At 40.6% G+C, this 117,220-nt stretch overlaps 1 protein-coding gene across 6 annotated transcripts; it reads left to right on the top strand.

The window, feature by feature from the left end:
• Window positions 1-12,243: 12,243 nt before the first annotated feature.
• tns1a (tensin 1a) lies at window positions 12,244-116,783 on the top strand. 6 transcript variants are annotated; one of them, XM_042404920.1, is made up of 33 exons: window positions 12,244-12,324; window positions 39,888-40,002; window positions 45,340-45,377; window positions 65,339-65,377; window positions 67,875-67,916; window positions 74,942-74,991; window positions 76,727-76,898; window positions 77,031-77,081; window positions 77,189-77,311; window positions 77,907-77,971; window positions 78,520-78,603; window positions 82,857-82,969; window positions 83,081-83,141; window positions 83,257-83,332; window positions 83,565-83,694; window positions 84,502-84,567; window positions 84,869-84,994; window positions 99,330-101,015; window positions 102,729-102,892; window positions 103,384-103,528; window positions 107,903-107,977; window positions 108,863-108,944; window positions 109,084-109,637; window positions 109,731-109,817; window positions 110,058-110,186; window positions 110,290-110,385; window positions 110,496-110,573; window positions 111,069-111,140; window positions 111,814-111,840; window positions 112,204-112,372; window positions 112,984-113,052; window positions 113,168-113,197; window positions 113,319-116,783. In XM_042404920.1, exons 1-33 carry the CDS (start codon window positions 12,319-12,321, stop codon window positions 113,446-113,448), a joined length of 4,950 nt encoding a protein of 1,649 aa, XP_042260854.1. In that variant the 5' UTR covers window positions 12,244-12,318; the 3' UTR covers window positions 113,449-116,783. The 6 variants fall into 6 exon arrangements, with proteins under 6 accessions (XP_042260854.1, XP_042260852.1, XP_042260851.1 ...); XM_042404918.1 differs by having other exon boundaries at window positions 83,565-83,709; XM_042404917.1 differs by lacking the exons at window positions 12,244-12,324; window positions 39,888-40,002 and adding exons at window positions 45,062-45,170; window positions 54,549-54,666.
• The last annotated feature ends 437 nt before the right edge of the window (window positions 116,784-117,220 follow it).

Here is a 117,220-nt window from a genome sequence, read left to right as displayed (position 1 = left end):
CATTTTCAACAGTGAGACTTTTTTGGCAGTATGTGGGTCACGCTGAATGAGTCGCATGATTTCCTCAAGTAGGCAAAACTGTGCCACGATTGTATTATAAATATTTCTTTCTCCTCAATAATGCATAGGAAAGCACATATACTGATTACATTACAAAACATGGCGTTATAAATATCTTAAGACTCACATAGGAATAAGATTCACACTACAGCATAGCAGCATAATTATATGGAACGTGATGACACACATGGTGGGATTCAGAGGAATACATCATTAGTTGTCCTGGAATCAGTCATGAGCCAATCAAATTACCTGTTTTCCTTCCCTTTTGCACTCTGCACCGTAGTATAGTCCAGTGTGGATTCACCACAAAAGCTTCTCCCTACAGAAAAGTGGTTTCCCTCTATGGAAGATGAATGAGAAAATAAATGGCACTTTTAATTAAATTAGCCTGAGAGGACGAAACACATTTAGCTTCCATGCTGTTCTGATCCACCAGCCAGGCACCTCCGCAATTCTCACTTAGTGTGTCATGTATACTGTCAGCTCTTTGTTGACTCATGTACAACACAGCCGCATGTGGATACAGTGTAAAATTGTTTTAGTTATTTTCCCTGCTTGAGACGTATCCTTACTTCCGTACCTGATGGAGAGCTAATTTGGGCGCGAAATGTATTTTTTCTAAATGTAATAAACATTTTTTAAAGGGAGCATTCTATAGAGATGCGAGTCCTTCGAAAGCAGAAATCAAAGCAAAATTTGCAAACATAATGTACTGCATCAACCACAGGAAAGAGTTCATTGCTCTGCGCATCTCGCTTTTGATCTGGTCTAAATTGATAGGACAATACAACCATGAACCCCTGTGATTTTTTAGACCAAAATTGCACTTTCTGCTTAATTGTTATTGGCTCAGCACGCTTCACATATCTTCCCACTTTGGTGCAGTCAAGTCTGTAACTCAGTGAGCTCTTGTATCATGGTCCACATGCTGTTTCAGAAAAGAATGTCAGTGTTGGACAGTTCAGCAGAACCATAAATTCAGAAACAACTTTTTGTGTTTTTTTAGGTCTGATGCTAACGTTTTAAAAATTCTCACTTTCTACAATATCTGTGCATGGAAACTACACTATGGTTAAGGTTAACGGAAAGATTGTTATAGATCTCATGGGATGCAAACTCCGGTCAAACAGTCTACATGCCCATTGTTCACCCTGACCTCCACTCCCTTACTTCCCTAGTGTGTGACATTTTGGGAAAAATGACATGTATTACTGATCTTTTCGAGTGTAGGTGGTTGTCAGTTGGTGGTGCCAGTGATGTTGTTCTCTACTGTTTGGGAGTATTTGATCTAATTTATTTTTGGGTCTATTTTGGACCTGGTCCCTTCAGATTGGGTCTTTCTTTCTGAAAATTATTTTATGCATGTCTGGCTCGGGTGAATGGGGTCAAGACCTCTAGTTTCAGATGCTTTCCCACCTGTGTATGGAAATGGTTGAATTTTAAGGAAATCAATAGAAGGGGTGTGGCGAGCTCCTAGATTTGTCAGCATGTTTTCATTTTATTGCTTTAAAATATAAATTACAGACGGGGTTTTTGTAACTTCAGGGTTGGGGTTAGGGTTTCCCAAAGAATAGATATGTAGCTTCAGTATGGCTCTCAAAAATCTGTCACACTGATATCTCGCTGTATTATCATATTAAGAGCTACATTTGAAAAAAATGTGTGTACTTCTATGTATGTGTTCAAAATGTTGTGTTGTGTGGGTGCCTGATCCAAACTCCTACCGTGTCATGGCACGGCTTCCATCTCAACTTTGCCACCCCGCTGTTATTACCGCTGAGCTGGCACGAAAATGGTGGTCAACCACTGCTGGTTTGTCTCTCCTCTAATGAGCTTGTTGTACGATTTAAACCTTGTTTTGCGCCCCTGGCTCCTGGCAATGGGGAAGTATACCAGGACAAACATTCTGTCAGTGTTAAACCAGACATTAGGCAGGTACCGGCGGACAACTTGATCCAAAGAAAGGTTAAATGCACTTTGACCTTTAGTGGTGATGATAGGGGTTTTTTCTCTTCCTGAACCTTACTGTAGGCTTCATCAGTACAACAATAGGCAAAGGACATAAGGGGAGTCATAATATGTGCAGTCTTGATGTAACATGGACCTCTACAATTGGAAATGTTATACATGACTGAGCCGCTGTGCTGTGCTGGCTCATAAGAGTCAACACTCCCTTTCACAATAGCTCTCATCAAAAACACAAAACTGCTTATCTATATGCATGTTTTCATTTGCACAGAGAAGATGTTGGCTGCGCTGAACCAAGGTGATTTTTATTTCTGCAAACTGGAGGCATTCTGGTGCGATTTGTCCTTAGTTTTGCTTTCTATGGCAAAGAATGCACAATATGCAGTCATGCAGTGTTCTTCAGCCTGTGGCATGTTTATTAGCATTATACTGTAGGCTGATCATATTATATTTTTGAAGTAACAAGGTAAAATGCTTTTTACTACTAGTCCATCACTCAAATCTAATCCAAAAAGGGGCAGCAAGTGTGCACTCCAGTTGGGTGCTCAACCTCAAAAATACAAATCAAAATGTGGAACAAGGTGGCACACCATCAAAGCAAACAATGCCTGTAGAGCTTCACATTTGATTAGAATACAATGGCTAGCCATACTAGCCACTTTTTGAATGAACTAATTCAGACAACAAGACAAAAAAAAATTACCCAACAACATCAAAGCAGATTAGAGCAGGAAAACCATCTGGGAGTTATTAAAAACAACTTATCTTCCATTTAATTGTCTTTTTCCTTTCACGATGAACTGACCCTCACCAAGGTCACACTTTAATATGACTTGAGGTCAGCCATGAAAGAATCAGACAAACTTTTTTATGGTGAAAATGGTAAATTCTCTTGTATTAAGCCTTCACGCCGAATGTTAGTTTGTGCTGATGGTCACAATGGTCCTGTCAGACTTAAAATTGGCATTTAATCATGAAGGTTGACCTTCCCTGTAGAAGAATTTGGGGGTCATTGGCCATTGATTGAGGTTAATCAATGGCTTGTTCACCTGTGATCTTAGGAGTGAAAGTGATATCTGTCATCCCAATGCCTTCAGGAATCCAAGTGGACCGGAGTTATGAAGGAATGAGGTTCGGGATGCGGTTGAGACCCTGTGGTCCCCTGGCGACCGGTGGAGCCTGTGTTTTAATGTTCCTCTGTGTGCTGTGATCAGCAGATGCACCAGAGTGATGATGACACGCTGAGTAGAACAAAACTGTGTTTAATGGGCTAGAGGCCCGGCTGCTGTGCAGTGCTGGCACGGACCAGAGAGGGGAGGCGGAGATGAGGTGTGTGTGTGTGTAGGTTTGTGTGTTAGAGAGAGAGGAAAAACTGCAAGAAATTTTACTCAGAGTACTATTTAACCTGTTAAAACAGTTGTATGTCTGAAGGAGCTTTCTAAGTCTGACTTGGAAACACATTAAAAAAGGAAAACCTGTATTACAAACTGAGGGTGAAGTGTTTATTGGAGAGGGAAGGAAAGATGCTATTGATTGGAATCATGGGAAGTGTAAGCACCAGCATTTTTGGAGCTTGACCCACTCGACTCTGGCCATTGTTTTTGTAATCTGTTTTCCTTACTTAATGGAATTGCAATGCTAATCTACTGGAGTACCATTCTAATATATTAAAAAAGTAAATTGAGGAGGTGAGGAATATTTGCTTTCACCTACGCCTATTATGCGCTCAAATTTTACGTTTTGGATTTTTGAAGCAGATTGATGAGATGATGATGAGTCTGAGTGCTAACATACTCAAAATGACAATGTTAACATGCTGAACATACTGGCGTTTGATCATGTTCACGATCTTAGTTTAGCGTGTTTTCATGCTATCATTTTGCTAATCAGCACAAAGTACAGTGGAGACTGATGGGTATGTTGTTAGTTTTGCAAGACCACTATTGGACAAGATCAAATTTTGACCTGCTGGTGGTGCTGGATTACAATGGTGATCACCATAATTATTAGGCTCCATCGTTCATCCTTCCTCCATCAGTGAGTGTACAAAGTTTCACTAGCCGTTAGCTGTTGAGATTTTTCAATCTAGACAAAAGTGGTGCAGCACCATTGCCATTCCTAGATCCATACCACTGGAGTGGCTACAAATCTACCCCAGTCTGAATGGGTTACTATGGTTACTTTTTTACAGTAATTTTACTTTTAGCACTTACTGTATAGCAGCAGATATACAGCTGAAATTGAATTTTCATCTGTGGTCTCTTGGCTGCCAACGGCTTTGGGAAAACCTTAAAACTGATTGATCAGCATCAAAGACACAATGGATCTAATGTTGACCTTCATGATCAAGTAACTGTACAATAGCCTGATTCCTCAGCCAACAGACTGTAATAAAGCTAATGGAGCAAAAGGGAGTTGAGAGAATGGGGGGAGGAGACAGCGATGCATAGGTTCTCTGTCCAATCTCCTCTGCAAAGGCATATAGGCTGCATGTATGTGAAGTCTCATCATCCACGTCTGCCTTTACATGAGCTCTTCCATTTCTCTGTTGCTCTGTTCCTCTCCCACTCTCTCTTCTTTCATGTCTATATAATCCTCTTTTGTACGACTCGTTCATACTCTCTGCTTTTTAATCAGGATAATTAGGCTTAGACTTCTCCCTCGCCATTCCTTTCCTACAGAAGATGGTGGAATATGTGCACTAAATAATGCTCCTATTATTGGAGGATAATCATCTGAAAAATGATTTAAAGGTTATATTTTTTATGGCAGTGGTGAAGGTTGGAGATAAGGCAGTGAGGTGGGGGTTTATGGTCCATGATGCTTTTGATTGTCCAGAACAAAATCCATTTTAGTGACAGTATTACGCTCTACAATAGGAAATGAGATGAGGCTGCAACACAGGGTCCTGCTCAGCTTTGCATGACTTCTGCCTTGTCTCTTCCTATTGTCTCTGCTGCTCCTGACACAAAGATGATCTTGAATCATTAGAACTGTGTGTCAATAGTACAATAGTAGAAATGTATGGAGGATATCTGTTTGTTCAAAAGTGTTTCTGCAAAAATATCCATCTTAATGAATGGGAAGTGTTTCTTAGAAGGTGGAAAATAATCAGACACTATTAATGTCAAGATAAGAGTTCACACTGCTACATAAACTGTTCTAATTGTATTCCCCCCCTTTAATCATGCAATGAGTTGATGTTTTGTAATCAGGTTAAACAGCAACTGCTTAAAGATCGAATTTCTCAAAACCAGTTTGGAGCAAAATCTGATTCTGAGTCATGAGACCAACATGTTGCTTATTCACTTAAAATCTGCTTTTTTACTGTCATAGCGGTGAATTAATTGTTCCTTATAAGAGATTACTGTGACATGTTGCACTTCTTAGTGTTAGAATAAAGAGAATGAAAAAAATATCTGTTCAATTTGATGGCAGGAAATAAAATCTACTCACCAAGTTCACCGTTTTCTCCACTTTACTTTAGATAAGGTTAACTTTTAAAAGTTTATTACTTTGTGGAACTTGATAATAGCAATATATGTTTACTTTATGTAGCTTTAGCTCTGAATAGGTCAAAAATCATTCCAAAATGTATCTTCCTCTCCTTCCCTTCTGCTTCTCTTGTTCTCTTTCCCCCCAATCAAAGCCTAAAATGATCTCGTCCCATTTTCTCACTTGTTTCAAGAAAAACAAATTTCAATGACAAGACTTATAATGGACATTTTTTGCAGTGCAGCGATGCCGAACACTCGTGCTGCTCAGCATCCGCAGTAACAGTTAACATGATTAGGCACGGCTTACATAAACATCTCCCATGGCAACAGTGCACCGGCGCCAGGCGAAAGGCAGGGAGAGGAGCCGTCACCGGAAAACATCATCATCAGTCTGGTCAGCTGAGTTTCAGCTGGATTTGATGCATGAATACAACGTTTACAGCCATGTGTTTCTTGTGCATGCAAAACACGTCCATCTTAGTGTGTCGTTTGTTCAGCTATTGAGCTTTAAAATTGAGTTTTTCAGTCAAACGGTCAAACCTGACACCACTATCAATTTTGGTATTGCTTATGCAACCCTACAAATTGTGACTGAACTAAACAAATCAAAGCACATCACAAAATAATTATTGAGTTGTTTAAATTTTATATATTGTGGATATCTTGTGCAAATCTGAGCAATTTGTGTTATCCTTCTATTATTCTCAGTCATAGCCACAAACTGCAGTCTGAAGCTCAAACACTCTTTGCATGTTTGTATTGCTTCTGTACAGTCTGTGTTGGTGTGCGTCAATGTTTTGTGGCCTGCCAGTGTTGTGACAGTTTGGCAGCGATGCCTGAAGTTGTGTCCCGTTGGATATACTAGGCCTTTAGAATGGTTCATTTCCCATAATTCCCCCAGGAGAGACATTGCTCACTGCCTTCTCATGGCTACGGCTCTGAAGGAGAGTCGAGGTCTCTCTGTCTCTCTCTGTTTTCCTCGAAATGTCTCCGCTAATATCTGGTCGACATTTTCTGTCCACGAAAGAGGTCAGGTTTGCCAGAGGCTTGAAGGGGATAGGAGAATTTGGCATTTTCACCAAATGTGCACCCAGGCTGGAAGATATCTGTATCAGTTAAAGGTGCTAGAATATGGACAACAATTTAATAAAATGTAATTCAAACTTACATTTACAAACAGTAACGTGGGGGAAGGACACATATACATTAATTTACCCATGTAGCCACATGAATGCACATACTGTACACACAGTTTCAGGCTGAAGGAAAGGCTGACAAGCTGTCCTCACTTCCTATTGTAATATCGGAATGAATAATAAACACGTCCTCCCCCTTTGAATGATGCAGTTCGTATCACCTTGTATCACCTTCACCTTCCCTTTGGTCCAGTCAGTCTAATTTTAAAAATGTTTTTATTGAAGGACCTCTTTCTTATGGCATTGTAAATAATGACATGACATTGTTATAGCGCTGTAAAACCAATTAGGTAGGAGGTTGGGGTGGATGGAAGTATGACTTTGAACCAGGATACTGCCATTTTGCAGTTTATTTTAAACATAACCATGATCTTTCCCTAATCGAAAAGGTATTTCTCCTTTTGTGGCACCTTTAGCGTGTCTTCTCCATCATTATAAGCGTTCAATTTCAGCAACACTCTTTCCTTGTGATCATCTCTCCTCGTCCACGTTCAATCTCTGCGGTTAATTTGACCCCCTCCCTCCTCTCTCTGTGTTTTTGTCTCTGTTTCTCTGCTTTCGCTTTGTCCTTTCCCATTTGTCCCTCTCCCTCTCTTTTCACTGGCTCTCAGCTGAGATAAGGAGATTTAGAGGGAAGGGGAACTGCTCCAACGCCTGACGGGTGGGAAGGCGTCGGAGCTTCTTATTTGCTTAAGAAGCAGGCTGACTTCAGTGTCACTATATACATTTCATTTTGACAGTTAAGTTCTGGCCACATCCAGCATGTCCTCCTTCTCTCATGTCTATATTTTGCACATTCAAGGCCACAGTGTACTTGCTACTGAAATACCTTCTAGTGCTGTAGGTGTTGCCAGACAAAGGACACATTTGAGGGAAACATTAAGCAGTACCTTTCAAATCATCATTACACAGTGCACAAGTTTGCAAATTTGTCTTTAACTTAGAGGTCTTTACCCAGCAACCATCCTTAATTAGTCTAAATGGACTGTTTTTGCTGGTAAGAAAGCAAGTTTATTTCCTGTCCAGTGTTCCTGTTCACATTTTTCATGTTTAAGTCTTTTAAGATAAATTTCTTGAAACTGGTTTGTTACAAAATATGAAGACTGTTCTTCCAATCAAACTGCTTTTTAGTGTTCCGATTTCCCCCAGCAATTGCCACTTCCCTTAAAGGGGTCTTATCATGTTTTTTTGTGATTTTCTGTTCTTTTCATACTGTTAATACATCAGATATCTATGTTAAACATGGTCAAAGTTCCAAAACTTGATGTGAATGTATGTAAAAAATGCTCCCTGCAAGTCAAAATTCAGGAGATCAACCTGCTCTCACAGTCCATTTGCAAAGTTACCTCTACTTCCTCTTTGTCATGATGTCAGATTGTTCACACATGCCAACAAATGGCTGCATGTTCCGTAGCCTTTGTTGCTAAGGTTGTTCCATGGGTTGTTTGCATTGTCCACTCGCGCATTTCGGATGAGATTCGGGCTCAAATATCCGGATGAAGTGTCCATTTTGAGTAAAGAACGAGAGAAAGAAGTGAAATCCTACTACTATAGTTTGTGTATGTAGCCTCTGGAACCACCAATCATAATAGAGTGGGCTTATTGGGAGGGGTTTCTTAAAGAGACAGGAGCTAAAACAGCCTGTTTCAGAGGCTGAACTGAGGGGCTGCATAAAGGGCCAGCACAAGATAAATAAGGAGGTTTTTGAAATGTAAATCATGCAAAGATATTCCAGTTGAGCCCCAGAATAATAATATAGAGCTGGAAATGTGCTACATCCCCTTTAATCTTCATGCAACCCTACTGGGAGTATAAATATATGAACAACGCTTCAGTAGCATACGTTATTGGACATGGGCATGGTGTAAAAACTGGACACAAGCCTATAGGCTCTTGTGTTTTGGTATTAGCGGCCACTCTGTTGCCGAGGCGTCGGAATGAGATTGATGATTTTCATCTGTAAATCTACTCCAGATTGGCCCAGACGGATCTCTGCATCTCACCACTGCGCTGTAATTGCTGGGATTACAGCAATTTCTCGTGAAGGGCTTAAGTATGTGAAGGACTGCGCTCTTCTGCTCTGCCTAGTCTCATACAATCTGAAATGTTATGTTCTCTCATTATCCAGAAGACATTCGGTCTCTACTTTATGTTCTCTCCCTCTGGTTTCATGGTTATTTTCTTTCATCTTTATCCCCGGCGCAGCAAATTGCCGCTTGTTACGATCCTGATATCACATTGCTGAGTCTTGCTTTACGGATGAACTGGATTGAGCTTGACTGTCACTTTGCCTTACAGTACAACAGAGTCTCGGCAGTCTGTGTTCAAATCCAAGGCTGATTGGTGATAGATGTGTATAATTAGACTGAGTAAGGTCAGTCATCCTCCTATCGATTCTTTGCCTCATTTAGGGAATTAAGGGTTCTGCAAATTCCTAAGCACAGCAGACAGGACCAGGGATTAAATAGAGAAGGTCCCATCTTTCAGGGAGCAAAACCACTCACTTTGTTTTCCTGTTTCTCATGTGCTTACACTTTGCAGAAATTTTTGTGAGTGATATGCAATCACAAAGTGCCAAACCAGCTGCAATAACTGTGCTAATGTAATAGTTTTAAGCTGTTTTACAATATATATAAATAATATCTGAAGGAAAAAATGAGGGATGCTTTTCTTAAGAGTATTTGTCATGGTTTTCTTTTTGCCACTCAGAATAAATCAATCACAGTTGAAATGTTTCTCTCTGACATTGTTGTGTCTGTCCTATTTATTGTTGCCACCAGCTCTGAAGAGCGAGCTTATGATCTGAACACTGTGTTCACCTTGAGATGTCTCCCCTGGCACTGGTGTGTTTGTCGACCACGAGGGGGTCTTTAACCTACATAGGTAGCTACATTAGCGGGGCTAAAAGCATGCCACAAACCCAACTGGAAAACAGCCAAGTCAGCAGCAGGACGTGAGCTATGAGTTGGATGTTTGGACATGAGGGGGTGGGGAGGGGGGGTTAGATAGCTTCCCTCAGGCTTTTTCTGAGCTCACTTCAAATGAAAATAGCCACTGTACAGTATCCTGCTGCTGTGATGCAGGCACACATCTTGTGATGGCCAGAAGGAGGACAATAGATTTTTATAACCCTCAAGCTTCTGCATCAGAAACCTTTCAATGCCACAACGACATTGACAATGACATTGATAGATATTTTTTTATTGTTTGTTTCAGTGCACATTTATGTTGATTTTATCATTTTCTGCTTGCTTCGCTCGGGGGCAGTTAAGGAAAGCATGGGCGGCTTATTTGCTAACCAATTATAATTGGAGTGGTAATTTCATTTATACGCAGCATAATTTGAAGCCAAGTGGCAGGTAAATTTATAGTTAATACAAGAATATATTGTCATGTTTTACTACATTTGACAAAAAGGGAGTAGGCCTCTTTTTAGCTCTACGTCTGTCTGAATGAGTATATGGCATCGATCATGATAACTGTGTGCACCAACAATTATTGTACCACTGTGCCGTCGATGTTTCAGTTTTCTTTGCATCTGAAAAAGCCAAACAAGAGCCACCCCTTTTCCTGCTTGCTTAAGGCTTTTGAAGGTGAAAGCTGCATCGTGCAGATGATTTAAAGGAACGGAGAGTAGAGTCAGGGGTCGATTCTAATTTGGCCCCGGACTGCAGCTGATTGTGATGATAACGGTGCTGTTGAGGTGCATTACGCTGCTGTCGTCTGGCTGATACCTGATTGCAGCTTATCAGGGACATTTACATCACTGATTACCTTCTGCCTGCTGCGGCTGAACCCAGCTCAGCTGTCCTTTTTCAGACTATGAGAGTAAGACAGTTAAAGTGACAAAAGACCATATGGGATCCCTGATAACTGCAACTGTGTTAAAGGATAATTCTGGTTTATTAGAACTCAGATCTTACCTTTGTATGTTTTCTATCCTTTCTGTTGGTTAAAATAATGTTGTACTCACAAAGTAATTGTTGAGATCTGGAAATGGTAATCAAACCTCCAGGTCCAAACCTATTTGAAAGAGAAAACAAAGGCAAACAATAAAATTCAAATCCAAACTCTTGGTTTTACCTCCAAAAAATTTATTTAGATAATCTGGCTAACGTGGAGGTTTGTTTTCAACCTGTAAGTATAAGTAATAAACTGGAGTTATCCCTTAAATATCCGCACCGTCAACCTGCTGATATTGAGCAAAGTTTTTTAAAAGGCAGCACAAATTGATCATGTTGTTTCCACTTTCCTGAGAGAGTGTATATCCACTTCTCTGTCAATAGCTTCATCATCAGCCCTTCCCTCCTTGTCTTTCCTTCTCCCTCGGGGTCGGAGGAAAGGTGGGAAGTCAGTGTATAAGTGTGTGTGTGTGTATTGGGGGGAGGGAAAAAGACGTCGCTGGATAACTGAGTTTCCCTTGGCAGCAGGCCCCGGAAGTGTCACCGCTCATAGACCTCCACTCTAAGCGCATCCAAGTGCTTCCCTGTCCCTGCACATAATTTGCTCCCGCTAAAGATGAACCTGTCACCTGGAGGGTTTTTCCAAGCAGAGATGAAATCCAGACCACTGAACAGAATCTATCTTTACCGTATCTCTCAGGTGTTTTATCATAATTACGAGTTTAAATAACATCAAATTTAGCTCCAGACAGTTGGCAGCGAAGCACTTGGATGAATCGTTTGGAGATCACTGAATTACAATGATCCGATGTCATTGAGAATCACTGATCAAAGCACCTTCACTTAATAGACTGAATCATTGATCACAGGTCAGGGGGGTCACCTCAGTCTCTGCAACGCTTTCTCTTAGATTAGATGTAATGAAGAGGGACATTTTGGAAACAACGAGGTGTCATCATTATTATGTATTATTATGTATTATGCACCCTACACCCAGGAGTCGGGGCTGGTATGACTGCAGTGCAAGGGCATGATGGGAGGCTTTATTCTGTGTGTGTGTGAGCTGATGTATGTGTTTCTGAGTTTAAGATTTACTCCTTCAGTGCAAACAAACAGTTCATTTTGTGTTTTTTTGTAATGTTGTGACACATTTCTCCTTTCCAATGCATATTAAAATTTCCCAATCATTTTCCAGCTCAATTATATTGATACTAATCAAATTATCTGCCTTATATTAATGGATATATGGGCCTGAAGTCAATTCTTTAAACTGAATTTACATCTGTTCCGGACGTGGTTTTGCATGAGCAATAGGATAGAATAGTTAAGGGGGTAAAAACGCAAGAGGCAGAAAGAGAAAAGGGGAAAAAATAGAACAAAGGAGTTAAAATACAGGAGAGGAGAAAGTGAAAAAGAGGGAATATAAGGATGGGTCGGAGAGAAATGGGAGGCAGATGAGTCTGCGTGTTAGTGAATGATGAGGTGTGTGATGGGACCTAATCTGCTGTCTGCTCAGTACAGTGCACACTCTGTGTACTGAATGTGAATGGGAGACTGGTGCAGAAAACTAAACTCTGCACCTCCTACTGTCTCTTGTTTCTCTTGCAGCTTGTGTACCGGGCTGTCCAGCTGCCACTCACAACACTGGCCAATCGGTTTCCATCGTGGGGTCGACATGAAAGCCTTTGAAATATGGCGGTAAGCTGAATTAACGTATTACTTTATGATCCTGAAGAACTAGCTATACAGTGTGAAATGTAATGAAAACCTTGAGCTGTTTTGCTGAGACTGCGGGTATTGTTTTGGAGAAACATCCTGCAGTTAATTCACTTTTATCCAACCAGAGTTTCCCACTTGGCCAAGCTGACACGGTGAAAATGCTGTGGTAGTAGCAGCATTTATTCATGCCAATATGGAAATTACTTCACAAAAAACATCTTCAGTGAAAGAAAAGGGAGAAAAACAAGAACATAAAAACATACAAACATGTCTACTTCCAGTGGAAGGTTATATTAGATAGCCAGGCCAGACATCCAGAAATCCATCAACACTGGTCTGTAATCTCATCAAACTGGGAATAACTATAATGAGTCATTTGAATCAACAAGGTTTAATACAAAAGATGCCCTGTACTCATAAAATATTCATAACTATCTTTGTTGTGAAAAGAATTACCTCAAATTAGATTTATTCAGGTTTTTGTTTGCATGTTATGAAAAATTTACGCAACCTTGCTCTGGGAAAATGAAAACACACAGGATGTGAGTACGCAGGTGAGGCTTTAAATAGAAGTTCTCGTCGCAACAAAATTACAACATTAAACAAAGTTAATGACAGCATTTCCTCCATAAATATTAATATGTCAAATGTTATATGTATTTGGATATACGAGGATAGTAATGATAGAAATTACTATTGCTAGAAAACCTTTGGTGCAATAGAGGATAAATAATGGCTAACGTGGTAAAGTTGCTGTTTTTGTGCACTTGCTGAAAAATGATGGATTCTCATCCGGCTGCATATGACAGGGGAAAGTCATCGAGGGGGAAGTTTTTTTGGCAGCCTGCACTTTTTCACAGGGTTTCCAGTCAAACGGATAGGCAGTGTGACAGGCCAGTCAATAGAAGTCAGCAGTGATTATGCAAGTTGCTTGTGCCTAATGAGAAAGGTCAGCACGTTGCCAAGAGAGTGGGACATAAGCCCAGACTCACACTGAGATGTACAGTACACAGTGCTGTAGGATACTGCGTTGTACAAGAACATGTTTCTAATTCATCTGCGGAAAGTCAAACATCCTCCTTAAAGAGAGAAAATGGACACTTTCCAGTTAAACTAAAGTGTAATACAATGGTTTTTTATCTAAATTGTTTTATATCTTTTGAAAAAAGTTGCAGCTCTTGCAAAGTAAAGTAGGGAACCAGTCAGTAGAAAAGGAACAGATCCACAGGACATCATCAATAATGTTGACATGAAGGAAAAATACACTGTCTGCTTTGCATTTCTAGGCCCATTTGCTTTTTGGTGGTGCATTTTTCTTATTCTCACAGACAAGTAGCCAAGCAGACAGTAGATGTGTGATGTTACTTTTTTTTTTTTTTACAGCCATCCCAAAGCATCAAGGGTACATGTCAGGTTTTGATATTGGTTCATCAGAATCAGACAGCGAGGGGCTTCTTTCTATACAGCTGCCATTTTGGATCAACATCACACTGACATTATATGTCGACCATTATAGAAAAGGAAGAGTTTCCAGTTTTTCCTCCAACAAAAGGCTCAGTAGGCCAGAATTCAATGCAGCCATGGGACATGCTTTGCATACAGAATTGTTGATAATTACGCTGTTGCCTAGATATTTGCTGATATCTTCACCTTTGATTGAAAGCACCCATTCATTGGGGAATATTGAAAGGCATTCTGGATTCATGAGCAGCATTTCTGTATTAATGGGAGAAGTTTATCCAGCGTTGAAAATGTTGATATGACAAATTCAACTGGTCCCATTTTTTGGTTCTTACCTCTTTCTTCTGGGGATGGTTTTGTTCAAAATGGACATGTTTGGTGTTGTACTGGTGTTTTACGTTACCATTCTTTGTTACTAATGTTTCACTGTAAATCAAGCAGTGGTCTCGTGCTTCCCTCAGACAAATTGAACACATATTTCTCAGTCCACTCATCCTTAAACACATGGTTTTCATGGTTGTGTGAGAGACAGACTTTGGTAATAACAACTGTGTGTTGTTACCTCATACCACCTAGAACATACATACTCAGTTAGCGGACCCTGGTCCAGATACGTTACCTTGTGTGGCAGCTGGATTCCCAAGATCACAACATCAGGAGATCTTGCGAGAATCCATCTTGTCAGGCCACAGGTGGTTCAGACACAAGCGCATAATTAGCGTATGATTGATCCAATCACCTGCTGAGTATTTTTTCTAAAGTTCCTGCCCTTTCCCGAGCAGTTTCCATGGACAACTTCTCAGATGGTTCTGTGTAACAAACCATCTGGTGTGTCAGGTTACCGGATACGGTCCGAATAACAATTTAATCTGGACTAGGAAGAAAATTTCACCACAACCCGGACTTCTTTTGAGTGACATTGCACATTGCAATCACATCACCTCAGCAACAATCATTCAGCCGTCCACTATTCGCTGCAGTTACAGGGTTGTAATTGGACATAGGAGCTCCAAACTATCAGATACCAAAAAAGAAAGGTTGACCATGGACTGTGTAATGGTGTAACGGTTCAACTGTAACTGTGGGATACAGTTGAAAGCTGCGAATAGCTAGTGAATCTTACATTTAGATTATTTATCAAAGATTGTGCCCCCATCGTCAAGAATGAATCTCTATTCTCATGTATTATCTTTGGGAAGAAGTAGTTAATAGGCCCAAATTAGCACTAAAATGCCCAAAATCATTGATTTGAAGGCTGCATTCTTCTTCCCGTATCTTGCTTCTGTGCCTTGCTCAAAAGCATCTCAATACTTTTTAAAATCTGAATGTCAACTGCTATTCATATGCTTTATTATGTGGCATCTAAACCCATGTGTCATTGGATTTAATGCATTCATTCAGTAATTTTTAAGCATGAGCGATATAGCTACATGCTCTGAATAGCTGTATTAAATTTTAAGAAATGTTTACAAAGCAATGAAATCAAGATAATACTGAGATATATACTGAATGGCAGATTTGAGCAAATATGACAACATAAAGAGGAGCTGATGAGAGCACTTCCCTTTGTCAGTGGAAAGACATATTTTTTTTATTGCCGGAGCATTTCCATATGGCCAAACAATTTGCGTTATCCCCCCCTCCAACCCCCACCACCACCCCACCTATACCCTCCCTTCAGGCTAAGCTAGCTTTGGTTGACAGAAGAGCATCCTCTCTACACTTTATCTCCCTCGCTCATTGCTTTGATGTGTTGTGATTGCGTTGGTGTGGCGGTGGTGTGCTGGGTGGGTAAGGGTGGGGAGGAAGAGGGGGGGAGAGTTGTAGCAGAGGAAAGCGTTCTGCAGTGAAAATGTGCTCCCACTGAAGCGTAGAGAGACTGCAGCACAGTGAACGAGCCTGTGCACCACCTGCAGTCGTGTGTGTGTGTGTGTGTGTGTGTGTGTGTGTGTGTATGAGAGAGAGAGAGAGAGAGAGAGAGCGAGAGAGAGGGAAATAATCACCCAAGACACAATGATTCAACACCCCGCTCCTCTCCTCTTCTGTCATCCTCTATCCTTTCTTTCTCTCCTCCCTCCTTCTCTCCCTTCGACCCAATTCTCCACACACACTACAATCATCTCACCCTGTGCCTGCCTTGTATCAGCCGTGCACCGTGACGGCTGCTGCGCGTCCGTTTGTGTGTGTATATTGCGCATGCTGGTGTGTATGTGTGTGTGTGTGTGTTCACCAGTAGTCTGCTCAGTATTCTCAAAACACACTCTCCCCTCCTTCTGCGACTCCCTGCCTTCCTTTTTGTCATTCTTCTCCTCTCCTGATGTCTCTCATCCGTCCATCTTGACTCCCCCATTCACTCTTTTAGTCCGTTCTACCGCTCCTCCACCTTCTCCCAGTGATCACTACTTGATGCGCACTTTCGTTCGTACGCACATCGCCGCCTTCTCTTCAGCGGCACTGGCTTCAACTCTGAAATATAAACACTGAATGAATACACTCAATCCGTCACTCAATACAAACCCCCCTTTCTATTTCCCCATCGTTCCTTTTTTTTCTTTCTCTTCCAACCGTTCTGTTCCCAGTCATTTCTCCCTTTCTCTCTCCCCCCCCCCCTCTCCCCTCCTCACTCTTTTGCTCCCCTCCTCCCGCGCTGACTGAGTAAGTGCTGCAGCATCAGTGCATGTGTGTATGTGTGAGAGAGAGCAGCAGAGAGAGAGAGAGAGAGAGAGGAGTGTGTGTAAGCGGTGTGTGTGAGCGCGAAGCACCGGGGATCCTGAGCCTGGAGGGGAGCCGTGTGACGAGAGGGGGGCTCTTCTGCCTGTGGATGTATGTGCCAGGACACCGTTTTTTTTTTTTGCAGGCGAGCGTACGTGTGCATGAATGTGTGTGTGAGTGTGTGTGTGTGTGTGAGAGAGAGACAGTGAGTGTGGGCATGCCAGCGTGCGTGTGTGTATGTGTAACAGTGTCGTCGATCAGCGACGGGCTCTTCGCATTATGCAGCCGACGGTGCTCATCACACTTTGAGGACTGACTCATCTAGACCGGGCAGTGGAGACAGAAGAGACGAAAGAGAGAGAAAGACAGATGGATGGAAAGACAGGAAGACAGTTTTAGGCTCTTGATGCTCTGGGTCCCTCTAGACCGTCCAAGGGTCTGTTCCATTTGTGGGGCGCCAGTAGCTTCACACTACCACCCCCCTGTTCCCCCCCAAATTGGAATTGCAGACACACAGCCAGACAGGTAGCCAAAATTTGCCAATAAAAAGAAAAAAAAACACAGAAAGGAAAATATTTCCCCAGTCGTCGTCTGACTTGAAGGAGGGTTTCCAGTTTGTATCTGCTCTGCAGACTCGGACAAGAGGGTCTCCTGTCTCTGCGGGGTCTTTTTTCGCTTGACATCGTTCTTTATTCGGGGGGGGGGGGTGTGGGTTGCAGGATCCTATCCCGGAGCCGAGGGGGGAGATAAGAGGCTGGCAGACGAGACGGGACAGACGCAGGCATGGCTCGCCTCAACTGGTGCCTGGCTGCCGTCATCAGCTGGGGCAAGTTCCTCTTCGCCTGCTTCTTTCCTCTGCGGGGGGCCAAGCGAGACAAGGTAAGACTTCTTTGAGGGGGGTGGAGGGGTGGGGGGGGGGATGGGTGCTTGGAATGGGAGACTGAGAAGGGGTTCAATGGAGTTAGAGGACGAGTTCTGCACGTGTCGTCTTTCATGTTTCACTGCAACCCATGGGGGCGACTTTCTCCTAAATCCCCCCCCCCCCAAAAAAAACATCCGGAATTCTCATCCTGCATGAAACATACATCAGGATGGGCCTCGTTCTCAATCAAACCACTCAACCATTACATGCATAGTGCCGGCTTTACCTAAACCAACCAAATGACGTAGCTGTGAAAACGAGCTTGGCGACTGGTCATGGACCATGAGCTCTGGAAGACTGGTTGGTGTCCCTCTAAGAGCTGATTCAAGGTCAGTGTTACATCTCCAAGTGGTCTCCAGGCAGCTGCTCCAGATAAAGATGATGGGGGGACCATTGGGAGAAGATTTTGGATTTTGCCACTGGTGCACTTGCAGCAACCACCAGGAGCAAATGATACTTGCTCTTGATACATAGGGTCACCTTGCTTTCACAACTGCAGAATTGTAATGCACCATTATTGGGGGTTTGCGTATTCCCAAGAAAGAGCTCTCCATTCCCCCCCATTCATCTGCTGCCATTGCATATCATGCTGTATTTGCTCATTTTTGAAGGGGGGCGGGAGGGGGGGGGGGTGAGTCTTTCATCCCTGCGCCATATTTCGCTGGTCGTATGGCACATGTGTACAAGCAAGAAAGGCCAAACGGAGTTCATTGAATGTTATCAGCTGAACACACACTCTGTTTTCTTTGTCTGTTTCCCCTGGAGCCAATGTTATTAGCAAAACCTGGACTGCAATCTTTGCTTTTTTTTTTTGCTTTTCTATAGCACATAATCAATCATGTGTAACAACTCTAGTATGTCTAAATGGCATTATTTCCTCTTACACAGTCCAACATGCGCACATACACACACTCGAGGACACCAACAACTGTGCCTGAGGTGATCATCTGATGAATGGGGATAGGTGGGATCAATTTTGGAGGTGATTTTTTTTTTTTCCTTGCCGTTTTTAAAGCATCTCTAGAGCAAAGAGAGACTTTTTTTTATTGCAATTGTCCTTAGATTAGAAACGCCTTACCAAATCAGCGTAATGCACTGCATCCTCAGCAGTTTTTCAAAATAATCTGTCCCCTTTTGACACCTTTTGGGGCTATTCATGTGCCCTCGTATCCTTCGTTTTTCATCCTTATCTTTGGCTAATTCTCCATCATGAAAAGCTTTGATCCTGGACTTAAATCGGTCAAAAGCTTTGAAACTTAATCACCAAAGTGAACGAGTGTTGCAGTGCTGTAACTCTACCTCGATCTGCCAGCTCTCTGCCGTTGCGTATGAGAACCGTTTTGGGCAGCCGTGGTGTTCTAAAGTCTGGCAATGATGGGATTTTTTGCTCGTGGTGACGCCGTATAGCGTGCAGTGCTGCAGCCGCCCGTCACTTCAAGCCCCAACACCCTCCCACCAGCACCAACACCAGCAGTACCAGCCCCCCCCCCCCCCCCCCCCCCCCCCCCCACCCTCCCGCCCCATTGCCGCAGCTCCTTATCTCTACACCCGCGCTCAATCCCACCACACTCCCCCTGTCGCACTCTCTGGTATGTGTGTGTGTGTAAATGTGTGTGAGCTTGTTGGTGCCTTTGCAAACACACTCATTATATATCTCCTCGACCCTATGCAATGAATACCCAACCCTTTATGTTCGTTCAGTCACAGCTTTTGCTCAGCCTGTCTTGTCAGCACTGGCTTTCCCCCCCCCCCCCTCTTCTCCTCATTGTCTTTCAATCCGGGAAGAGCATTTCCTTTTTGTTAGATTTTTTTTTTTCACCATAAGAAAAGGGCTCTTATATGAAACTACCAATAAATCGATGTGGTGAATGAACAATCTTGCACCATTTTTCAAATTGACCTCAGCCGTAACGTTATAGAGAGGGCAGTTCAGCCACATCGTCCACAGTGATGCACTTATATTGTTAAAATGGGACAAATGCTCATCACCAGGGATGCACCCTTGTTCAGGTGTGGATACTGATATTTACCCTTGCTCCCTATACTCTGGAAGGAACATTCACGCAGCCCTCGTGATGAAAATGTTATTGGATCAATGCAAAAATCTCCTTCTTATCAAGTAATTTGTCTTTTCTTTATAATCAAATTGAGTACAACTTCTTTCTAGTGCAACTCAACTTGTTCCAAAATCAATTTTAATTTTTCTTTTCAAAAGTTAATCATGTCTTCCTTGCCCTGTGATGACTTCATGAGATGGCTATTAAAGTTCTCGCCACTTTTTTTTAGCCTGTCACAACAGCACTACTATATTTGTTAAGTGACCAATAGGATGGCCCCTTTACTACCGTAGCATGTTTTGGAATATTTTGCAGGATGGAGGCTAAGTGAGCCCTTTTATAAGCCAAAATAAATGATTGTTTTGTCTCAGAACACTTTTTGCAGTGTACACGACAACCGTTCAGTCTGTTGCTGCTCTGTCGCTCCAGCTGCAGCACTAGAGCTCGTCACGTGACCGGCTGGGAGGTGAAAGTGGAGAGGTAAGGCTCTGTGTCTTCCCTCCAAGGACCGCTGTGAGGTGTTCAGTTTCCATGGCAACGAAGCTCACACAGTCCCGCACGATAGGGCCGGGTTACGACAGGAGATGGTACTGGGAATATTGTTGGTATGTGAGTGTGTGTGTTTGACTGTGAATATGTGGTGTGTAACAGAGAGAGATGGGGAAAAGAAAAAGAGAGGGGTAGAGGGATGATGATGTGTAAAGGTTTGTTACTATGGCGACACTATGGCGATACTATGGAAGGGTAACCTGCTCCTTTCCTCTCCTCACATCCTCACATCTCATCCTCCTCTTTCTTTTCCTTTCTGTTTCTTTAATTTCATTGAATTTCCCTTTTATTTTCTCTTCTCCTCTCTCCTCCCCTCGTCTCTTTCTTCTTCTTTTCCCTTATGTTCCTTTTCTTTTTATTTAATTTCCTCCCCTCTCCCTGCCTCTTTGTGGGTCTCCTTTCCTCTACTGATCTCTATTTTGCTTTTTGTTATTTTTTTGTTTCATGTCATTTTCTTATCCTTTTGTGTCTCTTTTCCTCATGTCTCCTCTCTTCACCTTGTGTTTCCTCTCTTTTTCTTTCCTTTCATGTCCTGTCTTCTCCACTCATCCCTTCTATCCCTCCTGTTCCTTTTCTTTTCTGTACTTTAACTTGATCTTTTTCTCTCTTCTGTCTTCTTTTCTCTCCTCTATTTTCCTTCTCTTCTCCTCCTCTTCCCTCCCCTCCCCTCCCCTCCTCTGTATTTGGTGTTTACTTGCCTCCCTATTCATTTAACTAATGTCCCCTTGGGCAGTAAATTCACATCAGGCAGCACTGCAGACAGCCAAAAGAGAAGAGGGTGATGGGAAACCTGTCCATTGAATGGCTCCTTATTCTCTCCCTCTAGATTGCCTCTCCAGCATATGCATGAAAACCTCATTCATTGCTCGTTGTATTTATCACACTCTCCCCAACTTACCTTCCACGCTGAGTAATGTCGGCCGGTCGCGGGGCGAGCGGTGTGCAGGTACCGCACCCAGAGAATTGCAGACTTCTGCCCTGAATGGCTCACTGTATTCTGGGCCGGCGTTCAGCATGATGGATGCTTTGTTATTCTAGCATTAAAGCTTTAATGTGATGGATTCTCCAGCGATAGAAGAGGAGACTGCAAATGAATACTTATCTTTTCTTTGCTTTTTCTCCTCTCTTCTCTCCTCTTCTCTCCTAGTTTTTGTTGAAGCAGTATATCTAATACAACCACAATATTTAAACATCTTGTCTGGAGTGTTTTTGCGTTGGTGGAGCTTCATGGTGATCAAATATCAGTCTTTATGTGCATTTGTCAGTGTATGTATCAAAGTTCCCACAGCATTTACATACGTACAGAGGAACTGCTTCATAACTTTATTAGTCTGGGTTTTAATGGAGAACATTACTCTCTCATGATGAGCTAAATTCCCTTTTCTATAAGTACAATTCTGTGTGGAAAACAAAGCAGATGTGTAAGTGTGTGTGTGTGTGTGTGTGTGTGTGTGTGCCTGTGCCTGCCTGCCTGCCTGTGTGTTTTCAGTGAGCTCCGGCATGTTGCATTGGGAATAAGGGAATAAGAACCTGACCTCACTGTGCAAAAATGTTGTACTGAGAAAATACACCACTCCCAATAGCAGCCCCAAAATCAATGCTTTTTGCAGGTAGTAAAGTATCACTTAAATGGCTATCCTGGCTGCATCCAGAAGGAAAAAAAACAACATGAGATGCATGCATGAGCTGTATATTTAGATACAGTATACGAGCAATGCCTACTGTTTGAGGGTTGGTTGGAGGCCACTAGAGGCTGCTATCAACCCAGGGAAATAGTAGCTGTCATGTATCAAACGCAGGCACCAAATCCATTTAAAAAACAGTTCAGGAGTTAACACGACGGCTATAGCACAATCAGTAGCATTCCCAGTGTGTCCTGTTTGCTGACATTATGTTAATACAGTACACACAGAGGCAGACACACACACACACACAAACACATACACAGATTATGTGTCAGGTTAGCCTATGGATTGAGGTAACTGTTACAGTGGAAGTGATGGAGTGCAGCAGGGATCAATAGAGGGTGTTTTCACAAAATGAATTGGCTCTTAGCCCTTTATGGATCTGACTGTGGAGTGATGTAATGTGCCCGCACTGCTGATATAATGTTGATTCAGTGCCGTGCTTTATATGGACGCGCACATGCAAAAAGGCAATCCCTCACACATGTGCTCATGAATGTTTGCACACATGCATGTAAGAATATTCAGCATATGCACACACAAAGGACATGGGAGCGAGAACATTGTAAGATATCACTAGTTTAAATCCCATAACATCGATTTCATAAGATAAAAGTTAATTAACATGTTGCAATCATAGAATGGACAAATATTTACACATTCACATATTCATTCATATATTTATAATCAATGTAAGAATCTGGAACATGATGCTTTTGTAAAATTTCAACACAGGTCAAATAAATTCACCCGTCTTATAAAAAACTGCTTTTTTGGAATCAGGTTAAACTGATCCTACATCAGTTTTCAGGGAGCTTAAAGACTCAAAAGCTGCATTGTAACCTACAGCGGTGGAGCATTTGGCTCTGCAGGGCTGGTTGCTGCCATCGCAGTACTTTTCCAACAGCCTGGTCTTGCTTCACTGATGATACACAGAGATGGGTATTTTAAAAATGAGTCATAATGTTACTAACTGGTCTGAAAAGACATAAAACGAACTGAAAACATTAACGTTTGCAGATAAACTGGAAGAGATTTTTCTAAAAATCGCTACACATCTGTATGGTGAAGTCAACTTTTATAATTTGATGAAATTAAAGTAACACCCCACCAATTTTCCACATGAAGTTCAGTTTAAATGTCATGGTGGGTACTAGTCAGCCTGTGAAAAAAACATATAAAAATCTAAGAATGCAAGCCTGATGGTTAATGTGCCTTTCACAAGTTTTCCAACTTTATGGAAAAGTAAATTGCTAGAGTAGCACTTAAAATGTTCCAGGTAAGATGCAGGCAGTCATAGAATAAATAAAGCACAAAAAGAACGGCGCAATTTGCATTTTTTAAGGCTGTTATGAGAAAGTTCTTTGAATTTTCCTGCAAAAACAAGACTGCAAGAAAGATAATGCACACGTTGCCACATGGTCATCCTCGTGGCGTGTGCATGATGTTCTGTTTGCATCTGTAATTGCAATATCTGTCTACCGCGATGACGTAATATTTTCTCATCGTCCCACCGTCTTCTCCGTTAAGTGCCTGTTCGTTTTTCATTGTTAGCAGTTTTGTCTGGCCGTTCGGCTGTGTCACGGCAGCTGGTGAGTCCTGCAGATATTTTGAAGCAGGAGAAGAGAAGAGATCTGGAAACAGGAAGGGGTTGCCGATGAAAAATTGAAGTGACATTAGTGCAGACATGAGCGAGCATGCTTGCGGAGGAGAGGTGGAGGGAAGGAGAGGTGAGGTATGCAATGCAAGGAAGCCAAGGGGGTGGAGGGGTGGTCAATGAATAGTGTGTGTGTGTGTGTGTAAAAGGGGTAAAGATAGAGAAGGGAAAGGAGGGGCTAACAAGGATCATTTGAGGCGAGGGGAGTTTTGGGAGGGAGAAAAATAAAGGCCAAGACTCACCTCCCCCCTTTCCTCCATGGAATAAAGTTACCACACTTCAAGAGGGACAGAGAAAAAAGGCAGAAGTGAGTGAGCGAACAAGAGAGAGACAGAGAGAGGGAGAAGGAGCATGAGTGGAAGAGGTAGAGCAAGCAAGCAAGAGAGGGAGGGAGCTCAGATGAGGGAGACTGACTAAGGCCATCAGAGAGGGAAAACGAGAGCAGCATTCCCTTCCCCACCTTCTGTGCACCTCGCACGTCTGGCATGGATCTGTGTCGCCAAAGCCTGCCTGGAGCCGCCGGGAAATTCTGGGAGTACCGTGGATTTCTGCCGTGAGACGGAGAGCCCCCCCCACCCCCTCTCCCTCCCTCCCCCTCCTCTCCTCTTCCGAGTGGCACTTTTTACCTTGTCAGGATGCCCTCCGTCTCTCTGTCTCTGCCCTCTGCTTTGGCAGGGAGGGCCAGGACCTGGGTTTGCCTCTCCTGCATGTTTTGGGTAAGAGAATTGCAGACAAGGATGAATACAGGTCTCAGCCATCAGCTAAAGGTCATAATGGAAAAAAAAAAAAAAGAAAAAGTGCAGCACTTTTTGATGCAGTTCTGCAAGTCTATGTAAGCAGATTGTATTTCTCCAATCCAAAGTGGCATGAGGCTAGATAGAGGTGTGCACAAACCTACATTAGTCAGGTTTATGATTGACTAATGGCTTTTTCTCTGCTCACAGCTTCATCGAATGTTCTGAATGACCTTCCCTGATGTTGTTAAGTGGGCGGTTATGTTTATGTGTGAAGTGTAAAGAGGTGACAAGTTCATGGTCAAAGGTTCTTTATTGAAATCACACCACAGCAGCACCACTGTTCCCTTTGACTCTTGCATGTGTTTGATGTTTGTGAGATTTAAAGCCTTAGAGGAGGAAGGAAAGTTTGAAGTTTTTTGAGGTCTGGTTCAGAATTTGCTCAAAAATCTGGACACTACATTCCTCCACAAACAGGACATCCTTCATCCTTTGGTCACTAGAAGTCAAGTGCAGATGATTCCTTTCTCATTCGCCGACCGTGCGTTGTATAGCTTGAGAGCATGGCAGGCGAATGTACAGTAGCTGACTCTGTTCCATGATCCGGGCAGGACTAATCTAGTTGACTGCTCTGTGGCGACTCGCATCGGCGTGTTCTTGCGTCAAGTCCACGCGGCCTCGGCACTAGAGCTATTTCTGTTCTCTCCTGTATAATTTAATCTGCTGCTGCTCGCTTCTCCTTCTATCTGGGGCTGAGTGAGTGTGTCAGGAATCGGGGGCTTTCCAAACAGCATCAGGGCTATCCAGATTGAAAAAAAGAACATAAAAGTCAACTACGCTCCTCTGGACACACATGAACATGCATGTGGACCTGGAGATGTGAATTTGGACATAAGAACTTTTTTTTTTCCTTATATTCGCACATAGATTCAATGTTTTGGCCTGTTATGTATTTTGTGTTTGAAAAATCCTTCTTCTTCTACATGTGAAATATGCCTTTTAGAGGCTCTTAAACCACACAGTCATATTAGGATGAAATACTGCAGGTGTTTTTATGTTAACATATTGCCATAGCACACATTACCTAGCTTTTTATGCACATAGCTGCAGTGTAACACCATCTTTGTTGGAGAAGTAAGAGGATTTATTGCTTTTTTTTGTTGTGTAATGTATACACAGTGTGTAATGATTGCACCCAAGTGTTAAATGAGGCATCTGCCCTACTTTTCTGTAGCTTGCAGTGGAGGAGAGAGCCATTTAGATGCAAGGGGAAAGAGGCAGGGTGGAGGAAAAGCTCCCACGCAGTTCATATGCAAAGCAAGATATTGAGTTGTCCAGATGCGAGGCTTCCAAACCGTCATTATCACCCTTCAGATGAACAAGGCAACAAAAAAAAAACCGAGATGAACATCGAAGAGGAAAGAGAGGGGAAAGACTGATGAGTGTTGTGAGGAGTGACATCAGCAGAGAGAGGAAGAGTAACGAGCAGAGGCTGAGTGACGTGCGAGAAACGGGTTCTAAGAAAGCTCCTCAAATACATGCTATTAATAATGTATCAGCCGCATGCACAGAGAGAGAGAATATTAGATTTGACATGCTGACAGAAACAGCCACAAATGCAGGCTAGTTCCTACAGTGCTGGCCAAATACTTCTGCAAGCTCACTACTGCTCTACAATATGCTAAGCAGCTCTGCTATGAATAACAACTGTTATTTGACACAGCACCGGCAATATGTTTTTTTTACATATTCGCTGAAGAATTTCCTGCCAGTGTTTCCCCGAGCGCTCCATCAAGTCCTGGGATTGTGTTCGTGGTATTCTGCGGTGTCACAAGTTTGTATACAGACCTCAGATGTTCTCTTATACCTCCATGATTCATCTTTTCTGTCTCTACTAACTGTGAAATAGTGAGACACTATAGGAAACTTGATTCATAGTTTACCAGTTGCTAAGTAGTGCAAAGAGCCCTTTGTACTGTAACACAAACTGAAACGTTTTGTTTGTGTTACAAACTGGGTGTGTGGGTTTTTACAGAACAAGGCAGGGAGGGTCTAATGAAAGATCCTAACCAAGTTGCGTTATGGGAAGTGTAGGATCCAGTGTTTTTTGGAGTTTGAACCACACTAGAGATTAAAAGTCAGGACACCTAGGTTTTAGCATGAGTGTATCCACAGATAGATGCATTACAGCTCACTTGAATATATCACATGTTGAAGGACTGTATTACATCATGCTGTACACACCAGTGTAGATTGTTTCTCCTACCCGTTCCCCAAAAAACGACTTTTTTGCATGTGCTCATGCATGTGCTTTTACCATATATGAAAGATGGACATAGCAAGGTGTGACTGGATTGCATTGGAGCTGGTTAGAAGAAGAGTTTATGGTCAGCGTCATCTTTTCCGTTTGGAGCCAGGACCTTCAAAATAATTTCTTCGGATCTTACTCACGGAGCAATAATCTCCAAAATGACCACCAGATCTTGTTTGAGGGCCCAAATTTAGCGATTGAGAGCATAATGACTCATTGAAAACAAGTATCGACTTAGTATTTCCAGAGAGAAGTTGACGCTTTTTGAATGGGAGTCAATTGGAGCACTTAGTGTCCGTCAGTGGCATTGCACTTTAAGGTACTTCAGCATTGGCTTCAGCCTCAATCCCTCAGTCCCCCATCTTCATGGAAGTGCAATACTAAATCAGAGGAATACCCCTTTAAAACTACTTCAGCTTATATCAACTATATCTGCTCTACAAGTAATGTCTCTAAGACTTCTATTAGTCCTTAAATAAAAGTTTAGTATAACAAAGAAACTCCCATTTTGCATTTTAGAGGTGGAACTAGTGCTCTGATGAATCAGTTTTTCTTGACCACACTTGTTCACTGTACAGAGCTGTAGGTCTATGGGTGTATAAGTCGACTGTTGACATTTTTAGATTCATGTTTGTGTTCAGAGCAGAACTTCTTACTCTAGAGAGTAGAATATATCATCATGTGCCTTTAAAATAACTTATTTTTGTTCACATTGGTTTATTCTGCTCTATTTGTTGCTGCTGTCCAGCACAAGGCAGCTGAAACACTGTAAGCCAAGATGTATGGTAGATCCATCATGTCTTCAGTTGTCTAACAGAGTCCCTTATTGACTGAACAAAATCCCCCGAGAGCTCTGAAAATCAATGAGGCTTTGATTGGACCGTTACTGCCCGCCACGCCTCTGTGTGTGTCACTTCTGTATGAGTGTGTGACCTGTTTATGTGTGTGTGTGTTTGTGTGTGTGTGTGGTCTGGTGTATATATTAGGAATGCTATTTCCCTCTGCCAATATGAATGTAGCTGCTAGCCCTGCCTGGTGATTAGCTTGCGTTGAGTGAGGAGATGCTTAAGTAATGAATCTGTCCAGCGTCTCTATGTGTGGGCCTGGCAGCTAATTCCCTGCAGCATCATCTTTATCCGTTTAGTTTAAAAGGACAAGCATTAGATCTCCAAGATGAAGTTACATTTGACCACAAGGTCATTTTGAAGACAAATTTTGGAAACCAACATCTTCACCCGAAGTTCAATGCACAATATCTCTAAAATCTAGAGGATAAACTCTGGTGTTAATTGAGCAGCAAGACTGTTTTTCTGTCCACTTATGAACTACTTTTAAATTTTTATATTTTTATTTATTTGAAGGATTATAGTATAATATGAGGCAAATTTCTCTTACAGTAAAAATGAAAGATTTAAAGGAGATATATTCTGCACATATCCAGGTCTATATTTTTAATCTGTGGCTCTACTGGAATATCTTTGCATGATTTACAGTTCAAAAAACTCTTTATTTATCTCACCCTGACCCTTTACACAGCCCCTCAGTTCACCCTCTGTCCGAAACAGCTCGTTTTAGCTCCTGTCTCTTTAAGGCCCCCCTCCCGATGAGCCCACTTTGTTCTGATTGGTTAGCTTCCAGAAGCTGCGTCATAGCCGTCCTCCAGCAGCTCTGGAGGCTCTGTCAACAATGAAACAAACTATAATAGTTGGATTTCACTACTTTTTCTTGTCCTTTACTCAGAACTTCTCAAATACATCCACAACATGTTCGAGCTGGAATCTGATACAAAATATGCAAGTAGACAACACGGGTTCAGTTCAGTTTTATTATTAGTCATATGTAGCTTAACACAAGGTCAATGGTACAATGAGATGTGTTGGATGAGAAAACAGGTCAACTCAGCAATAAGAGCACAGTAGTCATAAAATATAGAATATAAGATGAAAAATTTAAAAAAGATGGGATGAGATGTAAATAAAATATAACACTATATATGTTTATGAAAATGAGGATTTATGTAAAAAAGTAAAGGAGACGAGTGTATACAACAGTATTGTACACTGGTTACGTAGTAGTTCTGGTTCAATAGCAGCAGTCATGGTTGATAGTCCTTGTTTGATAGCAGAGAGTCATGGTTGATGATGCATTTTTTATGTAAGCAGTGAGGTGCAGTAAACACTAGACAGTGCAGACAAGCAGGTAAGCAAATATGCATTGTGGAATATTTTGATATACGAGTTGAGAAGCCTGATGGCCTGGTGGTGAAAACTGTCTGGCGGTACATGCGGCCATGCTCCTGTATCATCTGCCAGACAGTAACAAGGAGAGCAGTCTGCGTGCTGGGTGTCTGTGGTCCTTGATGTTGCTGTGTGCCTCCTGCAGGCACTGCTGGTGGAAGATATCTTGAATGGCCAGGAGTCTGTTGCCAGTGATGTGCTGTGCCGCCTCCACCACTCTCTGTAGTGATTTGCGGCTGTGGGCAGAAGTGGGCAGAACAGTTCCCGTACCAGACCGTGATGTAGCCCGTCAGCAAGCTCTCGATGATGCATCTGTAGAAGTTCGTGAGGATGCTGGTATTCATGCCAAACTTTCTGTCTCCTCAGGAAGCAGAACTGTTGGCAAGCTTTCTTGACCATAATGTCCGTGTGTAGTGACCAGGAAAGGTCCTTAGTGATGTGCACACCAGGGAACTTGAAGCTGCTGACCCTTTGAACCTCAGCATCACCCTGCTGTCTCCTGTAGTCCATGATCATGTCTTTAGTTTTACGCAAACAACACATGGAAAAGCTGTACAGGACTTGACGGCTGTTTATGGGCGTGCTTGACCAGCTGACGTCTGCTCGTCGGCAAGGTAGAAGAAAATGTCGCAAACAAGCGTTCAGAGCACGTTGAAGCCCTGGCTTTTGACTTGCAGGGAGAATTTCCACATACATTCACAAAAAGCATAGTAGCATAGTATATCCTCTTTAAAGAAACAGAGAACATCCCTCTTGAGCTTAAGTCCCAATGAAAGGGCTGTTTTTGGAACACTGGTCAAAATAAAGGGTCAAGTACTCTCATGTGGCCCCATCAGCTACTGTCTTTTGTGAGGTCCTGACCCTCTGCAGTAAGCGCTGTCCAAACTCTGTTACTCCATTTTATTATGTGATCCTGTTAACAGTGTTGTGTTGTCTTCTTGGTTTGGAGAAAGATATTAAAAAAAAGTTCATTTTTCCCAGCATGTAATATTAATGATGATGATTGTGGTTTTGATGATGGATGTCCACCTCCAAATGACATGAAACTGCACTCAGACCCAGTTTTGGTTAACAGCTTCCAAAGGGACCTCAAGTCCTGTTCAGCTGCCACACAGGCTGAGTGTCCGCAGCCAGAGATCCCTCTGGCTCTCACTGGAGCTCTCTCCATGCTCCCGTTTTCTAACCAATGCATTTGCACACGTGTGTATATGCATGCATGACGTGTGTTACTGTATCTCTGAGACTCAAGACTGTCCTCGGAGAGTGTAGCCATCACTCTGGCTAAACAACGCTCTGTGTATATGTGGCCAGGTGATTTATATGCGATGCGACCGGATGCCTCCCTGCAGGCCCCCGGGCCATCGCCAGCCAGCCTGCGACCCAGCTTCAGCACACTTCCCATGGGCACTGTGCACTACTCTGCCCCCTCTTCTCATGCCTGTTCTGGATCGCTGCCCATACAGTTCAGATGATGCTGTAGATCTGTCTGTAGACGAACCAAACAGAAAAAAAAAAATGTTTATGCTTGAAATAAAAGGTGGACATTAGAAATAAGGATTTAGAAGTCCTGTTAGTTGTGACAGAAATGATTTCTGTCACGACTAACCCTGCAGAAAACCATACATATGTTCAATTTAGCAATTTATAGTTGCAACTAACATTATTTCCATGATCAATAAATGATTCATCAAATAGTGTTTAGTGGGTAAATATGTAAAATAAAGAAGTGAAAAATGGCCATCACTTTTTTCTGTTTCATCCGAGTCAGTCAAAAAGTCTTAAAAATCTAGATATTCAATTTATAATGATACAATATTAAAGGAAGCACATTTGAAAAGCTAAAACACACAAATCTGTGGCATTTATGCTTGAGAGGTAACTTGTTGATGAATTTTCTATCCATCAGCTAATCAATAATACAGTGGTTCCCAGCCTGTGGGCCAATATCCCCCCAAGATAAATCTGAGCAGTTGTGAAATAAATAAATGAATAAGAAACTTATCCAGTTACAATGTAAAAAGGCTGGTAACCTTTGGATCCATTGTTCAGCACCACTGCTGCAATATCTTACTGCATGACGATGTGCAAATTAGCAGGATGAGAAAGATGCTGTAAGGAATAATACAGACACAGCAGTAAAATATATGCATGCGCAAACATAAAGTTGTGATGTGTGTATTAACATGTAACACAAGGTAACACAGATCTGCTTACAATCTACATTTCAAAGCTTAGTTGTTTTCTTGTCCTGTACTTGCTGTACGTTTTTTTTTTTTTTCCCGAGATGGACTGAAAAATAGGAGAGCTCATTAGCGAACATGGCATTCTGAGTTCATTAGCAGCTGACTAATGATCATAAGCGGCCTAGACTTCATGATCACAGCTCATTGATCTTTGTGTCTCTCTGTCTGCACCTGGTATTGATCATATCGCACTGAACACACTCATTTACGTGCGCATACGTTGATTTGAGGCATCCATATGCCATCACACAAACATAAGCAGTGAACTAGTCATATAGACACACACACACACACACACACACACACACACACAAGTTTGCACAGCTATCCTTGTTAGGACATTGCATTGGCTTCCATTCATTGTGGACAGCTTAATCCAAACCTTAACCTTAACAAGGACCTCAGAAATGACGCTTTGCCTCATTAGGACCAGGCTTTAGTCCCCATGAGGACTACACACACACACACACACACGCACACACACACATACACAGTGCTTCTCAGCTTGCTGGCTGATGCTCGGAGGAGGGATCTGCTACAATCTGGCAACCGGCCCACAGAGTTGGTCCACAGGGATCGGCTGTATTCACCGCCATAAATAAAACATCCTGAGCTCATATCTATGTTCTTGTACACTGATCCATACTCCCATGATGTATGGCTGCGGAAAGGGAAAGGAACGTGTTGTATTGATGTCTTAAAACTGTAAGGATTCTGATTGATGCGCCACATTTTTTTTTGGCTTCTTTACTTTAATGCAGTCCCCCCTTTTTCTGTGATCCTTCTAGGAATTCCTCGGCAATCCCATAACTGTGTCGATAATTCCCCATAAACATAGCGTAACACGCTGCTTTCAGTCGCTACGCCAACTAACCTTTGTTGTTTTTCACCGGTTGTATTTTTACACTCTACTATTTTAAAGAAAGAGTTCCAAATCATGCTTATGCATACAGACATAACATCCTGCGCGGCATGCTTTATGGGTACTTCTGCGCTGCCAATCACTGTTGTACTCATAATCACAGTGAAGAAAGCCCCTCGGGTGTTATAACTAGAATAATGACTATCCTGATAAGAGATTTCACTCTCCCCACTGTTATTTTCCCATCGACTGTAAAATGTTCTTAAAGGCAGGCGCATGGGACAACACATCAATCAACCTGGGATTTACTGTATGGTGCAAAGTGTTTATTTAAGGGTTCTTGGCGTGAAGGATTTTAGGAACTCCTGCTTTTTGTTCAGAGTAAAGCTGGTGAAGGAAACATGATTTGGCAGCGCGGTTTCATCTAAAAACAACTTGCAGACCGGTTTTAGCTATCCTGCTAATTTCAGCCATTCGATATGCCGTCTGTATGTGGCGATGACAGATTCAGAGAGAGTTCAAGAGTGGCTGCCAGTGAGAGTTTACAGTGGGGTGATGCAAACTTTCATTAAAAGGGCATCGATTTTACAAATGTAGTTGAGTTTAATCGTCATGGAGAGTACAAAATCAAAGATAATGTGTTCAAAATCTTCAAAATGAACAAAAGATCCTGTGACATTGCGTGTTTTACTGCTAGAATAAGAAAGTGAATCAAACACATAAATGCTGGCACGCACGTGTACAAATATTACAGACATCGTCCTGGTTCTCGTTTCCCCTTCTTTTAGTGTTTCTCGTTTTCTCTCGCTCTCTGTCTCACAAAGGCGCCCATTGTTCATGACAGAATTTCAATTTGGTGGAAATTGAAAGCAGGTGTGGCTCTGCTTTTTCATCTCAGGGGGTGCGGGACTTCTCTCTCTCTCTCTCTCTCTCTCTCTCTCTCTCTCTGGCATGTTAGTTTCTGTGGGGCCTGTTGGTCATGCTCGACTTCACTGAGTCATGTCATCCAGTGTTGTGGCTGGTTTTGGCGCTCTTTGTCTTTTCTTTTTTTTTTTTTTTTGTACGTGTGGGTGACTCATTCGCTCCCTCTGTTAACCTCATCCATCAGCCAGGTTGTAGGCTTGTAGACACCCGAAAACTGTTCACCTTCTTCAGTCACCCACTCGCTTTCTTTCACACATTATGTATCTTAAAAAAAAGCCTTTACAAGTTTTTACCGCAGCCTCCAAAAAGTTTTCAGAAGTTTTTTTTGAAAAGAGACTGATAAATATTTGCACCCAAGAGAACATTTAATCCTTCTGCAGAAGATAATGCAGAAAAGCATGAAAATTCAGCTCAAAAATGTTTTCAATTTCCAACTCTAATCTCCAGAGGGTTGTATATATTTCAGCATTGTTCCTCGGAGACGGTTATTGCACATTAGGGCACACTCTGACTGAGTGAATAATGGACTAAAGGGATTGTGTCAAATTACATCGTTATGCAAAATGATACTGTGCATCTTTATTCCGACATGAACCCCTCTGCTTGTTTTTAAACTGTTCTTCCAAATCATAGCAGAAAGGCTTTCCTCTCGTTGAGCTAAAAATGGAACCACATGTGGAGTTTTACATTAGAGAGTGTTGGCCATATGGGACTGAAGCTGGATATAGGAAGGTTTCTGTTGATGTGTGTGTGTGAGTGTCTGGGCCTTAGTCCCAGATGTAGCAGCTCAACATGCACCTGGCATAAACAGTACATCCAGACTACAAACATTTACCCTTTTATCTAGACTCTCCTCTCTTGACCAGGTGGCTATGGTGCTTATTTAGCTTTGTTATGGGTCGAATACATTTTAGAAAGACTAGTAATAAACATAAAATATGCTCAATTGTGGCGACCTGAGCAGGGTTAAGTCCATAGAAAAGTTGTGCTGACTTCAGTCTTGTCATGTGCAGAGATCTGTTGATAAAAAACAAAAACACAGTTTGGCTAGAAAAGGGCAGAAAAACATGGTGAGCAGTTGTTGGGCTTCAAATCAATGAACTACTACCAAGGTCTAGTTATATATTTTTTGGATGAAAATTTCAAGCTAACTGCAAAACCATTTTAATAGCTCTTGGGTTGGTAAAACTGTACCCCAAAGTGCATTTTAAAATGGTTTTATTAATTTTTGTCAAGCTGTAGTATAAAAAGACTAGCTAGCCTAAATGAGAGCTTTAGTTAGAGCTCAAATTAGCCATCTTGGTCAGAACAATGGTTCAAAGAAGGAAATTGACTACTACAATCTCTTAATTAGCAGTTAGCTAAGTTACAAACTTAGCTCAGTAGCTACTGGCTAGCTACAGAGGCTCAAATTATAGCACCAAGATAATAGACAGCAACTTATATTACCTTTTAACAACTGCTACAATTTGTTTTAAAAGCTAGCTAGCTGCTAGTTAGCTACTGTGGCTAATATACATATATTCAGTAAAAACTATTATGTAAAGCTTTCAACTTGCAGCTTTTCAAAATCTTCTATGAATCTGAATGATGGTTATTTTGACTGCTATCATTTGGCCACCATGGGAATAAAAGAGTCTTTCATGTTCATGTTCACCGTGTCCTTAGTTGTACATGTATGACTGAATGCTGCACATGTAGCCTGTGTTTTGCTATCATTTATACATGCCAGGACTAATTTGTGCTCTGTGCAGAAGGACAGCACGGTGCCTTTGAGAGCGCCCCTCCCTCCCTCCCTCCCTCTCTTTCACTCTCCCCTCCACCACCCACCCCCTCCCTCCCTGCTCCCACATCTTGGCTCTAAGTGGGGTCGTGGTCGAGGTAGCGTAGTGATGCTTTTCATTAGCTAAGTGCAACTGGGGGAGAGGAGCACAGAGCCTTGATTTACTGGACCTGCTGTCTATAAGCCTGGACACATACACACTCGCAGAAAACACCTACTCACCTCGTCTTCCATCCTTGGCTCTTAGACTGCTCGCTCTATCCCTTTATCCCCCCATTTTTTTCCCCCTCCATCTACTGTACATCCATTTTCCTTCCTGTCTCTCGCTGTCTTTCCCTTTTTGTCTCTCTACATAACTCTGCTCTCCATTTTCTCTCTCCGGCCTCTCCTGGGAGTCTCCTAACACGACATAGAGGACAAGGCTTGTGGGGTATTTTTTTTTTTTTTTTTTCAGTTTTCTGTGTTGACTTGTCTTTTTTGATGGCTGCTTTTAGATGTGCAGCACAGATGTCCAAAGTTTTTCTTTTTTTAGGAGTCAAAAACACAGCTTTTATTGAAGACCCACACCCTCAAAAGTGACTCAAAGTTTCCATTATTGAGAATAATAGTGATATTATTTAAAAAACATCTTGGCTGAGCAACTATGATGATTTCAGCATGACAGATGTCTGGTTTTCTTCATGATAATGCAGGAAATTCTTGTTTTTTCTTGATTTTGGTGTCACCCTTAGTGACAAATGGCCATTACTTTGGTGTACTTTGATGAACTCTACGTGGGCTCTGCCTCACCGTATTGTATTGACGAAATGCAAATTTCAGCTTTTTCCCTATATGCTCACATTCAATCCACATGATCTAGCTTTCATTGTCATGAAAAACATCAGCAGTGGATTTTTCTTGAAAAACTGTGATCTCCCGTAAGTTTTTAGAGCATTTGAACATGAACATTTTGATTGATTACTGTTATATTATATGATTACTGTAAAAAGTAAACATTTGTGGGAAAAAAAGAGCAGATTACTTTATCGTGAATGCTTTTTTTTTCTTGGCAAAAACAAGAACTTTTTGTTTAGGAGGCAAGTTATTTCATACCAGATGATAAAATCAGACATGGATGGTTAAGAGACTGATGGTATTCATTAGTGAATTGGCTTTGTGATTACATGGCTAATTGTGAGCTCTAGTAACATCTTTTAATCCCTGGAAAAAAAAAGTTTTTTTTAAAAAATTAGAAACTATAAGGGTCATTTCCATTGTAGAACACACAGAGTAACTGTGATCTCTCTTTTTTCTCTTTGTTGATGACTCGCCATTTTAGCTGCTGAGGCACTTTTCCCTCTTTCCTTGAAAAAAAAAAAAAAGTTGAATCCCAGATGCTACATGGCAGACATCCAAGAAGCATTTGCACTCCTGTCATGGTGACACTCACTGTGAGTCTGTGAGCCAGGACATGTTTATACGTTTGTGTGCAAACTTGTGGTCGTATGTTTTCTTCTCTCTCTCTCTCTTTTTTTTTAAGTCCCGCCTCATCCATCATTCTTTGACGGGACACGTTGACCCTAGTTGCCGTGGCAGCCAGGTAACCATGGCACCTGCCTGTGACACAGCTGGCTGCGTGTGACTGGTTTAGCCGGCGGCTTTCTGCCAGGTCATCTTTAACATCAGGGCTGCGGAGTGGCACCAAGGTGCTTCAGCCACTATTTATAAACCCAGATCAGTCCACACTGCAAAAGATGTCCACCGTAGCCATGTTTAGTCTCATTTTTTTGGTCTGAAATTTTTCCTTTAAGCAGTTAAAACTCTTTCTCAGTAGTTGGAAATTACTTTTTCTAATTGTTCTGTGCTGTTTTTCTTAAATTTTTTATGTGTTTTTTGTTTCTCCAGACATCAGTCAATATCTTGAATAAGACAGACTAAAGCAGGCTCCATTAGTATTTACAAAATGACAGATTTACAAACTCTAACAGATGTTTCCACTTGTCTAAAGAAAAAATAAAATATTCATGGATACTAATATGGGTGGTTTTCATAGAAGGGTAGCTGGTAAAATGTTTTTATAGCCAATGGGAAGCTGCCAGTATCTCATATTTGGGCTCACCAACATTTTTACCAGATACAGCAGTATGCAAAGTCTCATAACACTGCAAACTAACATCTATATGGTATATTTCTTATCATTTTCCATATTGTTTTCCCTTCGGATTGCCTTCTGCACTGTCTCGCTTTGTCCTGTTTAATCTGTCCATCTCAGCGATCCTCCAATAACCGTGATGGATATCGATCAGCTCAGATTACATCCCCTCACTTTAATGAAACTGTGCTTTTGGAGAAACGTCTGCGGTCTGAGTGCGTTTAAACCTGAGCTGCTATTCAATATATCAACAAACTCGTAGTCATTCATGAGATAGATAGGAGAGTGTTTTGTAAAGTGGACTCATTTCATCAATTGTTAAATGAACAATTATTGATTAAAAGCTGTTGTCAATTAAGTCTTATACAGGAGTTATCAGCGTGTCTGTAGCGTATTTGTCCAGTCATATTGTTTGTCTGAAGCTACCTGTTGTAATATTCTGTGTCTGGCTCTGTGCAGCCAAGGTCAGCCATGATTCCTCTCCGGAGCTTATAGAGAGCGTGTCACAGTGTGACAAAAGCCATTAAGATTTAGGGAGATAGGGGAGTGAAAACGCTGAGAAATACAATTTTATAAAAGCTTTGAGCCAAATTGACTGCGGCATATGGAGAGAAAAAAAAAAAGGGTTGGGGAGCTTCAGAAAGGAAGGAAAAAATGAGCTCAAACACAGCGAAGCTAAGGATTACAAGACTCTGAGTCTGGCCTTCCACAGACAGCCACATCACACCTTCAGTCCTTTGTAGATGCAGATGTAGAACCAGTATTAATGATAAGATTAATAATGGTAGTGAAGGAAATAGTATTAGTGGTAGTGAAGTTAACAGATGTGATGTTTTTTTGTGATGATTGCAAACTTTCTATGCAATGTAAGTGCAAACATGAATGTTCGACACAGTAATGGTCATGATTTATTGGATATGTTGCTGCTGAATGGTTGTTATCCCTCCTGATTCATTCCTGAATTACGATTAAAAATGTCCAGTGTTGCAATTCCAGCACAGTAGATACCCATTTATCTCAGAATATGGACAGAAAACACGCTTCAGAGAGAGGAAACCTATTGAATTACAAATGCTAGTACAACAGGAAAGCTGCAGGAGTTTGGCTTTCAGGGTCAGACTGTTCTGCTGAGATTTAAAGTTTATTGGTGGCAAAGTTGACAGTCCGAAAAATCAACGTAGCTGCAATGAAGTCTTCTGAAACCTTGCAGGAATAGCACATAATTGAAAGTCATCACAGATAGCTCTTGTTAATTGTTCCTTGAGAGATCCATTCATTCCTTCCTTCAAGGTGACAGTTGGAACGAGGTGTCTGTTTTCAACCGAGAGCACCGAGATTTACAGTCCTGCGAAGCCAAAACCCAGGCTCGGCCCAGCTGCGCAAATACACAAAGGAAATGACATCATCGTTATGACTCACCGAGGATTTTGTTCAGACTGAGGGATAGTGAAGGGAAAAGAGAGCTCAGGATGAGGTGAGAGAGGACAGGAGTTTTAGAGAGATGTTGTTCTCCTTGGTCTGACTTTGAACGACAAGAAGGAGACTGTCAGTAAAAAAAATAGAGGAGAAGAGTTTTTTTAAATTAATTTACCCCCTGGAATAGTATCCAACTAACCCCACCCTGTCTAATCTCAAATCTAATCTATGATGCCAAGCAAGTGGGAATGAAAATGCATCGATCAGACTTAAAATTGTTACAGAAATGACTAAAACAATGAGTTTTTTTTATATTTATATGAGATTTTCAGGCATTTTTATCAAGTTCAGCTGCTTTGTCGATTTAAGCACCTTCAAAGGGAATACTAGTGACCCAGTTACAGTATTCTTGGCTCCGCTCTCTCCAGGTTAGACTAATCAAATCACTGAGTAATGTTCAGCTGGTTGGAAAGAAAATCACATTTTAACACAGCGATGCTTTGAAAGTGTTGGAAATGTCACTACATGTCAGGAATAAATTAGATAAGTCATGGAATTAATTTTGCAAAGGTCTTTGGGGATTCTTTGTTGTTTGTTCTGCCAGCAACACACACACAAATCAACAGCAACGCCGCTTTCTTCTTCATCATCATCATCGTCGTCGTCGTCGTCATCTGCGTTTCAACCTCTTTTGCTTTTAGAAAAGACAGAAAATTGTCTGCAGGATTTCTTCCTCACAGCTCTTCTGCTCAGGTTTTGGTGCAGTTTCTAGAGCTGCCGTGCCCTCAGGCTGCTCTGAGAAATGTTCCAGCACCCTGAAGACACACATGTATACAGTACAGCACACACACACACACACACACACACATACACATAGACACACGTACACAAATACACAAGCGTACATTATTCCTCGAGTTTTTGAGGTTGTTGGCTGCTGTGAGGCTTTTTCTCTCTCTCTCTCTCTCTCTCTCTTTCTCTCCTCCTCATCATTAATTAGTCATTTAATTAGAGAACTTCAAAGTGAAAACATCCTCTGCTGGTGGGCGGACTATGTCAGTGTGTGTGTGTGTGTGTGTTGGTGTGTGTGTGCATGTAGAGGCTTGCAATATTGTGACACAAAATAATGTCAGTTATGAAAGATGTGAACGGATATCTGTAGCCTGCTTTAGCGTTACAACAAAACTATATTTAATGCTTTAATGTCATTTGCTTACAGACTGAAAATTCACTATGTCATTACTTCGCCTTGTGTGCTATATTGACACTTTTTGTAGAAACTTAGGTCAGAAACTTTGCTTTAGAGGGTTATTGAGGGTGGTTGCAACTCGGGATTATCCATTTAGTCTATAAAATGTCAGAAAATATTACAGAATGACAGCTACAGTCTTTCAGAGTCCATGTTTACATCTTCACATTGCTTGCTTTGTTTGATCAACAGTCAAAAATTAAAAAATATTCAATTTACAATGATATAAAACAGATAAAAACAACAAAAGAAGCTGGAAACAGCTTCAAACAATCAGTCTTTCATCCTAAAAAATGTATTTTTACATCACTTTATAACCTATCAGTTATGATAACAAAGCACTTTAAGGAAGGTGTTTTCCTCACACGTCTCGGCCAAAAAGGAAAAAAAAAAAAAGAAGAAGAAAAACAGTTCATATAACAAAGACATAATCGAAGCAGTCAACTGAAATTTAATGCCATCAAAGACTGAGATCAAAACGCCATGTGCAGACATAGACGAATATATCATTGCTGAATACCAAATGTGTTTCCATTGGCTGTGGACCTGCTGGCATACATTCAACTGACTCTCCCGTGATCTCTCTTCCTTCCTTCCTTCTTCCCACAGCCCGACGAGCTGGAGGGCGTCCACACACACACCTTCAAGCTAAAGCCATTCAAGAAGGCCAAGAGTTGTGATATATGCAAGCAGGCCATCACCAAGGAGGGCCTCATCTGCAAAGGTGAGTGTCGGGACGTTTTTGTTGAACTTTATAAAATCTGAGCAGATGGGAGATTAGACTGAGTGATTTGTGAGCAGACAGTGGCCGGGTTCAATTCCTGGACTGACAGAGAGAGCTATTCATCCATGAATATGTTCTCCTGATTCCTGCTCAGAGTGGGCTGGGGTCAGACACAACAGGCACTGAGCCAGCAGGCAGGCAAAGACTGCTGAGCAACTGGATAAAAAATAAAAGTTACTCTCCCCTTTCATACTCAGTGGTGGAAAGTACCTAAGTATATTCACTCAAGTAATGTACTTAAGTACAATTTTGAGGTACTTTTACCTTACTTGAGTATTTGTATGCGGCTTTATACTTGTACTCCAATACATTTCAGAAGGAAAACAAAGCAAAGCAGACACGTGAGTCGTTGCATATGTACTGTATGCACAGTACAGTATAAATAGTCACACAAACAAGGGAGATTGATGCACATCTCCAGACTTAGACAGCATGGATTTGAAGTTAGTCACCTTCCTCTCTTAAACTTTTTACTCCACTACAATTATCTGACAGCTTACTTTTCAGATTTTACATAAAAGACATATTGTATGATAAGCTAATAAGATATAACGCCTTGTTAAAGATTAAACCAGTGGTTCCTGTGTCCCATTTCAGATGTATACAAGTTCTTAGATGTTCCAACAGTATATTTTGGTAATATAAGTGCTACAATCAGTTTCTTAACTACCCAGTTTGCCTGTTTATCTCCAAAAAATTGCTGTCATTGGTTGTCATATACATAAAGATGCCTCACTTGTAAGTAGAGGATTCTTCCACAGGAAAGACATACACACATGTATGTTAATCAGTTTAAACTATTTAAAGATCCCCTTCAGACATGTATTAGGACATATAAAAAGACTCTGCCTGGAACAATGATATGTGTCTGATATGTGTTTTTCCACAAAAAAATGTATACGTACCACTTTTAAATCCTTAAAATGGCATCCACTCCTTCTCCCTCATTAAAAATTCCAGATTCTATGCAAATATATTTAATTTCACAAGTTTAACTGCAGGACACAAGATGTCCCCTACTTCACCGTAAAGTCCATTCTCAGTGTTTGTGCACCGGAGGCTTCACGTAAGTCGAATATTGGACCAGGATTAGCTTCCAAACTAGTTGTGATGTCACAAATCCTGCTCAAAAGCCCGCCCCTTAAACTCTGATTTTCAATGAGCACAGAGAAACTTTCCACTTTCAGCAGATGAATGTGAAAACAGCCTTCTGGTGTCAAACTCTACACATACATCATTCTGCACAGTGAAGCTCAAACAGTAGAAGAAAAACATATTTTTGAGTGGAGGGTGACTTTAACTTCAAATCCACTCTGTCTAAGTCTGGAGACGTGCATCCATCTCCCTTGTTTTGTGTGACTATTTATACTGTACCGTGCATACAGTACATATGCAGCTATACACGTGTCTGCTGTTTCTGCTTTAGTTTGTTTCCCCTCTTCATCCCTCCCTTTAAGCCCCTTCCTCCCCCTCTTCCTCCACAATCCAGTCACATGTTTTTCGAGTCTAATTTTAGAAGAACTAAAGGTTTTTATTGTCACTCCAAGAAAAGTCCAGGGGAAATTAACATTAGAGGAATCCCGGGCAGCCTCACAATTTCTCTTTTCCTTTCTTCTCTCACACACTTTCACCCAGTCTCCCTTTCTTTTATTTCCTTTTTTCTCTTTTACACTACAAACACAGCGTCTTTAGCAGAAGCCGAGTTGACAAACACGCAGAAGCCCAGCAGTAGGAGATCGAGCCTGTATAGAGCTTTGGCGGAGGATTTGCTGTTAAAATTAGCATGGCTGCTGCTGCTGCATTAGCCTAGATAAGAGGGAAAAGAGGGAAAGAGGGGTGAGGGGTGGAGGGGGTGGAGGGGGTGGCAGAGCGAGGCGGAAAAGGAGAGAAAATTGGGGTATAGGGGGATTTGGAGATAGACATGGAAAACAAAGGAAGGAGAGTGCAAAGGGGAGCACAGGAGAATTACTTTCCCTTTCATCCCTCTTTTGTTCATTCATCCTCGATATTAAAATACAGTAGAGTGCAATGAGCTCTTCTTGCCAAATGGTAAATCTTTAAGTCATCCAGCTAAAAGCCTAAAACTGCCTCCTGAAGTCCTACAGTAGCAGTAATCAGCAGAAATGATATTTTTTCCCCTATACTGTCAGTTCACAAGCTAAACGTCTGGATACAAGCTCATCCGAGCATCCTTCCTATTCTTTATGGTTACCAGGAAGTGTTGCTAGGCGCCTGACAAAAGGCCACATTGCTAGAGGGCTTGTGGCCAAGAGATAAGATGTGGCAATGTGCACTCTTTTTGAGACATGTCTGTATGTTGAAAGATGTACACAGGTAAAAGTAGAACAAACTGTGGCCTCATGAAATCAGCAAAATGACCTTGTCCCCCTTCTAATACACCATCACCTGTGTTTGGTGTTTCTGGTTCGGTCTTTGCATGTTTCTTTTCCTTTTTTTCTGAGGTGAAGCAGTGCGAGGATACACTTGTGCCTCCTGTGGATAAGTGGGACTCATTAACAGTGTATAAAACCACATGATGGTAATGATTCCCCCTGGTGCCTGCATGGATCAGCTCCAGGTTTCCAAGAACATTTTAAAGAAAACCATAATGAAACAATTGTAGTTATTTGCACAAACAGAAGAACTGAGGAATACCACTCTTGCTTGTATTTTTTTAAGGATTTAATGATGGACTTACTTCATGACAGACTTTTATTGGTTATCCTTCACATTCCTACATAGCCTCTGTTTCTACTTAACCTTCAAGAAGAGTGTCTCTTACAAAGTGTTTTGCAGTGGTAAAACTTGTTTTAGGGATCCATATCTGGTTTTATTTTTTATTTTTTACATGATATAATATGACATTTACTATCAATGTTTTTCCACTCGTTATTCCTTGAATACAAGGTGGAAACTCGTGCACACTGTCTCCTTTACTGCTGGTATATTTATTGACAAGGTTTAGGTCTACACAGGCTTCATCAGGTATATGAATAAGCATCACAACAGTTTGAGAAAATATGTTTCTTTACATGATGAGAATGTTTTCTAAAGGGTTTTCCGTTCACCTAATTATTGTGGTCCTCTGATTGGATTTATAGGCTGAAACTTTATCAATAAATATACTTGCAGCAAGGTGAGACAGTTGTGTGGAATTTATATTCAAGTTGTGCTGCCCTCCGATGCACCTGTCACACATTCAGGTCACTTATTTGAAATTGTTAATTAGTTATTCATGCAGTGTTAAGCAACTGAATAACAAGCAATACCCAACTGAAACCTCTTGGATGAAGTTAAGGAAAGATTTTTCTGATAGTTAATTAACAAACTGTTTTGTAATACAGTCCATTGTTAAGGTCTAACCTGCAGGGAGGTGTGCTTTACCACACAAGACATCATGATAACTGTTGTCAGCAAACTGGCACAAAAAACTTAGAAAGAGGCAGAAACACTTTGATGGTTATGCAGCACTGATATATTTATACACAGCTGAATCACAGGGGCACCGGAAGATTCATATACTGTACATATGATGTGCTTTAGTTTGGTCTTTTAATCTATGAAGGAGGCACGCTCTTGCCAAAACTGTATCCACATTACTGCAAAAAAAGTTTTTGTGCTTATTCGCTTATAATGTTGTGGCATACGTGACAAATTAGTTTGTCATGCATGTGAAACAGAGGCTGCTTTTGGTGCGAGACGAAATTTAAGCGGAATCTGCAATAACGTGCAATATAATATGATTTTATCTAATCTAATTTAACAAAAATGTCACTTTGCTTCATTCCCAAACATTGCCATTGAACATAAATCACTGATGTAGACAAGTTGCTTTTGAATCAAAGAAAAAAAAAAACCCATCAAAATAACCTTAAATCACGGTTGGTTTCAACCACATCTCATGGTCCTCATCAGCAAATAGAGTTTCCTCGGTTGTAATGGAGACGGCTCAAATGTCATGGAGCTTCGGGTCAGGTGATGACAGGTCGTATCACAAGGGCGTCGTTGTCCTCATGACAACTGATGAAGACCGTGAGATGTGACTAAATGCTGCTGAGTGGACTTTGTCAGACAACTCTTTCCAAAGTCAAGAATGAGCTGTCAAGCTCAAAGAACATATGTTTTAGTACACTGACCTGTAGAAGGCTGTGGAGAATAATGCTTCACACATTTTTAAAAATAGGTTTTCCTGTAGACATTAGTCTTAAGACAAGGCAACCACTGTACAGCATTTATTTAAATATAGTTTTAATGAAGTCCACACCCATCATTGGTTTGGACAGCTGTCTCTCTGATTGGGCAAACAAATATTCACTTTACACTTACCATTTCCAAATAATTAACAATTAGCAGTTCATGCACAAAACGGACAAGTAATCCATTTATCACTTTTACACACAGGTTTGCCTTCAATAACCAAAGTGTGTTTTTCTAACAGTCTGCTGCTCCTTAAGACCACCCAGAACATTCACTCACCCCTCCATGCACCACTTCTCCCACCTCACCGTCACTTCTCCCTTGTTCACTTGTTCTGCTCACACATCAGAAACACATTTACACACACACACACACACACCACCTGGGGACCACCTAGGTTGACAGCGAGGCAGCAGGTGTGGGGGGTCAAGGGTCGTACCTGCTCAGACATCAAAACATGGCCCTTTCATGCTTGGAGGTCGACGTAGTCTTCCTCTGATGATGACACAAATATTTCAATTAAACCTCTTATTAGAAGCGTATTTGCTTATTATATATGCCTTACATAATTTACACAAAGTTTTTAATTACCATCATTTATTCTAACGCCTCTATCTCAAGGTTTAAAATGAGCTCCAGCATCTGAAGAGAAAGCTGAAAGTACAAACATACCCTGTGCAGTGCAGCACTTGTGTTGGATGTTTGCTTTATTCGGCCACTTGGGGGCAGCACCACAGCATGTTAGCATCAGGATTAGAGCTGACCTTGTTGCAGTTTTCCTTTGCAGTACATTCAGCAGCAGGCACTTTCATTCTTGAGTAAAATGCATGAATATTTTCTCTTCTCTCTTCTCTGCTTTGAGCTTCATTTTTTCTGAGAAACTGAGAGAAACATCAAGGTTTTCTATAACGGTGACTGTTTCTTTCTGAGCTCTTTACATGCAAAATAGGTGTTTACTCTTACTCATACATTGACCTCATGTGGAGAGTGTATGTGTGTTTTTGTACCACCCAATTATATTTCTCAATCAATGCTTATTTTCTCTCTCTGTAAAAGCTAATCCTGTCTCTCTTCTTTCAGCGTGCCGGCTGTCCTGCCATAAAAAATGTGAAGTTAAGGTAAGAGACGGATCATTTTTCACTCCTTATCATTATCAGTTAAATATTACTTGTTTGCATCACTTATGCATCATACAGTATGTAGAAATGGCGACACGTGCGCCACACTTACATAATGTGGAGGCACATAAAGTTTGTTACACAAAGATAAAACTTTTGCCTGGTATCAGACAGAATTGTCAGCTTGACTCAGTGGAGTTGGCGGATTCAAAGGTCTGGATCCAGGCAAATAAAACTTGACTTTGATCCTTTTTATTATTATTCAAAATCAAACCAAAATAGAGCCACATTTGGCTCAAGGTGTCCATATTTTGTCTAAAAACATCCATATAAGACACAGATGTTAAACCAGGCAGTTTTATCTCTAGTCAGTGAATCACCATGTCTAGACAAGCATTAGGACTGCATGAAAAAATGCAGCCCTATCATTCATTTCAATTATGCCTGCGACAAAAAAATGCAGGTTCTTCCAGTAAAAAAAAAAAAAGTCGATCCTGGCTCAAAATTTTGCGACAAATCAATGTCACGTCATTCAGAAATGCACTGTGTTGGCTGGTCAAATTCATTCAAGCTCACATTACTGGTTGATTGCTTGAATCTTACTTGTAGTTCTTGCAATTATCAGGATGGATAGATAAAATAATTGTTGTCACAAAAACTTACCAGAATTGTAAAATCTTGTCCCGTGTATTTTAAACCATTGTGGAATGTGTTGGCAGCTGACAAGTCTTCAAACTCTAGCATCTATTACTCAATCTGACCTCCTTGGATTGTATTTATCGTCTCATCGGTACCTGAAAAAACACACCCACACCAGCGCAACTCATAGGGGATTTTTTTAAAAACAGGGCTGTTTTTGGTGTTAACGCTCAGTCCACCTCTTGCATTACTCGTCTGGAGCTCGACTGAACCTCTTTAGGCGAGTTTGCAGCATTTGATCTGACCTGGTAAATGCACATTTATTCATTTATTTACAGAAAAAGAAAGAGGAACATTCATATCCTGACCCACAGGGTGTTTGAAAACAAAATTCTGAAAACTAAATAATGTGAGACCTTCACAAGAGGAAGTAAAACCATGTGGTGCGAGCTTCCCCCTGTTTCAAATCCCATATTCCACATTTCCACCTCCTCAAACGCACACTCTGTCCACATTTGATCCCAATCTGCAGTGGAAAAGGGGAAGAATGCATGGAGAGAGTAAATGAAAAGGAAGGAATGGAGGAATGAATGACAGAGGGAAGTGAGGGGAAAGGGCGGAGGGGAAGCACGTAACAAGGCTATTCTTAGTGGTTTTAGTTGTGACTCTTTGGTAGAAATGTTGGTCTCCTCTCCTCTTCTTCGCTCTCCGGCCTGCCCCAGTTCTTACCTCCTCTCGCTTTCCCCCAAAACATCCCCAAAGCCATCCCCCCCTCTACCCAAATATTACTATAGGAACAAAAGCTTTGTGTTCCCAAAACATCCAAGGAAAAATCTGCCTCTAAAACCTCTAAAACCAGGCAAAGTCATTTGTGGTGGCAATTGGGGGAATAATCAGGATAGCCAGAGTCATGAGTCATTCATTCTGGTGGTGACAGACATTGGGCAGGAAATGTTTTGAAGAAGAAGGAGGAGTTAGAGGTGTGTGTGTGAGAGAGAGAGGAGAAAAATGGTATAGTAGATAGATGGAAATGCTTTTGGTAAATTTGGCTAAAAACGAGAGCTTTGGCATGACTTCCCCTAACTTGTATTTGCTAATGTGCTAATTCCTAAATTTGGTTTACTCGAGACCAAACATTTATGTTGGCTTTATCCAGCGAAATGACCCTCACATAAAAATAAACAGGACACCGTGTGGCACTGGCATGCCCATTGTTTCAGGCCATAAAAGTGCGGAAAAGCAAAGACTTTTAGTAAATACGAGTGTGGATTCAGGCGGACATCGACGCTTTCTTCAGCTGACTCCATGCTGACCTTGAACCGTAAACTTGTCAGGAAGCACAATGAGGTTGTCGCCAGCGGTTTGCAGTTCGCCAGACTTGAAGATGGCTGCTGTGCTGCACTGATTTCATTTTATGTGTTTATTATTTCAAGCTGCCGCAACTTCCCTTTTTATGCTGTACTAACCAGGACATTAAAAGACAATTGTTTGAATGTTTTAATGGGAGTGTTATTATATTTTATGCAGCGTCTCTGTGTTTTTATGACATTTTAATAGGGTCTCTACTGCTTTTAATGAGGGTGTGATGAAGGTAAATGTTTTTAACATATGATGTGAGACAATATGTGTGTGATTTATTATATTAAGTGTCTGCACCATAAGTGTCTGCACCATAAGTGTCAACACCGTTTTAATTTGTTTATATTTTTGACTCGTGTACATGTTACGTACTGAAGTCATTTTACCAAAATTTAAGATGGACATAGGGAATGAAGAGTGGGTGATGAGATGATAATTACTTAATAATTTAGATGGTGTAAAATTGTAAAACATTCCAATAATGATACTGAAAAATAATTTTATTCAAGGTACAATCAAGATCGAGGTAATGAGGAGTTTTAATGACGTTATTAGGAATTTACATTCAACAATTACACAATTTTATACATGCGTTTTTAAAAGTTGTTTCAAATATTTAGTAGATTCGTATCTTTATCTCTAGAAATGTGGTGAAATGTTTGAACAGCATGTAGACCAATTCATTTATGGATAGATAAAAGCTAGGATGAAATATAATTGAACATCTTGAATCTTGAATATATACCGTAAAATGCAAGAAAAATAATATAAATATAAGGAAAATAATAATGATATTAAATAAATTTAGATGTAACAAGTAAAAGAGGCTGTAGACTGAGCTCTGACATTGTGCTTTAAAAATATTCAATGTTTTTGAAATAAAAAAAAAGAGAGAGAATTAAGGGACATTCACTGATCTTGGTGACCAGAGAAATTGCAACATCAACAAATCTCTGGCATCTGAAAGAGGCTGTAATTGACATTAAGTGGTACTGTTTATCACCCTACTAAATCTTGTAATAATACAGCTTTTTCAGTTAGTTAGCTTGAGAACATAAATGTCTTTCTCAACGTCCAATTGGAAACGTGGGAAAGTGAGTTTCTGAAGCAGTATGACTAATTTCGCCTGGGCATTAAAACAAGCTAACGTATGACACCTTTAAAGGCCATATACTATATTGTCATCGTCTCTGTAATCTTGCTGTCAGTGGAACGATTAGCGATACTGTCTGTTTCCCTTTTCTGAGCCTCATTCTGCAAAACTTTAAAAATCTGCAACCGCATGTGGTTCAATCAGTAACTTTTAAAAGCTTATGAAAATGTCTGCGCAGAACATCCAAAAGACAGATGCACAGTAATGTGCCTTGATGAGGAACAGCTAATAGTTTCTGGCTACCCTTCATTTTCTGTTTTCCTTTCAATTCAACCGCAACCATCTCAGTGTGGACGCCTGTTATTGGAGCCTAGAAGACCCTTTAGATCGGCGACAGATGCGTTCTTGTCCCACAGAGTATTGGAGACAGACTTTGGTGACCATCATGTTGTTGTTATGGGTGTCTATTGAGAGGTTTGTCGGGACAGGGGTGTTGTGGCTGGGAGATTTCCCCAAATCCATCAAAATTACTGGTCAAATGAGCAGTGGGTTGGAGACAGAGGCTCTCTGTTAGATAGACTTGCTGGGAAATATTTTTGTAATAAATCAGATGCACCAGACTTTCTACTATATTGTAACTGACTTTTAGAGCCACTGGTGTTTCTATAGGCTCTGGGCATGTGAAAATCAAACATGACTCAGTCCAAATGTTTTTAAGGGCTTTGAGTTCTGCCCTTTATTTTGATTATATATGTGGTATGTTTTGTAATAACTTTAATACTCTGTAAATGATTTAAAACTTGCAATCAGGTTGTTTTTCCATATCTTGTAACACAAGTTAAAAAAAACAACTTTTTGGACTGTTATTTATTTGTAGAAAATGAAACCTTACATTAGCTAGACTGTCAAAAAAAATGGTTTCACATTTACTTTTCAACAGGCCAATAAGGGTCACTTTTTTGGCTGAAGGCTGAAAACAAAGCAACTGTATGTCTTGTGACAGGTTGATACAGTACTATACCTTCTCAGGTTGTTTTATTTGTAGGATTTTGAGACCTTAAGAGGAGAAAATATCTAATATGTTACAAGAAAAAAGAAAAAAATGGTGAAATAAGTTTTTAAAAAGTAAGTAATACACATAATATTGTGTTTGTTTGGTATCAGTATCATTGCGAGGGTCTGCGAAGTCCTCATGACGTCATTTTGCCGACTGCATCGACATTGCCATTTAGTTTTTTTCACTTTAAACCCTTTATAGGGAGCCACTGCTGTTGAATTTAAAGCCTTTTACCTGCAGTTCATGTCCAGCACAGCAGTGATTCTGAACCGTGTTGATTTGACACCAGTGCAGCAAAAATATGCAAACAGGTCCAACCTAATAGCATACTCTTAGCATGCATGAGTGCAAGTATGTGTGTTTTCTTGTGTTGACCGGATAGCACAGCGTCTGTAAGCTCTCTGTTCTCTCTCACCCTGCATGGAAACAAGCCCTCATTATTCCTTATGATTTATCCCTGCCATGTCTTGGAGGAGCCTCCTGGAATGCTGCTGCAGTGGTTTGTGCTGTTTGATGGGCTGGCGGGTTGGAAGACACAGGCGAGGTTTGGCAGGGAAAGGTAGGGGTAGAGTGGAATGATGGGAAGGGGTTGGACAAGACGAGTCAGAGCGCAAGAAGTTTGAATATTTCTCATGTAAACAACAATCCTGGAGAGTGCTTTTGTCTTGCCTTGGCTTCGTTTTATATAAAATGCTGCTTACATGTTTGTGCTTTTTTACAAAATACAGTGCGGTCCTGTCTGACATGCCATGTGTGCTGCTGCTGCAATGCTACCTCACCCGCAAGACAAATTTGTTTGGAAAACCTTGGAGTACTAATGCAAGTTAAGGGAAATGTGACAGTGCAGGTATTTCTGTTTTGTCTTGCCTTTAAAATAAACCAGTTTACATCTTGTGAGTTCAGTTTTTTCGCTTTGAGATTGGAAGACATCCACAGAGAATTAACTAGATTGTGCACTGAAAACCAGTTCCCCTCCCGAAATCCCCTCATCCCCTGAGAAACTGCTTGAAGATGTTATGGATTTCAGTTCTGTAGCTGCACTTATTTCTTATTTCTCATCTCAAATTTTTTGATTTTGGACGACAATTCAACTTGGTTTTCCACTTTGAAAGTTTGTTGCAAAGACCAGAGACAGTGAGCCATGTGTTTGTCCAATCAGGTGTAGGTCTACTTGAGGTTCGGTCTGTCTTAAGCAAATTTTCCAATGGCAAGACCAAAAGATTCCACTGACAGACATTATGCAAGACAACTTGTATTCTGTTCTTATATTAACAATACAAGTCAAAGGCCAAGACCTGCAGGAAAGCAGATTCATAAAGATTCCTGACATTTAACCCACCCAGGTTCCTCTCCAAACTGTCTCTTTAACTGGAGCCTCCTTGTACAGTACTCTGTCAACCAAAACTCAAAGTGAACTAAAACAATCTCAGGAGTTGTTTACTTATCACTTTTGTCAGCTGGAGCTGAACAAAGCGGCCTCTTTATCGGGCTTTTCCACTTCCTGTAGTTGTATAGTAGATGTTCGCAGTTCGGAGCGGCAGCAGGGGTGAAACAGGACGACTAGGAAATGAGTCACGGTTGCAGTCCGTGACAATAACAGAGGGTTTTCAACGCATTAAAAGCCAAAGGAGCATATTCCTGTTGATTAAGTCTGGTTTTAAAAATATCAATTTTCCGATTCAAATCGATCGTCATTTTAATGATCCGATATCGATTCATAAAATACCGAGATTGATCTTTTAATATATGCCTTTACCTGTGCGTGTGTGAAGCTTTAACCCCATCAGTCTTGCGTTGCCAGCCTTTGGTTCTTCGTGCAACAAGATCTTGCCATGTAAGAGACTAGTGAACCTCAGTTCAATCAAAAAAAAATGGCGGCAGCTGCTCCACTGAGGGCACCGCCGAGCCTAGAGGCAGATGTCGCGTCCTTTCACTACATTTACCCTGTTGAAATGTACACATTGCAGTACTTGATTTATCACCTGTGACCATACAGATACAAATACACATACAATCCTAGCATGCCAACTAAAAGTAATAACACACTTGAGTCCACGACGCGTACCGTCTCTGCACCGCACCCTCTGCACTAAAGAAAGCACTTGTACTAATTTTATCTGGTCACTCAATACTCACTGACTGTAGAGGCTGTAGAGTTGCACAATATTGTGTTGACTGCTGTAGTGTGTTGGTCATGTTAAACAAAAAGAACATTAATGTAACTGCTTTGGGGTGGATTATTAATGGAAACATCAATATTTTTTAATAATGCACCAGATCAGAGGGTTCCTTGTACAATTTATAGCATTACTTCTCTGAGAATCTCTTTAATATCCAAGTAAAATTGGTATTGTAACTGAAATACCCCTAACCGAATCGATATTGAATCGAATCGTAAATCGAATCGAGTTGGGACCTTGTGAATTGGAATCGATTCAGGAAATCTGTCAGTGAGAGAGCATTTTCTTCTGCAATCAGAATATTCTTATGCATTGTTCATAGTAGTCTTTGCATTCTCCAGTGTGTCAACTGGTGGGAGGGCAAAGCAGCTGGTTATTTTACCTCATTGTGAAATAACAAAGGAAAAATCTGTTAATAGCCTCAAGCTTTGGAAGTGCACCCTTGTCTTAAAGCTGTTGAGGTCTTGAAGCAGATTCTGCAACCCCGTCACATACTGAATTTCTATTTTTAGAAGATCTAATAATTCCTTTGTCATGCAAAAGAAAATCCAGGGGATATTATTGCTGTGAGATGACTCAGACGGTCCCGTTTCATCTCTGCTGGCCCAAAGTCTGTCGGGCTGAGGTAACTGCTTACGTAACATGAGCACTGATGTGCAAGAAGCAGCTATGGAACGATGCTCTGTCAGACTCAGACACTGATATCATCAAATTTTACCACCATCCTTTCTTTACTGTTACAAAATGACTTTTAAGCAGATTTGTTTGTTTTTCAGTCCATTCATGCACATTCCAAACTCAACTAAGCCTGACTTTGACTAAGCTGCGCCTCCTCTTTGCAGAATTTTGAGGTCAAGGGTTTTGAGGTCTTGGTTTTAATCCCAGCATCCTAACATTTTAATCCACATTCTAACATGTGTGGATGTGTGAAAACTGGATGAGGCCTTTAATTAGACCTCTGGTAAATGACATGCTCCATAAACTGCTACTCAGAGGCACTTTAATATTTCAAGAGGCCTGGTTGCAACTCCATTTTACCACCTACCATATAACTTGTTACTATTTCTGTAACTCAGCATGTGTTGGTTTGTGTGGACATAATTTGGATTTATTTGTAGAAAGAGAATATTGGAAGTTAAACTTGAAACCAAACATGGCTGACAAAGAGGAGGATGCCATCAAAACGCTAAAGAATGGGATTGTAACAACTATTTTGAAGTCCAATTGAAATTAAATTGTCATTTTTTTCATGCTATAGCATACCGATCTAATTTGTATTACGTGTCCTGTGCTTTTTGAGAGAAAACCTGTAGCCAAAGGGAAGAAATTCATGTTTATATATTTTTTGGTTTCATGGTGTGCCCCGTCTTGTCCTGCACCTTAGCTTGCTTAGTGAGCTACCAAACAAACATTCAACATGGTCGCTGCTAAGAACACTTTACAGGCTAAATAGCTAATTAGCTAGCCAACTGCAGCACATTCAACAACAACACTAAGACCCAATTTACATCATGTATTAACATGCAATCTGCATCTGGATATCCTGCCTGGATAAGGAATGCCAGTTGTAAATACACTCAGAAAACATTGTGATTGGATTGAGCTTGGATCGGCCAAAGCACATCTGGAGGTGGCTCGCATTGTGATTGGATGTCATCCAGATGTAAATGTAATCCATACAGGCTAAATATGCAATCAATGGCCAAAAACATACAGCATCTGCAAATTTTCAAGATCATTAGATGCTAAATGTTGTGGTCCTTTTTCTTCAGTACCACTGTCTGTCATTGGCTTGTGGCACAAGTTTGTTTACATTTCTTGGTGTCCCTGCTGGCTCAGCTGTCAATCAAACATGCAAGTAAGAGAAAGAACTGGGATGGGTTGCACCAACTGGTCTTTACTATACCTGGTCCTTACTGCTAAGTCTGTTTTTGTTAAGAGCAGTCTTTGGAATGGACTTTACGTCGGTTGCACCAAACTTAGGCCTAGTCTTCACTATGTCTGGTCTTAACGTGTGTTGCTAGGATATATTGTTAACAATCTCCCACTGTCTTGCTAATCTGTAGCTAATCATTTCTAATTTGTGTCAACATTATGGAGGATCCAAAAAAAAAAAAGAAGAAAAGGCAATTTCACAGACATTGAGATAAGAACATTAATAGAGCTGTACGGCCAGGACATTAAAACGCTGACTGCCAAGCAGTCCAACGTAATAACAAATAAGAAGAAGCAGTCTTGGAGAGAAATAATGGAGGCCATAACTGATTGTTCAGACTCAGGCAGCCTTCGCTCCTGACTAGGTGTAAGATTTACGCCCAGTCTTAGCAAGAAGAAGACTTAAGCCTAGATGGTGCAACTGGCATAACTATTAGGTTGGACGCCAAGTTACGACTGACTCAGTTTAAGACCAGGCGTAAACCCTATTGGTGCAACTGGCCCCTGGTGTTTCTGGTGAGTCCTGAGTTCAGTCAGAAGCTCAACTGAACTAACTCCCACAGACATGGAGCGAGCTGGCTTTCAGCTAAAGTACAAGCTGGTACATTGGGTGTATGGGGTGAGTAAAAATTTCACTTTCTGTCTGAACATGCAGCGAGGCTTGAAGGCTAAAGAAGCATTTCAGTATACAGATACAGTATATCCCCTATGCCACCTTTTTTTCTTACTTTCAATATTTAAAACACTATTAAGAACGAATTTAAAAATATCTTTGACTGTAATAAAGGAAGACAAATTGTTATTTTAGTTGGACTTTAAATTCACTTACATGACTCATTTTTAACTGTGTTTCAGAGGCTTTTTCCCCCTCAAAGGTTCTCCTTTTTTATCTGTTCTATCTTCCAAAGGGAGAAAGTGGAGCAAGACCAAAAACACAGTAAGACGTGCATAGAAGCAGGGGTGAAGAGCGTTCAAGAATGTTGGCATGGAAAAGAGAGTAACCATCCAAGCATGAAAGTGAAAAAGGTAGAACGAGAGAGAGAGAGAGGTTGGGGTGGGAGGGGGGCAGAAAATGATGGGACACACACACGTGCACACACACACACATTTGCAAGAGCCGAGCCTCCCCATTCCTCTGCAGTAGTTCACAGAGGCAAGTCTGTTTCCCTGGCGCAAACACGTCACATCAAAGAGCCATCACACCACATCTCCATAGCGACGCCCTTCAGCGGTATAGATGCAGCACGGTAGTCGGGAGATAGCTTTGGCAGACAAACGGTACGGGCGGCCTAATAACCGGGTGCTAGCAGATGACTGATGGCCCAATTTACCTAAGTCCTCGTCTGGAGGTCAACAGCTAAGTTCACAACAAGTGTGTAAAACCAGGTGGGAGATTGGCTAATATTTTCCTCTGAAGTAGTTTTTTTTAAATAAGGATCTCGGGGGAATCTGTTGACATCAAGTTTTTGCTCTCAAGGCAATGTGCATATGCATCCTTATAGATAGCAGCTGTCAACAGGTACAGACACAGCCATACAGCTTTTTCTCCATCTCCAAGATGAATTTGTGCAAAGTTTGTTTTCATTTTTCAATCATACAAATGTGAAAATAAATGCACAAGAAAACAGCATCTTGAGAGGATTTGCTGTTTACCTGTATATTGCTTGGGGAGTACACTATACATATACATAATAGAATTCTGCATATACATATATGAATAGTATAAAATGAAATAACCACGCATACTAATATAAGATGTTATTATGTATGTAAATATGTAAAAATCTGCAGAAAGATGTATCTTCATTACTGTTAAAAATGTTGTAAATTACAAGCATTTAAGCATTGGAAATCTTGGAAAATGAGAAACTTTTTCTACGTTTTTATGTAGGAATAATGTTTTCTTTATCTAAGTATATAAACATGGAAAATGTAGCTTGAAGTTTGAGGTTGAGAACATATTAACAGTGCACGGAAAGATACACCTACACTTTAAGAAATGTCCCTACGTAGTCAGTTTTGTTAGTAACTGAGACCTTTTACAGTTTTGGTGCAGTAAGAGTTTTTTTTCAATGCACATCATGTATTTTCCTGAAAACATGTTTTCAGTGAAGTTATTTTTCTGTGAAAAACAGATATAAATATCCCGCACTGGTAGATTTTTCACTTGTTTTGAATTAATTGTATGAAGTGATAAAATGTTTAAAGTGCAAAAAAAGAGAAACAAAGTTATTCTTTCTCTCTCTTTCCCATTCTCTCACTCACTCACTCTCTCTCTGTCAAGCCTGTGTCAACAGCTACATAGAAGGTTGTGAGGAAAAGGAGGGAGGAGAAAAGAGAGAGAGAGGGAAATAGACAGACAGAGTGGGTTAGCAGAGGGAGGGATACAGAGGGATACAGTTACTGTCTGCCCCCGGACAGCTTTTGCTCTCTCGTTTTGGGTACCGGAATCGTAAGGAGCTCCAAGCCACTTTCTCAGCCTTATATAGCGTGTTTCGAAATTTCTTGGCAGTTGACAGGAGGAACCAAAGCCAGCAAGTATAAAGAGTGTATCCTGGTCCAGTGCAGAGGCTGCACAGACATCCACATGTGCGCACGCATATATACACAGAATCAAGTTCAGTAGCTCTCTGGCACGCGTTTGGGATTACTGCTGTTGTTTTGAGCAAGAGGGGTGGAGGAGGAGGAGGAAAAGTGTCTGTATTTGGTACTCTCTCTCTCTCTCTCTCTCTTGCCCTCTTTCTCTCCTGGAGGGGGGTCTGAAGGCAGGGAGAATGCAGAGGTAGAAACAAGGCAGAGAGGGGAAGAGACGAGAGAGCGTGAGAAAAGTGGCACCGGTGTGCAGGTAAGAGCAGATTTTCAGAGACATAGATTGTTGCGTGTCTTTGCATTATATCGTATTTGTAGTGACATGTTGAATATGTTTTTTTTAATTCTTCACATTCCTTCATGGCTTAAAGAACAGAACCTCAAGCTGAATTTTGAATGTTTTCATGTCATATAAAACGATGTGGAAGTATGCAGTGTCATTTAGCATTCGAAGAGTCTTGAATGTCATTTCTGCTGAAAAGGCTTTTCTCTTTTTTTTGTGTGTGTGTGTATTTTGGATGTAGTTTAGTCTGCCCCACACACTCATGGGAAAGTTGCCCCCATGGGAACGGGACAGACAGGGTTCATTTGAGTTGCAGTTTGAGGCTCGGGAGCCTTTCATGACCCGACGAGTAGTGATTTGTGGCAGCAGAGTCGGGGAGAGACCGGGAGCAACTGGTCAACACAGCAGGCAAACACGTGTTTTCTCTCTCAGTGTAACATGCATCTGCTGCTGCACAATCAGGGATAAAGTAGAGCAGTTGGTCAAGCAGAGTGTTTAGAGTATGAGGGGGTTTCTTATTCTTTCTTTGATTCTTTTCCTTTCACTTCCTCTCGCACTTTTTCTTTCTTTCTGACACCTTTGAGAGAGGATGCAGACTGATGATGGCAATCATTCACCTTTGACCTTGAGCTAACACAAGGATGGCAGTTAAACATGAATGGTCAAGAGGTCGCAAGGCTTGTATGTCCTGTCTCCCGCTTAACAGTCAAAACAACAGAAAGGAATGCGGTTTTATTACGGTACCGCATTGAAACCCTTTTTTTACCAACAACTACAACACATTTTTCTCTCCAATTTTTGACATATCATGAAACTGTTTCTCAATTTCGGCATACGTCTCAAGGGATAAAGCTCTACCACTTTCTTCACCTCGCCCAGAAACTCTCTTAAACCGCCAAAAGAGCCCTAACTCATGTCTCCCTCGTGTCTCATAACATGAAGATGTTCTCTGAGAATGATGCTTATGGAACGGCTGGTTTCACTGTAGATCTATCCCTCCTGAAATATTTGTCTATTTCGTCTGTCTCTTCCATGCCTTAATAACATACCTTGTTTCCCTCAGGGCAGTTCATCTTTTGACACATCAGAGAAGTGAAACCTTGGCTACCTAAAGAGATATGTTGCGAAAAGAAATAACATAAATCCTAGAAAAATCATTTTGAGAGGCTCCGAGTAAGATAACTTTGAACTTCCTCTTGTGCAGGAACAAAGTTAGTGTTTTTTTTTTTTTTTAATGTCATAGATATTGGTTCTCGTGTAGGCTTTCATGAGAGGAGCACACAAACAGAATGTGGGGCTGGGAAACTGTGAAGACTGCAAGATCCCCCAGCTGCGTCAGCTCTTAAGTATGTGAAGTGTTATAAAAGCAGTAGTGACCAAGGAGGATAGCATTTAACATGCAACCACACAAGAGGCCAAGGACGAATTACTAGAGACTAACTTATTTCTTTCAATAAATGAGGGGGCTAACAAGGAAAAATAAAGAGCCAGTTTAGATTAAAAGGAAATCTCAACACAAGCTAACAGAAACAGTCCATTTTCAGAGTTACACTTTCAAGAAAGGTACAGACACAAGCATAAATTCAGGGTTTCACAGACTTAATTGCTTTCGCGCATCTTGTGTTCAAGTAAGCCTATATTTTATTGAACTTCTCTGTGTGTATACCATTGGTTTTGGCTTGGCGTTGTCTCTTTTTTTCTCGCTTAGCTGTGCTATTAGTGGTCATATGAGAGAAAGCATCCTGTAGCCAACCCTAATTAAACAGGAACTGATAGGCGAACTTTGTCCGGGACAGACACATCAGAACTGGCTCCATCCAGTAATGATGATAACTTGTTTTTGACTTGCATACAAGCCCGGCCTTTGAAGTGTTAGGAAATTGCACACGTTTTTTTTTTTTTTTTTTTTTTTACTACAAATGCAACTGTTTCCCACAAGTGGAAACCTAAGATCTTGCAAATCAGGTGAGTTTTGGTTTTAAGATCTGTGCCAAATGTTAGACCTCTCCCACAACTGAAAGCCCGATTAAATGACCTAACATTTATGATATGCGGTCATGCCCCTCTTGCATAAAACTCCAAGGCTGGATTTCAGATTTGGGGGTTTTCAACCTGTGTCCAAAGTGAGCCACAATTGCACATCTGATATTCATCATTTCCTTGTTTAATGGGGTATTTTGTCGTCTGTAGCTCGCAGTGATTTGGTTGTAACTGTACAAGGAGTGAAGCAGCCAAGCCAGAGCCTGCTCACCACTCACTGTGGCTTGACCATCATCAAATAACTGCTTCCTCAGTGATCCATGGTGTTTGGCCTCTTGCACGTCCACTTTATGAAGTTTCTATGGGCCTCAAACCCAAGATCGGCATGTTGGTTTCGAGGTGAAATAATGTCAGTGCCTTTGTTGGACACAAATCTGAGCTCAATGGCAATCAAAATTCTTGAAATAAGAAGGCAATCCACCATGATGAATCTCATTGTAAATAATCTCTTGTATGTTGTGGTATAGTTTGTCTGAACCATTTAGAGTAGAAGCAAACGTTTGCGCCTGTCGGCCGATTTTTATGCTTATTTATGGCGTGTTAACCATGTGGTAGTGATTTTGTTCTCATGTGAAAAAATATTATCCCCTTCTTGTGCTATCCACAAGATTTAGATGGTGAATTCTTCACAAGAAGACTTGGGAACTTGTCGTTTGTTAGATTTCACGTCATAGGAAAGCGATTCAAAGTATGTTTTTTAGCCCCGTCGTGGTCTTGTCATTTGTTAGACCATCACAGCATGGTTTTTATGCTGTGGGAAGACCCTGTTTGTGTTGAGCTACCGGGTGTTGATGGACACCAGTGGAAACAGCTGGCAGGCGGTATGTTCTACTTTGCAAAAACAATTATTTAGACTTTCTGTGTATACATCAGCCTTTTTGCATCCTGTTTGGGTGCAAAAGCCTCGGAAACAGCACTCAGACCTTCATGGGACACTAAAAGTCTAAACTGAAACCCAGATTAAAGGGCATGTTTCTCATAGTTTGGTTCCACATTTAGACATCCACTAAGTAGCTTAGACCCTTGATAAAATAACATGTTTACAGAACAGATTCTCTGTTTTAAAGGATATTAAATCATAAGCTTGAATAATTGATTCTTTTGCAAATGATAGATAGCATTTTAGTGGTAAAACTTTCCCACGTAGTATTCTTTTTGGCAGCATCTAGCATGAGTAATTTATTTTGCTATTATCTTACAACCACTTGATTTAACTCTCCTTTTAAATTCGACATCAGATATTATTTAACCATTGACACGACGCTGCCAGGGCGTTCTCTGCCAACGACACACTGCCATCCAGTCGAACATGGTGTGTTACACACTTGACATGTCAAAACGTCAGAGCAGAAAGCACAGGCTCTGCACCATCACAGCGCTCGGCGGATTTATTAGCCCTCCAAGTAAAACAGAAACCAAGCGATGTATAAATCCCTTCGAAGGGCCCGTTTGAGCTTCAGTCCTTATTTGGCCCCTGTTTGAAAAGTGAAGAATTTACTTTCTCAGGCAAACTGCCATCAACGCGGCAGTGGCTCTTGTGTGGGCAGGAGGAGTGCTTGTGGAATTTTGAGTGTGGTTGGACCAATGGCAGGCTTATTTATTGGAGCCAATGAGATGATTTATGCACAGTGGCAAACACATGCTTTCTTCCATCAGTTAGACTGAAGTAGATGGACTAAGATCAGAGTGATTACTGCTAAGTTAGAGGGGTAAAAGGGCAAATATTTGTGGAAATATTGCAGCTTTTGTAGGTTAAGTGTATGAAAAAGTGACAAGAACGTGAAAAACTCTACTTCTACCAAAGCTTTAAAACATTTGACAAAGTGCAAACAGAGAATGCAGAGTTTGCTGAGTAAGCCTTACTTATTCTTCCTCGGCAATCATGCACAAAGGATGCTTGTTCCAGCCTGTTTGAAGTGTGTGAGAGTAAGGAGAAAATAGTTCATCACCATCCTGCTTCAACTGCAACGCGTTAACTCATTATACAGCGATTCAACTCAGTGGACCGGGCTCGAGAGTCATGCTTTGATATTCTGCGCTCTCAATTTCCATATAAACCCACTTGAGTACTTGAGCAGCACTTTTGCTGAAATCATTAAAGCTCTCGCTGATCCATGCTCTCAGTATGAGGAGGAGGGAGATCAAGTGAAGAGGAGGGGAAGCTCCATGAAACTGCAGAGACTTACCTGAGACATTTGACCTTTGCTGCGGGTAATTCAACAACGTCCCGTCTCAGCTCACCCCTGTTTGCCCCATAATGAGGCCTCTCAACTGGGTTGGGATTGGGTTGGGGCCTCCCGGTGGCTCACTTGACTCCTTGTTCTAGTTCAGTGGCTTCCCAGACGCACCTCGTGATTTGATGAGATTATAAGCTCCCCATTTTAAAAGCCTAAAACCCACTTTGACTCTCTTTCACTCACTGTCGGAGAGTTTTCTTTGCGGTCCGCTGGTCACTTTGCTGGGAAGTGATTGGGGAGGCTCATTGCAGAGGTCAAAGAAAAGGTAGCTATCGTTAGTGAGAACGAGCATAACAATGGACAGTGAGTTACAGTTCCTGTCAGATTAAATCAATTCTGCATTAGATGAAGAACATGTATCCAAAAGGCATTTTGGTGCTGATTCAGGTTATAAAGCAGAAGAAACTGGACAGAAAAATACAAGATATTTGCATTTATATGATGCATCTGCAAAAGAAAAGATGCACAGATAAAGATAGATAGATATACAGGCCAGGTTCTCTCTTTTTTTTTCTCAACTTTTCTTGCTATTGAGCAATCTCAAAAAAAAAAATAGCTGTATGGATCATTTTACAGAGTTTGAGATGGTACAGATGGAGTTGCACAAACAATCGCAGATGGATGAAGTTCAGGTGTTAGCTTGGCGCGGGCAGAAGCGTGTGGCAGGGCCTCTCGGAGATTCCTGCACTTTTATCCGTCTGAGCTGGTAAAAACCACGTGAAGCCTGTATTAGTCTGGCTTCCAGCTGCACCCGCCTTATATGGATGAAGTCAGGGTAGCTGTTGTTCTCTCGCTTTGTTGCACGGTGATGTTTTGAGGATACACTGAGACACGGCGTTTGAAGGAATGTAAGATTGTGTGATTGTGACGTCGTTGTCTGTACTTTCTCTCTGTCTGCTCTACTAAATCTGTGATATGATAACATGTTTGGACACAATGTTCATGGCCTAGTTCTCAAAAGCCATTTTTAAATGTACAAAGATGTTCGTATAAATCAAAGATCTGACCAATAGTGTGGCTTCTCTGGATGTAGATGTACAGTAGCCAAAATGTACAGCCTTTTGACCTTTAGATCATACTGGAAGTAGTCATCATTAAGACATTTGCAGGCATATGCTACAGTACAGCACCTCCTGACAGCTGTACATAAAGGCAGATGCTCTAGCTACAAGAGCCTCAGGGGCCACTGGGACTGCCAATACTGATATATGAATGTCAGCCTTGGCCCCAGGTAGTGAAATTTAGTGAAGAGCATGCATGAGCTGACTCGCTTCTGGCTCCTGGTGAATGCATGCAACCTTCATGGAGTATTGGTTGAAAAGCTCCAGAAGAAGATGAAAGTTGGGGGAGTCTGTGTCCTTGCTAAAAGGCACCTTAGTGGCAGATGTTGATAAGTTATTACTCATCGGAGTTAATTTTGCTAATGAAGACATATTTGTCTTTTTTTTCCTCCCCATGACGGAAATGACACTAAACTGATACCATACAAAAACTAAAAAGTCACTAAATGTCTTCACATTATCATTGATTAAAAAAAAATGAACAAAGTGATCAATGTTGGTAGACCAATGTGGAGAAAAGAAGGCTCTGCACACGTATGTCCGATGCATGATTAATGTGTCATGAAATACTTGCGTTTTTTCTCCATATTTGATCTTTTGGCCCTCTAAGCATTATGTTGTCAGCCTGGTAGTGTGATCTCCAAGAAACTGACTCCCCGATACAGTATTTTTGTGCATTTTATGTATAATTGTTATTGGATGCAGCATTTTTCTCTACCTTCTTTTCACCTGAATCTACTTCCCTGTAGCGTCAAGCATCAGTAGTGTTCACCTTCAGAATCTAGAGTTTCAAAATGATGATTTCACATGTAAACCTATATAAAAACACATATATACACTCAACAATGACTGATATTGGTCTTATATTGAACACTGGATATTAGCCAGTCACCTTGGCCGTTGATGGTTTGAGCTACATAAATACAGTACTGTCTGGTGGACTGATGCCATCACATTGCACATCAGCATGCACTGGGTGGAATCTATTCTGCTGCGATGTTATCCAACTACTGTATTCTGATACACTTGATGATGGCATTACAAAGTCAATGAGTCTTTTGTTTTCCCAGAGCAAACTAATTACGGCGGCTTCCTTCCTGCCTGCGTCTGTTGTCTGCTGATAGCGCGCTCTCATCCCGCTGCCCGTAAACATCCGTCAACTCACATCTCACGTTTGGGTACCGGGCACTGCACGCACATTTGTGCATCAATGAAATCCCACGTGCATGTTTATGTGTACACAAAAGTAAATACAATCAAATTGAAGCCACTCAGCAAGACGGAGAGTCCCTGTTTATGCATTGTAATGAGTGATTTGTGGCGCAGAGGGTGACACAGGAGCCACACTTGCTTGTCATAGATACTATGAGCGAACTGTTTTGAGAACTAAATTAGCCTGTGATGCTCTAACTGCTATTTAAAGATGCTACATGTAGCATTGCAACATCAGGAAATCAATACCGCTCTAATTTTGAGGTGATAGTATAATTAGGAGACAAGTGATACTGTTGCTGGGAGGTCAGGTAGCAGGTACTGGCGCTCGACTCTGCATTTTATAGTACTGGTGTGCCACCCAGCCGCATTTGTGGGTAAATCTACTGTCGTTGCATAACAATTGCTGCATGGTGCAAAAGTTGGAACAAGCTGCAAGCTTCTCCAACAGTTGCAATACAGTATTGCAAGTGTTAGGTTAATGGTAAAATAATTTACATTCCAAGATATCACAGTTATATGACGATAATATTAAAATATGCAACATTACATCACACTTACAGTTTATTAATATACATCCAGCTATATTTTAAATAGTCATTATATGGTGTTTTATCAGTGAGGAACAATTAAAAAGAAATACATGAGTGATTATCACCTGATGGTGCATTTGAAAGGTTATGACATTCACAGGCTTACTGTGATATAAAAACAAACAAACAAACAAACAAAAAAACAAAAACACAAGCAGTTACAGTCAAGGTTCAGTGCTGTTACAAGGCTGTTGTAAAAATACTGCTTTCATGAACTTTAAGTAAAATACGCTAAAAGGATAATAGGTAATCAAGTTAAAGTAGTGCTAGGAGGAAAACAAACATCCTGCAAGCCCATTAAAACCTGGGAAAAGCTTTCCAAACCAATAAGTTTCACCATAAATCCAATTTCCAAGTTTCTACTTCCACATTGAAATGGGGTAGCACGGAAATGTTGCAATTTACAGTTTTACAGAGTATCTCCATCGTCAAGGACAGACATGAAGGTTGACTGCGCAATAGTCTTAAAGTTGGAAGAAGACACACAACCTTTAATTCTACACAAGAAGCCTAGTTTGATTTTTCATTTCTGAGTCAAATGTTGACTATGAATCTTGAACGACAGTCTGCTATCAAGCCAAATTCCTAAGTATTTGTACTGTATGACTCAGCAAGAGTAACATGGGTGCCATTTAAAGTTTTAATGGCTGGATAGTTCAGAGTTTAAATTAATAACATAACAAGATGGTTGTTTTGCAGGCAGGCGTTTCTGGTTCGAGTTCTGCGTCTTACCTGATCATTTTAGTAGTTTTAAAACGTTTTCCAACAAATTCATATTTGAGTCAGACAATGCAGATGACAGACATGAGGCTCAACCGCTTGTTTTTATCCTATGAAGTATGACATAGTGGAAAACAACATCTGGGACACCTCGACAAACAAACCAGAATGTCAGAATTTGTTTGTTGTCCAAAGAAATGTTCTGTGATGTTGACCCGTAGAAGCACAGCAGAGTGTCCATCATCGTCAGTGCACAACATGGGGAAGCAAAGGAGGAATTATGTTGTTGTTGTTGTTGTCCGTGAAGTCAATTCCTGGCATTTTTTTCCTGATCTCCCACTGTATATATGTCATGCAAAGTTCTAAATGATGGGAGAAGCTATTAAAGATCGGTGTCCAACCTGTAGTCTGCCATGTTTTTCTGGCTGAACCTCTCGAATAAGATGTGTAAATTAGATTTCTTGCATAATGTTTGACCTGAGTTGTTTTTGAACACAAGTGAAATTGCTTTAGACATGCTTGACGAGGTGCTGTGTGTTGTTTTTGCCCTCTCTCTCGATTCTCTCAGACTGTCTGATGAGCAAAAACATCATGCAGAATGAATTATAGTCATGCATACAGCCATGTGTGGGTTTAATTCAGTAATAAATCTTTTTTTTTTAACAGGAAGCATTCTGTTTGAATGTGAATTTGAGGCCAAATATGAAATTGTTCTGACATGTTTCCCACACAGAAAAACAGTCAGAGGGGCCTTTTTCAGTTTATTTCTGTATTGTTGAGGGCGACTTGGGGTTACTCAGCTATTCCTCCCTGTTTCTACAAAAATAAATTCTTGCAGTACTGGTTTTAAAACGTAGTACTTCAGAGATGAAATGATACTCTAATGTGATCTAGCTAAAGGTCAGATATTACAGGATTTAATGCTGCTCTTCTCTCATCATCTCTCTGTTTCTCCACTCGCAGGTCACCACGTCATGTCAAACAACTACCAACTATGAGCTGGTGAGTGTTACATGTGCATGCGTGTCTGTATTCGTGAAGTATATGTGTGAATAGGACCATCGAGGAAACATTTAAAGACCTTTTTGACCTTTGAAATCCCCTCCCTAATGCAACAATCCTTCCTGGAATTGTGGCAGAACCACACACACTGTGAGGTTGCTGCTGGATGTCAAAGGTCAGAGGCGATAACCATAAGAGCTTCCTCCTTTTTTCAATCTCAATCTCGCTTGTACAACTCAGACAAGACACTTTCTTTGTCCTGTTTCCAGCTGTAGATGTGTAAAGAATATGATGATGATGTTAGGAATTGATGCTGATGCTGATGATGCTGGATATACAATACAAAAACCCAAACATATACGATTTAAACCTTTACCTTTGAGAAGTAGCAGTTGATTGACTAATTGCTTAATGTGCTGTTCATTTCAGCTCGAGTTGACAATCAAACCAAATCAATCAAACTTGTAATTTTGGAAAACTTCTGCCAATTTCAACCAAGCAAACCAAAATGTTTCTGTGAGGACTCAGAAGTATTTTTGTTTTCTGAGCTGTCACTTTTGTACACATCCATATTTTTTACATTTGACTTTTTACCAGCTTCAGGTAGTTTCATTTCTATTTCATGCGTTAAATAGTGGAACAGTTGTCCATCAATATTTCATTCAAAAATTGAGTCATCATTGGGCACCTTTTGCTGTTATTGGACAGAACTAAAGAGTAGAAAATGTGGGGGGAAAGAGAGCTGCAGGCATTTTCAAGCACACTTTACCTAAATTTGTCATTTTTCAAGTGTGAATTCATTAAATACTGACACACAGAATTGGTACACACTTACATTAGGTGTGTAGTCGGGACACAGTACTGTATCCAGAGACAGAAAGATCTTAAATTAATTATTATATCTGAGTCTTTGGGTTGCTAGAAGAGCTAAGTCATTATTTTCTGTTTATTTTACAGGCTGCTCCTTTACAGGACAGAACAGATTTTTGTACTGCAGTCTGTACACTGAGGTCTAAGTCACTTTCTCTCAAATTAGATTGAAATTGGAGTTTTCATCCTCTTCCATAAAGAATGCTTGCTCAGCAAATGCTGGGAAATGATTAGAAAACCAGCAGGAGCAGCAATTTGATCATTCTCATGATTTTGAGTCGATATTTAAACGAAAAGTCAAATAAAACACTGAAGTTTTTTATATTTTCAAGATTAACCACCAGAGATATGACCAAATTAGGAACATTCCAAGCTACAGTAACTACTTTTTACTTATTTACTTTGGACGCCGGCCTTTTTAAATGACTGCTGCAGCTTGTTAAACAGTCCCCAGTTTTGTTTATAGAGCTCACATCAGCCTGAGACGCTGTACTTAACTCAGTTAAGAGATTTTCCTTAATCACTGTCAGGCTGTGTGTGTGTGTGTATGCGTGGACGCACAAACACACTTCCCGTCTCTCTCCGTCACTTACCTTTTTTTGCTTTTTTCTCTGTCCCTGCCTTATTCAATAACAAATGCACAATTTGAGAGAGATTTGATCTTTGAAACAACCTTATGTACCTATAAATTAAGGCAATATGAAGACAATCACACCACCTCCTACAAACCCACCACCATCTAAACCAGAACAAATTCTTCCAGCAACGTTTTTATGACCAAGTAGAGCCTGAAAACCACCACCTCTGGATTGGATACATTTTTACTGTGTTTATTCTCGTTTTATGTTGATTAATTATTTGGCTTGTCCTACCACAAAAATGTCATTGTGCAATTCCCTTTTTTAACCAGCACCAAAAATAACATTTTATACACTAAAATCCATAAACAGACATTCCAAAAATTGAGATAACAATTCAAGTTTAAAAAAAACAAGGCCTCAAGGACCGCTTACTTGATTTCTTTCACAGCTTTCAGCCACATTTCATTGCCTTCACCTCAGTTGAGGTTGCTCAGTTGCTCTTTAAACTTAAATTATTTGAATTTTTGAGCTTTTTTTTCATTATTATTTTTTGTCAAACTACTATTTCCAAGCCAAGAATGAAATTTCAAACTCAAAAATTCAAGTCTTTTACCAAAAACAGTAACAAATACTTCACAAAAGTGTATTATATCACAAAACAGTCGGGTTCATTTCAGACTTCTTCTTTTTTTTTACCTCTGTTTTGAGAACAATAATAATAAGTCAGTGGTTCAGGAATAGGATCCCCTTTATCAAGGGGATGAGAGGCATGGTGTGTTCATGTTTGACAGACAAAGTGTGTATAGATCAGAGAGACGGTGAGAGAGAGAGTGTTTTCCTCAAGGTTAATAGAATAGCTTTGTGTGTGTCTGCTGGATCCCTGACAGCCAGACAACACATAGAGAAAGAGAGAGAGAGAGAGAGGGAGAGAGAGAGGTCTATAAAACATTGTTTTCTCATCTCTCAGCACCACCATGCTGTTTCTCCCTTGGTGTGAAAGAAACAATGAATAACCCGCTGACTCTGTCTCGCTTCTCTCTCTGCAGCCTCCCACTCCTCAGCTGCCATTAAAGCATGTAGATACACCGGTAAGTAACACCTTTCCTTTATTAGTGTTAATGTCAAGGAGACATGATTTAAAAGCTGTTCATTTATACATGCTGTTATTGTTATTGCAGCAAAGGTGCTGGCAATAGCATATTTCAAAAGTATGTGGTCAACTCAGTGTGTGTAATTTTGGGCTGTTTTTCATGGTTTGGGCTACAATGTCCCTTGGTTCCAATAAAGAGATATTGTATTGGTGCAGCTTGTGGCAACAGTTTGGGAAAGACCCTTTGTGGTTTCAACATGACAATGACCCCATAAAAAAATGCTTTTCCCACTTTTGTGTGGAAGAACTTGACTAGTCTGCACAGAGACCCGACTTCAACCCCATCCAACACCTTTGGGATGAACTGGAACGCAGACTTATGTCTCTATCTGTGACAACATTAAATAACACAGCGGCCATCATGAAGGATGCTTTATTTGTTGTATTGCCCAAATGCTTTTGCTGGGAAAAATTAATTGAGGCACAGGAAGCACTGTGTTTTATATATCTGGTTTCTTTGGAATTCAAAGAAGCACATAGTTACACAGTAAAAATCACTGGGTCAAAATGCACCCAATTTAGGTCAATATAGCATCAACACAATACTATGTTAATGTTATCCAGAGGGCCACTCAAGACAGCGGGTTGTTTTGACCCAGTTTTATTGTTATTTTTTATTTTACTGTTGGGTTATTTACCCGAACTACAGCTTGTTATAATCTATGTTACTCTTATGTTACTATGTTACTGTTAAACTTACATGTCATGGTTTGTTATTAATTGTGAATAACTTGTGTATCTTTTGAATGTCATATGCACATTGTTTCGTAGAGGAAACAGTACCCTTGTAACAGTTTTTAGCTAAAGCTTGTTGTATGGAACACTGGGTTAAAAGAACAGATTGCTACCCAGTGTTGTATTGTTGCTATATTGATCCTAACTGGGTAAAATTTTGACCCATCTACAGACGCTCAAATAAACAAATGAGTCAAATCAAGTAGATGTCTTTCAATGTTAGTCTTTGTTTTGCCAAAGTTCCTCTTTTTGTTACTATACTTCCACCACAGCTCAACAGGGAAACACTGTCTGAGGTAACACAAAGAGGGAATTTGATGCTAAAAAGACTGTAAATGTTGCAGGTATCCACTTGATATGACTAACTCATTGTTCATATGGACACCTGGCTGTTGTTGAAAAACTGTGAACCTATCCTTTACACACAGTATACTGTCAGCAGGTAGTAAATCATTTTGCACCCCATTCTTTCTTGTCTATGTGTGCCACCAGAATAATTAAACCTTTTCATTGTTTAATTATAAATAATAATTTTAAAAAAACTTTAAATTAATTATAATTCAAGATGTTGGCTCCTCCGCCACCACCACCTGTTCCTGCACATGGCAGAAGGTGGCAGCACCATAATACATAACAGCTAGCCAATCAGAGCGAGCTCCTGGTTCTGCTCTGTGGGTTGAACCTTGTTTAGTTTTAGGTGGTTCTCTGCTGACATTTTTAAATTGAAGAGACTCATCTTTAAATTGAAGCAAACATGACATGAAAACTGTCAAAATGAATACAGTAAAGACAAACTAATTGTTTGTCTGAATATAATAGTTAGACACATTAGTAAATTGAATAGCAAAATCCCATCCTTAATATGTGATCTAAAGATGGTACATAATAATGTATAACTAGAAAAAGAATTGGCTTGTTTAATGATTCATTCATTTTTATGCATAATCCTGAATTAATGCATATATTATTATTGTTAAACATAACAGAACAACAACAACATTAATGAATTATAACTAAACAATGCAAAAGTCTGCAATTATTCCAGTGGCACACTCCTGACTCCAAACAACCAGGTGGCCTGAGCTAAATGATTTAACCCTCTCCCAGATCTGTGCCAGTGTAAAGAAATATTTCGTACATACCTTACAAAATGAGAAAAGCTGCCGTGACATCTGTTGCTGCCAGTACACTGCAAATTGTGTCTCGTCCGTGCCAGAAATCGCTGCCAAGGCCTGGCCCGAGACTAGGCATGCATGTTTAGCTTGACATTGCTAAACCATGAAGGGTGTCGGTGAGGGCAGTGGCTTTCCAAGAAGGCAAGATTCCAGAAAAATGAAAGAGAGAGGGAACCACTAATAATGCAGAAAGAAAACAGTTTATTTAAGCCAGCAGTCACAAAGGCAAAAATTTGTTAGCTTGTTTAAAATGCTTTTAGATCACACTGTAAACAACTCCCATTTTTCATGAAACCAGAAGCAACATTTATTCAAAAGATAAAAGCAGCACTGATGTCTTTTTTCTTTTGTGAGTCACGATAACGAGTCAGTGTTTGCGTCAGACGTCGCCTCAGTGTTTAGATCGGCAGCAGAGGTTCGGCGATGACTCATAGTCGAGATTATAAACACAGATTGGTCTGTGTACACCAGGCTGTATGAAGATTAATTCACATTCTGTGCATTTATACAGAGAAAGAGAGAAGAGGGAGGTGAACAGAGCGGGTTTGTGTTGGCTTGACAGCAAATAAGTGGTGAGGGTGATGAGGCAGACAAGCACGGAAATGAGACTGAATAATGTCTTCATTAATGCAGTAAAGAACAGGTAGGCTACTATATATAATTTGGCATAAATATGAGTGTGTGGAACATACTGAGCACATGGATAAACAGAGAAAATACGAAATTTGTGCCGCAGGAGCTGGTGGGGTTGGGGTTTTTTTTTATTAGAATCCATTATAGCTGCTGCAAAACTAGCAAAGCAAGCAAGAAATATAGTAAATGGACTGCATTTATACAGTGTTTTTACCTAAAGCACTTTATAATTTGCCTCTCATTTACAGGCAAACTCACAGTAATTGCATGACAGGATTAACCTCCTCCCACGGGGCAAATGTTTGTTGTTGGGACCCTACTGACCCCCACTATACATGATACATAATAATTTTTTAAGCAAAAATGCCAAAAAATTTAACTGGTTCTGGCATCTAAAATGTGAATGTTTGCCATTTTTCACAGTTTTCAATGATAGTAAACTCAACATCTTTGGGTTTTTGACTGTTGGTCAGACAAAACAAGTAATTTGAATATATTAATTTGGGTTTCAGGGAATCATTTTTGGCATTTTTCACTATATACACATATTGATAATGAATTGTTGCAGCCTTACAGCAATATAAAATAAAACAATTAAAGTCTTAAAACTAGATTTTGACACAGGCCTCCTCTATTAAACCAGTGCCATAAGACAGAGGATCTGTCATAGTTAATACTTTGCCTCATTGGAGCAAAAACAGATTAGCAATTAATCAAATGATATAGACCTACCTGATATGAAGTAAACCTGGGCGTTTGGGGCCCCTGAGCATTGTCCTCTTTGTCCAGTTGGTAATCCAGCCATGAGTAATCGGAGTTCAGTGTCTTGCTCAAGAACAGTTTGACGTATGATCAGGATCGGAGCCAGTAGAATGTACAAAAAGCAAAACAATGGATTAATAGTTGACATAAGTAGCAACATCCTCTTTGGTATCCACAAACAACAGGGTTTATGGGAAATGTGGGTGTAATTATGAGAAACTCTAGCACTAAATATATCCACACAGAGGCTACTAATTGTCTTGACCATAGTCCTGTTCTTTTACTTTAATTATAGGAAGTTGTCACAAACAATTTGACATTGATATATTGGTGTTTAGGAATAAATGCAACACATGGACATAGCCCCTTTGAGTTTTAACCAGACTGTTCATATTAAAATTGGTTGCACCCTCAACTGGGATGCTGAAAAGTGTTTTCTTTAACCAAAAAAAAAAATCTTTGTTGTGGTTGTTACCTCTAATGAAAGCGTTTCTCATGATATCCCATAGGTTGCTTTCTTTTCATTGATTAAATCCATACATAAAAAGGATATAATTCATTTTTTTATTGTTATCCTGACATCCTCTGTTTTCTATCTTGATTCTTAACTCCAAGAATCGCCATCATATGGGGTTTTTAATATATATATATGTGTGTTTGTGTGTGTGTGTGTGTTTGAGTGTATTGTATGGACAGACGGGGGGAAGTGGTGATGGAGTGGTTTTTGGTTAGTTCATATAAGACACATCCATGGTGGTTTTCAGTCAAAACGCCCCATCATGACCATAATTGAGTCAGTGTGGGACCTGTCGGGATCATCCAAGTGCACTATGGGTATTTGTTTTAAATCAGTTCCTGGCTCGGGGAGAAGATAGAAAGTGAGTAGATACATGCTTATAAGCTCCAGACGCTGTAAATCAAAAATACTCATGTGAGACAAAGGAAGATACATTTGTATGAAAACACAGAGCACCTAAAGACAAAAATGGTTTCATCCATTTTCACAACAGCTGCAACAATCAACTATTTTACTCCTAAAACCAACAGATATCAGATATGTATTATGTGTTTTGGAAATCTATTGCTCCATGTGGCAGACTATATTCTTGAGGGTAATTAAGGTCAAACACATGTGCAGCAGACAAGCACATACATACTGTAAATTCAGGAAACATACAGTACACAAACACATGGCACAGACACATGGCACTTGTCTCGACTCCCTTTTTGGGAGTTGAGACAAGAGAAACGGGGAGGAGAGTCAGAAATAATGAGAGATAATGAGAGCGAGGGAGGAGTAGTTCCAGAGAACAGAAAGTGGGCGGGAGGGAGAGGACGAGCGAAAAACAGGAGAAAGAGGGGAGAAAACGGTCGAGAGGGAAAGAGGAGAAGGAAGATGCATCATCATATATTACATAATCGCTGATCAAGTTTGGCACAAACAGCGTGGAGTGTAGCATCTTTTCCATCATGAGGATTGAATTGGAGCTGCTTGGAGATTAAGCTCGTGATAACCTGAACGATGCTCCATGATTTAAAAATCAGAATGACACTGGATGTACAGTCCCAAGTTTTGCCTGGAATTTCAAAGCTGATAAACTAGACCTTCATTTTTTTTATTTTCATATTGAAACAGTAAATCATAGAGAGAGCCATGCCTTTCGGTAGCTCCATTCGAAGGCGTTTGTCTTGCCTGCGTTTATCCTGGAGGTGGAGCACTGGGTACCTGTTCAACAAGGTAGGCCACTCCCACACAGGAAGTCCAAAACAAAGTTTATACCACCGAGGTGCTGTCCTGCGTAAAATTATTTTTTAGTTCACAAAAACATTCTTATAAGGTCCATTAATAGCTGTTCAGGAGCTGTTGATAATATTGGATAATCTCTCTCAGCAGATGGATTTGTGATTTAGAACTTTTTCATGGTATATATGTTAAACTTTGCGACAAATTCCTACTTTTTGAGCTTCCTAAGCTATATTTCTTTAAAGAATAAGGCTAGTTTTATGCTATATACTGTAGGTTTTCTTTAATTATGACTTGGATGTTGACCTGAATGCTATTTACAAGTCAGAAACTGGTAACTATGGTACTGAAGATGAGAATTGTTAAAAACATGTCACAAATATATAGTGTGATTTTTAAAAACAACTCCTGAAACAGCTGGGCACCGTAGTTTCTTCCAAAATTTTACTCAAACAGGAGTAAATAGTGTTTCTATTGGGATTATTTTCAGTGGCGTATTAATACACATTTGGAGCTCTAGTTAGGATTTATGGCCAAGGATGATGTATATGATTGATTCAAAATAAACTACAATACCCATGTTCATCCTAGTGCAACAGGGCAACAAGTGAGCACTCTCATAAGAAAAGCTCATGTAAATGGACAAACGGTAAGCTCCACTTAAGACGCCGCATTGACTTTCACGAGGCGTTCATGCACCCAAGTAGCTACAAGACTCGGTCCTGTGATGTGAAATGTACCGGCGTAACACCCCCGAAGCCCCATGCGAACAGGCTGTTTCATTTTGCAAACACCAGTGTGCGCGGCGGTCCGCCTAGCATCTGGTTCCTGTCAAATCACTGAGAATTATGCTTCCCATTTTGGCTCTTTGGGGGTGGGATTAGCTTCATCTGTGAGAAGCCACTCGGCAGCAACATGAAGAGCTTTGGGTGCTGTGTGTTTAACCTTGTACCATGATTAGAGACCCTTATTGCCAACATCACTGTTTTACCCCTCGACCAGTAAAGTAAAAAAGCTGAACGCTCACTCTTAATGACGCCGTGGGAAGAAAAGTAGAGAATTTCACTGAGGATGTCTGTGATGATAAACTCAGCTGTTGCGCTATCTTTTTTGGATGGCTTCATCCTTTCAGTGGCAGCTGAGTCATACAGACATGTTCTCCCCTGGGCCGACAAACAGTAAGTAGAAGAGCCAACTCTAGCATCTATTATGCAGTGATTCCTCAACAGTACACCATATTTAGTAACGTTTTCCCTCTGCAGTCCTGTCACAGGGAAACAGACTGACTTCCACTCTTTCCTCAGTAAATAACTAGATACGAGACAGGATAATTAAAGTGCGAGCTGCCGTCCTGACAAGACCTGAGTCAAGAGTGTTTTTGTCCTGGAACAAACTCGTGTATTGTGATTTTTTTTTCTCCTACGTATCCTCCTTCCTCTTGTTTCCTTCTTCCTCTCTTACTGTATTTCTTGTTCTCATTACAACATATTGTTCTGTATCATTCTTTCCCTCTCCCTATTCCTCCTTCTTTTCTTCTTCCTTCACTGTTTCTTCTCATCTCCTCCTTCAAGTCTTTTGTTTATTTTCTTCACCTCGTTCTTCTCCTTCTTTCTCCTTTTCCTCCACTGCTTCTTCTCCATCTTTGTCTTCTCCTCCTCTTCCTCTTCTTCACTCTCGATCTGACTCTTTCCCAGAAGACAGTTTCAGTTTTGCTTCCGTGATCCGGCTTTTGCTTAATAGGTTATGTCAGATTGTAATTCAATAACATCATCATCGTTACCAGATGGAGTTTGCTTATGAATAATCCCCCTGCCCCCCCCCCCCCCCCCCCACCTCCCTCCCTCCGTCTCTCCCCCACCCTTCACATATGTGTGTGTGTGTGTGTTAATGGATGTGTGTATATGTTCTCTCCAGGGATCTACGAGGTCCTGCAAGAGTGTGGAGATAAGGCGAAAGCAGTCACGGTAAGACACATTGTTGTCATCGTCAGCACATGTACACACTTATTTAATCAGAACAAAAATAGCAGTAGATGCGGACTAAATTAAGAATAGATTAAATGATCATTTATTTTCCCTTTGACACAAGCATCTTGGCAGTTTAACCATCTAAGAATCGTCTTTGTTTGGCTTCCTTTGATTCCTCAACAAACTCTTTGAAGTGTTGCCTTCAGGAAGGCAAGAAAGCAAGACTCCTAGGATTACAAAATGATTGCTGAACAAAAAAATTAAATAAATTCTGCCCCTTTTCATAAGTAGTCAGTCCTATAAATCCACTATAATCCCAGACTCCTTTTTTATGATATCTCTATTTTATGATGAACATCAAATAACGATTGTTTGTGCTGGATATACGGCCTTTTTGTCTCGGAATGTAAATTCTCATTCCACGCTCTGTCTGTTATTCTTCAAGCGTGGCTGTTTCTCATGCGGAGCTTTACTGTATGCTCACCAGCCAATAGAGCTGATCGCTGTTTGGCCAGCGAAATAGATTGCATAATATCAGCAGAGGTCATGTCAACAGTCAGCGAAGGATTGTAAACCTTTTCCTTTCCAAGGAATATAAGAGTGAGCTGCGGGAGTTTACATTTGATCGGGTAGATGTTTGTGATGAACTTTAGAATGTTAGTCCCAGAGAGAAATCGGAGACGTGAAGAAATGTTCTCACAGCAAATGTAAAAAAAAAAAAAATCAGAATAAGTCTTGTAAAACTTTGAAAATTGGAATATGTCATCACAATTAAACAAACTTGATGAGCCTGCCTCCACAGTTGTTGTTCTAACACTGTATTGATCCCAGTAAGGATTGATTCAGTGATTCAGTCAATGTTTTTTTGGACACTGAATAAGCATATTAGCTTTTAACTACTGTAATATTTCAGTGTTTTGTTAGGACCTGCTACATATTGCTATGTATAATCATTTAAATGCATTTTAAAGAGCAGCAGCTGTATGTACTGTAACCTACAGTACCAGTCAAAAGTTTGGACACTCTGTTTCTCTCAAGGGAATGGGAAGGTCTGTCCAAACTGGTAGTTGGTACTGGTATTTTCACTGGTACTGTGGATGTCTAAAACCCTTTTCAAAGATCATCAAATCAATCCCTACTTAGACAAGTCAGACCATAATTACTGCTGAATATAAACATATTTTCACTTCACTTGCCCCTTTTTTTTTCCCAAAAGGTCAAATTGTCGGTCAGCTGGATAACAGCTTGCAGATCATGAACAGTTACTTTTCCTAAGACTAAGAAACAAAACAAATGAACACAGTTGTGATACAATAAACTGCAAATTAGATGCCACAGCTTTTGCAATGAATCCACAAGTGCTGGCAACTCTGCACAAAAGAACACTTCATTATTTCACTAATTTGGAGTGATTTACAGCTATGGGATAGAAAAACCCTCTCTCTTGTTTTCACTGAATTGCTGTTAATATCATGCACATTTTGCAACAGAGTAAAACTAAAAAATGGCCCTCATTCGAAAAGAATGAAATAGATGAATAGAGGCAGATTTTTTTCTTTAAACACGTAAAAGATAGCTTGAATAGACACATATTTTGTGAGCACACCCTTTCCTTTGCAATCAGGACCTCTTATCTTGTTCAAGGAGAGCAAGGCAGATGTTCGCCAACACAAAGCTTGAACATAAACTGTGTGGTTGAGAGATGTTCAGTTTGATTTGATTGCTTCTCCAGGAGTCAGAGTGTGGTTCAGGCCATGGAGGAGAGCTATGAGGTGGACCTGGTCTACATCACAGAGAGGATCATCTCCGTCTCTTTCCCCGCCGCCGCCGAGGAGCGCAGCTACACCACCAACCTCAAAGAGGTGGCGGCGATGCTGCGGTCCAAACATGGCGAACACTATCTGGTGAGAAAGCCCCTCTCTCCCCCCCCATGTGAATCCAGGACAGACAGTAGTAGAACATGCACTTTTTGTCCTTTGATGATCTTGATCTTGTGTATTTCAGAAATCTAATCTTTGTTCTTTGTCTGATTTCAGGTGCTCAACCTGAGCGAGATGAGGAATGACCTAGCGAAGTTAAACCCCAAGGTACAAACACTTCAGAGGCTTGAATATAAATTTATCACATGTGCTCATATCTGAGAGGAGATCTTCCTTTAGCTTTTTCTTCTTCTGGTCCTGATAATCCTCCTCAGGTTCTGGAGTTTGGCTGGCCAGACCACCATGCACCACCGCTGGACAAAATCTGCAGCATGTGCAAAGCCATCGACACGTGGCTCAACGGAGATCCACGAAATGTTGTGGTACTACACAACAAGGTAAAGAAGGGATGGCTGGAACACAACTGACTGTGAAAGAAAAAGCATCTCTGCTTATTGACGAATATCGTCTTTCCTGCGCCCGGTTAGAGGCTGCCGACCCCCTAATAGCAATATAAATTCTTGAAGTTATTCTAGTAACTCTCATAGTTATACGATCCATTTCCTCTTCTTCAAACATACATCATTTGCACGTTGTCCACAAACATAAGATTAATAGATCATTATTCTTTATTGTTTATTTATCACGTAGCAGAAACCTAGAAAAAAACAGCTCAGGAATTTTAACTGTCTTCTTTGTTTTGGTACAGATTTGTTGCTTTTCAGAGTCTGACTGGTCAGTCTAAAGAGGCAGAGTGATGTTAATGTTGCAATTATGTTAAATTATGTTTTTCATGCTTCGAACTTTCAGGCTTTCTAATATAATTCATGCAGCTTGCTGACCAGTCCATCACTTCTCCAAATTCCTCTGTTTATGACAAAAAAACCTTTCATCTTATTTTAAATCATTCTTGTGTCAAATAAACTTTTTATTATCCATCTTTAAACTTTAAAGTACGTTACAGTTGTCTTTCTCTTTGCTTCTGTTTTACAGGGGAACCGAGGTCGAACAGGGGTGGTGGTGGCTGCCTACATGCACTACAGCAACATATCCGCAAGGTATCCAGCATGTTAACACATCAGTAAACACATCTTATGACTTCTTGAAATCCGGTGTTACATAACTGTCGGTGGTATTGAATTGAATTCTCAGCTGTCAGTAGTGGAAAAGCAGCATTTAAGTACTTTGATCCCTCAGTCACCTCAAAACTCATCCTTGCAAGGTTTCGTAAGGACAGGAGCGCCAATCCATCACAGTTAGGCCTCTAGGTCTGGGACTTGAACAGCCTTGAAAATTAAACACCGATGTGATTATTATGGCAAAACAATCCGTTCTGGCCGGCTTATTTTTCTGGCTCTCTGAGAAGCAGCGCTCCGAAAATGTCATCATTCTTTAATGCAACCAGATGTTAATAGGTGAGACTGAGCCAGGAGGATTTAAAGCTGCTTTGTAAATGATGAAGGCCAGGGGGATATTTCTGAATCTCAAACTCAGGAACAATCTGCAGGTTGAGGTTTTCCAAAAATAAAAGCAGTTATTGTTGATACTCATGCACTCCGCTGTGACAAAATAACAACAATGCTCGTCTAATTTTTGCATCCTGCAGTGCTGACCAAGCGTTGGACAGGTTTGCCATGAGGCGCTTCTACGAGGACAAAGCACTTCCTGTGGGTCAACCGTCCCAAAAAAGGTCAGTTATTACCTCACTTCCTGTTTTCAAATGCCTGTTTTATGAGTCTGACCTGTGCTTCAGTTTGTTTCAGGGCAGATGAAAACTTAGTTAAGGATTCGTAGGGTTTGTTGTGTCTATCCCATTTTAGAGGAAATTCTTCCCTTTTTTTCTCTGTTCAGTTTATCTGCAATTTAGTTTTAATTGGGATAATTGTGAGAAAATGTTATGGCACAGAGTGCAGTGATCTATCTTGTCTGTCTGAGAGATTCCACTGGTGTCTCTTGGGAGGCTGTGGGGCTTGGTGGCAGTTCATTCCTGTCTTCTGAGCATATCAGCACATATTTTCCTCTGATTCTTGTCCGCTTTTAGCACTCTGTGTTTTGAGATAATGTCCTTTCCATGAATAGAGAGCAAAACAGGGGAGTAAATTCCAAACCAGAGTGGGTCAAACCAATCAAGAGTGGTTTCAAAGTATTTGAACAATTTTTCGTTTTGAATACACTCACTCTTGGGGACTGTCTTCCGAGACATCCTCCAAGTCATAAATCTGTTTCGACCATATTATTAACTTCCTCCCGCATTATTAGACAGTCAGAGTTAACTGCTTAAAGGCTTGACCCCCTCATCATCTCTTTTCTTCACCTGCGGAGAGAGGAATCTTGATCTGAGTGCTTCTTGGAAAGGATGAGCAGGAAAAGGTTACGGGGAATAAACGACGAAACAGAAGAAACACCAGGGGGACTTAACACCACTTCATTTCAGCTAGTGAATTAGGCAGCCAGCCATTCTCTAACAGGTCTATAGGCTTGCCCTCTGCCCCGCTGCTATTTCCTGCTTCGGATATAATTATCTCTGCCCCTGGAGTCTGCCAGTATTATGGTGTGGAATGTGTGACATTAACATCAGGAGTAGGAGATGAGCTCAGACTGCTGCTGCCATAAAAGCTCGTAAAAGTTTGGAATAAAGGTGATACGTGTATCGCTTTAGTGTCATTAAATTATTACCATGTTGGTTCCGAAACAGTTAACAAACTGAACCCTTGCTGAGAGGATTGGCTGCCCCTTTTCTGACACTGGGTGAGATCAGGAGGAATTGATTTATGGCACAAAACATGATGAGGAGTTTCTTGTTATGAGTGAGAGTCTATTAACATGTTTCTGTGTGCTTTTTGTAGTCGCTCACAACAAAATCTGAATGGAAATTCCAGGAATAATGATAACAAAATGCCTGGCATACATTTCCTCCTTTGCAGCTTGCGATATTTTTTTTTGTCACACGTCAAAGTTAATATAGTGTCAGATTTTGGTGTGACTGCACACTCGAAGCCAGACAATCCTAGACCGAGCTGTTTTGCTTCTTGTGGCTTCTTTAAGGTTGCATGTCTGGGTGATTTCCACCAAAGTATTGAAAAAAAAACAGTTTTTTTATGATGTGAAAAAGCTGTTATTTCAACAAAAGGAGGATGTGAGAATGTGTGATGGACGGGTTTTGTTTGAATCAGTGACTTACTGCTTTAAGGACATGTGTTCTTATTGTTTTCTGACAGTGCAGATGCATTATCAAAGTATTGTTTCCATCTGCAGTTCCAATGAGGAGAGATCAATTGGAAGTGTCTCACAACGTCTTTTGAAGTTAGCAACAGAGAAAGACTTGAAAATGAGGATAGGTGATAGGAAAGAGTCCCCTGGAGTCTGGTGGTGATGGTGGTGAAGTAAAGCCAGCAGGAGGATGATAGAAACTCTGCTGAATTTCTCACAACAACCTGGAGGTCACGGTGGTGACGGGGAGGAGGTGGGTTGCACAGCAGGAGGTCTGATAGGCAGAATTGCAATGATATTTAAAGAACAGCATCCAGAGACTGTTTGGCTCGAGGAACATGAGCAGAAAGATCATTGGTCAGATGTAATGGTGATGTCAGATTTATGACTGTAAGGACTTCGATGGCGTGGGAAAGCAGGAGCGAAGAAGATTAGAGCTGAAAAAATAGCAGAAATTCATCCACAGAGGACTAAAGGAAAAAACATGGGGGACAAAATGTCTGTTTTGGGATTTTTTTCACCAAAGCTTCATCACAATAAATTCATCCACTACATCAGAGAGCCCAAATATTTAAAAAAAGACAGATGACAACACCACACTATGTGGGAACAAAGAGAACTACTCATGAAAGTTGGGTAAATCCTAAACAAAATACCGCTGGAGTTACAAAAGGGTTGTACCTCTGATTACTAGTTTTGCAATTTGTTTGCAAAGGACAAGTTGCAACATTCTCTCTGTGACAGGTTTTTTATTTTCAGCAGCCTGAAATAGAGGGTACAATCATCTCTGCTGTATTCAATTAACATGCATACAGTATGTACCGTTTCAAAGGCTACACGCAACACTTGTAATACACGGCAATATTTTGATGAAAGACAGAACATAATTACTACAGAAATCACACTACACACACGTACTGTAGCTACAAGCCACTTCCTCCTCTCGGCGCTGCTTCCGTGGAGTCCCAGCTCCGTCTAATTGAATTTCAGAGAGGCTAAACCATCTGGCCACTGACAGCAGAGCAAGGGGGGTGTCTGCATGTGGCGACCCTGTGGTCAAGGTCACGTTTGGTACTATCATCATTATCATCATTAACAACCAGACCACACTAACTCAACAGACCCCCAACTGGCCTCTGTACACACCAATTCACTCTGACATTTCCCCGCAGTGGATAAAGTCTGTTTTATAGTCAGAGTGGAATTCAGCTCTGGCTGGGCCATCGGAGCTGATGGGTGGTAATGGTGAACCACACAGGATGAGGGTTTGTTTAGTGAGGATTCGGTCTGTAATCTAGCCAGAAGGTCCTGACATGCTAAGAGGTATCACAGTCCCTGAGTCTCAACATGTATCAATCTCATTGCCAAGGAATTTTGGTGATGATATTCGCAATCTCCAGACACTAGTTCCCTGATTCTTTTGGAGATCCCACAACTTTTAATCCGGTGCTGCCATCAGGTCAAAAGTTTGTTCCATGGAAAGGTATCTCTAAATTTCACAGTGGATGTTTGTTATTGCTGTACCAACAGGCAAAAAAAAATGCATGCTTGTACAGATCTAATAAAGAAGTGCAATGGCCAGTTGGCTATGAAATTTACTGAGCAAGCTTTGTGTCTAAATGCACAAGGCACACTCAGGCCAAAATATCATTTTTGTACCCAAGATAAATCTTGATTTATTTGGCATTTACTTGGCAGTGACGTGACGTGATTTCCTGCGCAAATGATGCTGCCAAGAGGATCAAAGCTTGATTTTAATGACCAGGTTTTGCTTCAGTAATACTAGCAGGACAGATTTAACTTCTTATCTCCTCTACTTGTAAAGGTCCAAGAACAACAAAATAACAGTTTTTATGTGCATAGTAATAAATATTTCAGCAACATCGCAGGTCATTCACAGAACATATTAAAAATTATTTTTAGGGGCATATTTGTCCTTTGTTAGATTAGTTAAAGCAGCTATAATCATTATTGTATATAATAATGTATGAAATGACAATGTGTAATGTCAGAGGTGTCGCTCGTAGTGACGAACCTACAGAGAATTATCAGCGACTCTGCAGCTCCCCTCAGCTTTACGGATCAAGCTTTATAGTGAGTTTAAGCTCATTGTTTAGCTGTCTGGGTGCAACATTACTGTTCTGGCTCACTCTCAGCACTCTTATAGTGTCATTTTCGGCCACAGCAGGCAGCTGTTTTCAGAGAAAAAGCTCTAAAAAGCCACTGTACATTACCTGCTCAGCACCAAACGGCTAACAGATACAGTTAGCAACTATCTGGTGAACACAGTGGAGCATTTAGCGGCTAAAGAACCAGATATTTCCCTCGGGAGTTGGTTGAGAGCAAAAACAGAGCTCAAAGAGAGTGAATATTGGACTTAGATTCATCAGATGGACAGAAACACGAATCCAAATGGATGATAATGTTGCTCTGTAACTGCTGGATGTGTTAAAAAACCAACTGTTTGCTAACAAGTTCAACATATCAACTTAACAGGTGATAATATGTCATGCTGTGTTCACAGCTTGTTTCCATTGCCACCAAGTGTGGCCAGAAAAATCTGTTAATGCAAATTCAAAAGAAGGATGACACGAGACAGAAAGATTTTCTTTTGTTTCATATTACATTACTGTGGAATGGGGACAAAGCTTGGACTATTCTTGAGATTCAAAAACTGTTTTCCTACACGTAGGATGAGGGCTGCACTCAGTTCTGCCTCTCTTTTATCTGCAGGTATGTGCGATACTTCAACGGCCTTTTGTCCGGTCACATAAAAATCAACAACAAGCCTCTGTTCCTGCATCACGTCATCATGCACGGCATACCGAACTTTGAGTCCAAAGGAGGTGAGTATCTGCCTCTGCCAAATATGGAGAAAGAACTCTGTTTTTGCTGGTTCTCTTTAAAAAAAAAAAAAAAAAAGTTGAGTCAATTCCCTTGTTTATTTCCCTTCAAAGGCTGCCGTCCTTTCCTGAAGATCTACCAGGCAATGCAACCAGTCTATACGTCAGGAATATAGTATGGAAACTTTTCTTCCAGTTCAGTGTGGTTTTGCATGTTTGTGGGGGTAAAGCTGACCCTATGTTGAATCCAGTTATTGAATTTGAAGATGTTATTATTGTGTTCACCACAGCAACGTGCAAGGAGACAGCAACACCAGTATCTGCATCACCATCGAACCCGGCCTGCTTCTAAAGGGAGACATCTTGGTAAGATTTCAAGGAGAATATTGGTTGAATTTTCTTTCTATCCTGTCAGTCTGGATTTTTTACTGTATTTTATTCTTTCTGCCTTTTAAACAATAAATTCTCTCCTTTTTTCTTTTTTTCTCTGTTGCAGAAATACTATAAAGTTTCAAGTTTTTATTGCTTGTACTTTAGAAATCGCAGCTTATTCCACATCAAGTCGACTAATGTATTGATCTTTTCTTGCTCATCGCAGCTGAAGTGTTACCACAAGAGATACAGAAACCCCACCAGAGACGTGATGTTCAGGGTGCAGTTCCACACCTGCGCCATCCACGACCTCGGAGTGGTTTTCGGGAAGAATGAGCTGGACGAGACCTTCAAAGGTAACTGCTCTCCGGGTGGGTGTGTTTTCACAGTATATTGTATGTGTCTGTATTGTTGTGACAGTGATTTGTATTATGTCATAAGCAAAAGCAGAGTCAAGGCTAAGATGTTGAGTTTAAGTGAGAGTCAAGTCCAGAAAATGAATAATTTGGGCAAAATGGTCTAAAAGTCTAATTAAGACGTTGTGTCTAGACTCAATTTTGGACTCAATAGTTGTGGCCTTGCTGTGTGTTGGCATGTGTGTGTACACATTCCTGTGAGTGTGTGTATACCAGACCTGGGTCAAGTGTGTGTTTTAACCTACTTGGAGTAACAGTGGAATTTTTTTCTGGGATTATTTGTTTCCAGCATCAAAACAATCTTGCGTCCTGCTGCAAGAGGACTCTGTTCCACACAGTTTTATTGTAAATGGGGTCCTCTGGTGGCGAAGGCAGCTCAGCATTCACTTACAGTAATGTAAAAGGGAAGGGGAAAAAATGGAAAGAGCAGCTAATTATGATAGAATGAACCTTGAAGTATCCAAAATAATGATAACACACACTGAAAAAGCAGAGTGGGTGCACTGCAAATTATATTTTTACACCGCTTTTTGTGTTTTTTAAAATGTAGTTTTGTACTTAATACTCAAAATGAGCCTTACGTTTACTGAATTGGAATGAAAATCTTGGTTTTGGAATTTGCTGCGATGCTTCAAGCAGGTTTAAACACATCATCTTTGACGCACACATTGTGCTTGTGTGCATTTGTGTCTATTGTTTTACAAAAAAAAAAAAGATCATTTTTTTATGTTGTGTGTCTCTGTACAGATGAGAGATTCCCAGAGTATGGGAAGGTGGAGTTTGTTTTCTCATATGGACCAGAAAAAATCAGAGGTAATCCATTTATCCTAACTGAAAAGGGGAAAATGGTCTTCAGAATATTAAAAAAAAAACAATTTTTTATAACTCAACAACATACTTTATCAGATCTGATGTATGTGTCGGCTATTATGACTGATTTTCTCATAATGTCAACCTTCATTTTTTTCTCAATTCCTGCAATTGGTGCTAAAAGAATACATGTATCCCAAATTTGTGTTTGGAATGACACTTCCTATGCACTCCCCCGTTTGATGTGTTAGCCAATGCAATCTGTGTGAGGACCCCATTGCCCATCATACCATGTGTTTCTCAGGCTTGGGCCACCTGGAGAACGGACCGAGCGTCTCTGTGGACTACAACACCCAGGACCCACTGATCCGATGGGACTCATACGAGAACTTCCCCCACCGCTGTGAGGACACTGTGGACGATGAACATGGTATGTCCACTCAAACACACACACAGTGACACACACACACACACACACAGTTTGATGGATAGGTTGTCTCCACTCATCCATGGTTACTAATACAGACCTCCAGACTCACATGCTGTGTCGTCTGGTGTTGCTGCTTAAGGGAACCCAGTCTGTGAGAAAAGATGTGCATTTCACTCTGTTTTGATTGTAGCTTATAATGTGCAAGAAAGGGACTCCAGATGACCCTTAAGATACATATATACTGATATATATATATATCAGTATGGTTGAAACATTGTCCTATTAGCCATATTTTAATTACATTGAAAGATAATACTGGCTGTAAACTACACCGTACATGTTGAAGGAATATTGACTTAATAATAATGAAGGAATACATGTCCTCCCATGCAACTACAAGGCTCTTTTTTGTGTTTTTACTATTTTATTTTTGATCACACAACAGTGGAGTTTAAAGGAATAGTTTTGGGAACTTCATACAGTATATTTGCTTTCTTGCAGAGAGTTTGGTGGGAAGATCGATGCCACATTTATAGCTTTACATGTTATATGTTGTTTGTTTACCAGAAGTTTTGTGCAGGCTTGTGTTTTGTCCAGGCACAGTGACCTCCTGGCGTCTTGTCATCACCATGAGATGCTAAGCTAAGCCAACAACAGCTGGCAGTAGCCCTAAATTTGTTGTGGTCTTTTCATGGGATTTGTTGATAATAACAAACAAGTATAAATCCTGTAACAACATCCATATTCCTGAAAGTGAATTCTGAAACAAACAAAAAAAAAGATCCTCAAATACACAAATACAAGTTAAATTTTCTATGATTCAGATAAAAAAATGCAACATTTGTTTTGCTAATTCACATTGAACCAATAACTAAAAGTCAGACCCCATAAATCAAAATTTCCTTCGTCACCAAAGATCAAGATCACTGGCTTTGATCCACTCTGCATTCCACAGCAGAGAAGACACTTCAACCACCTTTCAGCCCGGCTTCTCTGAGCTGCAGACCCCCTCTCACACACACACCCCCACCACACATACACCCCCAGCCTGTCAATTAGGCCTTTAAATAGCCGCTGCAGAAATAGGGGGGCGTCAGTCACCCTGCTACTGGCTGCCCCCTCCCCAGGGGGGGGTTGTAACCTGAAACACCACCAACCCCAAGTCCAACAAGCGCCCAAACCCACGTCCATCCACTGATTGCTTTTGCTTCTGTGCCAGGAGTTCAGGAGTTTGAAATTTGGGCAGCGTGTGTAATGTACACCCTCCTTCCTATTGTGATTTGATCAGAGCATTAAATGAACACCAGATACCCAAAATACAAAACGTCGCTTTCATCTTCTCTTTGTTGAATCTCACAAATCGTACTGCATGTACTTTTTATTGTTTGTTGGGATATTTTCTTATCCCAATGGATTACTGGCCAAACTTGGACAATATAACATTATACTGAGACATTTCCACAACAGAAGAGTTTTTTAAATATCTTAAAACATCAGAATTACATTTTTAGGTGCTAATGTATAGAATAAGTAAGTGTAAAGAATAAAGGCTTCTTTTGCACAAAAGAGAGAAATCCATTGCAGAAGCTACAGAAAGCCCATTTTTTTCCACTGACAGCAACATCACAAAGTCAAGTTTATTTGTATAGTGATACCACAGTGTTACAATGGGTTTACAGGCTCACAACAACAAATACTTGTATGATGAGACACAAGACTCTTGGCATTTTAGTAATTTGAGAAAACAGCCTACAGCGTTTCTCTTTCCATCCCTATTCTTACTTTCCTTATGTTCAGCTATTCTTATAATAATATTCCTCAATACTTGTGGTTGTTAGGCCAGTTTGCGAATGAGAAAAATGATGAAAAATCTAATCAGAGAGAAGCAGACAAACCAAAAAAAGCAGTGTATTTCTGGAATACACTGAACATCACAAGTGGATAATATCATAAAACATCCAGTCTCAGAGTTGTTAAGAGACACTTAGGATAACTGACAGTCTCGTAGAGTCCCTTGGACCCTCTTAGTGATGATGACAGTCATGATTACTGCTGTTAATCTGAGAAACCTGCACAAACAGGAGGACGCACTCACCCCTCAGTTGAGTCAGGAGTTGGCAGCCATTGTGCTGCTGCATCCACTTTATATATATGAGATTTTCTTTATGGCTTCGCAAGACCTATTTAATTCTTATGAACTTCCCCCAGAGAACCGTTGTGGTAATTGCTGTGTTGCAAGAAGGTCAGTGGGAATTGCCAGGATTGCAAGTTTGATCCTGATTGAATGGGCGGCAGTGTTCACAGCACTCAGCCTCTCAGCCTCTCAGCCAGTTTATTCATTTCTCTAATTGCAGCGTTCGGTCTTACACTTGGACGTGAGAATCAGCGTCTGCTTTTACAAGGACAAAGAATAAAGCAGGTCTTGCTTTTTTTTTTTTTTTTTGGACAACGCAACAATGAGATGACAAGTAACCGAAAAGAGATTAAAGGAAACTGTTTTAAAAACTTCTATGATTACTGAAGGTCTGTTTTGGTGTCATTAGGGGAGGAAAGAAATGTACTGTGAGAATGTTAATTAAGTGTAAAATACACATTTGAGCTGGAAAACCCAGGTGACCACACACAGATCCTTACATGACAGAATAGACTATTTTTACACGCTGCAGTACAGTGAACACTAATCACTCATCAGGTGCCATTTGAAGAATCCAGACTTGTTTATTTGTCCGGGTGTTAAACGAATATTTCATCCTCGGGCGTTGATGTCTGAATGCATCTGGGGCTCGCCTTAAGTCCTCCTGACGCCATTTTTAACAGCGACCTTGGAAATCCAGTTGAAAGGGCTCAGCGAAAGATAGGTGTCTTAAAAGGGTCTGCCGGATTAGGAAGCTTAGATGTGTGTATTTCATACTGATGCACGCACTCGTTGGGGAACGTGAGGAGAGGCGTCCTTAGCTTTCTTTTAACAGCAGGTATTTGTGATGAGTGTTGCACTTAAGCAGCTGTTGGCGTAGCGGCGTGGAGCACGTGCTCATCCATTGGGATAAGAATCTGTGTAAAAGTATTTGTGCAGCAGTGTTTTTAACTTGTGTGTAGGGTCTTTTGCAGGTTTTTATGTGGCATGTGTGTGTGCAGTGCACCTTGTTTTTGTCGGCTTGCCTTTGCTCCACTAATAGCCCTGTGGTCTGGCAGCTGTCGACCCCGAGGTCAAACCAGTCAGAAGGCCACCGTTTGGGCCACAGAGCAGCCATAGAGCTACTGCATGAAAAAATTCTTTTTAAAGATGACGTGTGTATCGTTTTAACATAGGAAAACTGTTTATTTTAAGAGAGTAGCATTAGTGCAGCATCCGATTTAACAGGATATGTGACGGATGGTTTTATGGCGCAAACTGAGACTGCTGTGTGGCATAAAACAACAAAGATTGAGAATCAAAGAGAAAGAGTGTATGTGCGTTCCAGTGTGTGTGTGTGGTGTACAGTAGGGCAGCAGGCCCAGTGACAGCGCAGGCTGTCTTCCTTGTTTACCGCCCTCCTCCCATATTTGGCTGGGGCCGAGCCCTGAAACATGTCTGGAATAGCTGGATAGAGACGGACAGAGAGACAGAGATAGAGAGACAGGCACAGAGAGTCCAAAAGAGGCAGAGAAGACCAGACTTTTGCAGTTTTCCAGCAGCAAATAAAGCCATTTTTTTTGTACATTAATGAAGTTTGAATGAAGAAGAGAGGAAACAGAAGGAGAAAATAAGGAATGAAGTAAAATCGAGGAGAGGAGAGTAGCTGAACAGCATTGGTGAGTAGTACTTTAAGGCCTTAGAACTACAACCAGCAACTTTCTTTACAAGTTAGAAAGCTCTGTCAAGTTCAAATGGTCATGTGTAACTGTCTGTTACAGTCTGTGGATTCAAATATTATCAAATCACGCAAAAAAGATCAGCAAAAGTAGTTATTTTTGCAACGTTTGACGAATGTTTCTTGTCAAATTTATGCAAGTTTTATCCTCTTTAAATGCCATTTCCTCTCTCTTTTGGCCAGACGAAATGACAAGAGTACAAACTTGTGTCCACTGGTTCCATAGACATGAGAGTCTGTTTGTCTGTTTATTGCGTTTCCATGTCAACATGGTTGCATCCTGTGTGTTTGGCACCTATATGATAAAATGACTCATGGAGCGAGCAATTTGTGTGTGGAACATTTTATGAGCGGGCTGCAATTTGGGTACACCAAAACTATTAAGGACCTCGGTTAGTAACTACAGTACATGGGAGTTCCAGAGAGCATGGACTCAGATATAGTGTATGTACTGTAGGGTTTGTTGTACAAAGTGTTCTGGAGTCAGTACTTGAAAACATACAACTTTTTGTTTGTTTATATGCATGTATTTTACATATTTGTGTATGTTTTGTGGGCGCGGCAAGGCAGGTTTCTGTTCGAGTGAAGTGAAGTGAAGTGAAGTGAAGTGAAGTGAAGTGAAGTGAAGTGAAGTGAAGTGGCGTCTCGTGGCACAAATAACTAGATAGCAGGTGACTTTTGTCAATGTCTGACAAAATATTTGCTTTACAGATTTAGAGCATTTTTAAATAAGATCATTATTTGTTTTACTGTTTTGTTGAAGTAAATATGTTGCAGCTCTTATTGAAATAATTTCGAGTTTGTGACTTCATGGCCTCCTTGACCTTAAAGACACATTCATAACTTTGCCATATGCTTATATAAAACATTAATCATACTGTTCAAACAACTTGCAATAATGTTTTGACTTAGTAAAGCTTTACACATGAAATGTGACCGACAAAATTCAAATTTTCTGAAGCGTACTAAATCTGCAGAAATGGAGAGCAGTCATGTGTTTTAAAAGCACCCTGTGTGTGTCTTGCAAGTGCACATAATGCTTCTAGTTAGACCTCTTGCTGACAGCGCGGTGAGCTGTAGTAGCAGGTTCAAATCCCAGCTCTGGAAACCCTGCTGAGCCTGTCGTCATCTCTTAATTCCTCCTTTCTCCTACTGTCTGCATAGATGTCTCCATATGGCTTTCTCTTCTTCTCTCTTTCTGTCTTTAAGGTCCGTGTCTTGCTTTCTCTCTGTCTTTTTCTATGGTGTGTCTTTATTTCTACTATTTTTTTCTGAAAATTAAATAAGTTTACCTGAGGTTGACATACAGTACAGCTGCTTTCTGCGTTTTGTTGATTTGAATGATCCTTCTTTCGCTGTTTAAAAGCTGTATGGTATCAATACACGCAGAAGAAGTACAGCACTTACAGTAAGTAAAAGGTTTCTGTCTCTGAGAGTTTAACTTGGCACCCCGAAGCTCTCACAAGGAGAGATGACAAACTGGCATCCATGTAGACGGCAGGCCCATGCACTTTTATGATAGCTACTGAGCCTCATGAGTCAGACAGATGGATAGACAGATGCACAGACAACCAACCGCCAGTCAGTAGTCAGCCAGACTTACAGAGGCAGACATGCAGACCAGCAATTTACCCTAATGTAATCCTATTGGTCCACTGAGGCAACATCATGACATACTGGCAGTGTAATATTTCTCATATAGAAAGATGGTGAATATGATCAGCCATTGGAAACTGATATTTTTGGCCTGAAACTGCTGTTAGCAATATTTTGTTACAATATTCTGGTCCTTTGACTCAAACATGTAATGGCAAAGCTTTACTTAATGCCATGATGATGAAGTGGTTTGTATATTTGCACAGTTGGTGCTCTTACAGATTGTTGCCCCTGAGGAGTAAAGAAGGTGCCTTATCTCATCAAAAGGGCGTTAACCATTTCAACTATAATCAAATTTGGGAGTAGCATGTGGGAGCAGGCATAATGTGTCTTGGTGCACTCAGAAAAAAATCTCCAAATATATCTGCAAGACATTTTAAAAAGTTGAAATAAAATAAAGAAATTGTCTCAGTGGTTAGATTTAAAGATGTCATGTGGAGTTTTCTTGTAAACGAAGAAAAGATATTTCCTCATTAAACGTTAAAACCGCTTTTTGGAAAATTTAAAATTGTGCAATGTTTACAAGCTTATTTGCACGTTACCACCATCAACTGTCAGTTCGTGGAAACCAATGGGAGGAAATTTGTTATTGCACAACCTTGCACAATCCTTGTGCGTGTGCACAATACAAACAAAATGGGAACTCACTCATGAAAACATTGCTCCATAGCACTACTAGTGGTCAAAAACTCCTTAGGATGCCTTTAACCTCAAATGTTATGAACAAAGAACGAGAGTATTTTGCTTGACATAAATGCACATTACTTCAATAATGATTTGTGTTTGTCATCACTAATATACTAATATGTCCCCCATCATCCTTATAGGAGTTAAAGTAATTTTAGCTTCATTTACAAGTAGCAAGTAAATATGGCTCATTAACCAAGCCAAAAATCCCCTAAAAACTCATCTACAGATCCCAATCTGCAGCTCTCTCTTGCAAAAAAATAAAGATGACATGAATCAGACGTGGAGTGTCGCTGGTTGTCTGTCAGATATACAGACAGTACGACAGATAGCTTTTTATGACAGTAACTCAAATGACAGACAGTCGGATGGATGACATCACCCTGAAAGCAATCTTGGAGACAGACATTGATACAGTCACGTCACATTACTTCAAACTCTGACAGCTGGACACTGAGTGATAGATGGAGCGAGAGGCAGACATGGCAAATATAAAACCGCGACAGTTTTCCTTGTGCCAGTCACTGATACACCAACCATGACACCTTTTTTACTGATGGACTGTCACATCATCTCTTATGAAGGTGTCTCTCTGCCTTTCTCACACTCTGCTGCAAAAAAATGTCCATTTAAAGGTCTTTAAGCAGCTTAAAGTTGTATTTTTGTAAGAAAAGTAAAATAGTTGGTTGCAATGTAGTCGTATTTTTGTCAGGAATTTGCAAGAAAGAAATATCTTGAAATGCAGTAAAAGGTTCATCTCCACACTGCATGCAAGAATATCACCCTCAAATCAATAAGATAAATTAACCACATTTTTCAGGTTTTAAGAAAAAGAAGGATTTTGGAAATAAATGGCTTTACGAAGATATTTTATCAGTGACTCTCTGTGTGTGTGTCTCTCTCTCACACACACACACACAACCAGGTCTTTAGGACAAGTCAGTCAGTTGTCAGTCAAACCCAGTCACCCACCGCTGGCATCCAGACTGGCCGTCGTCACAGTGATATGAAAGCTGTGAAGGTGAATGTCTCATCTTGCTGCGAGATACCCAGTGGCTTGCTGACATCACTGTGTGTGTGTATGTGTGTGTGTGTGCACATAGATGTTTGTACATGTACATGCCTGCCTCTGCAGGTCAGTGTGTATAATTGTACACGAGTAACCAACTGAAGTTTGTGTCACATGATGAAAGGGTCAGTTAAGATCTTTAAAAAACAAATCTACAACAAGACAAATTTACTCTGGTTAATTTGGTCACATACACAAAAAACAAATCCACATAAAACAAGCCAATATGTTTCTAGAGTTTTACTTGAACAAGCGCCTATGTGGAAATAAGATGGAACATTTTTCTTGCTGAGATAACACATTCAAGAAAAGTTTATATGGGAATATTGTGCAATGATGTAAACCTTCATCTGTTCCAAAGACAAAAATCCTACTCAGATGTTTGTGCAATCGACAGTTAATGGGAGTGAACACACTTTAAACACTTCAAAATCAGTCAAAAACAAAACTACTCTTTATCTTAAATAACTGGTTTGAGTAATTAATGCATGAACTTTGTTGCCAGCAAGAGCAATTCATCCTAAAAACTGGATGTTTCATAGAACAATCTTTGATCATTTCTCATTACCAGTTAAACTTTGCTTGTTTGAAGCATCATCTTTGATCAAGTATCCATTTCTTGATAGTAGCGGGTTGATCTTCCTTATTTTTTCTTGATACTGAGAATAGCTTTTTTTTGGAGGAATATTTTTGCACAACACCAGCCGCTCATCCCGATCCTTAAAGTTTAACTTTCAAAATTAAGTTTGTCTTTAACAAGTTTTGGAGAACAAATGTGTCCCTTCTTACGCAGGATGCTTCATTTTTCCCAACCTCACAGTTTTACTACTCTACCTCCGCAAAAACAAAACCTTCTGACCCAAAGACCTACTCCCAACTCTGAAGAGACCTTTCTAGCACAGGACAGCTTCCCACTCTATATAGCTCTTAGTGTAGATCTTTGTGTATGTATACAGTATATTCATTTATAAACATACATGAAATCATACACCATATCCAATAAAACTATAATTGCAGATCTCTCTTCTAAGTAGGTGAGAGGCCCAGCATATGGTTCCGTTTATTCATGCTTGTAATGTCAGATGTGTTCTATATTTATATGTGTTCTTTTGTAAAAGTGGGTTTGGCTCTTTTTATAAGGTCATCCTGTCCCCTGTAAGAGTGTCAAGCCCATATTTAAGTTTCCACCACCAATGGAAACTTCTAGAGTGGCCGATAAGAGAATCTGAAGGAAAAATCCATCCAACGAAAAATCTCTGTGAATATCTTTGGTGATATATCACTCTCTTCATGAATTAGCAAGTTTCTGATCACAATAGATAACGCAAACTTAACCACCCCCTGTTTTTCATTTAATATAATTTAAGGACTGATAAGAGCCAGTTAAAGGACCTGAAAATCTGCTTTTAGATTATTTATTGCCAAGAATTGAAAAAAATACCACATATATCACATATAAAATTGTGTCATCTGCATAGAAATATACCCTAAATGTTTTAAAGATAAACAAATATTAAAATAAAGGGAGAACAGAGGTTGTCCCTGAACAGAGCTCTGAGGAACCCCTGTATTGATCGTTAGGATATCAGCATAGATTCTTTTGGTAAGGGAGTTCTTAATCAGGAAACATTAGTGTTTTGTAACAAGACCAATTGAATGCAATATGTGAACGAGGCTAGTATACTCACCTGTGTCAAACTAAGATAAAATAAACCACTATAATGATAAAGTAAAATTAGTTGGTAAAACTTGTACTTTAAAAGATTCTGATGAGTCATCATTCTTGTCCCACTTCTGACTTCCCCTATTCAGCCCTAAACTAACACTATTTTATTCAGCGCCAAGAACCCAGGTAGTAATTTCTGAAGTATAAGTAGATGAAAAACATCCAGTGACAGTGTCCAGCACCAAAAATGGCCCACTGCACATGTTCACATCACTTTATTGCTTTGTTGACAAATGGGCTGTGTTTGTTAATCTCAAATGTACTAACTATATCTACAGTATATAATTCACATCCCAGCTGGTCCATTTGATACAGCGATAACAGGAGTTGTAGCACATTGTCTATTTATAATAAACCATTGGCCACAGGTGTTAAAATGGCTTTTTAATGGCCTCCAAGGCTGCAATGTGGCAATGAGACACTCAAGTGTACACTTAAGAGAATACAGCCAAGAGGCAGGTGGTGTGTGCGTGCGTGTGTTTATGTATGAGCAATGCCTCTGGCACTTTCACAAGAGAGGAAAGCACCTGTCACATGAGAGACTATAGAGAACGGACAGGTGTAGGTTTGTGTGAGTGTGGGAGAGAAACAATAATGGTGAATTGTTGAAAGGACCAGTGTAGATGCTAAACTTTATTAGTGTTTTATTTAAGTTTTTATTCTTTAAGTTTAAAAAATAATTTCAAAGTTGAAAAAGGTGTGTAAATACTACTTTAACCTGATTGGATTTTATTGAATATTACGTACATGTAAATGAGTTGTCCTTTGAAGTACAATGAATGGCATGCTACAGTCATTTACCACAGCGGGGGACAAATTGTTAGATATTTGTCTTAGTCAAGCCTTGGTGATTCAACTGATCTAATTTGAGGTCTGCTGCAGCTATTTATTGACACCAGAGGAAAACTATTTGTTCTATTCAGATGGTGAGCTGGTTGTTTGTGGTACTCAGAATCATGGTGTCTGGATTTAATCCCAGGCTGGAGCTCCACTCTTCAGATCATAGTTGGATGATAACGGCATCATCGTGTTCATAAATCAAATGCAAAATCAAATGGAGGATATGGAGAAATGGGTATTTTATCTTATTCCTCACCTATTGCAAACACAAAAGAGTCTTTGTGTAAGTTCATCTTTCCACTTTACATTTAGTTTAGACTGTGCTGTAGATTAGGTGGCTCTAAAACAGCACTGTATGTCATTGCCATTAGCTTATAAAATAACAATTCTACAAACCTAAAATCACTGCTGATTGTTTTCTAAAAGCCATAAGTTGTTGGACTGATTTTTCTTCTTCCATGCAGCCATTACCATCTTACCATTTATTTCTGGGATTGTTTTGACAAGTCTGCCTTGTTGGTATGTTCAAGAAGACTCCAATATTCAGAATTTGACAGTCGACTGATAAACAACTAACTTTTTAAGAAAAGGATCTATCAAATTCATCAAATTCATTCAGTTACTCTGTCTATCAAGGCACTCAACATTCAATAATACAACCTAAATATGAAAATTTAGGGCGACAAAAGGTTCCAAGTTTTCAAGCCTTTGCAGTTGATTTGCTTAGTGTTTTTTAAATGAAACTTGCCCCCCTTGAAGGTTGGAAGTTTTCATTAAAAATATCATAATATAATGGGCTAAAATATACTAAAACTTTAACGTGTCAAGAAGATATAGTGTATCAAATAAAATGAAAAAGTGTCTCCTCTTCTTTACATATACAGAATATTTGTTTAAATGTAAAAACATACACGCCTTGAGCAGTAGGGCAACTGTAGAGGTCAAAACCCTGTGAGGCTTGTTAAGTAAGTTTCTGTCATGCCCAGCATTGTTGTTGGCACTTCCGTTCTTTTCTAAATTGAGAGGATTACACCAAACTCTCAGGGTTCTTCTCTCTTGATGCTGAGTGAGAGAAAATAGCAAGGAAGGTGTTTAACGAGGTGAGACTCACTCCGGAAACATTCATACTCAACCTGTGAGTCAGTCACTCCTCTGTCTTTTGTCTTTGCTTTATTCTATTGGCATGCATTTTACAGAGCCCCTATAAAATATCAGCAGAACTCTTTGAAACTCATTGAGTGAGTTCTTATTTTATTTTATTTTTTTTGCATTTAGTATATTGATGCATAAAGAAATTAGCAAATCAACATTTATTTCTGAAATGATGGTTTCATCCTTTCAAAGCAGATGTCTTGACCCTGTAATAAACTGGTCAGTATCACATTGTATTTTTTACAAGAAATGGTAAAAACTTAGCTTATTTTTACCCAATTTTTACATTCTGCCTGTTGCCTGTGTTGAATCTGGGTATTGGGAGATCAGTTAAAGTTGGCGTTTGTGGGTCTTTTAGGTCGGTGATTCACTGGAAACTTTTTTAGGCAGCATCAGCAGCGGCAGGCAAAAAAGTAAGCCACCAAATCAAAAATATATTGAAACACTCCCTGGTAATGCATTTATAATAACGACCCCCAATGCCACATCTTGAGCACTGTTACCAAAAAACTGTTGCTCTGTTCATTTTTAGTTTCCCTACTCCACTTTGTCAAATGACAGTGTCGGCTCACCTGATTTAACCCTGGTTAATGGGGTTAACCAGCAGCTGGAAAAACTGTCATCCATGGCAAACTTGAGTCGTTTTTGCCACGGAGCACTCAAAGATCATCTTTTATGACCGAGAACAAGGGCATTCCCTATTCTATAAAAGGTCAGTGAGAGAGAGGGAGTGAAAATCAGAGCTCAGCTGGCGGAAAATGTAAACCACAGTTCCCTAAAAAGTATTGAAATAATGCTGTAATAAGTAATAAAAATCTAGCTATTAAGTTTTCCCTGCAATGTATTGGCTTTATTCTTAAATTCACTTCTAGCTGAAGACTGTAGATTCTCTAGGGTGAGGGTGACAGTGAGTGAAGGGATCCCCCCTGATGACGTCAGAGGGCAGGAGAGCGACAAACATGTAGCGTGGGAGTTGTAGTTCATGTGAAACGATGTTGCTTCCCAGGCAGCAGGGTGGAGGTGGTGGTGGTGGTGGAGTCCCTCCCCCGTTGCCGGGAACAGTCATGGATCATCTCGGAGTGCCAGCTCACCCCTTTCGGCAGCAGCGGCGGAACGGCTCCGCCTCGCTCCATTCAAGCGCATGCTGGGTGATGAGAGGACGTGAATCAGAGAGAGGACAGGGAGAGTGAGAGGAGAAGCTCAGAGGCAGAAAGTTCAGTCACTTACAGCCTGCTGGAGGACTCTTAATGTATAGATTATAATGTGGACAACATATGGCTTTTTTTAACTTAAACTAACTGACGGAAGAGGAAATATTTAATCTTTTCTGGTTGTTTTTTTTTTTTGGAAGAATGAAGTTAAAAATCTGAGGGTTGACCTACAGGTAAGGAGGATGTTTGAAACTCTGACATAGAGATGTGACTATGATTTGAAGCATTTTAGAGATGGAAATCACATAATATAAAGATATAAAAATCTGACATCCAGGATTCAATTCTAAAATTCAACTTTTTTTCTAAAACTTTTCTGTGTCGAGATTTTGACTGAAGTCTAATTTCACGCAGATTAAACCAAACACCAAATTAAATGTACGTAATACTACAGTAAACCTTGTCATATATTCTAATAACGTTAATCCCTTTGTTATCATTAAAAGCAACCACAGGGACAAACTGTGTTTACAACTTCCTTGCCTGCTCTCTCATTCTTGTTGCTACTGTGCCTGTGAGTTGTTGATGACATGGGTTTTGAAATAGCTGCGGTCGGAGTGATCCACCATCTGTCCCCGGGGGTCGCTCAATTTGGAACATCCCACATATGAGCCAGCCGTGGTCATGTATATGTCGCGTATCACTTTGCAAATGTATACTGGATATGGGAATTACTTTCTTCATGTAAGCATAACTGCTACCACAGAATGAGCTGCATGTGTCATTGTTGTGTTTTATTGCGGTCTGTAACATGTTGCACTAGCCTTTAATTGTAGTACATAATGTATATCCCTCTGTGTGAATTACAGTACTTTACTTGCTTATGTGTTCATGTGCCACAAATGAGTTGTATCATGTTTTCATTTGGACTATAAATGTAAAAACAAACATTTTAATTGTTGTAATCTTATAGAGGAGGAAATCAATTGAAGTTGCCATTGAAATAGCAGCCAAACAGCAATTTGAGTTGTCTATTACTGGAAATACTGCCTTTAAATCAAGTGTGATGACATGAGTTGGTGTCTCCAAGAAATGTCAAATGACTTTCTACACACTTATAATACTATAAACAGATGGGGGTTTTTTGTTGCTGTTTTTTTTTTTTTTTTTTTACACCCATGATGAATATTTTAATTGGTGTCATCTGGAAGAAGTGATGCACAAAAGTTTTCAACTTTCAAATGAGGCTTTTTTTAGAAACATAGCTGCATGGCACCCACTGTTTTCTGAAGCTTATACAAGTAGGCTGTTTTCAAAGTTGTCATAGCGAAACTTACTTCTGTTTCTTCATCTGAAATATAGCCAAGCCAAAGGAATGTTGTTTCAGTTTTTGAATTCAGATGGAATAATGCCCTGCCCTATTTGCAAGAAGCTAAATACACCAGAAAATAGATTATAAAAAGCTGTTGCAGTACATATGTTAATGATGTTACATTCCAGTTAAAGAATAGCATCATGCAACATGAATGTTATCAGTCTGACTTTGCCAGCATGATTCAGCAGCCAGAAATCAACTTGAGGACAACAGCTCGCCCTCTTCCAGTCCAGCTCTGGGCTTTCAAACTGGCACAGCTCTTCCCTTTGGCTCACACAGACCAGCTGTTTCACTGTGCTGGACAGGATCCGCCCTGGTTCATGTCAGACCATGTGGCCCTGCAGTGACGCAACGTGACAGTGGCTTTAGCCTTGCAAACTTGCTATTAATAGAGCCTGAAGGGCTGTGTTACTAGTGGCTGGGCTACATGTTGAACCTCTGGGTCAAAAAAGATGGGTGCGGGTGGGGGGGTCACTGTGCTTGTGCTATGAATGATACTGTCTCATGCAAGTATGACTTGCCAGTGAAACCTAATTAAACCAGTCTATGCATCAAGACAATTACATAATTCATAAATTTATGTTAATTGGAGTTGTTTTAAGTTTGGATATTTCAATAATTATTTTTTGGTGCAAATTTGAGTTTTAGTATTTAGAGTATGGAAATTAAAGTACAACCAAGGACTTTATGTTCTGAAATGGCACTGGAATCGAATGAAATACAAAAAAGGTGTCCCTTCTTGTCCATTTAATTCTGTGCATGCTTGGAACTGCATGGAAATATGGAAGAAGTTTCAGTAATTTCAGTTCATGTCTCTCTCTCTTTCAGATGTTGTTCACACCCAAGGTCCACTTGATGGAAGCCTATATGCCCGGGTCCGCAAGAAAGACTCCCTGGAGGGAGTGGTCACCATCAACGGCCTCCCAGTCCATGAAAACCCCTTGACCAATGCAGAGAATCCTTTGCAGCACTCCACCCACCCTCTCCAAACCACTGACCAGACACTTCCTGTAACAGGGCACGCCTCCCTTCCAGCCGTCGACCACACCCTCTCCGTGAGCAGCGACTCAGGCAACTCTACTGCATCCATCAAGACTGACCGTACTGATGAACACAGCCAGTCTGTGCAGGGTGGTGTGAACCACAGCAACCCAACAGCGAGCCACCCACCACTCAGCCCTCAGGAGAAGAGAGAACTTGATCAGCTTCTGAGCGGTCTAGAGGCACCTACTATTCAACGGCAAGCTTACCTGTCCACATCCACCAGTCCAGGAGGAGGTGTCCGACATCTGGTCCCGGCGCAGGTACACGTCAACGGGGGCCACACCAGGCTTGTTGGCGCCCCATCGACAGAGGAGCGCGAAACAGATATTCTTGACGACGAGCTACCCAATAGCCAAGAGGGCAATAGTGTGGACAGTTTGGGCACGCTCTCATCCCTAGAGGGCCGGGCAACACCGGCTGACCTCTACTATCAATCAGAGACTCCCGTCAGCGGGCAGAACGACGGGCCCTACCTTGAAAGAGGTGTTCTTGGAGAAAAGCTGAGTGAGATGCCTGTGCACGGAGTACGAACGCCCACGGCAATGCAAGAGCGGAGCGTAGACTCTGCATCGCCACAGGGGGGATACAACAACTACCAGAACGGAGGAGGGATGTACCGCTCACAGTCCTTTGGGAACCCGCCACCTGGGAGCCCTGAGACCAATCCTAAACTGATGCCCAGGGCCCCTGAGAGGAGCACCAGTAGTCGGGAGGCTGTTCAAAGAGGACTCAATACATGGCACCAGCATAGCCTCCCAGATGATCCATTTGGCCCTCCTCTTCAGTCCACCCATAGCTTGCCCCATTTCCCCACCTCCGCTTCACAGCGGGACATCGAGCAGTCCATTGAGGCACTCAACATGCTCATGCTCGACCTGGACCCGATCAACTCCCACATGTCCAAGTCCCACAGTGCACCTCCTGGGGAAAACAACCTCAATTCATCACCGGTGCCCTTCTCCCAGACCCTTGCAAGGCCCTCGTACCAAGCGGACTCTGCCATCCACGGCTACAACAACTCCGGGTCAGTCAACAACACCTTTCATCAGCCACTGCGGCCGGCTGGAAGAGTGTCAGCATTGCCCAACCAGAGCCCCGTTATGGAGTCTCCAGTTTATTCTCCTCAGAGGCCCAACGCTGGCTACCAACACCAAAACACCACCCCAACACACACCCCCGAGCCCTACCTCCACACACGTCAGGCACCCCACCATTACCCTGCCGATTCCTCCCCTAATTTCAACCAGCAGGCACCACCGAAGGCTGTGAACTCGTACCCGGGCAGCGGAGTTTCATACTCCCCGGACCTGCAGGGTTCATCCCCTTATCCAGGCTACAGTGCCTCCTCTTCTCCTCTCCCTACTCTCACGCCTCAGCCCAAGGATACATCATCTTCCTCCTTGCCCAAAGAACAAGATGCAGAAGAGGAGACACTAAACTTGGAAGGCCTGGTCGCTCAACGCATCGCTGGTAAGACTTAGTGTTATTGTCTGATGTGAGTGAATGAATGACTGAATGAACAAGGGAGGAAAGAAGTGATAGACAAACTTAGTGAGTCAATTTCCTGTGTTTCCTGTGTGTCATATTAGAGGCTTTGTGTATTTATATTTGTGGCCTAATATGTCTGAGATAGTGTACAAATAAGATATGAATTGAATGGGGGGCGTGGGGGATCTGCTCTTTCATTCATCAAGCTATGACTTCATATCAATTTTACCAATGAAATACATTTTTAATCTTGAACAGCTGATGTAATTTAGATGTGCAACAGAGGTTCAAGGTTAATTCGAGGTTTATGGCAGACATGAGTCAACAATAGCACAAATGAAGACAGCTATAGGTTATGGGTAAAGATATATTCAGCAACTGATGTTATTATTGTATGAGAATGAGACCTTCACACCGATCACCGCATACAGCTGCATTGTCAGGCAACAATGTTATGTTGACAGTAAAAGCAGAAATTGTGTGTTTATTTTGGTGAATTATGTCAAGCATGTTTCAAATGAGATTCAGTGTTAAACTAATGCAAATCAGTGAATTGTAAATAGACTGCACTTAACGGACAAAGACCTTTTTAATTCCATACACACACACTGGTCTGGCTATAGGAAGCAATTTTGAGTTCAGTGTCTTTCGCGAAGACACTTCGACATGTGGCGCAATCACTCTATCACACACTTGGATTGAAGACCAAACTGCATTTAGAGTTTACTTCAGCTTGAAGCATCTTTAGTCTTGAGCACCAAACAGCACGTGAGCAGTGCAGCTCACAGCAGTTTCTGTTACAAATTCATCATGGGGTGCCGCACCAGAGGAGTGACCTGTGCTCATAAAATTAGCTCTGTAGCTGAAATAAAGCAGAGCTGGTGAGAGTGGAGATGGGATGAGAGTAAGAATAGACAAGAGTTTGGAGGCTCCGGCTTCCCTGCATTGTCTGCATTCATATTTACCTTCATGTGAAATCTTATGGAAGCTCTCAGGCGCCACCCAGTGGAGCAAAGTTGTACATTCCTCCTTTTAGAGGTTGCCAGAGGTCGAGGCCAGAGGTTTTTGCTGTGTACTTTAACCAATTTTAAACATAAAACAATCATCAACACTACATTATTGAATATTATTTCCCATTGCAGCTACATTTTTTGTTCACTTTCATTTGAGTCACTCCTGTTCTGTTTTATTTCCTTCTCCTTTTCTGTTCACTCTGCTGTTCACTCTGCTGTATGGACAACCCTTCCCACCATTGCTTCTTCCTCTGCACCTCTCTCACCTTCTTCCTCCACCTTCCTCTTCCTGCCCTCTATCCACCACCACCCTGACCTCCCTCCCCGGGAACAGAGTACAACGCTCGTATTCGGGGCATCAGTGAAAGCATTACACCGCAACAATCTGACCGCCATCGCTCCTATTCCTTCTCTGGTTTGTCCACTTTCCCTCGCTTTTAATTTTCTTCCCAGCATTTGTAGAATCTTTCTTTCACTGCTTCATAACCACCTTTTAAGTTATTTTATGAATTCTGAAGATTCATTTCTTCATGGCCTTTCACCTATTCCTGTTTCTGCTCTGTTTACTCTGTCTCACAGCTTTTTTTATTCCCTAACTGTTTCTAAAATGTAATAGGCACAGTTTACCAAATGCAATCATGATTTGAGAGTTCCACACAGTGAATATTTTGGGGTGTTTCAGGGGTTCGCTCCAGGGGAATGACCCCAGAAGTGACACAGGAGACGGGCCGGCGTCGGACCACCAGCGAGGGTCAGTACCAGAGCAGCCATGACAACAGGCCGGTGGGTCATTCACCAGACTTCGCCACCAACCTGGCTCTCAACCCGGGAGGAAGACCAAGAGAGGTGAGGCAATGAATCTCATGGTCAAGCCAGATTATGAGATACTATTGAACCGCTCACACTGTGCAGTTTTCTTGTTTGTTTGTATGTTTGTTTAGTGTTGGAAACAGAAACCATTTTTATTTCTACATTTTTCTATTTGTGACCAGAGGAAATCTCATTTTGTACCTGAAATGTTTTAACTCCTATACTCAAGAAATGATGTCAGTAAACTGCACACAGCATGCTCAATTTTACCGGTGCAAGTCTATGAAGCTTTATATCAAAGAGAAGAAAGAGATGAAAAAGCTAACTTTCTCTAGGCAGGACATACTGGGTTAGGTATTAAAGTTACAATATAAATTCACATATTTTGTGAGAATCGCAAGATCTCTCTGTGATTTGTGCATATTTTCCAATAAAAAAACAGATTTTTTTTTTGCTAACTTATTTTGACTTGCACACCTTCTCACACTCCTCTGTGGCCCTGCGTGTCTCTCTCTCACCTCTCCCAGGGTCCCATGCACAGCTACCGGGAGGCGTTTGAGGACAATGAGACGGACGGGTTTGCCAACAGTCCCACTTTTGGAGGCGGTGGTGAGAATTCCCCCCCGACCCCCAGCTTCCCCGTGTCGCCACAGACTCCTTACTTCAACATGTGTAGGTTCAGGGGGCACTCACAAATCCTGTAAACTCTGACTGTTGACCTGTATTAATTTCTTTTGTCTTTCTTCAAATTCTAAATGAAATTATTTAAAAAGTGAAAAGGAAAGCCAGGAAACACAGTATTACATAATGAGAATATTATAAAAACAAACAAAAAAAAGGTTTTTTATTCAATGTTTAATTTAAATTAGAGTAATTCTTTTTTTTTTCTTATCTTAGTACATTAACAGTTAAGTTGCACAAAGTTTAAACAACAGACATCAAAATGAAATCATTCTTACATGGGTTACACACATCATTTTACTCAAAAAAAGGAGCAAACTATAGAATACCAAGCAAAATCATAACCTGAGAGAGCAAAATACAAATAAACAGCCAAAAATACTAAGGTTAAATAAAGCAAATTAGCTAAGAAACCAATAAATACCAACTAAAATAAATTAAAGGCACTTCAAATGAATTTCTCAGTAGCAAAGGAAATGGAGTCTCTCCTCACAGTCACGAGCTTCCCACACTCTTTCTTTCACATCTGAAATATCTCCGCCTGAAACATCTTGTCCATGATTCCCTGTATCATGGACATGAGCCACCCCTGTTCCCTCTGTATCATTAGTGACTGTACTGGTCTCATTCCGCGTCCCTCCTGTCACCTGTGAGGCCCCACACTCCAGGTTGACTTTAGGACATGACGGTTCGCCCTTCTCACCCCAGGCCTCGTACTCCAACGGCTGACCGTCAACCCACAGCCAGTGCCCGGGGAAGAAATGCAAACCGATCCAGACGTGCTCCGTGGTGAGATTTTTGCCCAACTCTTTCTGGATCAGCAGCATCTCTGTCTGCGACGCTATGCTGGCCAGGTCACGGTGGTTCTCCCTGCAGTACTCTAAAGCTTCCTCCCAGGTCTTTCTCTCCCTCACCACGACCACATTGTAGCAGAAGAAGGGGTCTATATAGTTTGATAGTGAATCGTGCCACTTATATTTATAAATCACACCGTAGTTTTCATTTGGCGAATTATTGGGCTGCCGTTGTGCCCAGAAAAATGTGGACACACTCCCACCTCCTGACCACATCCATTTCTCACTGTCTGTGGAATCCCTTTCCATCCCTATCCAGATGAAGTAATTGACGTCACCCGCGAGCTGGCGAAGTCGCCAGGTGTCATACCTATTACTGACAGGAGCCAGGTCTGTGTGAAACAGGCGGCAGTACTTCTGAGCTTCATGCCAGGTCGTTCCCTTCTTGATGTAAACATACTTGCCAAAAGTAGCAGACAAGCTCAGCAGGAGCAAGATATTGGTGACGGTCTGATTCATCGTTACCTTGCCTCTGTGTTGAAGAAGTCCTGCGGCACACTGAGGCCACGAAAGGGGTTTTGACGATGTATATGCTGCCGTTTTTGTTTCTTCTTGACCCACAAAGTATTTGCATAGGGTGGGCCCTCTTTGTCCCATGACCATTCTATGTTCAGGGGCAAAGTGAAAATGCAAAGCTGCTCACTTTATTTCAGACCAGATGATCATAAGTTTTTCAGCTCGTGAGCACCCCAGACTGAGTGGCGCCTACTTTTTTTTGCTCCCTCGTTAAGGGAGAGTTCAGTTTTCCCTTCAGATTTCTGATTAATTACTGGAAGAAACCTTACTGCTGTAAAATAATCCTTGTTTCTTAAGAAAACATCATTTACAATTATAAATCTTCATATCAAGTCCATTTTATTTATAAAACAAAACAAAACACAACTACTACAAATCAAATCTGTGTAGCATACAACACACTCAATTCTTAGACCCTTTATTTGGAAAAAAGGAAAAACTTTTCCTTAAAAATGGGATAAAATGAGGAGGAATGGCTATTGCTGGACGGACAGACATGCAATAGATGTTGAATGCACGGGAAGACAGAGCAGATATTATGAAATTACACAATCTAGAAACAGGCATATATACAGACATATACTAAGAGTATGGATCCAGGAAAACAGCAAGAAAATATTATAGGGATATTCTTAAAAAACTCAGCTCCTAAACTCACTCCTCCCCACACAAACACCCACCCTGTATGATCTGTAGTGTCTGAACTAACCACAGAGAACTATAGTCTCATCACAGTCTTTGAGATTTGCACCAAAATGCATCATTCATTTCATTGTATTTTAATGTTGTTTCCAGAGTATCTTTCCTATCACCGGCACGGTTTGTGTGCACCACTTTCCCCATCAGAGAGAAAGATATCAAAAAATTTTTGAAATTGAAATAATGCATGAAGGTAGCTTTATATTAAAAGACATAAAAACCACAGGTCCTGGTCTTGTAAAAGTTATACTCTTTAGGCTCACAGAAAAGTAGATAAAGGTAGAACCCGCCTTTAAACAACACTTCACTTTTCACAACATGCAAAACCGATTCTGCATTTGCTTGAGAGAAAACATGAGAGTCACACGTCTTGACAGCAAACAATACACGCAGCAGGTGTGTGCAAATCCTGTTTTTAAATGACAAGGGGAAATAATTTGTCATATTGTCAAGTTTCTCCCTTAAAAACAAATTCAGAAAGAATTTATTTCCATACACACTTCTTCTACTTTCCCTTCCTCTTCTTCTTCTTCATCTTCTTCTCTTTCTTCTTCTTCTTTTATTTATTTTGCTTCCTTTTCTTTTCCCTTTTCTTCGTCTTCTTTTCCTCGTCCTTCTTTTTCTTTGCCTTTTCTTTCTTCTCCTTTTTCATCTTCTTCTTCTTCCTTCTTCATCCTCCTCTTCTTCTTCTAAGTATACATAATCCAGTACATTGATATACTGACTATTGATTGTAGTTGAATAACTAAAACTGTCACAAACTGACAATTTGTGTACAAAGATACCTTTCATTTATTATAACGAATGTAATGTAGCAACTTCTTACTATTTTTATTTCCCTTTTTCATCACTGCAGTAGATTTGAAGTGGCTTATGTGCAACCAGCCATTCTTCAGCCCAAGATACACATGTTCTTGTTCCAGCAATATTTAAAAGAAGATGCAAAGTTTTGAGCATTTCTGACCAGCGTTGCATGACTCTGTAGCTGGTGGGATTCTTGCAGCACCTGAGTTATGTTTCTCCTTCATATCTTTTTTTTTATCTCATTGCTCTTAAAATCAAGCAAAGGTCACCAAACCATGTGCAATGAAATTTCAGCAGTTTTAAATTTACAGCCCTGACCGCCTTGTTCAGCAGGTCTGTGTGACAGATTGTGTGTGGATGCTTTTGTAAAGCAGCTCATAGAAACATCTCAACCCTCTCCTGCTGTCAGCCCTGAACACACAACTGTTGCAGTAAGAATCTGCTCTGCGGCACAAACCTTCATATTTACCCCCCCTTCCTCCTCCCTATGCCACTTTAAGTGAGCATTTGACCCGAGTCCCTGTCATGATATTGATTTGGATCATTTTGTAAGTGGTGGAGTGATAAAACTGAAGAGTTGATTTCCAAAATTCTGGATGTTTGTTACCTGAAATTATTTCAACTAGTGTCTATAATATAGAGGGTCTAGCATGTAAAAATAACTTTATCCTGCAGCTAATCAGCTGATTTAATGGAAAATTTCACTTTTTCACTGGTGAGTGTTGCTTTTGGGAGTCAATGCCAATGACATTAATGACAAGAAAAAAAGATAAACTTGTTCTGGCATCTCATTTTGGGAATAACTCTTCAGTTTTTGGATAACCTTTACTGTGTCTCCACCATTCACAGCAACATTCTTACAATCCATCATCAACCTTTATTCAGTGTCGTCTCATCCTGCCACAATCTAACCTGTACCCAGTGATCGTTTGGGCGGCAGCATGCTGTATGCATCATCCCACATTTACACCAATACATACTTGGGTGTTTAATATTAAGCACCTGCCGTATATTTTTCCATTTTGTGGTGATGTTTATACCTGATTTAATGAAAAACATCAACACCTGGGAAAAAGATCATTCTGGCTTAGTCCTTTAGTGAATACAGTATATAAAAAGGTACATTTCCTTTCTGTCTAGGACCTATTTCTGTTTAATTTGTGCAATTTATGAGAATATGCGAACCAAAGTAGTAAATACGATGCCTGATTAACTTTATGTAGTATGTGAAATATTTAGATTAACCCAAGTGCAACTAAAACATATACATCCATCATTTCATGCATTTTTATGTGGCATCATACTGATGCTTAAGTGAAGAATTGTGTCTTTCCATGCCTTTCATTGGTTATTCTATATATTTGCATGGCTCATATGTACAGTTCTCATCTCGCCATCATCATTGTTGTGTATGTGATCAGTGGATATCAATAATACAATACCAATAACGTTCAATTAAATCCTTTTTTTCTCTCTGTCTCTCTGCCTGTAGCTCGCTCTCCTCCAGTTTTGGCCAAGACTCCTCTGTCAGCGCTGGGACTGAAGCCACATCAACAGGGTGGATCAGGTGAGTTTTCACACATCAAATACGGCGACCTCATGCTCATATTTCCCTAAGTGATTCGATCATTATCTGTAACATTTTAAACGTGCAAGGAAGACTGTCACATACTTGGTCTCAAGTTTACACCTTTACAAGCAGCCGGTCAGTCAGTACAAACATTTTTCAAACCAACAGGAGTTAATTTTAAATTCTCTCAGAGATCCCAGCGTTTCCAAAAATATCAAATGGTTTAATTTGGGGAAAATGTGTATAAACAGCATGGAGGCTTGGGTTTGAGTATTTCACTCAATGGTAAATTTACAGATTTCACTAGTGCACAGCATCCCTGCATTATGTCATACTGAATAGCTCAGTGAGCAGACAGTGGGATGCTTAGTGTCTGCTGCCCTCTGGTGCTCAAAACTGTTGTTACTCCTGGAAATGCTTTCACATCCTCCACTTCTGGCTTTTAGCGCTCAAGTATGTCTTCCTTGTCTCCTCTTCCTCCACACATCTTTCTTCTTCTCTTGCTTTCTGTCTTTTCCTTGCTGTCAGACTCTGATTCTAATGATGGAGAGCAAGGTAAGGACATTTCAACCTGCAACTGAAACCGGTGTTTGGACCGAACACGGGCACATTTTTCCTTTTTTTGACTTTTTGAGTGTTTTCTGCAACCAACTGTACTCTCTTTCAGTTCTGCATCCCAGTTTTCCACAGAATGTCTTGTATTTTGAGAATGACTTTCTATTCCTCTATCTATTTCTGTCACTCCCAACTTTATCTGTTTGTGTCCGACACCTTGTAACTGCATCCCATTTGCTTCTGTTAACGGCCCACTGTATTTACAATATGTCCTGACTGTATGCATTTCTTTGTTTGTGTACATTTTGATGCCTTGTTTCCCTTTAGATAATCGCAGTTTTGGGGACTCCAGAGCACAAGCGTTCAACGCTCCTCTCTCCTCCAGCAGCCCCATCCACATTACTGATGGGTGAGTAGTCATGGAAGGCAAATAATAGTTCATTAAATGTGCAAATTTAGATTCACACGCTTAAGTATTTTCTTATCTTCTTTATTATGGGGAATAGAAAAGTCCAGCTACTCATGTGTATAACTTTTTTTGTCTGTAGGAGGAGGATTGGTTCCTCAGACAGCGCCCCACACAGCCCAACCCCCTCTTACCCGCACCGACCCGCCTCCCCTGAGGGCTCCCAGGTGAACATCATGGGCGTCCACACCGTCCCCGGCAGCCCCAACACCCTCCACCGCACAGTGGCCACCAACACGCCACCAAGCCCCGCCCTCCAAAGACGCCTGGGTCAAGCCAGTCCCTCGCTGGCCAGACATGCTCCTTTAGCCAGCGGCATCCCCTCCAGCCCTTTGATTGGCCGCAACCCTAAAACAGCAGGCGCTGGTGTGCCTCCCAGCCCTCTGATGGGCCGCCGCACGGCAGCAAGCGGCCACAGCACACCTGACGAGCTCGGGGCTGCTTCTCGTCAGGGAAGCGCCCAGCCTCCCTCCACGCCCGCCTTCCCCGTCTCCCCACAGCTGCCTGAGAAGAGGCACATGTCCAGCGGAGACGCAGAGAGGACGGACAACAAGAACTTGACGCCCGCCAGCGGTGGCAGCACGCCCAACCTGTCTGGCACTCACACACTCTCAGACGTCTCCAAGTCCATATATGGTGAGACAGAGAAAGCCAAGCTTTTTTTTTTAGCTTGCGGAATGTTTCTGCCCTCTACAGTAATTATTCCTCATGTCTCTTTTATCTAAACAGATAGTTATCCAGACATTAAGATGAATGTCAAGTTTGTCCAGGACACCTCCAAGTACTGGTACAAGCCAGACATCTCCAGAGAGCAAGGTGAGAGTTAGATATTTCTCTACTTGATTGTGTGTTCTCCTTTTATCTTCTTTGCCCTTCTGTTTATCTTCTTTTTCTCCTCTTGTCTGTTTCATTTGATAAAGTAATTGCTTCTGCTTTCTTCTTCCACCCCTGCTCATTTGTTTTTCCTTTGCTCCGTTCCTTTTTCGTCCCTCATATTCTGCAACATCTCTACTTCTTCACCCTTTCCTCCTTTTTCTTCCTCTCTCCTCCTTTCAGCCATCAATCTGTTGAAGGACAGGGAGCCCGGAGCGTTCATCATAAGGGACAGCCATTCCTTCCGTGGAGCCTATGGTCTGGCTATGAAAGTGGCCTGCCCCCCACCAACTGTCCAACAAAACAAAAAAGGTAAGGTGTTCTAATTGTTCCTTATTTTGCAGATTGTGTACATGAATGTGTAACAGATCAACGGCCAAACATTTGCGTTTAATTTATGTAAATATTGTTCCAGTTGGTGACATGACTAATGAGCTGGTGAGGCACTTCCTGATCGAGACGAGCCCCAAAGGCGTCCGTCTGAAGGGTTGCCCCAATGAACCATACTTTGGTGAGTTTACAGCTCTGCTTTTCTCTTGTCTCGTGACATCTGTTATGTAGATGAGCATTTTTATTTGATTTCAGAATGATCCAATTGAATTTAGTGATATTACTCTGCAGGTTGTCTCTCTGCTCTGGTGTACCAACACTCGATGACTCCACTGGCTCTGCCCTGTAAGCTGATGATCCCCACCAAAGGTCAGCTTCACCCTCTTCTTCATTCTTTTATCCTCTTTACAGTCAACCTCTCTGTTGACACAGTTGCTGTTTTTTTCAGATATTTGTTGTGACTTTCACTTTTTAAAGAAAGCATGGCATGCACTTGAATACAGAATATATTTTAATAAAAATATTTACAAACAAAGGAAAATTGTCCACTAGTGTTTGCATACATCTAAATAAATAGTTTTATCGGTGAGTATTATAACCAAACTCACTTGGAATTTACTGTTTTTTCTGAAAATTTCAAGGCAAATTGTGGTAGATTTGGAAGAAAATGATAAAGTTATACAATGATAGTATGAAAAATAGTCTCAACAGATGACATGCATTTGAAGCAAAAACCCTTTCAGTGTTTATTGGTGAACTTTGAGTTGATTGTTTCTTGTAATCTGTGTTGCAAACGTGTTTTCTTACATAAATGTTCTTTGTCATCATATGTCATCATATTCTCTATTCTATTCTGTCACTCAGACCCAAATGAAGAGGCGTTGGAACTGGCCACACCAACCGATCCAGTTGTTGAACTTCTGAAGCAAGGAGCAGGTAAACATGAGGAGCTTATTAACAGTTACTAATAGAGAGCTTATTTTCACATTGTAAAGTGTAGACTGTGTCACTTTGGCAAGTGAGTTTTAAGTGTCCCATCAGAAAGCTTTCATTAGAGACTGAGGACAGAGGATTGAGAAATTGCCAGAAAAAAAGAGAGCAAAGGCTGAAGCACAATGGGAAAAGATCAGTCTTGCTGTTGAACTTTAGTGATAACTTCCCAAACAGTCACACTTCTGTTTTAACTTTTATTTAGTTCCCTGTCCCTAATAAATTTAATTATCCAAGAAATAAATGTTCAATGATGGTTTATTAATTCAAACTACTGTGAGTCAGTCCATCACCTGCAGTACAGGGTTTACTATTGCAGAGCGTCCTTTTCATGTATTAATCATGCATCTGTATAACTGAAAACTATTCATTTCTTGTTGTATAGTTGTGACTAAATTTCCATATTTAATACAAAACTGCACAAGGAACAAGGCCATTCAATATAACTTCCAATGACATTCAAGTACAAGAGTTTTAAATTCATGTTCCAAACACTTTTTTGGAGCAAAAAATAACAACAAACCATCTGTGAAAAACAGGAAGAATAACAGATTAATTGCAATTTCTGGTTTCTGGTACAACATAAATTTGCTCACACAATGTTGCCCTTACCTTACAGTTCAGAAGGTTCCTGAGGAGGCTCATGGTAAATACTGGTTTGCACTGCTCTGCTCCATCATGCATTTTTACTGAATGCGAATGCTCTCACAAAAACAATGCTTTCATATGAGCTGAGCTCAGCTCAGAGCAACTTAAATCTTGTCAAATGGTCTTTAGTTACTATTAGGAAAATGTTCAAATGCATGCACAATATATTAAGAGTGACAGTGAAACATTTTTTCACTACTGCACAGTGCATGAGAAACTTACCAACACAATATTCATCACTGTCAAGCTTGTCAAGCACTCCTCACTGCAACTTTTATAGCCTTACGATGACCTGCATGTGCATTGTTCTCCTCCAGTATCTGTTTTTGTTTAACAGTGACTCTGTATTGTTTGTTTCTAGCGTGCAACGTTCTCTACATCAACTCTGTGGATATGGAGTCTCTCACGGGGCCTCAGGCCATTGCCAAGGCAATCAGTCAGACGCTGGCGACCAACCCTCTGCCCGACGCCACCACCGTCCACTTTAAAGTGTCCGCACAGGGCATCACGCTCACCGACAGTCAGAGGAAGTGAGTCAACACATACCTGCAATATAACCATAAACAGCTGATGTGTCCCACAGTGTTCTCCCATATTTAAACTGATTTTAAAATTTATTATAAAATAAGAATTCAGGATTAGATGAAACTGGCAACAATGTAGCCTGAAAAATCTAATCTGGTGTCAAAATGATAATGATCATAATAAACACATGAAATTAAAGGAGAAGATTACAAAAAAGAGCTATTATTATTATTGACTTCTGCACAGGGGACCCATGTTCATATCTATGCAACTCTGAGCCCAGATAGGACTTATTTTAAGCCCACTTTGGCCCATTCATTGTTACTTTCTATCAAAAAAACACTATATTTTGTATTTTTTTTAATCCGTCTTTGGCGTCCTCTAGTGGATATCTCATAAAAGACACAGACAGCAGTACTGAAAGCTACAGACTTCACCAATTGGCACAGAGATTGTCTCAACAAATGTCATCTGAACAGTTTAATAACATAAAAACTTTCACACATAGTGGCTTTAATAAATGCAACCCTCATACACAAACACACTAATGTATGCTCTGCTGAACATGCTCACTACTTTCGATAACTTGTGTGTGTTTACTTTTCTCTTGCTACAGGATTTTCTTCAGGCGGCATTATCCACTCAACACAGTAACCTACTGTGACATTGATCCCCAGGACAGAAAGTAAGAACTTTTAAGACCTTTTTTTTTTTTTTCTCGTCCAAATATCAATAACAGAAAATCACTTCTTGGTTGTAACATTAAAAAAAAAAACATTTCTTGCCTTTTCTGTCCATAGGTGGGGCAAAGAGGGAGGTGGCTCAGTGAAGTAAGTTTAAATCATTTGTAGAACAGACATATTGACCTACTTGACCATTACAATGCTAGAATATCAGCTAACACTGAATATAGATGTGTGCTTAACGCAGGATGTTGTCTTAATCCATCAGGCTTTTTGGATTCGTCGCGAGGAAACAAGGAAGCACAACAGACAATGTCAGCCACCTGTTTGCCGAGCTGGACCCAGATCAGCCCGCCTCCGCCATCGCCAGCTTTGTCTCCAAAATGATGAAGCGGTGAAAACTCCCAACGCCTAAATGGCAGTGGCCATTTTGAAATCTTCCTTCATCATTGGTGTCTTTTTCGCCAGGACTCGATGATGATTTTTTTTTTTTTTTTTTTTTTTTTTTTCATTTCTGTTGCCTGTCGGTTTGTTTCTGTTTCCCTTCTCTCTTTTTTCTCTCTGCCTTGCTGGTTTGTCTTGACTTTGGTCTTTTTTCGAAGAGTCTCAATTTGAAGGATTTAGTGTGGATGCGTGGTGTGGAGCTGTGAACGTGACAAACATGGAGGCCATTGAAGGGAGAAAATTTACTGACAGGGTAACCTGTACTAGAAGAAAATGCTAGCTAAAGACTAAAGGAACAATGCTAAGTTCAGTCGGGGAACATGTAAGGACTCGTATGTTTCAGGGTTTTCTGTTGTTGTTTTTGTTGATTGATTTACCAAAGGTAGTTGCAATACAAGTGCAAGAATGATGTAGCTATTAAGCCATTATTATTTCCTCTTTTCAAAAGATGAAGTGTTGAACAAAAAAAAAAAAAAAAAAAAGAAATACGGTTTCTTCTTGAACTTGTCTTCAGGAAAAAAGTTGGCCTTGATGGCTTTTAGCAAAACAGTGTCTGAAGACCTTATGCATGTTAGCTTGATCTTTAAGCTTGGTTCTTCTACCTTCCACAAAAGTCATTGTGAAATCCTTAGAGTGGTCATTTTCCAGGTCTGTTGTGTGTTGGAAAGGGCTCTGCAGTGAAACAACGACTGATCTAAACTGCGCATAGCAGACCAGACTCAAAAACCGCCACGCTAAGTTCACCGCACTTTGTGTCAGTGCAGCCACACTTGCATCACCTCGGCCTCCGGTCCAAGCCTGAACGCTCTCTCTCAAAACCTGCTTGTTGGATTATTCTTACCTTGAAATCAGCAAGCTGCTGATTGCATGGCAGACAGAGAGAGGAAGACTGTTTGTCCACAAGATGGCGTCACTCAGTCAGGCTTGTACTTTGCCCGTAGCGTCACATAAACTTGCCCATCACCAACTGCTTGCAGTAGTGGATCTGTTGATAGACGCTGCCACTGAAACACACTGGAAATCACCAGGGACTGGCCCCATGACCTGGACCTATGCACTGTTCTTTATGCATGTTGTTGTCCCAAAATGCACCCTCCCTCATAGCTACATTCAACATCACTGAAAACATTCTATGCTGTGTGCTAAAAACGACTTAAAAACCTTTAGACAAGTACACTGAGGTTGTATGACTTGTCAAAGACTGCATGAAATAGACAACATTTTTGTACTCTTCTCAGAGTCCTGAAAAGAAGTAGACAACCCATTGTTGAAGTAGTCAAATGATGGTGAGATGCTATATTTTTACTTTTTTTCTTGATTTTTTTTGGTCCATTTGAGCCAGGGTTACCTTTCACTGTATCAAGGACAGTCCGGTCTTTGTTTTTTCGTTCCACAGTGTCGTCAAAATTTACATTTAGATACTTTTAGGGCAAAGGAAAAAAAAAAGAAAAAAAAAAAAAAACACAAGGAGTTTCCACACTGTGCGCAAATGCCTGCTTGTTGAACACGCGCTCAACCATTCACAATAAGCTAAGGAAAATTGATATTGATATAAATGTACATAGATATACTACTTTGAAAGGTGACATAGCGAAAAAGTATTTATTTTTGTTGCTTTGGTCCCTCATGATTACTCATATATACATATATTGTACAGTCTAGATAAAGAAGATTACCTAATGGGTTGAGAAAAAAAATATATACTTATTTTGGCTAATGATTTCAAAGTCTGACGATTTTGAAATGTGTTTGAATATATGGTGTACATTACTTTGTACATGTATATGTTTGTTTTTGGCTCGTCATGTTTTTCATTTTTGCGTTCTCTCAGAACGAGGTAAGGCATGAATGAGATAGAAGCCAAGAGTCTGTACAGGACTGAATTGCATGGACAAAAGCATCTGAGTGTGCGTCAACAGGGGGGCGACACACTCGTAGAAACAAATGCGTTGTAGCTGATAGATTTTAAAAAACGGTAAAGACATGCAGATTTTAGAAAAAGGGAAACACGAAAAAAGTTCAGAAGCCAACCTCAAATGCAATATGAAAACAGCTGTATGCACCCATGACAGTTACAATTATAATTTTGCCAAAGATTCAAACACTTCACATCTATGCTGACTGGCTGCATGTCGCTTTTTTACGTTCAACAGTTACTCCGTTTTCTGCCATTTTTTTTTTTTTTTTTTTTTTTTTTTTTTTGTGTTTCACATTTTCATTCAAACTGCACTCCTCGCTCGGCTTTAGCAGCAAATTTACGAAAGCCTTGACCAGCCGTGACACACAGAAATTTCTGTTATAGGTCATATGTGTAACACAGGGGCCCTTGAATTTATACAACGAGACATTCAGCTGCAAATGACGAAAGTTTTTTTTTTTTTTTTTATTTGTTTTTCCTCACCTCTCAAGGCTCCAAAAATGTGTCCACCTCCATCGCCTGTTTCAAGAGAGAACAGGCCTTTGTTTTGCCCCAATTGGAAGTGTGTAAGCAAAGCACTTATATTCACAATACCAAAAGGAGGAATGACATAAATTCCATATGGGTGTCAGTATTGGAGGTAAATAAAATTGTCTCACCGTGATGCTAAAGCTCGACAGCTGCAGCTTTGTCAGACTGCCAAAGGTGTCTTCTCCGGCCCTCTCGAAAGTCAATGATTTATTTATTCTTATTTATTCTTTTTTTTTTCTTCCCTGACACGTTTCAAAAAAAACTCTTGTTTCATTGTCGCATTATCACATTATCACAGTTTTAACAGTCAGTGTTAACGAATGGAGGAATGTATGGTGGCGCTTTATTGAAAGCAAAGAGGTACAGTGCACTTAAATCGACGACTAACAAGCTTTATGCCATTTTTAGTCATTTGGGGAAAAAAAAAATACAAAAAATACATCACACTAAGTTTTAAAAAAATCATATAAAACAAGAAAACATCATGCGTTGTACCTATTGGCTTTGAGTGAAGAGTTACCTTGTTGTTTCAGTGAAAAAGAAGTGATTTCTGTGACCCCTATGTACAAATGGGACTTGTTGTATGAATGTGCTACTTTGGATGTACAAAAGGGTCTCAGATTTTGTTTGCGCTTATCATTTACATTATATTGTCATGGCTTACCTGTTCCTAAGGAGAAAAAAAAAATACATTAAAGCAATACAAATCAGTTACAGTAAGCTATCTGGGTGTTCTTTTGTTTTTTGTGGCTCAATAGATGGATTTAGAGCACTAAAATGCTCATTTTAGACATTATACTAAATTATTTTTTATCATTTCCGTCATCTACAAGTTTTGATTTCTGTTTGTTTGACCATCAATCATTCTTCATTGTTCATCTTCTCTGTCAGGTGCAGAAATCACCTCGTTAGGTTTGATATTTAGCACCTTGAGAAGCTCATTTAAAGACACGACACAGGAAAATACTCCATGTGTTCCTCATGCTAGGAGATTAACTTCAGTCCAGACAAATAAATGTGGCATTTTCACAGTTAAATGAGAAAAACCCCTCTCTGGAAATCAAAACCTTTCTCTCATATGAAACAGCTTTGCATAAGAATTGAAAAGTTTAGAGGCACATGTGACTGTTGGTTCACCTTTACTTTTTGCCACATCATTTTACTGTCAAATTACTGCCTGTTTTACTTTGGCACTTCCCCCCATGGAATCCCTGTGTGATGAGGAAGATAAATTCATTGATTATTTGCATTTTAACACATAATGCCTGTTAAACCAA

The sequence above is a fragment of the Thunnus maccoyii genome, chromosome 24, assembly GCF_910596095.1.
Source record: "Thunnus maccoyii chromosome 24, fThuMac1.1, whole genome shotgun sequence".
Classification (NCBI taxonomy): Eukaryota; Metazoa; Chordata; class Actinopteri; order Scombriformes; family Scombridae; genus Thunnus; species Thunnus maccoyii.
This window is presented reverse-complemented; position numbering and strand designations above follow the sequence as displayed.

What these genes read in the sequence shown, in the direction of transcription:
- tns1a (XM_042404917.1), top strand. Translation starts at nt 45,087, where the DNA reads ATGAATATTTTCTCTTCTCTCTTCTCTGCTTTGAGCTTCATTTTTTCT. An exon ending in TTCTAAAGGGAGACATCTTG is followed by an intron (nt 83,333 to 83,564) that starts GTAAGATTTCAA and finishes TGCTCATCGCAG; the next exon opens with CTGAAGTGTTACCACAAGAG. An exon ending in GACTCCTTACTTCAACATGT is followed by an intron (nt 103,529 to 107,902) that starts GTAGGTTCAGGG and finishes CTCTGCCTGTAG; the next exon opens with CTCGCTCTCCTCCAGTTTTG.